This window comes from Gadus macrocephalus, chromosome 13, assembly GCF_031168955.1.
Source record: "Gadus macrocephalus chromosome 13, ASM3116895v1".
Lineage (NCBI taxonomy): Eukaryota > Metazoa > Chordata > Actinopteri > Gadiformes > Gadidae > Gadus > Gadus macrocephalus.
Genome location: NC_082394.1, coordinates 19308047 through 19449088, shown reverse-complemented (window position 1 = coordinate 19449088; position 141042 = coordinate 19308047). Strand labels below are relative to the sequence as shown.

The window sequence follows — 141042 nt, the reverse complement described above, 5'->3', positions numbered from 1 at the left end:
TGTCGCCCATCCAGAGAGCGCTCTACACGGAGTTCATGAACCGCTTCCGAGAGGCCGGCAACAGCGGCTGGCTGGGCCTCAACCCCCTGAAGGCCTTCTGCGTCTGCTGCAAGGTGGGACTATTTATATTTGCTTTAGCTCTCTTTCTAAATGAGAAGCATGGTTGGGTGCGTGCCGTGCATCACTCGTTAAAGGAGAAATCCGGTGTGAAATGGATCTGGGATATGTTTAGTATGATCACGAGTTGGAATGGTCGTTTGGGAGCAAAAAAGCGCATATAGACGCATTCTTAAGTTGCCTGTTTGTAGCCGATTCTATCAAAACGCTATAAACTGGGAACGATAGGGGCATGACTCATGGTAAAAACTAAATCGCTATTATAAACCGCTTACAAGGCTAGAAGTAATCCGACACTTCTTTGGTAGTAGTATAATAAGGGTCTTAACATATAAAACGAGGCATTGATAACTTTGTAAGTGTATAGATTGTTTATTAAAAAGGACATTTTATACACACAATACCATCAGTAGTTCACCTGTCGACGCCATCTTGTTTTTAAGACTCGATTGGCGAACACAGAGCTTGCGTGTTGTTGACGGATGTCACTAGCTCTGTGTTCGTCAATCTACCTATCGAGTCTTAAAAACAAGATGGCGTTTTGATAGAATCGGCTAAAAACAGCCATCTTAAGAATGCGTCTTTGCGCTTTTTTGCTCCCAAACGAACATTCCAACTCGTTATCATACCAAACTTATCCCAAATCCCTATGTCTCCCTAAGTTCCACTGTGCAACTCGTTTGAAAAATGTGACATCGGCCCAAACCTACTTTCTAACCCTTTCTGTCCATTTGGGTCTTAACAAATAAGTGTGGTTGTGTTTTGTGTGAAGATCTGGAACCACCCCGACGTGCTGTTTGAGACGCTGCAGAAGGAGAACCTGGCCAACGAGCAGGACCTGGACCTGGACGACCTTGCCTCTAACCCCAGGGGCCCCTCTGCCGGCCTCAAGGGCAAGGCCAACGCCGCTCTGCCTCCCATCAACCACAGTCAGGAACGAGCCAATCAAGTCATCACCTACGAATGGGTGCGGCACCACTACGACTCTCTGTTCGCAGCCTAGAAAACGGATCACATTCAATTTTCTGATGTTTCATTTTCATTAAGTTGTGCTATTCATTTATTTGGGCACTAATAGACAGCAGAATTCAGAAACGTTCCAGTCTGTTGGATCACTAGCCTGCCAGATTGTTATTTTTGTCTTCCTGGCCTGGAAGAGACATTTTGCCTTTCTTTAAATGGGGCTGTACCCCTCTCATACTTCTCGATTATTGGGCTATTTGTGTTTTTAAAAAATAACTAGAAATGCTTTTTCTAGTTTTACATGGCATTGCGGTAACGAAATCGTCTCCTCTGTCCACCCCGCTCACGACATTGTTTCATTGAACACACACCCTGAGCAGAATGTGCTGTTAGATCCCTGCTTAGGATACATTTATTACTGAATATCCAATCTCTTAAACTGAGGTGGACAAGAGCAATACGCGATGGATCAATCCATAGTTCTTGACTAGTAGTTTTGTTGTCGACTGAGTTATTGTAGTACCATATTTTCCGCACTATAAGGCGCACCGGATTATAAGGTGCACTGTCGTTTTTGAGAAAATTATAGACTTTTAAGTGCGCCTTATAGTGCGGAAAATACGGTACAGCTCTCCCCAACTTTTTGAGCATAATAGTCCAGATGTTCTTTTCACTGATGTCACCTTCACAATATCTTACATAAGATAAGAGTGTGAAGCCTGTGATGCATTAGTTATTTTCTCTTTTCCGTGATTAATATGTAAAATAATTTCTCTATCGTTAGCCTCTATATCATGTTGTGGTATTATAATGCAGGTACCTGCCATGGTTCTGAAGACGTTGAATGGACCACTTTAAACGTACAGAAGTCATCAAGTTGAGGTATTACCTTTGTTTCCTCAGGCTAAAGACATCATGTCCAGGTACAGGACCGGGGTACTGGAGAACTCTGCCAAGATGGTTCTGCTCTTCCATCTGATTGAAGAGAGCGTGCGGACCGGTGACAAGATCCTGGTGTTCAGGTCTGTCCTTCCTGTCCTTTGGACTATACTTCCTTTAAATGAGACTTGCTCATTTATTAGGACTTGTACCTTTAGTCTTTACTCCATTCTGATGGATTGATTTTTATCCTTTCCATTATGGAGCAGATTTGGCCTTGTATGCATTGTAATCATCAGTGGTCAATAACGGCAGAACCCCTCTCTTCATGTGTAAGACGGCTGTTGTAATGTGCATTGTTCTTCAACCGTTCAGCCAGAGCTTGTCTACCCTAACGGTGATAGAGGACTTCTTGGCGAAGAGGCCCGTACCGGTACATGGAGACATGCCCAGCCAGCCCTGGGTCCGCAACATCAACTACTACAGTGAGTCCTCCGTGCTTTGCCCGGTTCTCACAGAGACCACCTCCCACGTTGTAGATGATCAGTTATCATAGCTGTCATTTACCTCATAAGTACCTCGTTGGCCCGCGCTGCTGACAAATGGATTTGAACTAATGATTGATTAATCTTTCCGATCTATCTTTTGATTATTCGGAATAAATAAGTCTCCACATTATGCACGCCTTCATGAAATATGCCAATGTATAATGCAACTTTCAGTATGGCTGAGTCCTTTACTTAATGTGGCTCTCGGCTCGATTTAAGATCCAACCGTCTGCTATTGGTGACTGAAATTAGTATCTGTTTTTAGTCAACTTGTCTGTCTATCACAGATCAGTTTTATTAGTGATGCAGTAGAGATGAATTTGATGTAATAATGGTCCTCCCTCTTCTCCTTAGGGCTGGATGGAAGCACATCCTCCTCAGAGAGAGAGAGACTCATCAACCAGTTCAATGACCCGCAGAACACCAATGCATGGGTGTTCCTACTGTCTACAAGGTAACACACACACACACACACACACACACACACACACACACACACACACACACACACACACACACACACACACACACACACACACACACACACACACACACACACACACACACACACACACACACACTTTGTGTGTGCATGCTATTACTTTACAATTGGTCTACGACTAGAAGTTTTTATTATGGTATGGATTCTGGCAACTTGAAAGCTGAATACGACTCAAACAATGCACAAAAAAAAGAAGATATGCTGCTAGTCGGTCGTCGCTGTCCATTCTGGTCAAACGTCTCCACTTTTTGATCGATTACTAGCGGGTAAAGAGAAAAGGTTTCGGCCATGAAGGAAAGATTGACATGTTTGGCCTTGGATTTTTTACATACAAAGCTTAACGTCGGGAATGATGTAGTTAGCGGACCAATCACAGCCCTTTCGGCTGCGTCGCCTTGACGCCAGGTTAGGATTTTTGGGAGGCACACGTCAGGTCCTTGAGGTTGACGCAAAGAGAGTCCGCAAGGACGTAACGTGTCGGTAACCCCCTTGCGTTGCGTCAACGAGGAACCTTAAAGAGCCCTTTACACTTACACGCACACACGCGCACACTCAAACTCGCACACACACACACGCGCACACTCACACTCACGCGCACACTCACACTCACGCGCACACTCGCACTCACGCGCACCCACACGCACACTCACACACTCAAACTCAAACGCACACACTCAAACTCAAACACACACACTCAAACACACACACTCAAACAAAAACACACACACTCAAACACACACACACCCACACAATCAAACACACACACGCACAATCAAACACACACACACACACAATCAAACACACACACACTGAACTCCCTCACACACAGACACACACTCAGGTCTCCATGTGGCTGTGCTGCTGCAGGGCGGGCTGCCTGGGCGTGAACCTGATCGGGGCCAACCGCGTGGTGGTGTTTGACGCCTCCTGGAACCCGTGCCACGACGCCCAGGCCGTGTGCCGGGTGTACCGCTACGGCCAGAGGAAGCCCTGCCATATCTACCGGCTGGTGTGCGACTTCACCCTGGAGAAGAAGATCTACGACCGGCAGGTCTCCAAGCAGGGCATGTCGGGTAAGAGACGGCTCGGCCCAGGGGTTGGCTGGGGAAATGCAATGAAGACGTGTCATACATGAGCACTGAAACCCAGGCATGTGGTCTGCTGAGCAGGGCCAACCCCTACGGCCAGCCCATGGGGTCGTCCATCTGCTCTTGTCACACCAAATTCTCACTCTATATTGTGTAAGAAATTACATCGATTATGAATGAAAATAACATTATGATGTTTTAATATTAATATTTTATTATGATATAATGCATGTTGTTTATTAGGCTATAATACTTCTAAGACATGAAGTCAAAACATCCCTGTTTTCACAACTTTGAGCTTGCCCGACCTCATGGATACTGCTAGCCATCATTTACTGAATCTTCACTCTGAACCAGATCGTGTGGTGGACGACCTCAACCCCGTGCTGAACTTCACGCGGAAGGAGGTGGAGTCCCTGCTGCACTTTGTGGAGGAGGAGCCCGACCAAAAGTACTCCCTGAAGCCCCACGAGGACATGGAGTCGGTCATGAGCCAGGCCTGCCTGCTCTACCCTCACCTCATCACCAAGGTACTGGCTCCCAGCTCGCTGCTGCTGCTGCTGCTGCTGCATGGACCCACTCAGGAATAACACCGCTTATAAGCACTTCTGAATGTTACATGGAACTGCTCCTCATGCAAATAAGAATATCAGCTTGGTGGGATATCTATGTGGTCAACACCTATTTGTTAGTGCGTGCGTGTGTGTGTGTGGTGTAGAAGTATAATGCACGTGATATCTTCCGTTAAATTTCCACTGATTATTTAGGTAATCAATCAATGTGAATCGATTTGGACATTTACTTAGTTAATCACCCAAGCATGTTTTCCCCGTTTCCCTCTGGCTCCTTCCCTTGTTCTGAGCAGGTGCCATCTGTTATCTTCTGTCCGTAGATCCCCTTCCACCACGAGTCTCTTCTGATGGACCGGAAGGAGTCCAAGTTGACCAAGGCAGAGAAGAGAGCCGCCAAGAAGAGCTACGAGGACGAGAAGAGGGCCTGTGTCCCGTACTCACGTCCGTCCTACGCCCACTACTACCCCACCAGCGACCAAACCCTCGCCAACATACCAGCGTTCAGCCAGCGCAACTGGTCAGTTCCTTCTTAGAAAAGGGGATCACAACGGTTTTTGACCCCCCCCATGTCTGCAGCCGACTGCTGACCATCCTCGACTGAGATAAATAATCGTTAAACGCTCCTTGACCCTCTGGATTCTCAGCTTTTATTCGACATTCAGTTTGTGTAGACCCGATGATGGGAGAAGATCACCACTGCTGTGCATGTGCAGTTACGCAACTTTAGTTATAAGCCCCTTATTTTGTTTGAGGTTGGATTTGCCTTGTTTAGCTAACAATGTATATGATGCACTAGAGGTTGAGAATCTAATCTTTCTAGGGGTGTGACCGCTTTCTTATGGGTTTAATGCCTCAGAATTTCCACTTGCAATTGGGGGGGCAGGGGCTTTGCCCGGATAAAGGCCATTTTGGGATGAAGACGTTAATGAGCTGTATCGGTAGTTGCTTAGGTTGAATGCCTTTGCTGCAGCTCACAATACTAATTAACAAAAGACTTGAGATTTGTGTGTGTTTTTAATTTGTATGGCCTTTGTGTGTTTCAGGTGTCCCGGTGGCAGGCCAGAGGACAAGCCCGTGGCTAGTGTCCGGCCCATCCAGTCCACTCCCATCCCCATGATGCCTCGGCAGGCCAGCATGGCCGGGTCCAGCTCTGGAGGGGGCGGCTTTCCTGTCAACTTCCTGCAGAAGGCGGGAGTTTATGTCCAGAGGATCGTAACAACAACTGGTAATCATCTAGTGTCATCCTCTGTTACACTCTCCAATCACTAGTGTCATCCTCCAGTAAACACTACTGAATCCGTAGCTATCTAATGATGTTATTTACTTAATGGCCGTTTAATGACCAAAATTGCTCTGTAATTAATCCCAAATGTATGTATTTTTTCAGACATTGTTATTCCAGGAGCCAACAGTAATTCAGAGGCCCAGGCCAGAATAGGAGCAGGAGAAAGCATCCATGTCATCAAGGGTTCTAAAGGTAGGAACAGTCCCATTGGACAGCACTTTCACATGTTGTAAAAGCTCATGTGATGGAATACCTGAACTCTGTCTTTTTCTTTTTACCCCAGGTACCTACATTAGGACCAATGATGGTCGAATCTTTGCCATTCGATCAGGAAAGATCAACCGGCAAGTAACGGGAGGCTCCTCATCTTCAAGAGGTACAGTACTTAAAGCAGTGAAGTCCTCTTAGAGCAGCCAGGTCATCTTGTAGAAGTTATAGTATTTAAGTCCTCATTTAGTATTCACGTCCTCACTCATAGCAGTGAAGTCCTCTTGTAGCAGTGAAGTCCTGTTACAATAGTGTACTCATTCAGGTCCTCTTCTAGTGATCAAGTCCTTACAATAACTGTCCCATTTATTTATTTCTGAACTATGTTCGAGGCATTCCTTGATGGGGTCTTGATGGAAATGACTAATAAATTACCTAATTATTTATCTGTGGATTAAACTAAAGATTTCTAGACCTAACCCTTAATTTGTTTTGGTAAACCTTTGCTTAAATATCATAGCAACTGTGCTGTCTGGGAAGCGTCCCCCTCCCCTAGCTCATCCTTGGCTCACGGAGCCAGCCTCTGTATTCGCTAGACAGTAGCGCCATCTAGAGGGCAAAACAGCAATACACCTGGGGCCTCTACGAATAGTCAAATCTCCTCTGCCTCCATCTGCCTCCTTTCCTTAACCTTTGTGGAAAACGTCATCGGGTCAAGGAGAGATGAAAAGGTGATTCCTTTCGAACATAGGAAAAGACGGCACTGTTTAAAATGCATTTGACTCCACTCTTCCTAACCGACGTCATTGCACGACGGCGGGTATTGCCGACCTCTAGCGTCTCTAGTGTGAAACTAAAATTTTCCGAAGATTGACTAAACAAGCGCTCTTTGATCCATGCGTTCTTGTCGTACTGATTTCAATCAGGTTATCGCCAACAGTGAGAATCACTTAGGTCGGACTTGGCCAACGGGAATATTTTAGGTGTGAAAAAAAATAGGCTAAACTTATGTTGATGTTGAAATGAACCGCCCCCAGTAGTCTTTCTTAAATATGAAGTTGGCATTTTCTTTTCTTATGGTGTATTTTATGTGCTTACTAACCAGCAATAAATTAATTCATTTATATTCAAATAATTATGTTTCTGGAATTGATATCCATTATTATCAATTGTATTTTCTTCTCTTCTATTCTTCTGCTTTACCGCGTCCCTCATGCGTCTTCGCGTAGAGTCTGTAAACTTCGTCTGTGGCATGTTGCTTTAAATATTGCCACCGCAAAGGATTATGGGATACCACTATCTCCTTTCCTTTCGCAAAGGAAGCTCAGGAGTAACCTCTGCTAAAGGAGGGTTAATGGAAGCATCGAGGCTCCTTTCCTAAGCATTTTTAGAATTCGAACAACCTTTCCTCCAAGCACTTCCGGGTCATCCCCATCTCCTATGCAAAAAAGAGAATTCGTAGAGGCCCCTGGTGTTTGATAATACCCCGTACACTACGCAGGCTAGCAGAACTGAGTGGAGTGTGTATTGGACAGGGCTCATCACCATGACTGACATGAAAGGCCTTTTTAGAGGAAACTTCGTTTGAAATTAAGATCCCAATAGTATTCTGCTAGGTCAAGCCATAGGCTGGATTATTTCGGCTTAAGCTACATTTTATAAACATCCATGTTTTTGGTGATAAAATTACTCCTAGCTATACTAAATGTTTTCATTGTGCGTGTAGAAAATGTTTCATTAGGATCTTATTGCAGATGTTGTTTTTGCCTGTAGAAGCATATGTAAATCTGTAAAGCAATATTTCAGTTTGCATTTCAAATAAGTGAATTGCCATAGAGGACAGAAAAGCGATGTCTTTTCCTGCCACCAACTCACGGCCCTGATGTCCGTCCTCGTTCATCCAGACCTGCAGGGTTCCCAGGCTCGCGCCATCAGCAATGGCTGCTCCTCCCCCACCCAGAGCAGCCCGGACGGACCCCCGCGGCCCTCCTCCCCCGAGAGCCCTGAGATCCTGCGAGAACTCCGGCGCTACGCAGCCTCCGCCGACGAGGACATGGCGGGGGCGCCCGGCGGCCTGCCCTCACCGCTGGACATGTCGTCCGGCGCCGCCAGCGACTCCCAGCACTACCAGTCCGGTGACCTCAGAGACGACCTCCCCGCAGTCTCCGCCTCCGACCTCCGTGGAAACAAGCGCAAGCTGAGCGCCAACAGCAGCAACAAGCCGTTCAGCAGCAAGCGCGCTTCTGCGGCCGGCCGCTACCAGGGCATGTCCCTGGGCAGCGGCGGCTCCTACCCACAGGCCGGCCTCACCTCGTCCTCCTCCATGATGGGGAACATGGGTCACATGACCCACCCGTACCACATGGGCAGCGGCGGGGGTCCCTCCTCCTTCCTCCAGAACGCAGGGCAGGCGCTGGGCGACCTGCAGGCCATGTTCCCGTCGGCCGCGTCGGACCTGCTGGGCCAGGGGAACGGACACCTGCCCTCCACGGTCCCCTCTTGCTCCTCCCTCTCCTCCGTCTACTCGTCCGCCGGGCCAGCCGTGTCGGCCGCCTCCACCTCCTCCTCCTCCTCCCCCTCCTCCTCCTCGCTGGCGCAGGGCTCCCTGCCGCCCTACCTGATGAACCCCAGTATGGCCGGCCTGCTGTCCCCGGGCTACTCCCTCAACTACGGCGGGTCCGAGCCCAGAATGTACTCCAACCCGCCCGGGGGGTTCCCGTCGTCGGGCCCCGGCCCCTACAGCGGCTCCCGCTCCAGCCTGCTGGGCATGGCGCTGAGCCAGGCGGACGGCCCGCTCGCCGGGGACACCGACCACAGTAGCTCTGACGATGACGTCATCGAGGTGATGGGCCAATAGGCCATCAGAACACCTGGCATGTGATTGGCTCCTCAGCCCCAGCCCCTTCCTTCCTCACCCCCATGTCATTAATTGTGAATCACCATGTAAGGGACAAGACCTTTCACTACCAGTTTACATGAACAGTTGTGGGGGGGTTGTGAAAGACACTAGTAGTTTAGATGGTTCTGCCACATGGGTCTTTGGGCATACGTTCGTAGTATTGGAGTCAGACATGTTTTTTTATTTTTTATTATTGGAATAACATGTGCATCAGTCTTTTGATAAATCTTGTAAAACTACTCCCAATCATTGTTTTTTTCTAGGCTAGGAAATCAACAAATCCACCATAAATAAGGTTTCCCAGCTCACCTTTTCACCCCAGAAAGAGAGACTGCTCAGTGTAGTGTCGTGAAGAAATGCATCCATTCGATTTCACAGGATCTGAAAATGTTCCACATTCCATTTTGCTGTGTTGTTGCACCTCTTTGCCTTTTATTTCATGGAGGTTTATGGTCAACTTTAATACTAGAACGTACTAGTTCCGAATTCAAAGACATATTTACTGAAATAAAATGACAAATATCTCAGACATCTGCAGTGCAGGACGCCACTATATCGGATCATGTGTTTGTTTGTTCGGTCCACCAATTCTATTTTTCCCCAAACAAACCCTCTTCTTCATCTTCAAGCCAGGTTTTCCAGTGTGAATAATTTCATTTTTAAATGGGGCAATTTGATTTTAAAAAGGCCTGTAATTAATCTTTCTCAATGAGTAGCTGCGAAATTTGTTGTGAAATATAAGGCTATAAAATAAGTCTAATAAAATCCAATAAAAGTTGAGTGTAGGAGTCTTTTTAAGTGCGCTGGAAAGCTACTGTTGTGTAGAAGCGAGGGGCCTAAAAAAGAAGCGGAACACCTGATCTGAATCAATAGCTGAGCCTCTAGCCATGGTCAGATACTTTAGTTTCTAGTTATCTCATTATAGATCCCCCCCCTCCCCAACCCCCTTGTCTGAAAGGATATGAGGTCTGGATGTTTTTATTTAACCTATAAATGGAATTGTTGATATCTTGTAAATATGGGTTCTGTTCATTGATCCATGTTGATACTGTTGTATGCAGAATGGGTTTGGTGGGGAGGCTTTATGGAAACTTCACAACCAAGTGCGTCTACGCCCCAGGGGAACAGAATTTACTTTACTCGGTTAGAAATAAGATGAATGTACTTTAATGGAAGCCTTTGATACGCAGGGGGCTTCTTTCATCTTCAGCCTTAAATAACACAGAGGTCTTGGAAGTTAGGCTTCATGTCCGTAAACCCTTTTCTGCTCGGTCGGAACTACTGAGCAGCGACATTGTATGGTTAAACACCAAACACAAGTACAAGTGGCATTTATATTAAAAAGCAACAAGTGCGCAAACCAAATGGAGCCAACCGATCCTCAGCTGTAGGCCTACCATTATTTACAAACTACGTTTTGTCCTGATCAAATAGGCAGTAATTAGCATTTTCTTTTTTTACTATTCATTCTCCAGGAACCAATAGTGAATTGAGTTCAACCCGTTGAACACGCGTTACCTTTGGTTGTATAAACCTGCGGAGAACAAATGCAACTCTTCCTATCCGAGCATCTAAGTGGAGGGTGTTCACAGAGTACTCGGAGTAGTGTGTCCTGAGAAAGAGATGATCAGAGGACCTCCAACAGCTGGGTCAAACTTTCAACTTATATAATGGCCTTACCACATTGATGTTGCCGTTACGATGTAGCTTTTCCAAAAATGTCTTTATGAATTAGTGCAGTTCTTCAGTAGCTTCTTTCACTATTCCAAGTGTAGATGAGTGCTGCTTGGCGATTCTCCATGTTGTTGCTGTTGTCTGGCCTTTAGCATTGTGTTTCTCTTGTGCGATCTAATGCTAGCTAGTAAAGGGAATTATTCTTTCTTTAACTGACGTACACCAACTATGTTGGATGTTCTGAACACACGGAAGAAAACACTGGACATTAAACAGATGCAATCACTTTCTTTGAGTAGTCTGAAATCAAGGTACTGAGTAGTCCTACATATTGTCTGACATGTTCCTGCAGTCTGTTTGAGCATGTTCTGAGGAAGATCTGCAGTGTGTTGAACCATGTTCTGAGAAAGATCTGCAGTGTGTTGAAGCATCTCCTGTGGAACATCTGCCGTCTGCTGAAACATGTTCTGAGGAACATCTGCAGTGTGTTGGCACATGTCTTGGAACATATGCAGTGTGTTGTATCATGTTCTGAGGAACATATGCAGTGTGTTGAAGGATGTTCTGAGGGACATCTGCAGTGTGTGGAAGCATGTTCTGAGAAACATCCGCAGCGTGTTCTTAGGAACACATGCAGTGTTGAAGCATGTCTTTGAACATCTGCAGTGTGTTCTTAGGAACATCTGCAGTGTGTTCTTAGGAACATCTGCAGTGGGTTTAAGCAAGTTCTGAGGAACATCTTCAGTGTTGAAGCATGTCTTGGAAAATGTTTGCTGGTATTTGGCAGACCCACCTAGCACTTTGAAAAGGGTTCATACATGGGTTGGCCCCTCTTTCAGTCTGAGGCTATTGGAAAGTCCTTATCTGAATCGATAGTAAGCAACTGTCAAGTATGTTTATTCTTTTACTGTGCATTATTTTATTACAATTTTTTATGTTTTATGACATCTTGTAGTTTGTTCCTCATTTCGATGTTCTTCACAATTATTTATTTATGATGTAAAATATATATGTTTTGTAATTAGTTTGCAACATCGGTTTTATTTGACCCATCTGTGGCTGTTGCATAGAGAATTGTCATTTCATACACACAGAGGAACAGAATCTAACTGTTATCAATGTTATTTTAACAATAAAACAATTGTATTGCAATGCGGTTGGAGTAAAAAAAACTAGCACAAACAAGGCAGAATGTCAAGTAAGTGAACCATTGTGAAGGAAAGATTCCAAACGGCAGCTTAGTGTGTCTTGAGTCTTGAGCACAAATATAACATTTTAAAACCCAAAACCAACTGTTGCTTTCAACTTCAAGACTCAAGACGCCCTGTTTGCCGCCGTTTATTGATTTGATCCGTATTTGTAAGGTCGCATTGATACTGTCAGGACTGCAAGCGTTTCTTTGCCATGTAGGCGTTGGAGACTTGGCTCATGATGACCAGGCTGCTCAGCACCGGGCAGAGCGCTGTAAGGTACCAGGCCAGCTCCCCCACAGAGGCCGTGAACCACACGGAGCTGACGCCCAGGAACAGGCTGCCGCCGCCCAGCAGGTAAGTCAGGAGGCCCGCAGCTGCGTGGTATCGTTTGAGTTTGGCGAGGGACCAGCCCTTCACCAGGGAGGGGTAGATCAACGACACGGCGGCCAAGCACTGGATCCCCACCACGCACACCGTCACCAAGCCCGTCAGGCCGTGCCAGGAAGTGAAGTGGGCCTTCCCAGCCAAGTGTTTGTTGTACACGATGGCTACGAAGCCAAGGGCAGCACATGCCAGGCCCAGGCACTGCAGGACCCAGTGAAGCCGGCCCTTGCTCTTGTGTGGAAACATTCTGAAGGGGGAGCCATGGGGCGAGAAGACGAGGATGGCTTCAGTCATGAAGAAGGAGAACTGTCGGGGAAAGGGTCATGTTAATAATTCTGGATGTCGACATACTTGATGTTTAACGTACTTGATGTTTAACGTGAGGTGGGCGGCAGCATGTTACTACTTACAGCCAGTGTCATAAGAAAGGGATGCCAAGAAAACAAACCTTGAGAAATAGAAAATATGAATCAAACAAACAGTTAAACACGTGTAAGTCTACAACAGATTGCATGTACGGTATAAAGGCTTACTTGATCCTGGTCGGGACAGAACTGTGATTAATATGGTGAATATAGTGCACACCAGGTGTGTCAGTATGGTGCAGGCTGCCCGTGTATAGCCATAGGTCCCGGGCTGGGCGTCCATCCCTAGTCGGTACAGACGTCTTTATGATGCGGACCGAGAAATTGGCCAGCAATGAATGATGGATGGAAATTGAACTATAATTGCATATTTAGGATCGCAGATTACCGATAACAACAGGCGCTACCCGTTCTTTGTATTTAGTACGTTTGGATATTTTATTACTTGCCTTACACAGATACATACATTGGTGCAAATCATAGCTTTACGAAACGTCCGCCAACTTCTTCTTCTTCTTCTTTTGAGTTTATTTGGCGATTAGCAAACCAATATGGTGCATTACCGCCACCTACTGTTTGTTTTAGAGCTTCGATGGAGGTTATACGTTATAAACTATGCAAAAGAACAAAAGTAAATAAACAAAATCATATAGATAGAAAACAACAGATTAAATTATAATCTGTCAAATAAACCTGTTGCTTTTAGATAACTCAATACATGTTTCCATGCTGGTGGTCTCAGTGAGGAAAAGGAGAGTAAACCCTCTAAGGTCAAGCTTGTTTGACCCAAAGCTTTAACATTTTTCAACAGCTCCCTTCTCTCCAAATTGTACGCTTCACATTGTAGTAATACATGCTCCACTGTTTCTCTTCCATTACATTTTGGGCAGACCCCTGTTTCATGTTTGCCTATGATGTTCATACTGTGGTTAAGACATGTGTGCCCTATGCGTAGTCTTGTGATGATAACCTCACATCTTCGGTTCCAACAGCCCTGTCTCCTTGTTACCACCTGCCTCTGGATTCTATGCAGGAACCGACCCTTATTTTCCCTATCCCATTGTTCTTGCCACACCTTGTTGATTTCTGATTTAATTATTGTTTTAACTTCAGATTTACTTAATGGAACACCCAGCTGTCTATCCTGTTTCAGTGCCTTTTTTGCCAACATGTCGACAACCTCATTGCCTTCTACTTCAGCATGGGATGGGACCCATAAAAAGCCCACCGTTATTTGCATTCTTTCTATTTTAAACAAACTGAAGAACCTCATAAACTAGATCAGGCCTACAAGTAGATTTGCCATTTGAAATGCTGATTAGAGCTGCCATTGAGTCTGAGCAAATGATGCATCTACTTGACCTTCCCTCTTCTATCCACCAGAGAGCCAATAAAATGGCTAACAGCTCCACTGTGAATACTGCTAAATGATCTGACGTTCTTTTGATAATTGATACATTAAACTGTGGTATGTGTACTGCTGCCCCTGTCCTACCTGTGTCTGGATCTTTTGACCCGTCTGTAAAAATTTGAATTGACCCGTTATACTTATCACTTATATACTGTTGTATCAAACTATTCATCCCTCCAAATTCATTACATTGTTTTGATTTCTTAATAATTTCAAGATCTACTGTAGGCATGGGGAAAAGCCACGGGGGAGTTGCTGGTAGTGGTACTGTACAGCTAAGTGTTAAATTGGATATCCCTAACTCCCTGGCAGAGCTATCTCCTACCCATCCAAAACTATTTAGCTTTGTACGCCCATGCTCCCAGCATGGCTCTAGAACTGATTTGGTTGGATGATCTTGTTTGTGTCCTTGCAAATTAGTCCAGTATACCATGGGAAACTGCATACGCCTCAAATATAATGGTAACTCTCCAACCTCCACCTGTAGAGCTGCAACTGATGAAGTCTTGAATGCCCCACAACACAGCCGGATGGCCTGTGCCTGTATTACATCACATTTGGTGAGATGTGACTTTGCAGCTGAACCATATGCAATACACGCATAGTCTAATGCTGATCTGATTATGGCAATGTACATTTGCTTAAGAGATTTCATACTGGCGCCCCAGCTACTTCCAGCTAAGCACCTCATTACATTGATTGCCTTTTTGCATCTCATCACTCCTCTCTGGATATGCTCTCCAAAGATCAGCTTACTATCCATCCAGACTCCCAGAAACCGAATAACTTGTACTTGCTTTACCATTTGTCCATAGAGTACGATTCGTAAGATTGGATTTTCCCTCTTCCTGGAAAAGCATATCACTTGAGTCTTCTCAACTGAGAAACGGAAGCCCCACTTATTACCCCATTTCTCTACTGTGCTTACAGCTGCCTGTAGCTTCTTTTCAGCAAACGTACCATTACGGCCTTTAACCCACAACGCCCCATCATCTGCATACAGAGACCTTCCAAGACTAGCATCAAACTCTGAGAAAATGTCATTAATCATAACACTAAAGAGTAATGGACTGCACACACTCCCTTGTGGGACTCCATTCTCTGTAGGATAGACCCTAGAATGGGTTGCCCCCACCCTCACTTCCATAGTTCTATCCTTAAGGAAATCCAATACCCAATTAAACATCCTCCCACCTATTCCCATGCTTTCAAGCTTAATAAGGAGACCATCCTGCCACAACATGTCATACGCCTTTTCAACATCAAAAAGGATGGCGTCTACCATCTCCTTATTTGCCTGGGCCTTTCTAACTATATTCTCCAAACACAGCACAGGGTCCATGGTCGTCCTCCCTCTACGGAAACCACTCTGACTTGGACTAATCATGCTCCTGCTTTCTACTATGTAGGTTAATCTAACCGTAACCATACGCTCCATTACCTTACACATGTTAGAGGTCAGGGCTATTGGCCTATAGCTAGTCACTTCAAACGTCCGCCAACTCAACACTTCTACGTTTAAATGTGGGACGTGGAATTTACACTTCCTTATTTTCCCGAGATGCATTTTGGGAGTAATGTTTTCTTAAAGAGCAAGTAAACCTAGCCTGAGTGAACCGTTTATTTTTTTGTGTTTTGATGTGAAACTAATTCGATCCTTGGTATGGTGGTATGGTGGTCTCGTGCTCGGAGAGTGGTAAATGTTCAACAACGTGGTTTATTCTAACAGAGACACAAGGTAAACGGGCTTGCGTTCTGGAGGTGGTTCATGAAGCATCTTGCGTCCTGGAGGTGTTTCATGAAGCATCTCGCGTTCTGGAGGTGTTTCATGAGGCATCTCACGAACACAGGTAAAAGAACACTTATATTTTGAGTGGGCGGAACGGTAAATAGGCCACGCCCACATGTTCTAATTTACCCAGGTAAACCTTTGGTCTGTCTGGGCTTAAACGGAAATGGCAAAGTGGCCATGTTTGTAGTCTTTAACGTATCTATAAAATCATTAAAACCTTATAGGGTGTTACCCATTATGCGGTGAAGAAACCATTCATAACTGTGGTTAGCTTGAAACATGTTATCGGAAATAGCATAGAATAAAATAATTGACACCAGTTTTTACCTTTTTTCTTGTTTTTCGTTTCAGGTTAAAAAGGAGGAATGGAGAAGAAAACAAGGGGGAGACAAGGGCATTAACCATCAAATGGTCAGGAATACGACCTAAATAAATGACTTCAGGGCTATCGGGTGGGCGTATCCTCATTAAAAAAAATTATATTGGCAAATATCGTATTGTTGCCTTATTAATCACAATGGCATCAAATCGTGGTATTGGAACATGAGGATCGACATATACAGAGATAAAAACAAAACCAACCAGGCTTGGAAAGAGATCGGTGAGGAGTTTGGCCTGCCAGGTACTTACATGTTTTGTGAAAAACATAAAAACTTTCATACGGTATCTCCGTAAAACGACGGCGAAGGTTACATTTTTTGAACGTATATTACGGACATACCGGACAGAAATTTTACGGAGGGGAAGAGTCTCTGAGGAAAAACTGACATTACGGAGAATCACATGGGAATGAATGGACTTTCGGTCGGAGACGGTTGGATCGCATACGAGAATGTACGTATGTGGAAACGCCACATACATGTCCTTCATGATTGACGGCGACACAGACGTCTCTACCAAAGAGTGTGATCCTCTACAGCCGCATTTTGCACAAAGGGAGACCGGTCAACATTTTTAATTGTTTAATAGGCTACTTTAAGCACAAAAAAAAGTTTTATTTTGCTTAATGGTTTAGTTCAAAATGTTCAATTTCAGCTCAGTGAAGCACTTTAAACACCTTATTTTTCTTTTTATTTATAATTGTGCTTCAAATAAAGACATGCATTTCTCTACACCTTATTCTTGTTTAAAAATCATTCACATAACATGAAAGTTATGAACAGAGACATAAAGGTGACCTCATGGCGTCTGGAGCCCTGTGAAGTATTGATAAATGTAATGCATTCGTAAGCCCACCCACCCAAAATCACCACCAGCCGTCACTAGAGTCGGAACTCTGCTTTCGGGCAAACATGTCAACTCTAGCCTCATCTACTGCCGCGTTTCCACTGCAGGGTGCGGAACGGATCGGATCGCAAAAAAGGTGCGGTAGGGAGGGGGCGGTATAGCCTATGCCGCGTTTCCACTGCAGGGTGCGGAACGGATCGGATCGCAAAGGTGCGGTAGGGAGGGGGCGGTATAGCCCAGCTCAGTTCCGAGGTCGCGTTTCCACTGCCGACAGTACCCTTTGTGGTAGGCCGGATGTCGATCGCCGCGGCAGCTACGTAAACATCGTAAACAACGTCTTCCTCCCCAAGAATGCAGACGAACGTCTCCACCTCCTTGTTCGCCCAAGCAAGCGTTTTACGCGACATGTTAATTGTAAAGAATAATACCTCGAGGCTACTGTTTGTTTGTTTTTATCCCCGCGTCACCCGGAAGTGATGATTCTGTTGACCAATCAACGGAGGGGGTGTGTAGCTAGAATTTCCCGGGACCCTTTCAGGCGTCTCGTCTCGTTTTCGGTACCCCAACGGAGGAGTCCCGAGAACGAGGCCGGAACGGGTACGGCAAAGTCCGGGTCACGCCCACTTTTGGCGGTGGAAACGCGACCCGATCCGCACCTTTGCGATCCGATCCGTTCCGCACCCTGCAGTGGAAACGCGCCACAAGCTCAGTTCCAACAGTACCCTTTGTGGTAGGCCGGATGTCGATCGCCGCGGCAGCTACGTAAACATCGTAAACAACGTCTTCCTCCCCAAGAATGCAGACGAACGTCTCATCCTCCTTGTTCGCCCAAGCAAGCGTTTTACGCGACATGTTAATTGTAAAGAATAATACCTCGAGGCTACTGTTTGTTTGTTTTTATCGCCGCGTCACCCGGAAGTGATGATTCTGTCGACCAATCAACGGAGGGGGTGTGTAGCTAGAATTTCCCGGGACCCTTTCAGGCGTCTCGTCTCGTTTTCAGTACCCCAACGGAGGAGTCCTGAAAACGAGGCCAGAACGGGTACGGCTAAGTCCGGGTCACGCCCACTTTTGGCGGTGGAAACGCGACCCGATCCGCACCTTTGCGATCCGATCCGTTCCGCACCCTGCAGTGGAAACGCGCCGGTATGGCGCGTTTCCACTAACAGCTGTGCTTGATCGATCATACAGCAGGACCACAAACTGCTCAAGGATCAAATGAGGGCTTTCTGGGAGGTATATTTTGGTATACTTTTAGTATGTTATTCAGCACACCATGCAGCACACCACTAGAATCCATTGAAAAACCTTTTGTATAATTTTTTTGGGGGTTAAGCCCTTTTTTTATCATAGATTGACTCATCTATTCCTTAACACATTACATTGACCTCTGAGAGAAATGGTGGCCATCTTGAAAATGGTGGCCATCTTTAATTTTTGAGTGGCACTCACCTTTTTCAATGAGAATGTTCCTTGAATATTTGTACCAAATGTGATGATAGCATCACCATTTGAAGAATTTATGTAAGGATTCAAGAGAAATGGCAGCCATCTTGAAAAATGGTTGCCATCTAGAATTTTTGAGGGACAAGCACCGTTTTTAAAATAAAACATTCTTATGAGAGTATTTTCACTAAATGTTATGCCTACATCACTGTTTGAACGATTGACATAACGAGCATTTGACAGAAATAGCGGCAATCTTGAAAAAATGGCCACCATGTTGAATTTTTGGTGGCCAACGCCTTTTTCCCAAAAAGTGACCCTTAGAGAGTATCTGTGCCAAATTGCATGCTTGTATACCAATTTGAACGATTCTCTTGAAATATGCCATTAATTTGTTCCACTACTCGGTTTCCATCCCTGATAGACAGTGCAATGATGGTTACCACGAGCACAGTGTTACATAGCTCCTCGTTGATAAAGGTGGAGCCAGTCGGCCTCAAAGAACCTCTGTTGTTCTCTGAGAAACGTCGGGAAACGTTGATCCATTCTATCAAAGAATAATTCCAATTTAGTGCAAGGCAAAATTAACAAATTATTTTTGTGACTAAAATAGATTTCAACTTCGATACATATAGTCTACTGGTTAAAATGTATTGAACAACCTCTCCTACTTCTGAGTTCCAATCATATAGTTTGTGGCAACCCCGCCCCAAACCCTCCGGCCAGGCGGCCCAAGGGAGAGGTGATGGAGGGCGTATACCGCCGACATCCACCAGCCGGAGCCAAAGAGCATCCATTGTGTAACGCCAATCAGCAGAATGGAGAACACCTGCGACGGAGGGTGAGGCACCCTTTAAAAAGCTGTTTGTTTTCCCAGAGAGGGGGACCAGGAGACAGAGCGGACGAGAGTAACCCCAGGACCCGATACGGCCAAGCAGACTGCTGGATCTAACGGATTTCCCCGGCGGCGCACACCAGGATGACGTGCGCCGACAAGGCACGCCCCAGACAATTCCCTGGACGCCAGCGTGGCTCACGGAGTCTCTTGTATGATTTTTGTTTTTCTGCGTTGGGTACCGACCCCGCAGTTTACTTTTCTTATTAATGAATAAACGCCCCACCGGGCTTTGAACGCATCTTAGAGTGTGGTATTTCTGACGTGAGAGACATTCCTGGGGCCGGGTCGCCACATATGGTGGAGAATGCAGGCAACTTGATCACGCTACGGATTACTCACGCTTACCACCCCGCCCGCCCATGCAGAGTCCGGATGGGGCCGCCACCGCGGCCGCCGCCCAGCGGCAACAGCGGGACCAAGCCCTGGCCGCCGCCACGCACAGGGACACCGCCGAGAGCCTCGTCCTCCTCCGGGAGGCGGTACTACGCCTCACCCAGCAGGCGGTTCGTGAGGCCCCGACTTCCGCCCCGACCAGCCGCCTCACCAAGCTCGGTCCAGACGACGACGTGGAGGCCTACCTGGAGGTCTTTGAGAGGACCGGCGGTGTTTCAGCTGCGGGCGGACCGGGCACCTAGCCAGACAGTGTCCCGGGAGCCGGGATGTATCCATGCCGTCGGCTTACGCCGACCAGGGACGGGCAGAACCGTGTCTCCTGACCACATGTTGGGCGCACCAGAAGCCCGGGGTCCCAACCCTCCCAGTGCGGGTGGGGAATCAGGACACACAGGCCCTCCTGGACACCGGCAGTGTCGTGACCCTCCTACGCCCGGACCTAGCTGGGGGACAGCGTGGAGAACCCATAAAGGTCGCCTGTGTGCACGGGGACACACGCACGTACGAAACCTGCAACGTGGTAGTACGGACCCCCCGGGAATGTACACGGCACGGGCCGGGATCGTACCACATCTCCCCGTACCCCTATTAATTGGGAGAGACTGCCCCATATTCTCCAGATTTTGGTACCCCGAACTGTGTTACCGACCCCTGCGGGGCCCGCCATGACGACACGGTCGTACCGGCAGACCCGCCTGCGGGGCTAGGGTGGCCCATTCAGCCCCGGCAGAAACGTCTACAGAGGAAGACGGCCCCGAGGAGGATGGCCCCACCCCTCCGGGTACCCCAGGCCCCTCGACGGGAGGGACCCCCCGAGTGGGACCCACGGAGCACCAACCGGACACCCCAGACACCCTGACGGCCACCGAACAGACCGGCCCACCAGGAGAGGCCGAGAGCTCGCCTCTCACTGAATTCTCAGATTTTCTTCCGACCGGGGGGGGGAGGGACGACTCGACCCGGACAGTTCGCCAGTGCCCAGCTGCAGGATGAGGCCTTGAAGCACGCCTGGAGCCATGTCCTCGCCCACGACAGCCAAGCGAGGGAGTCGTGAGTTGCCAGCCACACCCTCACTTCAGCACAAGGGGAGGACTGCTGTATCGGGTAGGAGAGCGGGGGGGAGTGGTGACTGAACAACTGGTGGTACCCCGACCCTATGTTAGCAAAGTGCTGTTTATGGCCCACACCCATCTATTAGGAGCCCACCTAGGCATGGACAAGACCAGGGATCGGATTTTAGACCGGTTCTATTGGCCCGGGGTGAAAAAATACGTAGTCCAATACTGTCAGGCCTGCCCCGACTGCCAGCGAACGGCCCCGAGACCCTCGGTCCGGAGTCCGTTAATCCCCATGCCTATAATCGAGGTACCATTCGACCGGTTAGCCCTAGATATTGTCGGACCTCTCCCAAAGACCAGCCGGGGACATAGGTACATTCTAGTGCTAGTGGACTATGCTACCCGGTATCCGGAAGCCCTACCACTCCGCGCCGCCACTGCCAAGGCGGTCGCTAAGGAGCTGATGCTCCTGTTCAGTCGGGTAGGGATAGCCAGGGAGGTGCTCACAGACCAGGGGACTTGCTTTATGTCATGGGTAATGAAAGAACTGCTCAGCCTCCTCCAGGTCAAACAGCTCCGGACATCGGTGTACCACCCCCAGACCGACGGGCTCGTGGAGCGCTTTAATAAAACCCTGAAGCAGATGCTTAAGAAAGCCATGGACGCCGACGGGAAAAACTGGGACCAGCTCCTGCCCCATGTCCTGTTCGCAGTCCGTGAAGTGCCCCAAGCCTCCACGGGTTTCTCCCCCTTCGAGCTGTTGTACGGGAGAAGACCAAGGGGACTCCTCGACCTCGCCAAGGAGGCGTGGGAGAGTCGGCCATCCCCCCATCGCACCCTGGTGGACCACGTGGAGCAGGTGAGGGACCGCATGGCGCAGGTCTGGCCCATCGTCCGGAAACATCTAAAACAGGCCCAGTTAGCCCAAGCCCGGGTCTACAACCGGGGAACCCAGCTGCGCATATTTCAGCCCGGCGACCTGGTTGTGGTGCTCATACCGACGGCAGAGTGCAAGTTCTTAGCCAAGTGGCAGGGGCCCTACGAGGTGGTGAACCGTGTCGGGGAGGTGAATTACAGGGTACGGCAACCTGGGAGGCGTAAACCTACCCAGCTCTACCACGTCAACCTCCTGAAGCAGTGGCGAACGGGAGCTGATCCACCGGCACCGGCACCCCTGGCCCTGGCCGCCCGACGCGACACACCGGTAGTGCCCATGGGAGAGGACCTCAGCCCCGCCCAGAAGCAAGACCTCGAGGAAGTCGTCCTGCAACACCAGGACGTCTTCTCAGAGATTCCAGGGAGGACCACAGTGGCCCAGCATGACATGAAGACGGCGCCAGGCGTCACGGGCCCGTAGGAACGTGATCCGTGAGGAAGTCGCCAGGATGCTCCAGCTCCGGGTCATCAAGGAGTCACGCAGCGCCTTGTCCAGCCCCATCGTTCTAGTCCCCAAACCAGATGGAACCTTTAGGTTCTGTAATGATTTCCGGAGACTCAATGAGGTCTCGGACTTTGACGCCTATCCCATGCCCAGGGTCGATGAACTGATAGAGCGACTCGGACCCGCCCGTTACCTCACCACCCTCGACCTCACCAAGGGGTACTGGCAGGTGCCGCTCAGCCGAACCGCCCGGGAGAAAACGGTGTTTGCCACCCCGGGGGGATTATACCAGTACACGGTCCTCCCGTTCGGCATCAACGACGCGCCCGCCACATTCCAGAGGATGATGGACCAGCTCGTCACCGACCATGCGCCCCTCAAATGGATGGCCACCGCGAAGGACTCCAACGCCCGGGTAACAAGGTGGTTCCTGGCCCTCCAGGACTTCAGATTCCAGGTGGACCACAGACCGGGCAGAGAACACGCCAACGCTGATGCTCTATCCCGCCGAGATGCCTGTCTCTGGGCACTCAGAGACGACCCGAGGCTTCAACCAGCGGTGGAGGAGTGTGGCAACCCGGCCCCAAACCCTCCGGCCAGGCGGCCCAAGGGAGAGGTGGTGGAGGGCGTATACCGCCGACATCCACCAGCCGGAGCCAAAGAGCATCCATTGCGTAACGGCAATCAGCAGAATGGAGAACACCTGCGACGGAGGGTGAGGCACCCTTTATAAAGCTGTTTGTTTTCCCAGAGAGGGGGACCGGGAGACAGACCGGACGAGAGTAACCCCAGGACCCGATACGGCCAAGCAGACTGCTGGATCTAACGGATTTCCCCGGCGGCGCACACCAGGACGACGTGCGCCGACAAGGCACGCCCCAGACAATTCCCTGGACGCCAGCGTGGCTCACGGAGTCACTTGTATGATTTTTGTTTTTCTGCGTTGGGTACCGACCCCGCAGTTTACTTTTCTTATTAATGAATAAACGCCCCACCGGGCTTTAAACGCATCTTACCCTACATGCCCACTACCTCCGTCAGTCAACGGACGTGGGAAGGCGTGGCTGACTGATGGGGGAGTAGTCTTTGCAGATGCATCCGTCAGCCAATCAAATCGGTTCGCCGGGTTCTTCCCGCTTCTTCCTGCCGGCCCCAAACCCTCCGGCCAGGCGGCCCAAGGGAGAGGTGGTGGAGGGCGTATACCGCCGACGTCCACCAGCCGGAGCCAAAGAGCATCCATTGCGTAACGCCAATCAGCAGAATGGAGAACACCTGCGACGGAGGGTGAGGCACCCTTTAAAAAGCTGTTTGTTTTCCCAGAGAGGGGGACCGGGAGACAGACCGGACGAGAGTAACCCCAGGACCCGATACGGCCAAGCAGACTGCTGGATCTAACGGATTTCCCCGGCGGCGCACACCAGGACGACGTGCGCCGACAAGGCACGCCCCAGACAATTCCCTGGACGCCAGCGTGGCTCACGGAGTCACTTGTATGATTTTTGTTTTTCTGCGTTGGGTACCGACCCCACAGTTTACTTTTCTTATTAATGAATAAACGCCCCACCGGGCTTTGAACGCATCTTACCCTACATGCCCACTACCTCCGTCAGTCAACGGACGTGGGAAGGCGTGGCTGACTGATGGGGGAGTAGTCTTTGCAGATGCATCCGTCAGCCAATCAAATCGGTTCGCCGGGTTCTTCCCGCTTCTTCCTGCTTGTTGCGAGGCAAGATGACCCGCTTTCCCGCTTTCCAGTATCGTCAGAGCCCGAGTCGCGTCACAGTGCTTAAATTTGCATACGCGATCTGATTGGATGACGGATCCGTCGCTGCCGAAAAAGTTGAAAAATGTTCAACTTTTTGACTGAGCCGAAGGCTCCAACGGAATGGACGGATCCACAATGCATTGCGCGTCCGTCCCCATTCAAAGTCAATGGAGATCAGTCAACGGACGGAGGTAGTGGGCACGGGGCGTTACCCTACATGCCCACTACCTCCGTCAGTCAACGGACGTGGGAAGGCGTGGCCGACTGATGGGGGAGTAGTCTTTGCAGATGCATCCTTCAGCCAATCAAATCGCTTCGCCGGGTTCTTCCCGCTTCTTCCTGCTTGTTGCGATGCAAGATGACCCGCTTTCCTGCTTTCCAGTATCGTCAGAGCCCGAGTCGCGTCACAGGGCTTAAATTTGCATACGCGATCTGATTGGATGACGGATCCGTCGCTGCCGAAAAAGTTGAAAATTTTTCAACTTTCTGACGGAGCCGAAGGCTCCAACGGAACGGACGGATCCACAATGCATTGCGTGTCCGTCCCCATTCAAAGTCAATGGGGATCAGTCAACGGACGGAGGTAGTGGGCACGGGGCGTTACGCCTCGTGCCCACTGCACCGTCAGTCAACGGACGTGGGAAGGCGTGGCTGACGGATGGGGGAGTAGTCTTTGCAGAGGCATCCGTCAGCCAGTCAAATCGCTTCGCCGGGTTCTTCCCGCTTCTTCCTGCTTGTTGCGAGGCAAGATGACCCGCTTTCCCGCTTTCCAGTATCGTCAGAGCCCGAGTCGCGTCACAGTGCTTAAATTTGCATACGCGATCTGATTGGATGACGGAACCGTCGCTGCCGAAAAAGTTGAAAATTTTTCAACTTTCTGACGGTGGCGAACGCTCCAACTGAACGGACGGATCCACAATGCATTGCGCGTCCGTCCCCATTCAAAGTCAATGGGCAACGGTCAACTGACGGAGGTAGTGGGCACGGGGCGTTAGAGTGTGGTATTTCTGACGTGAGAGACATTCCTGGGGCCGGGTCGCCACAAGTTCCATTGGTTTGAATTCAACTTTATCTGGCCAGTTGGGAAGTAACAACCAGTGTTGCCAGATTCTGACAGATTTCCCGCCCAAACGGATTGGGGCACCGTGGGTACAGATTGGGTCACCGTGGCTATGGATTGGGACACCATGGGAGCGGATTGGGACACCGTCAGTACCGATTGGGAAACCGTGCGCACAGATTCACACATCACATCAATTAATTTTTCCTATCATGTGACCCTAGTAGAGGGTCTCAGAATATTTCTCATTCATAACATCAATATTGAAATCTCATGGTCGATGCCTTTTGTTATTCTGCCTCCTACTGGCCTGTTTGCAGTTTCATACGTCTTTGGCGGACTATTTCTCTGCTGATCAACGCTACTAATGCTGGTTCCAAATAAATTGTAAAAAGACACACCGTTTGAAGTTATTTTTTCGTTTTGGCAAGTAGCTGTGTAATAAGCGAGATAATGTATAGACGGTCATTATCGAAAATAGGCCCCTTCATAGAGAAGCAAGGCACCTCCGCTTCGCGTCGGTGTCCTGTTCACCCTGTCTGGGCTTATTTTCCTGATAATGACCGGTATATATCCGGGGAATAGCGGTAGGCGAGATTGCTTTTCCTACAAGCTATTTCAAGCAAACAGATTTGATAAAAAATTCCTTACAAATGTTTGAAAATAGTTGCCTTTATTTTTAATAATCATATTTACAGGTGGCATGGCCTGCTATAGTGAAATAGAATCAAGCAATGAATAAAGGAAAATTCCATTCAAAAGCAAAAACATTTAAACCAAGAAATACCGCAACGAGAATAATTTATCGTATTGACATTGGGGCCTAATCAATTGGCCAAGAAGTATACATTTTTGGATTAATCTACAAATGATGCCGCTTATAAATTTCACCAGCATTCAGTGAGTAAACAAACACTTCAAGCTACAAAAATGTGCCTTGAAAGTAATGCGGTGAAGAATCTCCAGAGTAAAGTAGCCTACTTAAATCTGCAAATGCATCCAGTTGTAGCGTAAAATAATGTCAAGTATTATAGAATCACAGAATCAGATCAATCTTACACAAAAGAAATAACATACAATCGCTCAAGCAATAATTGAACAAAGTTGCAGTGGATGAAGAAAAACAAGCTTCTGATTGGTTGTAGTTCATGGCAACTGTGGATATAACTTGTATGTCAACAGAAAATATGTGTATCCTCAAATGTCCATGCACACTTCATTTAATTTTGATATAAATAAAAGCAGCCTTGTTTGGTAAAAGAGCAGCCATAAGATTCACAGCCATTAAGCTCCAGTTAGGTGTATATGGTAGTTTCCTCTGTGGGATAAGTTTTGCTCTAAAAATGCACCAATAATTTGCAATCATCTGAAATAGTTTAAGAACATTAAAAGGTTTGAATAATCAGTGTGTTGACAAGCTAGCTATTCAAAATAAATCAAAAGCAACAGCTTTCACTGAAATTGTGAAAATTTCACATGTTGACATAATCAACTGTAAAAACGAAAATGTGTTGGAATGTAATTGGTCAAGCTCAATCATCCAACTATTCAAATGGCTTCCAAGCATTTTTTTGATACACAAGTTACAGCTGCAGTCACCATGGCTTAAGTTACTGATAAAGTACTGATATAGTTTTGGTTTCGGATATAGGTTGAAACTCTCCATAAATAGAAAATATTCTTGAAAATTGACACAAAATAACATATTCTCTTTTACATCAATATACAGAAGACAAATAACAAAATATCATAAATACAGAGCAGGTCGGTGCCCAACATTCAATAAACATAAATAGAAACGCATCCAAAAAAGGGGAATACATGATTGAATTCAAAGTAATAATGTCCAGGTTTTAAAAAGAAATAAAATATGTATAACCCAATCTGACTCCATCTCGCATTAATGAAAAACAGCTGCGAGACGGCTGACCAATGCTCCCTCGTCCCACAGCACTGGCCTGGGGCACGACAACAGGAAGTGCTTGAGCAAACAGTAGAAACATGAGGACATTGGTGAGAAGGCGGACTAAAAGATTGCTAATCGTCTGGTAACGGTCTCCAAGGCTATCCTGTGTAAATAAGACATGTTGTGGTTTAACACTAGGAACTGACCCTGAAGGCTTTGGGATACGACTGCCAATTGCTACTTTAGAAAGTTCTTTAGGTATCTATACATCTAGATCTTTATATAGTATACTTGGTATAGAGCCTTAGGATCTTTTTTTTTTTTTTTTACATATCCAGTTTTAGTTGATCTTAAGTGGATTGTGATTTCAACACGGATACGGTAACTTATGTCTGGTGGGAGTGCCCTAATGTTATATTTACAAGTACTGATAGTAATTACAATTTTACTGGATGGCTTTTAAAAAATGGACTATTTTCAATCTCATCAGTGTGTCTATGCTCAGTTTTTATTTTTATTTTGAGGGAAGACCGTAACCTCAGTAGAAATACATAGATTCAAGAAGGTAAAAAGGTCAAAGGGATGTAAAAACCGCTAACTCTATTTACTGTTAATATTATGCAAGTCAATAAATAGGCTCTCATATCCAACACTAATAAATACATTTAGCCTCAAGTCTCTTATGACTACGTCTTTAGATACTTTGCATCCTTTAGAACTTGTATGTATTCATGTTTAAATACATTTTCCCAGAGAGTAAGGAGTTGAAATCCTGGGTCCACGTTAAGGTTTGACTGAAAGTGGTTCTTGGCAATTAGGACATCTACTCTGATATGGCAGCTGTGATGACAGTGGCCATAAGTTAAGAGCCCATGTGATGACATTGTCACAAGAATTACATCTGTTAAAATAGTATTTAAACGTGTGGCTCAAATAAGTATTTTTGTGATATTCACAGGGTGTCTTCGACTCAACTAAAGCTAGTAAAATAACTAACACATACACACAGAAAAACTAAGGTGAATGTGCTTGGATTCAAAGTCTGCCTTGGACCGATGGGAGTGGAAGGGCAGGAGAAAAGTACGGGAAACAAACTGTGGCGGAAGGATATGGAAGGCATAAATGAAGTGAAAGGTTATTGGCCGTAACACCCCTGAAATCACCGTGTTCCATACCAATAACCTTATCGATGACAGGCACTTGAATGTGTGTGTGTGTGTGTGTGTGTAGGAAGGATATAGTCCTAGAGAGTGTTGTCATTGTGTTGCTCAGGATAGAAGCGCCAACCCCCTCAGGATTCCATCTCGTCTCCGTCGTCGGGCGGCGGCTCGAAGCTCACCACCTCCTCGTAGGTCAGTCCTGAGAGACCACACATCACAGTCAGGTTTTAACTTCATCAAAGACTAATGTCTCGTTTGTAAGCCTTAGCGCTTCAACACTATTGGAACGTTCATTCGATGAATCAAATCATTTGTATTATTATTGTAAAGTTGATCATTGATGAATGTTTGTATTTTGTCATTGTTTCAAGTATAAGGGTTAGGGTTAATAACTAAACTGCTGCTTATAGATACATTTTGTTTTACAATACATTTCTATTATGTATCCGATAACTGATGACTGCTAGTAATAGTTTCCCCTTGGCCGCTCTGTACGGCAAAGCAGGCCCATCTAAGAGAACACTGTGCTCCGGTATGTTCCCGAGATCTCAGACTCCATTACTAAATCAATAACACAGCTCCATTTAGCTGCGGTAGCATTACGACTTACTCTTCCATTCCTCGATCTCCAGCTCCCGGCTTTCGAAGCTCTGGTCGTAGGGCTCTGCCTCGGGCTCGTCGTCCGGGTCGTGGTACTGGGAGAAGTAGGCGTGGGCGAGGGCCTCCGAGGCTGTGATCCGCTTGTCCGTGTCCAGCACAAGCATCTTCTCCAGGAGGTCCACCGCTGGGGGGGGGGGGAACAGCACACAAAGAACCAGGTGAAAAACCTACGCGCCAGCCAGGCAAACATGGAGCAGAACAGAACAGACTCCACCTCAGAGCCTCCAATTAAAAACAAACCCCCTCATTGGAAGACCCAGTTAATCACTTCTGGAAACAGACTTTCAAAAATGTGCTTATTGAGGTGATTGAGGTGATTATTCATAAGCATTCAAAGTACTTTGCCTTCTCAGTAATACTTCATGTTTACGTATATTATTATTTCAGGGGTGCCTCGAAGACATCCATCGTTTAATTGTTTAACGAGACAATCCTGTGCTCCACCAGTAGAGTGAGCTAGAGTGTTGAGGCACCCATACAAGCACCGCTCAGTGTGAACTTGAACCTACCGAGCGGGTTTGCTCCGATGAACACATCAGTGAAGTTTCTCTTTGGCATCTGAGGAAGTGAGTTGATGTAGTTCCTTGCCTGTGAAAAGAAAAAAACACTGAACCTCTGTTGAATTGTTTTACTTAATAATGGTTATACTAGGAGAGAGCGTCAACGCTAAACATCAAGTATACACCAAGTAGTCTGCCTCAACATTGTTAACCTCAGCAAACAGACTGCACAGTTTTCCCCTCTATTATGAATGTTGATTCAAGAAGTCAGTATCTGGGACAGGCTTTCAGAGAAGTCTAGGGTCTCTGGTATCTAAATGCTCAATGTTACTGTGCACAAGGGATGCCAGTGATGCCCATTCTGATGAGAAACATAAAAGGCAACGCCATCAGGGACGGAGGCGCTAAAATGGCAACTCACATCAGACTCTCCTATGACAAGCCATAGAAGGAACTGCACAAGGCTGCAACAGGTTGAATTTGAATCCAGAAGGGCAGAAAGGCAATGCCTTGTATTACATTTCTCAATTGTCTAAGTGTCCTGAAGTTATTGAACCCTTCCGTCTCAAATGTACAGCTTATATTCTCTGAAACCAAAGGCAAGACGATACAGTAGAATCAGATGAGTCTCCTTTTCATGAATAGTGCACTCCATAGAAAGAATTGCGGCGAGGAGAACGTAATGCAACCTTCCCCTCTCCACTTTCAGCTAGGGGTTTCCCTGATAACCCACATCTCATATATTCACTCCATGTAGCTTTTTCTAAACTGTTTAATTCCAACAGTGATTTCTCTTTGCAGATCCTGAGAGCCAATAAAGAACTCTGAATCTATGGTTGAATGGCAGTTGTAGCTTGGTCATGTGCGAGCATGGAGGGTGGCTGTGCGGCGTGTGTGCGGTCTCACCTCGTGGCTTGGCATCCTGCTTATGAGAGAGACGGGGGGCGTCCCCGTCAGGCGCATTATCTGCTGCAGCTGGTTTATATCTTTGGTTTCCAATCAAGGAGCCCCACAGCAGCATGGACATCATTCAAATACACAGTGTGTCAAAAGGAGGAGATCAACAAAAGACAATGGGGCAATTACAAAGAACAGACCGCGCTGCACGATTGGACTGAAGGAAATGTTGCTCTGCACTTATCATTCGGAATTATCCCGCTGCCTATAATACAGCCAGGTCTAATTGTGTGCTTCAGTCTCCAAGTCTGTGGACATTGCACAGTAGAGAGTAAACAGATTCAAAACTTGTGGATTTCCTGGTTCGGGGGCACTATTGGAGAATGCTTCCTAGCCAGGGCAGTAAGTATGCATTTACCTGGGTTCAACAACACAAAGATACAGCTATTAGAGTTGCTAAACCCTCGTTTGGAATATAATTGATCGCCATCTCAAGTGGAAAATAAATCATGTGCCCAAACTGGCCAAATCCAAATTCGTCCACGATCAAACTTACACCAATAGTAAACGTTCTTGCTTAATGGATGGTGGATGTCCGTTCACAGTAATTGTAGATGTACCACTGAACCAAAAAGTGGTTATGGTTTGTTCAGACCTTACCCTGCGACTAAAATTAGATGACAATGAAACAATAAAAATCAATCACATTGTATTGAACTTTGAAATGCGTTGGCCCTGCAGCCATTTTGATAAGATTTGATGAACACTTGATGACTGCCATAATCCAGAAGAACCATAAATCCCTTCCGGGCTTCATTAATCAATGCATGGATAGCAGAAGTAATAAAGTGCTCATTAGTGGCTGTCACAAATCAAGAATACAGTGGTAACTCAGACAAAAGCTCAAAGCTTCAGAACCCCAGACTCTCCAGCAGGTGATCTCTCTCCCTCCCCTCTCTCGATGTGAAGCAGCGTACAAACACACAGTGCTGAAAGGATACGGTCAGTGCCCGGGAAGAGCGTTCTTCCGGTGAGGAGTTCCGCCATGATGCAGCCCACCGACCAGATATCCACTGGGTCCCCAGAACACACAAACAGGTCAACTCAGGCATCGGTTGCAATTCTACTTTCAATGTGATTTTTTTTTTTAAATGTAATCTTCTGAAACGGGGCTTGGTGGAAGAGAAGCCCTTATTTATTTTGGTTTAAAATGATATTGGTATGGTCCGCACCGGATGTGCATTGCGAAGGAGATCATTGCAGAGGTAATTGCATGCTTTACATTAAAGCCTCCAGTATAGTGGGTGCAACCGGGTGCAATTTTGGACACCCTGGAAGTGACTCTCCTAGGCTGGACATCTGACCATGACACCAACAGAGTCTTGAGTCTTGGTTAAAACCCAAACTTATTTGAATCCATCTTCAGGGCATCATATATGCACGGCAGCCTATGTATGCCAGCTTATGTATGCCGAGTAGGGTACTGGCTGTGTTAATGACACAGCCAGTACCCAACTCTGTTGTGCCCAGATTGCTGTACATGGCATGAACCTATGCAATCTGCCCCGAATGCGAGCCTGGTTCAACCCATCGGATAACAATATGAGCAGGATCCGATCTGCGACTTTCCCGACCTGACTTGTTAATGCATCCTGGCTTGATCGCGTGACACAATTTTCAGTTTAACCACGGCCGTAGAAATTAATGATGGCAAATCTGATAATATTCAGCCAGAAAACTAAAAAAAACAAACGGTCTGTTCCCTAGGTGATGGTTGGGGACTACACACGCCAGCTCACGTTATTTGCCTAGCTGATTGAAGCTGATCTCTCAGGCTGCTGCCAGTATGCAAGTGAATGACGAATGATCATGTGCGCGTGCATGTGTATAGTAGTCTTTAGTAGGGGTGTTCCTTACAAACAGGTGTGTGTGTGTGTGTGTGTGTGTGTGTGTGTGTGTGTGTGTGTGTGTGTGTGTGTGTGTGTGTGCATGCACACCCGTCATGTTGTAGTGCATCCAGTTCAGCATGATCTCTGGTGCGCGGTACCACCGCGTGGCCACGTAGCCAGTCATCTCGTCGTCGGTGTGCCGGGCCAGGCCAAAGTCCAGGATCTAAATCGGAGCCGGTAGAGAGACAGCGCGTGTGAGTGAAGAGGAAGAGAGTGGGTGAGTGATAGTGACAGTGGGTGAGTGATCGAGAGCGAGAGTGTGTTAGTGTGGTAACAGCGAAGAGAGGAGTAGGGGGTAGGGGGGGCAATAATGAGGGAAAACAAAAGTAGTGAAATCAATTTGATTTGTTTCTTGTAGAACCCAATAGAATGAATAAAAATCATTGATATTTAGTTAATCAGTCTTAGCGGCCTTTTACCTTCAGCTCACAGTCCTCATTCACTGCTAAGTTGCTGGGTTTTAGATCCTTTAAAAAAACATGAAAAGGAACACATGGACCCTGTTAGTGCACAGCCAAACCATTCACCTAACCATTCCACAAAGCATTCAAATTTTTTTCAAATGTAATCTGTTTGCTAAGTTATATCAACTCTTTGATCAGTCAATAGTGCGCTTAACAGTTACTCGCAACTCTTTCTAGGAGATTTGTTGTGTGTGTGTGAGTCATGATGACACAAGCAAGTTTCCCCTCGATGATGTCATCATGACACACCCTCAAATAAAGCCTGGGTGAACAAACAGCTTGCAAACGTGTTTTCTCATTTCCCACTTTCTCACAATCAAATCCCAATGGGTCAGATATAGATTGAATTGTGTAAACTGGGTTTGAGTCCTCCCCGTTTTACGGGAAAATACATCATCATTTTAAAGAAATAAGATGCAGTGTGTCATTTGGATGGCAAGTTGTTGAGAATGGCATTTTTTTCTTAATCGCAACTTTTGAGTCAATGAATGTGAATTTGTGTCCCTGAATGTGTTTGAGTCATCAGCATCATAACATTGTATTCTACTTTGGGCTTCCATAAACTTCCATAAAATCAATCTGAAATGGCCCAAATAGAAGATAAATACATTGTATTTCAATATCTTAACACGTAACACATTAAAGTGGCAGGCACTTACCCTGTGTATGATATCTGCTGAATGGATGTACTGTAGAGAAAGAATAAGGAATAGCATTTTTTTTATTATCCCTTTATGATAACTAATAACTGAGCAATGTTATTGTACAAAAAAAACACTGATTTGGGTTTGAAAACCATTCCTGCAGTTACAGTAAAAGCCCTGTATTCCCTTTTTAATCAAAGCATGGTGAATGCTCTGGGGTTATGAATACAAGCCTTCGTATGCGATTAATGAGTGCACAATAACAACGTTAGGCAGTGGCAAAAGTTAGCCTACAGTGCTTTCATTAATCTTAACACATTTTCCAGGGCTGGTGGTGTATTAAAAAAGGGAAAGCAATGGGGAAATGTTTTTACACCAAGCTATTTTCACGACCTTACTGACATGATTGGGGCAGGTACCATCTTATGCACGTTTTAGTTTGTAAACTGGTTGATGGGGACGACATCTGACCCAGGATGGGACAGATAGGGGTGGTAAAGAAGACTGACCTTTAACCCCCTGAGGATCTGGTAGATGAGAAACTGGACGTGGTCGTCTGTCAACTTCTGACATTTAACGATGTTGTTGAGGTCCGCCCCCATCAGGTGGGTCACGAGATACCTTAAATTATGAAGGGAGTCACAAAAATATTGCAGTATGTTTTTTGGCTGATATTTACTGAATTGTAAATGCCAGATTACATTAATCAATTTCAGATCACTTTTAAAATACACTGATATATATATATATATATATCTCCACATAAACATACATATACATGTATACACACACATCTATAAATCAATATATCAATATTTGACCAAACTGAACTAAACAAATACATTGCTTGATAAATAAAATGAAGAATAAAAATGATCCGGCCTCCCCAAGTGTACATAGGCTATGTCCCTGCGGTGTGCACACAGTGAACTGATCAACAGTGAGATTAGCGAGGATTGGCGGGCATTTGCAGAAAACACCTCCATCTGTGGGAAGCATTGTGTGCCCTCGCCTCTCCGTTTTCCATCCTCTGCTCATGGAGAGGCAGAGTCAAGTGGAACATGTTGGGCTGTTGTTTAGCGAGCAGTAAAAGGGCGTGTTCCCGTCACACACATCTCCACGATACATGCGCACCCAGCTTCAGACGATTCAAGGTCGCTGACTGTTTTCTTCACACACACACACACACACACACACACACACACACACACACACACACACACACACACACACACACACACACACACACACACACACACACACACACCACCTTTTATTTGCAGAACACGTGTCTTTAGAATATGACCTTTTGTGTGTTTTGGATGCTACAGATTCAATTCACTCATTAGGAGATTAGAATTCTTATCGAAAAACGATACACACTATATATTTTTTTTTCTACGGGCTGGTAGGAATTTAAAAAATCACCTACACATCAGTGAACTCCTCAAGGCTCGTGGCTGGTGAGAACACATCCAATAGGCCGATCACCTGGGAAACAGATTGGTCAAAGGTTAGACATCGAGTGGCGTGATTATTCTCTAACCTCTTTGACACCCAATTGGGTCGACTTGAACTTCAACCATGCAAATGTAAAGTGAGTCAAGATCCCTGTTGGAAGAACAGGAAAGTGCTTGTGAAGGAACCCATCGTAATTGTCACTCAGTGTATTTAAAGTAGGTCACCTTAACAAGGCTTTGTCGGTGGCCTGCTGCACCTGGACAATTATATTCTTAAAATAACGCATCATGAAAAATACAGTCAAACACAGCCCGACAATATGTCGGGCAATATGTCAACCCCTCAAATTGTACACTTCTAAATTATTTTGGGCAGGATTCAAATATGCGCACGTTATCCGTAGTGTACGAAAAACACGAAACAGTGCACTACCGCAGTGCCTGCTACATCGAGATATTACTCCAGGATGTTGATTATTTGTTCTTATGAACTGAGGGCGAGGACAGGCAGGGGCGAAGGGCGTCTGCATTTTACCTAATAAAACGTGTGCACACTATTTTTGGGACTTTCTGCTCTCCCGTCTTCTAAAAAGCTCTCCCGTGGGAAGCACAACTGTGATTGCACAACAACAGGAAATCCACGCAGAGCAGAGAATGCCAGTGCACATTTTGGAGAAAGAAAAGGGAAGAAAAATGCTACAATAAGAACTACTGCAAGCGGCTGGCAGCAGAGTTTGGGAGCCAAACAGAGACTGCAATAAGATCAGAGGAGACACTAATGTGCCGTTAGTGCACGTGTGCCGGCACGTACGCAGGCAGCTTGAAGTCAAAAGGATCCAACACCAAGCCCTCTCCCCCCTGTCCCTGGGGGGAGGCACTGGGGTGGGTATGATGTTTCAAAACACGGAGGCAGCCCGCCCACGCAGGGCGCCAACATGGAGCTTATTGGCAGACGAGCCAAAACAAACAGCCGATTGGTCCACTCTTATTATCAAAAAAACTGAGAACCCATGGAGTCTCCTGGCAACAGGAACAGCATAATCCCACCCCCACGCCCATTCCACTGCCCACACGGATTGCATAGGCTGCTTTTCACAACAGAGGGATTTAGGGTGCATTGAAAGCAGGGCTTTGTCCAAACCTATATTTCCCAATAACAGAGTGCAGATGACATTTGTCGTAAATCATTACAACCATAATACAAACCAACAGACTTGAAAATCTCCCTGTCTGCATTATATGGCTGGTGTGTGGGTGTAACAGACTTTCACATGCATTCATAAGACTTTGCTTCACCGAAGCCTATATATCCTAATAACAGAGTCTGGAGGAAAGCCATCAATCATAACAGCATAAAACACCAACTGAACATGCTTCAAAATCACCCTCTAGATTGAAGGGTTGGTGTGTGTGTGTGTGTGGGTGCCGGGGTGTAATCGATTTTTTCCCATGCATTTATGGGACTTGTTCATGCATTGTCATGTAAACATTACAGCAATGGGTTAACAAGTGTCTGCAGCCTCTCCCCCCCCCCCCCCCCCCCCCCACCCCACCCTTTCCTTTCCTCAAGCGAGCATGCAAGTACAATGCGATACCAATTTCCTCTGTTTAGTCAGCGGGGAGAAAAAATTATCTGGCTGCCGTCAGGACTGAGATTGTCTTTGAAATCACACTTTTGTGGCGAGGAGGAACCGAGGGCACAAGTTCTCACTTCGATCAGCCCCTTTGTCTTCTATTACATGCAGTACCCGTGTGTTCATAGGTCGACACTTTGATCAGCCCCTTTGTCTTCCACATGCAGTACCCTCGTGTTAATAGGTCGATACAGTGCCCTTTCAGTTACCTAGATTTAACATCCCTTAACATTTCACAATTTGAACTCTGATTAACAAACTGCCCAGCGTTCAGTGACACATCACGCCAGACAACCGAGTGGACATTAATAATTTTCTCTACTTCCCAGGTTACAGTGTAACAGGAATTAGGACCAAGTGTTTCTGTTGTTTTGGTGAATACACAGAAACAAAGGTATCACAAAACATTAAATAACTGCTTCTGGAAGTTAAGTGAGGACGATTGATATTATTGCTTTGGCAGCTTCGCGTTACGCATCGCACACTCCGGCATGGGGTGACATCTTGTTTTGTTTTACTTACACAGGTTGTAAGACTACCAATTGCTTTTTATCCCCTCAGCAGGAGTGGGTATTGCGGTCCTACTCCCATAATTACAAGTATAGGAGAAAACAAAACACTTAACGCTCATATTGGGCTTTAGTCTTTAAAAGGAAAGTTTCCAATTTTAGCTTGTCGGGTCAACCCCGTTAACCCATCATATTAGGACCTTGTTTTCCTCGGCAAACATGTGGTCATTAGCTCTGAGTCAACAATAAAAAAGCACGTTAAGCTAGGTTTAAGCTTGGAGAGGTTTTAAAAGTGTGGGGTCAGTGCCACAAGACCTAAATGCCTTGACTATGTTGTTGTTGATAATAATTCCTATTTAAGAAGACCTTAATGACATGAAATGTGAACGTTTGCATATTTGAATGCACTGAATATTTCGTAGATACTGGGTGAAAGGCTCTACAGCCCTTGCGGTCGCCGCCTGTGTAAGGCAGGAACCCCCCCGGTCCAGAGGTTTAACTTACGTTCTCGTGCTTCATGTGTTTGAGAAGCCGCAGCTCCCGATAGGTCCGCTTAGCGTGGATGATGGACTGGAACGGCCTGGACAGCTTCTTCACCGCAATCTTCAGATCACTCTTCACGTCATATGCCGAGCTGTGAGCGAGAGCAAGAGAAAGATGGAGAGACAGGCACACAATGGTTTCAGACCTAATGAATCTCATAAGAAATTTGGATATGAAAGTGTGCAGCAAAAACGCTGACAGAGATAATTATGCTTTATTTTCTGTTTTGTATAAATTCTAAAATCATGAACTCGTGGCCACTTGAAGAAGCGATTAGGTGGCGCCAAATTTGAGCTTTTCGATTCATGCATCATAAAACACAATATGCCCTGGGGTAACAAAGCCAATAACTTGTTGTCTAACATACTAGCTCCGGTGTGTTTCATATAAACAACTCATCATTTAAGTAATAAAAAAACATAATGACTACACTGTGTGTGATTACACATTGTGTAGAAATTAACACAATACCCAGGTAGAATCCATGGGCAATCATCGTTTCTCTACAATATTTATTCAGACATGTTTAGCCCTCAGGCATGCTAATCCTGTTGTTGCACATTCAAGACTATTCAAAACCTCTGTAATGTATGGAGAGAAGAAGAGTATTGTTGTGTTTAAATGCACAATGTTCATAACCCAAACTTGATGTACTGGTATACTTGAAAAATATTTATTGCAGACGTGGAATTTAACTTGTTGAGTAATTAGCTTGCTATTTGATACATAAGCATCTGAAAAAGGAAAATATCACAATGCAAGATATATGAATATATGAATACAACTATTAATCAGTCTTCTCTAAAAGGAAACGCACTCACTGCAGCAACATGAAAATGTGTTTTGAGCTCAATACAAGCAAGAAGACCAATTTGAGCATAATGATTTAATATTCAGTTGCACGACCATAAAGACCCAAACTCCATTAGGCAATGTGAGGCGAAAGTCATCCTAGGAGCAGCAGCTGGCTACACGTCGCATCCAAGTAGTGCAAGTGAGAGCCCTGTGCTTACTTTCACTCTGGTCATCATAAAAAGGCACAGCAAGAGAAAGCACACACTGACACAAGTGCATACATACAAGAAAGCACAAGGGCACACACAGATATGCACACACACACACACACACACACACACACACACACACACACACACACACACACACACACACACACACACACACACACACACACACACTGTGAAGTCAAATGATCTACAAACGTATTCAAATATCGGAAGACTATCATCTAGGGACAACAGAAACACTGGCACTCCCAACGTGCAGGCGATGGTAGCAGTCACATTCCTGACATCAATAACATGCCAACATAAAAAAAATAACTCGCTAAACGTGCATAACTTAATGCCCTAACTCTTGGGAATAGGATGAAAGGAAAGGAATTGAGTTATAGCATAGGCTGCACTGGGGCCTACATGCAGCGTTATGAACGTAAAAGCACATGCATGTGTCTGTGTGTGCGTGTTTGCATGCACGTGTGTCTGCTAAACGGCAGAGCAAACAGAACGCTTCTAAGTGGAGACAGCAGCAAAATTCGAATTAGGCCAAGTTGAATGCAAGTGCAATAACGTGGGTCCATAAAGTGGCCCGTAAAAGAAGCCGAGAGGCCAAAAGACATGGCCATTGTCAGGAAGGGCCAGCATGAGAGGAACGAGGAGCAGACGGGTCGTAATCACCATTACCTGCAGCTGCCGGTGAACCGAGTGACACAGGCCTGTCCTTGTGTCCCTCCTGGCCTTTTTATCTTGCTACAGACGACAGACATGTGCTACCTAACTGGAATGTTTGACACGCCGGGCACACAGCATGTACTGCAACATGCCATTGGCGGCTCCCGGCCATAGCTATAGCCAAACACTTCGACAATTGACTTTAGATTCTGTATCCAAATCGAAGGATAGTCGGAAAACTGAGGTCAATACCCAATCTAGTATTCATATGTTTTGGGTGAAGCAGTATATGAACTGGCTTTGTTTGTCAAGCATTGTGTTTTGGCAAACAGTTACAGCACGCAACTGTAGGTTATTTTGTACTGTGTGGCCAACCATGGGCAGACCCCTAGTGACCATGCATGGGGACTTATGGGCTGCAAAGATAATACAACTCACACAATCAATTTATAGGAAATGGGAGTTAAAAAATGAGGAACAGAGGCTCAGTAGGCTTTTGCAAAATATGAAACTTCTGATTAGAATGGCCATGGATTATACAATTTGAATCACAAGGTGACAACTTCAAACCTTGACTTCGCTCTCATCACATTTTTACTCTGAGCTTTCAGCAATTATTGAAATGTGTGCTTGTAAAAGTAACGTCAGGAGAACTGTGAGTGATGCTCTCATCAGACTTCCTAATATGAATGTATTATTTCCAGCCCATACATTTTCTTAACACCCATTCAATATTCCCATTGGACCCTCACTCTATTGCAAAACTTTTATGAACGAAGCCTCCACCAAATGTAATGATTATACTTTGCATTATAAACTTACATTTTCCATCGTGTTACAAACAATTTGCAATAAGTTACGTGTGTATGGGCACATTGGGCACGGTAGATCTACCAAGGTAAAAAGGTGTATGGGTCCCCAACCATTTTGCACTAAAGTGGGCCCATTCCCGCCTTGAGGAAGAAAAATAGACAGTGCGAAGGTGTGATCTGCTTGATCCCTAAGCAGGTCTACGTGATGACTAATTGACTCTGAATCAGTCATTCGTGCTGTTGAGGCGACCACCTAATCTCGGGACTATGAGTCATATGGGTACAACAACGGGAGAAGGGGTGACATCATTCTAGACTCATCACAGTCGATTGGAGTTATGTTGCAAGAGCCCAGTATGGGAGAGGGGCCCTTTCCCGAAACCATGTGACACGGTTCACAACTGTAAAGTAGACTAAATAAATGCATGCATGCCCCCCCCCCCCCCCCCCATACAGAGTATCCTGCAAAAGAAAGCAAAAACGTAATCCAGCAGCATTTGCAAAGTCCCAACTGTCCGTTGCGATTTTGAATTGTAAACGGACACAAGAATATAGACACAAATATAAACATCGTAAAACTAGATTCACATTTCCGCTGGATGGTGGATGCAACAAAATAAATGGATTTAAACATGGTTCTAAAAGCATGAACGTCCATCTTTATACAGCGTTACCATCCAACAATGTACAACTGTTATACTTCTGTTATTGTGCACGAAGCAGTACCCCTCAACTCTGGAAAACCAAAGGATATGAACCACAATAGCTAAAGAACATGCACGAAAACAATAATAGCCCCCACCCGCCGAAGATACGCGAATGGCACCGAAGCATGCACCACCATGTGCATCGGGCAGCGCATACAGTGTGTGAATATATGTAGAATAACATAACATAACAATATATTAAAACATGTTTTTAGGCGTAACGCCAACCCCGATTGCATAAGGCAATGCGTTTGCTCTCCACGGTTTCCTTACCACACAGATCCATAAGCACCAGAGCCCACCGGGGATAAGTTCTGATAGCGCTCCGGGACCTCCCATATGGTTTTGTTGAGCTCCTGTCGATAAAACGTGGGTCTCTCGTTCTGCGACATTCCTGCAGAATAGCCTGCCCCGCAGAGACAAAACAAGCGAGTCGAAACTTCTGCTCCCCTCGCACGGTGTGGTGGTAAGTGCCCCGTAGAAAAAAACAATCAATCGGGACGTTTCAGCATTCACTGTTAATCTGATCGCTTCTGCGTGCAAACACGCTGCAGTTATTCTAATCTCCCTCCGTGCACGATGGGGTGAAAAGGTGATTTCAAACGACTTCTTCTCGGAGACCTTCGAGACACCAACAGCAGCAGCCACTAGGTTTTCCCCGACGACGTAAATTCCGATCTTGCTTCGTCTTGCGGAAACGTAACCTCCGTCACTCCACTCGCCTACGTCACTCCGTCGGTGACAGCGCGCGCTCACGAATATCACAACAATCTCGCGCGAGGTAGAAAAACTACATTTGCAGCCAAGATTGTATTGTATGTATATTCCCAGTATTATTTTAAACATTTGATATAAAAACGTAACTTTGGAATTACTAGCTGGGACATATAACCTGTTTCTCAAATGTCCTGCATGTGTATGTCAGTTTTAGCGACGCCTTGTGTTCTTTTTGTAACAGTGCCACAGTGAATTATTCTAAAGTTGTTTATTTTATCAATAAGATAATTAGAGTTTTAAGTTTTGTGCATATTTGACAATGGATTCCTCAAGTGTCATTACCATGAAGCCAACGTTAATGTATACCTACACTCTTCTATAAGAACACCTACAGATAGGGCTGAGAAGTTCCCCACTCAATGGCTTCACCTTCTGGTGAATGTGGATGCCAAAGGCCTGGGGTAAGGCTTGGTGGCAGGACTTGTTTCCCTTGAGGTGTAGTGCCAGTTATTAACAACTCTGGAATGGAGGAAATGTTTAATTCCAAAATTATTCAACATGGTTGGCATGCTTCTTGTGCGGTCGGATCTCTGACTGCAACCATCAACACCTCAAACATTTTATTTTTTCATCCGTGTACCTCACTTTACTGGCTGGGTCTTCTGCGGTCGTTTAACAATGCAGGAAGAAGTTGCTGACTTTTACTTCCTTCTCAGAATGAGGCCAGTTGCACATGGTGAACGTGTAGCCGCAAGGGGTGACTACACCTTGTTGTGCTTTGGAGGCTATTAGATTTGTGAGAATCATTGAACATTTTTACTTCTGCTTTGGGAACATCTGATTGAGGTGCAGTTTGACAATATCATTTTTGATCCAATTATTAGCATACTGTTTCAATGAATAACCCATATCAAAACAATGTTCAATAACAGTCTAAACTGAGTAAAATAAATGTGACTGGATATGTGGGAAGAAGATGAACAGGTATATAACAGGTAAATAATATAATTTATTATTACTGACTGTTTGCCCCTCTGCCATTAGGCAGGAGATTTTGCAGCATCATAACCAGCTCTGCAAAGGCTGTCAGACCTCTAAAACCCCTGCTCTATCCACATTAACACATCAGCACCCAGCCCATTATCACATCTTTATAAATTGTACTGTCATCATGCTGCACTGCTCACTATGTTAACAAACGGGTGTGCACACCGAACTTGAAACACAAGTAGCACACCATGCCACAGACCCGCCTTCTTGGTTATGTTTATTTTGTCATTTTAAATGTTCCTGTAATGTTTGTTATGATTCCTTCATGGTGCTTCATGACTATTTTATGTTAATCTTGCTCTTTTTGAGGGGTAACATTTCGTTGAGCTGTATAATATGTATATGGTTGAATGACAATAAACTTGACTTACTGATTTACTTACAAACGTAATGGTTTCTTAACACTATCACACACTCGTTAATTTTGGTAAAAAATAAAATAAAAGGATGACATTTCACATAATATAAGAAATGGGTTTATTTCTTTAACTTCATTATGACCAAGGAATAATTGACAGGATAATCAGCATGATCCCCATTCGACATATAGATTAATCGTCAGGTAGACCACCACCCATTTACATCTAATCATTCATACCTTCCTAATAATATCGTATCCTTTGATTAATATGATGTAGCTTCATGTTGGAGATGCAAACAACATGCACATCACTCCCGAGTAGTGAAACCATAGTGGTAGAAGGGTCCTAAGGGATTCCAATGGAGAAAGAAATGTGTACACAACTCGTTATATATTAGCTTTGTCTTTCAATTACACCCCCTTGGATCAATGTGGATGTAGCATTAGACTTTGTATGCTCCTGTAACTGTCGGTCAAATGCATTTAAATATTTACAGCTTAATGATTCATATTCTACTAAGGAACTGGACATCACAAAGATACACCGTTTAGCACCTTTTCATTCAGTACAAAACCTAAGATCCTCCATTTAACATGTTTTCTTTGGGGGGCAAAACCAAGGCATTATTCAGGATTCAGGAATGACTCAGTGTTGACACCCTGTGACATGAAAAGTGCTCTCCAATTGGTTGCAACTACATGGATGAAAGATACTTTCCAATTGGCCATAACTATCGTATGAACTGCATGTTCAATGGGCAACCACATAAAAGGAGGATGTGAAGGAGAGGAGGTCCGGAAGTCCAGGCCTCACACGTGGCTTTGTAGGAGGAGGCTTCCATTTACTAGTCCTTAGAATGTATCCAAAAGGGTATTAGGGCTTTATGGGCCAGATAATCCCATACGTATACACTATACAAGGATTAGCCGACAACCAATGACACAAGTCCATTCGACACCCGTCCGGTCCGTACCAGTGAAGTTCTCATTTTACAAAAGCCAAGTAGAAAGCCATTAATAGGCAGGATGCTGCCACACAAATGTGAAGCCGTGTCCCAATCACTGCAGCTGAGGAAGATGAAATAGCCAAATGTTAATAAAGCCAGAACGGACAGTTCATTTCAGTTCAAGAATTACTTTTTTTTTATTTCAATGCATCGTAGTTTAATTGCAAATTGCTGGTTGCAGGATCATCTATATTTGATCATAAATTGGTTAAGAAGTGTCAAGATTTGTTTTCGAAAATAAATAGTTTACCACTTTAATATTGCAGCTTTTATGTTAATGTCTCAAACCTACCTTTGTAAAATACCCCCCACACCCCTTTCTTCTCAGAGAGCAACCAGCTGTTGATGCGTGGCACCTTTTTGAGGTACGCACAGGTGCAGATGAAGACGAGACCAAAAACCAGAATGCCATCGAAAGAGTAAACTGTAGGCAGAAGAGAGAGATGATGAGTGGGGTATGGTTTTGGCTTAATAAAGTGCAATTTGTGAGCACAACTAGACTTTCATTCAAAATACAAAAGAGAAACAGCATAAGCAGCCCACTACATCCCAAACAACGATGACCATATCTGATACCCGTCAAACTTGTTTGTACACTTTCTTTACTTCCCATGTCCATTTTCAGGATCATATTTGTATCGTAGGCCTACGTGGCTAGAAGTAGAGTCGAGCACCAATTTGAGTAAATAAATAGGAATCAATACAAAGTTAGAGCAAGTAATATGATTGACAAGTTATCCTAACATAGAACATGGGCCACGTCTACAGCTAATTTATATGCGAAGAGAAACAAGCGATTATTTGGTCTTCTAAACCTCCTTAATCGTCCAAAAGCTTAACGAACCTACCGTTCGTCATGATGGCAGGTTTGGGTTGTCTATGTAGTGTGAACCCCTCAGAAAGATTCGCAATACATTTAAATGATGTAATGCAAAGCTAACGAATTCTTCGCAGCAGCAGCAGCCAGAGGCTTCCTCTTCTGGTTCTTCTTCTTTTTGTTTACCATCCAGAGAATGCAGAGCATGTGCTTCCCTCTTGTGGTCAATATGAGATACTCTATTCCTTGACAAAGGTATACTCAAAACACTAGCAAAACGTTATCAGCAATTTTGGCATTGTGACCAAACCTTTATTTCTCTATCGTTGCTGTACATGGATCTTAACGTTATATTTATAAAAAAAATACTACTTAACTTAATCACACAAAGAACGGACTAACAATTTGTTCAACACATTTTCTTTGTATTTAATTTCGATTCCAATAACCTTAAATATGAATCCAGTAATCATGGTAACATATATCAGATGGGCCAGATACACATACTGCTTTCATTATTAGTTATAATATATTTAATTTGCAGCATTATCATGTACACTGTAATACACTGTATTTTTATTATCAGAGGCCGTGTATGAAGAACCTAGATAAAACAATGAAAATCCAGAGGTCTGTGTACAAAGTGACCATGCCAAATGTGAACATTAAGACAAAAAAATCACTGTGTACACACACACACACACCTGTAGACAGAGGGTCACTTTCTCTGTAATCGTTAAGTCTTAAGTATAGTGAGATTTATGCCTAAAACAACCATGCATAAAATAAAGGACTGTTTATCTGGCAGTATCCGGCTTGTTGCCTGAACAAACAATGTGCTATTATACATTTTTCTGGTGTTTGCATTAGAAAAAAAAATCTCTTGAACAATGACATGTAAACAATAAACGAATTAACTACATTAATGACAACAGAAAAGCATTACAAACTTAAAGGACACATTGAAGCAGACTGACCCGTGGACAGCAACACATTCAAGTAGTTTAGCACTGTAATTGTAAATGAAAAGCGTAGCCATGGAAATTCCTCGAAAAAATAGGAACTACCAATTGTGGGTAAGTTGCAAAAATGTACATCAACAAAACTTCTGTAGCAACGGGAAATATTTAACAAATAGGAACATCTTGTCAAAGTTGCTGGAAACATGCATTGAGGGTGTTGGGGGTGGGATGTGGGCAACTGGATGTAGCATGTTCTAAATGCAACAAACAGTATGCCCTATTAAATAGTATCTTAATTAGTGTCCAAAGTCTGTACCGTAACCGTACATTCACTGCACCGCATGTCTTTTCAGCTGTTTGATCGATTGACCAGGAGTTTGACCAAGTGCTTTGATCGATTAAAAAACACCCTGCATGGGCTCCAGTCTTTGAGAAGTCCAGAGATATCTGGAGAACCCTATACAACTCTGTTTACATTCAGTGTGCACCTCTATGTACACACATCCCCAATACATTAATATCATAAGGTAAAAAATACAATACTTTTCCAACATTTAATACAATAAGCCCCACCCCTCCCTTTTTCATCCAAGTTTAATTTAAGAAATCGTGAGGTTTCCTCTCACAGGTCCATAATAAATTAACAATAAATACAAAAATAGACAAAACAAGTAAAGCATTGGCTAAGAATCCAAGGATATCTACCCTAAAGGGGATCAAGAACAAAATGGTTAAAACACACCAGGACACAGGCATGGGATCAGGGGATGCCGTCCTTCCTCTGACAGCACTGAGAGGGCGGTACTCCCCAGTCGTAGACATAGGACAGCCTCACCCGGACCTCCTCCTTGCAGAGCTTCCCGTCACGCTGCAGCGTCTGGTGTTTCTCCAGCATGTCCTCCAGGCTCTGCTTGTGCGTCACCAGGTACTTGTTGCTGCAGCCGCGTGACTTGAACTCTGTGTCGAAGCGCGGGTCGTGCGTGCGCCTCACGTCCACTGGTGCGAGCCAGGCGCCCAAGGACACGTCCTCGCTCTGCCACGTCTTGAGGTAGCCAGCGTTGATCCGCACATAGTGCACCAGGTCTGCGGACAGGATGTACCCACCGCCAAGCGCGTAGGGTAGGTAGTAGTCGCACAGCTCCCAAGCGCTCTCACGCCACTTCCCAGCGCTTTTCACCCGCCCTCGCCCCGAAAAGAAACCCCAATACAGTCGCTTGGGCTCTTTGGCTTTCAGCTCCTCTTTGAGAAGGTCTAGGCGGGCAAAGGTATCGTCGTCGGCCTTCATGACGAATTTGAAGTCCACTTTTTGGTCCAGCCAGGAGTACATGTGCAGCAGCTTGAGTGTGAGGTTCTCGTACGAGTCCCGTAACTCAGGCAACAAAAGCAAGTCCTTGTGGCGGCCCTGCTCTGTATTAATGTTCTGAAGGTCTTCGATAGGAAGCCCAGCGGTTCCAACCACAAACATGGGAAGAATGTCAGAGTCCCGCTTGGTCAGCCATGTGCTGCGGATGATACTCCTGCGCTCCGTGTATTTCGGTCCAGTCGTGATAAGAACCACCAGGAAAGCAGAGAGGTCCTTTACACGAGAGGCCTGGTCAGGACGCTCTTGGTGGGCATAGACACGGGGGGCTATGCCTGGAGGATCTAATTGAGTCTGTTTCAGGGTCTCTGATGTGCATTTGGCCAGAAAGAGCAGGACTATCGCAAACAAACACACGCTGCCGATCACCAGCACCGTCTTGTGGCGACAAAGTAGGCGTATCAAGTTCATGGTTCTGAGCCTAGAGTCAAAATCACAACAATTTGATAGTTAATCACGTACTCTTTGAAGAACTAAATGATACAAGCAAAAATCGATCAACATACAAAGTGATAATGGTAGACATGAAAGTCAGTTTCTTCGTCGTGGCTTATTACCCAGTATCTTTACAGGCAATGCAGATTGCTGACCACTCTTATGTTGTCAGCAATAAGTGTGTATTGCTGACCAACTCGTATGTTGTCAGCAATAAGTGTGTATTGGTAAAGACGGGTAAATTACCTGCTCATTGAAACACGGTTGTCTCACCAGGGTACAACGAGGCAACAATAATAGCGTAGGCTACCAGTGTAAGATCTCTGCTCACTTTGAAAGCCCACTAGACTCCAAACCAGCATAACACTGTGTCTCCATCCTTTGTTTGGACTGAAAACATGTTTTCAATGGAGCCACATGCCCTATGTATGGTAGGTTAAATCAAAGCAAACCATATAGATCGGCCATATCCAGTCGACTTTAATCCGGGCACAACCAAAGGATGCTGCTGTCTGGACTCCGCTAGCTACAGCTGTGGTTCCGGCGTCACGCAGAACCCAAGCTAACGGAGACGGAAGTACACTATTTTCATAAAAGTAAGAGCCCCCATTTTTTTCCGTATACATTAATATATGATTTTTATTTATATAATTTACATATTTTCTAGCTCTCAATTTACGGTTTCATCTAATTTAATACATAAGAGAAACGGAAACACACAATCTGATTTAATTTGAATACAATAAAAAACTCAGTTTCCAGGAAAACCTTTTGAAATCATAAGAAATTAAGCCTATGGATTATTCTCCCATTACTTATCTTTCAAAATGTATAATCTCTCCAAAAGCAATATCAAATAGCAGACCTAGCAATAATAGTAAACTGCATATTATCTTAAAAATATACAGTGTACATAAAGGGATATAATTTAATGTAGATCTAAATAGTTCATGCATAATTCAAGAATTGGGTTGCAGGAAAGAAACACAGTTAGAGATGAGAGAAATGAACAACCGTAGGCTGGGCAGCTGTGAGGTGCAGTCATTCGGAGCATGCGCATTTGTGTCAGCTGTCATTCGGCGCAGGCGCAGCGTCCGAAACACAAGCTAACGAGACGAGTGCTGCGTTAGCGTATGCACCTACAGTCTAGCTTACACTATTGTGAAGGATGCTGTGATCTTTTGAATTGTCAACATCGCAGCCAATAGGCAAACGGACCCAGTCATGTAATATAATCGCGTTGCATTGTTTCAGGTTGAATTCGCTGTCATACCTCACAGGGCATGTTGAATTAGTGTACGCTAGCTTGGTTCTCTGATACGAGCATTTAAAGATAGCCAATGGTAATCAAGATGTTCCGCCGACAATCTCGAATATCTTCAGTGCTTGTGGTTATATTGTTTATATTCGGAGAACATCTCGTAAAGAGTTCACCTGAGAACGACCCTTATAAAACCCTTGGTGTAAGTAAGAGTGCCAGTCAAACGGAAATCAAAAAGGCGTATAAGCATCTGGCTAGAGAATGGTGAGTCGTCCTGGTTCACCCTCTTGATGAGAATTATCAGTATCATATCCTAACGTCACATACATGCCAGTTGTGGTTGTTCATTGGCTTCACCCGCAAGCAAATTTAGGTTACTACATTTGTTGGTTATTACTGCATTGATAGTGTATTTGGGTTATTTCTAGATTGTATCATGAAGTAGATTCGTATTATTGTATAGGCATCCAGACAAGAACAAGGATCCTGGAGCAGAAGACATGTTCATAAAAATTACAAAATCCTATGAGGTTGGTGTTTTTAATTAATTTGAATTGGGTCGATTATTTTTGCGCACTCTAATCAAAAGTTAACATAGCTTAGCATATCCTATTCATTTCTAACTGTTCTGATTGTATTTTACCTATTCAGCCTATTTCTCGAGCCTATTTAAAGTGTCTTGGTTTCTCTATAATTGAATCTCTTTGTGCTTTTCTGCTATGACACAGATTCTGTCAAATGAAGAGAGAAGGGCCAATTTCGACCGCTATGGCCAGATGGAGGACAACCAGGCTTTCGGCCACTCACAGCAACAGGGATACCGTAGCAGTTTCCACAACAGCTTTTACTTTGACGAGTCCTTCTTCCACTTCCCCAAGCAAGTTAACTCAACTCAAAGCTTTATGAAGGATATTTTTTGTGGTGTGAAAGATATTCTGGGCTTCAGTTGTGGTCTCTATGAAGTTATTTTTTATTTTACAAATTAACATCAGCTATTGTGCAAAAAAAATCTATAATTGTGAAATGCATTCAGGTCGAGGGACTTTGCTGACAGCAAGTACCTGCTGCACCACGCGCAGTTCAACAGCGACGTGCTGCCCGACAGCTACCGGCGGCCCTACCTCATCAAGGTGACCTCGGACTGGTGCTTCGCCTGCATCCACATTGAGCCGGTGTGGAGGGAGAGTGTACAGGAGCTGGAGCCACTGGGTGAGGCGGCGTGCTCTCCTGAAGATTCATATGGTTAATCAATGCCAGCCACCTTGCTGTTTTCTACCCAGAGCATTAACCATTTACCAAACTTCACCATTGCTTGCAGTACTTTAAGACATCATCAACTGGCTGATTTTAGGGTGAAAATATCTTAAAGAAAGTCATGGAAACACACTCTGGTATCACCCCTCTATACTATTAGCTTTAGAATCAGACATCCCACGTCTCGCTCTAAAGCAACATACTCCTCTGTCCTGGTGTCTGCAGGTGTGGGCATCGGCATCGTGGATATGGGATATGAGCGGCGCCTGGCCAGCCAGCTGGGGGCCCACCGCACGCCCTCCATCCTGGGGGTGGTGAACGGCAGGTTCACCTTCTTCCACCAGGCCGTTGTCCGCGAGAACCTGCGGCAGTTCATCGAAGACCTGCTGCCCCAGAGGATGGTGGAGAAGGTATGCCAGAACACAGCCCGACACAGGGCTCTCAGTGCGGCTTTTACCATGCAGTGTGATGTGTGTTTGAATGGAATAGATTGGTTTGCGTTATTAATCCTACACTGGGCTGTATTAAATTAACATCTATTAAAATATTTTATTGTATATTAGAAAGAAAGAAAGTATTCTGTTTAAAATAGACATTAGCTAATTTATGATCTTACCTTTCGTTACTCCATTTCCAAACTGACACTAAATGAATACATCCTACTCATCAGGTCACGGATAAGAACTACCAGTCATTCCTGAATGGCTGGCAGTCAGAGAACAAACCCAGCGTACTCCTGTTTGACCAAGTACCAATATTCCCCCTGATGTACAAGGTATTGTTGACACACGCACACGCACAAAACCAACACATTTATTTATAATGCCTCCTCAGCGATATTGGAAGTTTTGATAGCTGATTTCCTGCTCCGGTTCTCTTCTCCCTCACCCCTACCAACCACCCTAATCAACCTCCATCGGCAGTTGACGGCGTTTGCCTTCCGGGACTACGTGCGCTTCGGGTACGTGGACCAGGGCGAGAAGTACAACACCCCCCTCCTGCGGCGGTTCAACATCAACACCCACGCCCCCACTATGCTGCTATTCAAGGAGGACACGGAGAAGCCTGCCGACATCATCCAGGTAGCTGCCCAAGCTAAGGCTAGTGTGGGAACATAGACTATTCTGTCCAGAGCTGGCAGGATAGTCCTGCGGCCATGGGGTCTGACTCCCAGCTGAAAGGTTCTGTAGTTAAACCCCGATGTATTTGGTCTACGAGTAGGCGTCTTTGGGCCTTACCTGTTCAAGAATGGTAAACCTATTCCCACCCAGTTGGTCTGGATTAAACGGGCCGCTAAAAAAAATGGTAAACGATATCAACCCTCCCTAACCACCACCACCACACCACGTCTTCTTCTCCTCCTTCTCTTCCCCAGGCCCGAGGGATGAAGCGACAGATCATGGACGAGTTTGTCTCCAATAACAAGTTTCTTCGGGTGCCCCGGCTGGTGAACCAGCAGCTCTTTGACGAGCTGTGTCCGGTCAAGCAGTTCCACCGGCGCAGGAAGTAAGTAAATGTCCCTCGTGGGCAGGAGTCTGATGGCTCCCTGCGTACACCAACCTGTGGGGACATATGATCGTCCTCAAGAGGTGTGTGTCGACCCCGGGGATACAGCATGAGCGTGCAGACACACACACACAGAGTGGTGGTGCATGAGATCCGATGTGTTGGTCCGATGTGTTTTGTGTGATGTACCGTCTTTAGGCGCCATCCCTTCAGTTCCATTCATGTTCCTACTTAGTTTGTGATTGTTCACTCGAGGCTAAAAGGTGTCTGCGTCCTCAGGTACTGCGTGCTGCTGATCACCGGGGAGGACCAGGCCTTCGTCCCCGGTAACGAGGCCTTCCTGCAGTTTGCCACCGCCAACTCCAAGGAGGTGTTGCGCTTCGCCTACGTCTACCAGCGGCAGCAGCAGCCCCTCTGCCAGGCACTGCTGCAGAACCACGCTGTGCTCTCGCCCCAGGTACACACATAGCACAATACACCATCACCACACGTGGGTGTCCAGTTCCACAGCTAGCTTCGCACTAATGTACTGAGCAGCTCAGGAGGTATCTGGCAACAGGAAGGTTGCTGGTTTGTTCCCGAGCTCATCCAGGCCAAGTGTTGAGGTGTCCTTAACAAGCCACCTAACCCTAACGGTTGTTCCGTATGTTGACCATGCCAGCCCGTCGGTTTATGAATTGGTGAATGTGAGGCTGTGATTGTAAATCACAGGCCACATAATGCAGTCCATTTACCATTTAATGAATGCACAGGTTGTGATTCTGGAGAGGCGGAGCCCAGCAGGCAAGGTCATGTACCGCTCTGTGATTGGTGGATGGAACGGAAGTGAGGAGGATAAGCACCGCCTCTATGAACAGCTGGAGCTCCTGCAGAGAGATCCGGCATACCTGACATCAGACGCCACGCTACCAGAGCTCAACAACGAGATGGCCCCCGTAAGAGAAGACACGCACACACGCACTTACTTATCATTTCAAGTAGCATAGACCGCATGCACAGACATACTTATCAGTTCAAGTAGTAGAGACAGCATGCACACACACACTCACGCATACACTTACTTATCAGTTCAAGTAGCATAGACCCGACACACACACACACACACACACACACACACACACACACACACACACACACACACACCACTTGAACGACCACCTGTGTCATCTCGACCGTCAGTTCAAGTAGCATAGACCGCATCACTCACTCACTTTCAGTTTAAGCAGCATAGACCGCATAGTGCGTAGTGCGTACACTGCAGACACATTAACTCTAGTCTCATTATCTAATGTGATTTACAAAGGCAAAGAGAGAAACCATAAGCTTTATCGTCAAAACTCACTCATTGTAATAATGTGCACAATAGCAGTTGATACAATCACAGACATGTATTTAAATTTTCAACAAAGACAGAAATCGTGCTCATATTCTCACCACGTTTGTCTACTCCACCAGATGTTTCTCATCCAGTGGATGAACACTGCCTACGATTACTTCCTGCAAATATATGATGACATCCTCTACTCCAACTGGTAAGACCGTACTTGTTGTTGACAGAAGGGGATCAAAAGGGCTCGGAGCCTCCTGGGTTCAGCCACGTTCATCATGTCGTAGACGTAGGCGTGTTTTTTCCCTGTGTCTCTGAGATGTGGATGTTGGTTTTCCAGGAGAGAGATGATGCCCATCCTGTCCCTGATTTTCTCAGCCCTCTTCATCCTCTTCGGCACCGTCATCATCCAAGCCTTCAGGTGACATGCCTAGTGGGCGTTTTCCCATAGATGCCTTTACATTGCAGTAGCTATGAACCAAATCAACAGTCTCTTGCCAGTAATGGAAAAAAAGTAATGGAATCATATATTGACTGTGATTAAAAATGTTTGTGAGGTTTTGTGATAAGCCATCACAATATCTATTCAATCCCAGTCACTCTATGATCAATCGTAGATTGTGACTGAATGTCTTTTGTGATGGTCTATTGGCTCCTTTCCCAGTGAGTCCGGAGAAGACAAGCCGCAGAAAGCCAAACCTCGAGAGCGTCCCAAAGCTGAGGAGGATGACTCCAGCCGGCCCACCACCACCAGGTAACCCCCGCCGGGTCCCATCTCGCCTCACCACCTCTAGGTAACCCCCGCCGGGTCCCATCTCACCCCCCACCTCCAGGTAACCCCCGCCCAGGGTCCCATCTCGCCCCCCACCTCCAGGTAACCCCCGCCCAGGGTCCCATCTCGCCCCCCACCTCCAGGTAACCCCCGCCCAGGGTCCCATCTCGCCCCCCACCTCCAGGTAACCCCCGCCCAGGGTCCCATCTCGCCCCCCACCTCCAGGTAACCCCCGCCCAGGGTCCCATCTCGCCCCCCACCTCCAGGTAACCCCCGCCCAGGGTCCCATCTCGCCCCCCACCTCCAGGTAACCCCCGCCCAGGGTCCCATCTCGCCCCCCACCTCCAGGTAACCCCCGCCCAGGGTCCCATCTCGCCCCCCACCTCCAGGTAACCCCCGCCCAGGGTCCCATCTCGCCCCCCACCTCCAGGTAACCCCCGCCCAGGGTCCCATCTCGCCTGCAGTGAGAGGAGGAGTAGATCACATGGAATTTAATGAACTCAGAATTTGTCACCATATTGGCTTATTTGTCCTCATGATTAATAATGGGTCTCATCTTTATTCACGTAGAGCAGTAGTGGTAGTCTGCACATCTCCACCGGTGAGGTGTAGTGCAAAAGGGCTGGATAAAACATAAAAGAATGAGGTGCCCGCACACTGCTGTATCTCCCATTTGTTTAATGGTGCTGTAACATTTCGTTGTCATCTTTATTCAGCCATTACATCCACTCATCCACTTTCCAATACTGTCCTCGTAACATAATTCCAATATATTTTCTGTAGTTTCTCTTTCATGTTAACCTACCCCCTCCCATTCGTGTTTGTGATCTTTAATATCTTCCTTTTGTCTTTCCTGTGAAGCCGCCCCCCTAAGAAGGACTTTGTGGAGGTGACGGAGCTGACGGACATCACCTACACCAGCAACCTGGTGAAGCTGCGGCCCGGCCACATCAACATCGTGCTGGTGCTCTCCGAGGCCTCCAAGAACGCCTTGCTCAGGAAGTTTGCAAAGGAAGTGTTTTCCTTCTCTGGGTAAGGCCAGGTTTTATAATGGTGTTTGGCATACTCAGGGGTTGGCAATAGTGTTTGAATTTTTAAATGGGCGGTCACAGCAGGCCCTGACCAATTTAGTGCTCTGGGCAAGATTTCAGAGGCTTCCCCTTGCATCGGAGCACAACGGCATACTGTATAAGTGAGTCTGGGGGATCAAACTCTTAATTTCCTGCAGTCATCAATAATTGTGTCATGCACTCACACATATGTCTGAGAGATTTTCTTTTTTGAAAACAAAAACCCCCTCAAATTAAAAACGGAATTAGAGAATGTCATAAAACAAATTCTAAATACATCATGAATAAGGTATTCCATGAAATACGACTTTGATGAAACTAGTACAGTCAGCAACCCAGAAAATGGGGCCTATTTAACCACTTAAGTCTTCGGGACATTTTTGGCAATTTTTTTGTTCTCGCACTGCGCCTACTCTAGAGAGCACTGCTCCTTCATAGTATGACCTCTAATCACATGCTTGGTCTCTTTGGAAAGCTGAGAACCTGTAGAACTATATGACATTATCAGAATAACTGTATCATGTACTGTCACAGTGCTGGGAAGGCTACAATATTGTTTTTCCTTCCAGCCGGTTACACACACCTGTAAAACCAAGCTGATTGTCGTACCCTGGGTAACTCCATATCCCTTGGAAACACTACTGAGCCCTAGCCCTAGGTCTTGTGATGCTGTGTGTAAAAGCAGATCAACAAAGCGTAAAAGATTGAAGTCTCCAGCTCCTTTTATGTAATGATTTGTCCATTCGTTCTGGTCAGGGTCCTTTTGTAGACTCCAAAAAAGACCTTTGGCTACCCAAAATGCATACTGTAATCAAAAGTGAACCCAAACATGTAGAAGCAGAATCTTGGTCTCGAATGAAAGGTTACCCTCTGGGCTTTCTTGTGAACCATTTAGATAGCATGCCAGATGCTCCGATATGTATTGAGACAGGTATAATCACACAAAAATTTAATTTCTAGCTATTCCGCCTATGCAATTTGGACAAAAGAAAGCTCAAACAGTGTTTTGGCTATTAATTTTACTTAAGTGAAAACTGAGATGGTATAAACACCAAAACTGAAATAGTAAAAATATTATAAATAATTATGTACAAATAAACAAAAATAGGTAAAATTTCAATAGAAATGTACATACAATCAAAAACAACTATTTACATTTCTACAAAATATTTTTCGGCTACTTTGTATAAGATGGCTTGTGCATATACACAATGTAATTAGACTAAAATAATATTGATTTTCGATTTCTGTTGACTCTTATGAACATTTCAAGACCCAACATGAAGTATCAACTCATTGCTAAGGCTAACCACAACGACGATAAAGTTAGAATGCACCAAGGGAGGAGGAGGGTGAGGGGGGCTATTTTGACCTAAGACACTAGGATATTTTTTATCTATATTCGCTAAACATATTTATTCCACCAAATGGTTGACATTGGATGACATTAATGAGATTCTAAGCTGTCAAACGGTGTACGACATGACTATATCACTCAACCTTATGATGCCGAAAATTGACCCAGCATGTTGGGGGGGGGGGGAAGGGGTGGTGTAACTAAAACTTGGCCGCCAGCGGGATTTGACGATTAAGTGGTTAATAGTCTATGTATGTAGTGATGTGTGTTGTGTTAAAATAGTGTTAGTCAAAAATAGTGCAATAATACAAATCTGTCCATATGGATGGACTGTGCCCCTAGCATTTGCCTACAGGTCGATGCCACGGGCCCGTGAGCAGGTAAACACGGTCATGGTGTACAGTGACATTCTTATGACAAGGCAAGGGTCAACTACATGGTAGGAATTAGACAAAAAGACAATTCAGAAGACAAAGCAAAACATTCCAAAGGTTTTAAAAGCTCTTCTAAAAGTGTTTACCAAAGGGAATGTACAGTGACTGCAGTATGTCATCCCCCGGTGACAAGAAGGATGAACTAATCTCCCTTCCGGTCTCCCTGCAGGACCCAGACGCTCCACTTCTCCTTCCTCAACGCAGATAAACACCGCCAGTGGATGCCTGCGCTGCTGGCCCTGACCCTGGACTCGGCCCAGGGCCACTCGGACGACGAAGAGTCCTCGGACCACACCGGCTACGTGCTGGCCCTCAACGGCTACAAGAAGTACTTCTGTCTGTTCAGGCCCGTGTTCACCGGGGACGACGCCAGCGAGGCCTCCGCCGCCTTTGACTCCTCCTCGTCCTCATCGTCCTCCTCGTCCAGGAGAAAGTCCCGCTCTAGGTCCCGGTCCCAGACCCGCTCCCGGTCCCACTCCAGGGAGGACGGATCAGGTTCCAGGCGGGCCTCCAGCCGGGCCACCAGTCTGGAGGTGCACCACAAGCTGGACCGCCTGGGACTCTGGATGGAGAGGCTGATGGAGGGCACCCTCACCCGCCTGCGTGTGCACGCCTGGCCCTCACTAGACCCGGCTCATGGCTCCGCAGAGAGCTGAGCCCGCGTTGAGGAAGAGCTAGTCTCACCAAGGGTTGGAATAAAACAAAGGAGGAAGTGAAAGAGAGATGGATGTTGATGCTGTATCATGTTTTCAAGATGTCTTTTTGTTTTGTTTTTTAAAAACGTTTTGTTACAGTTTTTGTTCCAGTTTTTTTCAAACAACGTGTAGCTTATCCTGATATTTGGAATACTCCTGTAACTTATTTTCTCACGTGTTAAAGTAAAACCTTGGCTGTCTGGTCAGATTAGCCTTTGTTCAGGCAGCACTGGAGAAGGCCAGTATCATACACGGATGGAGTTTGTTGCAATACCTCAGAAACGACCATGTAGACACATGGCACTTAGGGAACAGCAGTGGCGGTTTCAGCATAAGGGGGTTGCATTCTATGAAGCTGTGTCATAGCGTTCTGCCTGGTCAAGGCTTGGGCACGTGTCATAAAACTGTTGAGACTAATGCATGTCTGCCTATGAATCCAGTCCATGACTTAATAGGAGTCAAAACACTAAACACTTTCTGAGCTTCTTTCCCACTGCAACGATATCAAGTAAGGTACATTCTTTTTTTAATGATTCTGTTTTGTCAATGGAGTTAGTTGAATAACCTGTAGTTGTTTAACCCTGATTAGTTTTCCTGACTTATCTTTTTGCATTGAAATAATTGGAAGCGTTCTCCTATCGCAACCCGCTTCATACCGAAGACAGATATTTCCGTAGACAAATTGCAACACCTTCTTTTAAGGATATTAAGTTGATTGTGCAGGATCGACCGGTACTTCAGAAACACGCCTTCATACCTTCACTGTTGCCACTCCGTCGTTTTGTTCAATGTGTTCCTATTGTCTTTCCCCTTCAAACTGCCTGTTCAACATATACAAGAAGAGATTATTTGGCCAGAGACTACTGTACGCCAGTGTGATGTTATAATTATAAATTAGTAATAAATCGTGAATCAGTTTTAGGACAATGCTACACTGGTTACATGCACTGGCACTAGATTTGCATGTATTTGTTAGATTCTTATCCTGTTTTGTTTATTTATTGAACCCTTTGCTCACCAAAGGTCCGATCGTCTCTCTACCTGTGTCAACTGAATGTGATTAAGATCATTGCTAAGGTCAAGCCACTGACAATAGCTGATTTACAGTTTATTTATGAAATTATAAGATAATGGCTTAGATTTGCTTTATTTATATAATTTGCCCACATAAAACTAATAAACTTTTTTAAAACAAGGGTTGTTACTTTCTTGTATCATTAGTCAACCCACTTTAATACATAAACAAAGCAGTGACATAAGGCAATTTACTGTTATTAAGTTGACACAAGCCCAACTTAAATAAAGTCATTTACTATCCTTCACACTGAAACATCTTAACATTTTTGAGTTAGTATAGATAGATATTGAACATCTATGCAGGAAAAATATACAGTTCTTTAAAAATCCCAGCATCCACAACTAGTGGCCACGGGCTCAGTTCTCATTGTGTTGCATGTTGATGGAGATCCTCTGGCCCAAAGGACATGGGTAGCAGCTGGCTCACGTCCATCTTCACATGAGTGCCATCGGATTTGGTCGGGTACACTTCCCAACTTTGGCCAAACTGAAGGGGAACATGAAGGAGAAAAGATTGATGTTGGGAATTTGTCAAGTTTTGGCTCAACTTTGGTGTAGTAACATCCACGTGGTGGGCTACCTCCCGCATGAACTGCCTGCAGCCCCCACACGGATAGATGAATTGGTCGTTCAAGTCACTGCAAGACAAGAAATGGGAATGAGAGGCTGTTCAAATCAAATGGTCTATATCAGTGGTTCTCAAACTTTTTACCATGAGTACCACCTTAGAAATGATTTGGCTCTCCAGGTACCACCGGAATTAAAATAAAGTGCGTAGGCCTATAACTACATAGAGTTTACACAGAAGGCATTAATATTAATTGTAGGGGCCAAAATGCATATTTGGTCTGTTTGTTTATGGTTTATTTTGAAAGGTTAGTCACACTGTTTTGGATCATGTCACTTCCGTTTGATTGACACATGGGTGTGGCTTAATCTATATACCTGGGCAGTCAGATCAGCGGAGCGGGGGGAGAAAGGGGGTTAGTGGCGCACCTGATTATATTTTCTGTTTAGCGTCGTCGTCGTCGTCGTCATCGTCAAACAACCATGTTTTCATTCATCAATTGTCATTCGGTCTGCAGCAATAAAATTATCAAACTATATTCATCACCGGACTTGGATTCATTGTACGACGCGTAACTGCCTGGAGCCCACTTAAGCCTCTTAGCGGCCTTTTATAGGAAAACGGACGCTATATTAATAATACGATTTATTATTCACATAACTTTACTTGACTGAAGCAACCAACTGTCTATAACTCATGTATTGTATTTAAACACTTGCAACGGGATAATACTAACAATTTAACAACTGATTCAATAGGGCTACCCATCAAATGGGGATATCATCTGGCATATAACATACCAGTCAATCTAGTGAGGTTATTAACAAGTATACTGCATTAAAGCATTCACAGCACTGAATATTAATTTTAACAACTGCAGTCAACCAATCATGTGAGGTAAATTGTACCGCATCAAAACATTCAAAGAATTGAACATGAATATTTAAATACTGGAGTCAAACAATCCTGTTATAAGCAATCATGCAAAGCATAGAGAGAAATCATGTGTACTGCGAAAACACTGTAATCAAACTATCATGAGTAAGAACAAGTGTATCATAAAAAAACAACGTAGGCTATTCAGTATTAAAAAATACTGCAGTAGGCCTAAGTGCCATAAGGTCAGAATATAAACTATGTTTAGGTTTGAAGGAGAATTTACTCAGGCACACATTGAAAATTAGGCCTATCATGCTTAGTGAGAGGGGTGTGATGTCTGGGTCGATTGAGGTTAGCTCAATCGACCCAGACATCAAACCAGCACCGCAAACGTTCTCTCCCGCTTGAGATTACGTCTTTCTTTATAGAGTGGCGAAGTCACGCCCCTTCCGGTAGGGCTCATGGGACCTATGAGATCGAAAAATATGAATGGGTGTCAATGGAGAGAAAATAATTATTTTCTGGTCCCAGTCTTTATATGCCCTGGATTACACATATGTTGTTTGTGGATTTAAAGGATAATTTTTCATGCAAAGAAAACTAAAAATGTTCGTGAAGAAGTTTGATAATTTTAGGTTTTATGTGAGGCCGCTTTGTGAACTACAGCTCTTCGCTGCTCTCGACGCATATGATATACGTCACCACACCCGCCCTTGGAACTCGGCACAGAGATGGCGATCTCTCTGCCCCACTTCACCGCTTTTTCCAAGGGGAGGATAAAAGCATCGAAAGAGGTGAAAACCATTATAAATCGGGGCACGTGCAGAGTTTCAGTTATGCCGATGGGAAGATTGTCGGTCTTCTCCACGCCAGTCGCAGGGAGCGTGACGTCACATACGAGCCGTGTAGTCTTTCTCGTTGTGTTTTCTCTACAGCCTTTATCTGAACAATTGCACAATAAACGGTCGAACTCTTTGCATGAAAAATTATCCTTTAAATCCACAAACAACATATGTGTAATCCAGGGCATATAAAGACCGGGACCAGAAAATAATTATTTTCTCTCCATTGACACCCATTCATATTTTTCGATCTCATAGGTCCCATGAGCCCTACCGGAAGGGGCGTGACTTCGCCACTCTATAGGTTCATGGTTCTGATGCGCCGATTTCCCATGCTGATATTTCCGGAGATTCTCGGGCATCTTCGACAATTTGGCTATAGATTGTCTCATTACACGCTAAATAATATAATCATAGCCTAATTATATATATAGCCTATATATATATATATATATATATATATAGGCAACAGTGTTTCCCATATGCACCTAGCAGCGGCGGATCATCAGTGAAACATCGTTGCGACAAAATTGAGTGTAAGAGAACCAGCTACAATATTGTTTTCATCCAAACGAGCCGTCTTTAGCGAACAGTGAGTTGCATTGGCTTCTACGAGCAGTCGGGTTTCAGCCGCGAGCTTAGGGACCGTCTGCAAAGTGCAAAACTGAATTGCATTGTCTTCTACGAGCAGTCGGCTTTCATCCGCGAGCTTTGGGACCGTTTGCAAAGTGCAAAACTGAAAACGACCACAATGGTAAAATTTCAATAGCGTCGCCATTATTGACTCTAGAGCCCCAAAACTTGTTCCATAGAGGCCTGGCCTCTTAATGGTCCTACTACAACCTTTAATTTTGAAAAATATAACTTATTTTTTAAGATTTTTTATTTAGGAACAATTTCAATAGTGTTGCCATTAGTGGCGAAGCAACTCCTTTTTGAAAAAAAACTTGCCTTAGCCCACCCTATCGTTTCGTCCTCAAATCTAATATTCTACCGGGTTTTTTTACACAAGCAATGAGAGGATGGATGCTGTACACTAATGAACAGGCTCAAATGGGCTAGTGAAATCGAGCGCAAACTTCCTTCAGGAATCTCTAACCTCGGATTGGTGGGTGGGCGTCTCCTGTTTGACAAAAATGCAGCACGAGCGCACCTAACATAGTTTCTGCGGTTTTGTCTGTCAAAGAGGCTAGCTAGTCTTTATCAGAAAATCCACGATTTCCAGCTGTGCTATAACATGACCTGGTAATAATAATACGATAATTTTAAAACCTTGACATAATCTGTCAGATGTCTATTAAATGACAGTTGACCACAAGACGATTCTATATATGCCTCTTCTTGAATTGCTTCATGTTTTAGTCGGCAGAGGCTTGTAATGCTGCGTAGCATGATAAGCATGATTAGGTGCAAGGAGCAGAAAAATATCAAATATATATTGATATGGGTGCTAATTTTCTGTTGAAAAAAAATGCTGGCATTAGTTTATCAGCTGAGGGCGTATTCATTGCCATAACAACGTGAGCTAATCAACAAGTACCACATGTTCTAATACTATGAGACTCAGGCAAACGCCCTCAGCTTAAAGGTGTCAGGGGGGGCGTGAGCGGCAGAGGGGACTTAGTGTCTTATGTATTTATTTTAATAAGTTACTTATTTTAAATAAACATAATACAGAAGTTTTACAAGAATTTTGAGCTTACAAAGTCATGAGAGGGACTTGGTGTCTTTATTCATGCTTGAAAGATGAACATATATTTATTTTTTTTGAAAGGGAATAAGCTGATGAAGCTGACAAGTGACCAACGTTTACTTTTTTTAAAATATTATAATTAAATGCAAACCCTAGTGAATCATTTGCTCTTGTTTCTCTGTTTTGAGATTCACACAGACTTAGCAGTCTTGTTTAAATGTTACAAATTGAGTTAATAAACTGAAGTTGGTGCAGATGTTGTCTCCGTTAATTTTATTAATCTAAATAAATAAATATTAGCAGGTTCTCAATAGTAGGCTATTTCAATTCAGGGAGGGCGAGATAAAATGTCTGTCTCCTAGGGGGGGAATGAAAGAAAAATGATTGAGAACCACTGGTCTAGAACATGTTGTACTTGTTGATTAGCTCACGTTGTTATGGCAATGAAAACGCCCTCAGCTGATAAAATAATGCCAGCAGTTATTTTTAAACTGAAAAGTAGCACCCTTTTTTTTGCCTCAGAACAACAAGATTTTTTGGCATCAGAAGTTTTATAAAAATGTATGGGTCCCTGAAGGTGAGACAACATAGTTTAGTGCTCCCGAAATAGTGGTCTGTTTCTCATAGTATTCGACTAGTACATGTTGTACTTGTTGATTTTTTTGCCTCAGAAGTTTTATAAAAATGTATGTTGATACAATTTATAAATTGTATGGGTCCATGAAAGTGAGGCGACATCATGCTGTACCAATGTGTTTCAGTAACATATTCAGGAAAATATGGTAATTTTTGAGTGAAACTTACACAAAAGAAATTTAATATACCTAAATTTTGTTATTCGAGTTCACAACCATTGATTATTCCTTCATCCATTATTCCTTCGTCTTTTTTCATTTCATCACTTTAGTGGTTCAGAACTGCATTATTTAGCTGACACTGCCAGCTATCGGCTTAGACATACAACAGCATAGTAACTAAGAAAATAAAGGTTGTGGTAAAAAAGAAAATCTTGCACAGGACTTTATATACTTCATATACCCCTGTGGCTGCCTGGGGTTGAGCCCACCCAAAAGTCAAAACCTAGACTCGCCCCTGGTTGCCATTATTGACTCTAGATCCCTAAAACGTTTTCCATATGCATGGGCTCTTTATGGTCTTACTGCAACCTTATGTTTTGAAAAATATATCTCTACTTATTTCTAAGAAATTTCTTTTTAGCAAAAATGTCAATATACATTTTTTTTAGCAACATTTTCAGTAGCGTCGCCATTATTGACTCTAGAGCCCCAAAATTTGTTCAATAGAGGCATGGCCTATTTATGCTCCTACTACAACCTTTGTGATGGGGAGAGGGGAGGGAGTGGGAAGATGCATTGGTTTGAGGCACAGACCTTTTCGATTGTTGTAGTATTTGGGTTATGGGATTTTAATGTATAGGGTGGTTGTTGATATAAATATTTTTTTTTAAATAAATGTAAATAATGTTTTTAAAGATTATACTTGTAATATGTTCAATCTCTCCTTATTTCCCTTGCTCATTAAAGGCCCACTATGCAACTTCGGGCATTTCTTCGCTGTTTTCTTGGTTTTGGCACGCACATTTCTCTACACAGCGCCCCCTACAGCTTCGTAGTAGATATTTCACAACACTGTCGTAACAACTCGTTGACGACCCTTCCCCATGCACTTCTACGCAAGCCATGTGCATTTGTTTTCAAAGAAGCCGGCGAATGCGTGGAGCCATGTCCGAAGTAGATGTTCATAAAGTGTAGGCAAGGTAATACATTTTTAAAAGGGTGTATTTGTATTGCAATAAACATAAATCCATCCTTTTTTATAGTTGACGGGGAGAATTTATATCCTAGATTATAATTGTTTTATCTTAGGTTGAACATAACAATCAGTGTAAGAGGTTTGGCCAACATAATAATCTAAATAAACAAGAACCTGGATTCGGGGATTCAGTCTGTATCTGGGGGACGAGACAGACGAACAGCAAAACACCCATGGAAACAAAGGTGTTTATATGGTTGCAACCAAGCAAGCTAGAAACATACAGGGCTCACAACAAAACGGTCGAGAAAACAATTTTTACAGGGCTCACAACAAAATGGTTGAGCAAACACATTTGTACAGAGACTATCAACATCAAGAATACCACGAAGACAAAGGCCACCCAAGGGTACTTTCAATTTCAAAAGCAACACGGCCGAGTCGGCGTCTGATTTGCAGTCTTCTTTTCTTTCAGTTCACGCTATTCCTGAAAAGCTTGCCCAACGTTTACTCGTGTCTGGCCTCTGTGCCGGTCAGTCTCCCTTTTCTCTTCTTCTGTTCCTCCGACATTGGGTTTCTCTGTCTCTTTTTAGTCGGCTGATCTATGATGAATATAACAATCCCTTAGTGACTTGTGTTTATATCGAGCCGGTTCCGTGTTTGGGGGTCTGTGCCGTAAAGCAATTCGTTACTTCGCGAGACCCGAGACTCCCGCGAGAGTGGGCGGCGGGTCGCCGGCAGAAACATATTCCTTTTCTCCGCCAAGATGCGCAAGGGTGAGTCGAAACAACGAACAATCGAACAAAAATGTATAATAGAACCATCGCAATGACTCTTAGCCTGTTATATTAAGGTAAATCAAGCCAAAAAAGTTGCATAGTTCCCCTTTCACTCGTGTCTGATCTCTTTTCTGGTCCATTCTTCCTTTGTTCCACCGACGGTCGCCTCTTGGGTCCCTTATCAGTCGATTGATCCATGATGAATGCAACAATTGCCTCGCAACTGGCTGTTTATATCTAGCCGGTGCCATGTTTGGGTGTGTGTCTGTGCCGTAAAGCATTTTCGAAACTACAATCTGACTACATTTTCGAGGATACTTCCGCTGCGTCACATCCGGATTGTGTCGGTCCGAACAGAGCAAGTTGCATATGCGCTTTTTCACTGGAGAGGCGACATGGGTAAATGACACACCCACCAATCGACCCAGAAATGGATGCAGAACCATCAGCATAACTCTCAACCTGCATACTTAATGTAATTTTGGCTAAAAAAGTTGCATAGTGGGCCTTTAATGTGCACAAATGTACTGTATGTATGTTGCCAGTAGACACATAGAAACCTCCCGGCAGGGTGCGCTTTGCGAGCACACAAAATAAATTGCGCGTGAAAAACATAGCATTTCACCTCCGCTGCTGCAACTCCATCCTAGGGGAAACACTGGGCAATATATAGAATTAGGCAATATATATACATATACAGTATATATAGCATTTGTGGTTTTGGCATAAACATAACTAGGGTGCACTGTACTGTCTGCGCACACCCTTTCTGAAGCCTCTCTCTCGCTCTCTCTGTCCCTCCCTCTCTCTCTTTCTCTCTCTCTCTCGTAGCGTTTTGTGGAGCACGTTAATTATCTGAGAACACTCCCATTCAGAATGCATTGGTTTACATTTCGTTCTGTGTAGCACGAAAAAAGTCGGACTATCGTGATCTGGAACACGATTCAATAGATTAACGTTTGTGCGCATGAGCACGAAATCGCGTCATACCGGGTTGGCTATTGCGCAAGCACGCAGGCGTACTTGCGCAATAGTGCCTTCACGAGCTCTCAACACCGTACGAAACAGACACTGGTAGCGTGAAGCAGTCTCTGCATCTCAGACATCGCTTCCGCAGGCAACTCTGTCCCCCTTTCTCCCTTTTATTTCCAACCCGTGAGCAACGCTAGTCTCCCTTCTCTGCCGAATGCATCTTTGAAAAAAAAGAATAAGAATCCGTTTTTAAAATCCTTAAATGTGATGCATGCCTCCGAATCGTGTGATGCGTCCGATCAGCTGCGTTTTGGGGGATAAAATAAGAGCGATGACATGACAGTAGCGATCGCTCTTATTTTATACCCAAAAATATATAACAATAATTTAATAATAATAATAATTATCACACTGTTGGTCTCCCACCATATGCGCTGTCATCAGCACAAATGATCTGTCCCTAAAAGTTAAAATCCACCATCCCCCCTGGCTTTTTTTGACAACTCGACCACTGCCTGCTTCTATATTTAGTCTTAATGACGGCGAGGGAAGCGAAGCCAGAAATGTCTGGCCTCTGAAGGGACTCTCTAAATCGACGCCACTTCGACCTGGGCGGGACTTTACGTCCTACGTCACTCTCTATGGGTGTGCAATGCATGTGTGCGCATAGCCGTCACTCGCGATGGGTGTGCATGTGAGAAAGATTTTGGCTTTAGTGTCTATGGGTTGGTAATAGGGCCCGACCGATTTATCGGCCTGCCGATTTAATCGGCCGATTATAGCCTTTTTGAAAATAATCGGCATCGGCCAAAAAGACGCAGATTACAACCGATTATTATTATTTATTTATTTATTTTTTTTTTTTATAAATGTTATTGCGATTAGTATCCTGCAGATTGCACTCCTACTCGCCTTGCTAACTAACAACTTTAGCTGGAGTAAAAAAGAGGAGATTGAATTTTACCGTACAACATGAAAGCACGCTCGCTCAGGCAGCTGCGCGCTCACCTCACCAATGTACACAAGACGCGTTGTTTGAGCATGTTGTGCCTGTTTTTCTTTAGGTCCCAGGCCATGTTAATTTGTTATACTGTAGACTCTAACGGTGTTAGTCACTGCTCACGAGCGCAGCACATTGGGAGTTAGTTATTTATTTTACATTTTACATTACACTCATTTTTGACTGTAAATGTATTCTAAAACACTCAAAGGTTCTGCATTCAATTCACATATTCGTCAAAAGTGTTTAAAGTATATTTAAGGTATCAAAAACTACGTTTTATATGTTGTTGTTTTTTTTTTTTAATCGGCCGATTAAATCGTAATCGTAATTTTTCTCTGAAAATAATCGGCATCGGCACTCAAAAATCCATATCGGTCGGGCCCTAGTTGGTAATAACGGTTCTGATGATTTTTCTGATGGAAAAGTGGTCTTTTATTTCCATAATCTTTGTTCAGTGAACTCATAAACCCGTTTGTTAGTTAGCAGTTAAACAAAATGCGATCTCTTTGTTTACAGTTAACAACGACCAACTGATGATTGGGGGTTCGATTCCCTAGTGATGCAAGGTCTTTTCTTTCATTTTGGACTGCACACACATCGCAAGTGACGGATACTCGCACAATGTACACACATCACTGTCTTTACAATTTCTAGGCAACCGAAGTTTAAAGATTGTCAAGTGGTTAACTCTTGAATCGCATGTACTAAGACCTGATGGGTTAGTGGTCAGAGAACAACTCATTAATGCGGTGATAAGGGGTTCGATTCCTTAATGAAGCTAGCTTTTTTCTTTCATATTGGACTGGATGTTTGTATGCCATTTTGCGTAACTTGTAGTTTATGATATAGAAATGTTACTGGGGTTAAGGTTAGGGTAACGCTAAGGGTAAGACACAAAGTGTTTTTGCAACACAATATTTCTTACAATAACAAAGCCCAAAGTTTTGATGACTCCAGTAGGAAACTTAAGATACCTAGAGAAATGCGTGAGTGCTCACAAAACATCAACAAGTCAGCAGTGTGGTACATGGTGATCATTTCTGATATACAGTACAAAAGCTGAAACTATTAGCCAGGAGTGGGAAAGATGCAGATGCAGACGCAGACGCAGACGCAGACGCAGACGCAGACGCAGACGTGGGAAGCAATAAGACGCACCAACACACAGTTGCCTGTTGCAAAATGGTTCAGAGTTTAATATAAATAGTTAGGGTTAGCTGGTATGGCGTTATCTGGTGTGGCTATAGTCTAATGTTAGCTTAGTTCGTGTTGTTTCGTCATGTTAATCGCTAGTAATAGTAAGTCATTTGTAGAAATATAGCCTATCATCAGACTGTAGGAATGTCACCCACCCTCCATCGTGTGTACGACACTGACGCTCGTAATCTGTAGTGCAAGGGAGTTTGTGCACAGATCCCTGAGAAAAACGGCTACGCACACACATGCAAACCCATAGCGAGTGACGTAGGACGTAAAGTCCCGCCCAGGTCGAAGTGGCGTCGATTTAGAGAGTCCCGGTTTACTTTGGCGGTAGTACGCATTCGGAAACGTCTTCCGTACTACAGAATGCGTACTGAGTATTCGGACGCGCTATATTTTTCGCATACTACAAAATGCATACTATATAGTATGCAAGTATGAGTATTCGGATTCAGCCTCTGTAACTAGGGTATTAAGCAAAAAAAAGCCTTACCTCCAACAGCTGGTGTTATCGTTGCGGGAAAATGGAAGTGCTTTAGAAACTGCCGTAAAGCAGTACCTCTGACAGTATGACAATGTGTGACGTCATCGCATGTTTTTAACGCCTTTTTAGAACAGATACGTGACCTTAAAAAATGCAATATTCAGCTGAGTTTATTATCTTAGCCCCACCTTTTGATAGCAACTTTCAAATTACTTGACAAAAAATTACATCGTGAGAAAAGTGGATTCTGAGGATAAAACCCCGTTGGCTCCCATTCATTCTGGACTCGCCTACGAGCGCCCCGCGTGGTCAGAGATTATTACTGCAACCAGTCCAGAAAACCGGAACTAACCCGCGAGTGCCCATTCTCCTCATATTAGACATTCTCTGCCTATACCTTAACCTACAGGTTAAATATAGGTAAGACACTGGTTCCCCACCTTGGGGTCCCCCTTATGCGTCTGGGGGAGCAGGAGATGACTGACATTGATGATCCATTGTGGCAAACCCATTTATTGCTAACGTTCTCAAATATGTCTTGATTAGTTAAAATCATCTACGTGGAAACAGGCACAAAAGTTAAAGTTATGGTCGCAAATATTATAGCAAGCCAAAAACCTATAGGCAACCACTTGGAAGAAGTACACACATTGGGGGGAGAGGCGTGTTTTGTGAAACCTGGGACAGACAAGTGTCTGCTATATTTATATATATACAATATATATTATATATTGGAGCACTATTGGGAAAGGGCTTAAATCATTAGTTTAATGATTAGATCATTTAGGCTGGAAGCCTGATGAAATCATGCTATGCAATAATTATACATTTTGGAAAATAGGGATAGAATATAGGCTACTCATGTTTGGCAATAATCAACAATTTATTTTGCGTCAATCGGTATAATCGATGGATCAATAATCGTTTCAGGTGGGGCATTACCTTGCGATTGCAATGGCCCTGAAGCTCTTGTATCCCTCAGAAACAGCCTTGGCCATGGCGTTCCTCTCGGCGCACACACCCAGGTTGTAGCAGGCGTTCTCCACGTTGCATCCTGGGGATGGACCATCAGCGATGAGTCACGACACAGTATTCTCATCTTTACCAAATAAAACTCATGTACCATTATTTAATGTCATCCTCCATTTGAATTGTATTTGTCTTATCGGCCAAAACAACAGGTATAAAGGCCCGTTGATGTTGTACTTTCTCAGTACTTTCATTAAACATCACATCTGCAAAAATAATTGCAAAAGTAAGATACGGCAAAGTCTTCACTTCAGACAGATTCTTCCATGTGCCAAACTGACTGATATGTTTGCAGGACATTCAGCACAGTTGGTCAGGGCTGCTAAAGAGTCATACGATATGAGGAGTTGACAGTGGTGTCAGTCGGTCAAAAGGTCCAAGACCTGCTGGTCATGGACTGAGTCACTGTTGATACCCATTGCTCTGCTGAACTGGATTACTTAATTGGGAAATGGAGCCAGGAGCCCGAGTGGGACCAAAAGGGGCGTGACTCTTTGAAATATCGCAACACAGAAGATTTCCCAATTTCCGATAAGGGTCCATCTGCAGGCTTGGGCGTTTCCGTCATGACACAAGAACGCCCTTTAGGCGTTCCTGGTAGCGTTTCATCGACTAATCACGAGGTGTTTCGAAAGGCATACTGCGTTTCGCAAGGCACACTGCGAAGTACAGTCGCAAGGCATACTAAATGCTTTCCTTCCTTAATGGCAATTTGACCTCTCTCATTAGATTTAGCAATCATGGAGCCCCCACTTGGCTAACGTTAGTTCTATGCTACCCGTACCAACTACTAGATCTTATTTTGAAACTTCTGTTTGAGAAAATCTAACTAGCGAATGTTCCGGATGTTGACAGCCGTGCGAAGAAGAAGGGGTTCGGTGTTGACGGTGAAAGTTAGGCCGGTTGATAGCAGAGTTTCCGTTGTCCGGTTATTACCTTTCATTGACCGGAAAAAAAATGAGGAGAACCGAAAATTCTAAATGTCCCTGCTCAGAATGACAAATAAATAATAATGACAAAAGGAAATAATTCTCTGCACAATTTGAATTGTGTTTAAATATGCTACAGTGGTAATTTTTTTAGCCAATTCATGTTAAACAATGAGGGTTTTGATTGACCCGACCCGGCCCGCCAATATTTCCCACCACTATCCTTGAGCCGGGTCGGGCCGGGCCTTTGATCGAGCGTTTGTGTTTTTTTTGGTATTGGCCTAATCTGAGGAGAAATCTATGCAATAAACAGAAATATTATAGGCCTTTATTACACAGGTCTTCTCAATGCCGTGGAACGCTCCGTTCACTTGCATGGGTAGTAGTCCGGTAACTTGTCAACCCCAGCGTCTTCGGTTGCTAAGCGACGTCAACGTCTTTGGCGGACCATTTCACTGCTGATCAACGCTACGAATGCTGGTAACGAATAAATTGTAAAAAGACACACCATGTGAAGTTATTTTCCAAATAAGATTTGAAAAGCATTGGAAGTTTATTTACAACACTATTTACATGGTTTTGGAGTAGTACACTTTGACATTTTAATACAGTTCAGCGAGAAAGGCGACGAAGAATAAGAAGGGGGCGTGCCAGTCTGCGTAAACGGGAACCCCCACCACACGAGAACGCCCATTTGTGTCTGCAGTGGGATGATATAGCAATTTCCAACTCGGGCGGGTGCTGTACAATGCATCTCGAATGCGGCATAAGTACACCCCTGTCATCGAACATGTGAAACCAACAACAAGAGCCGTTAAGATCTGGATGGAAGACGCAGACACCACTCTACAACACCAGTTGCAGATCCACCAGTTTAAATCCACAAACAACATATGTGTAATCCGGGGCATATAAAGACTGGGACCAGAAGATAATTACTTTCTCTCCATTGAAACCCATTCATATTTTTCGATCTCATAGGTCCCATGGGCTCTACCGGAAGGGGCGTGACTTCGCCACTTTAGCTTTTCAATTTGAAAAAGGTACTCAAAGAATTTGACTAATTGTTACTCTATTTTTATTGTTATACATTTTCAGATTTAATTGAGGATTTCATTGTCACTTTGCATATTAAAATACACTTTGAATAACTTATTTACAAATGACATTATTAAACTGCATAATGAGTTGTCAGTTGCATAATGTAATGACTTATTGAATTGCAAATTGCAAATCGCATTTCCATTTTAATTTTGCTACATATTTGCTTCCATATGCATTGTTGATCTGAAAATAAAGTTCAAGTTGACTGTTCACCTGTTAACATTTTACTTCTGCGCTGTTTACCTGTTTACATTATACTCCTGCACTGCTTACATTTACTCCGGCACTGGTTCATTAATGCCCTTGCACTGTTATCTCCCAAACCTGCACAATATATTACCTTTTTATTCCATAACCTGCCCATAAACCTGTGCAAATAGATCCATCACAAATTGTTAGTGATGTGTGAGCCTTGGACTGCATTACTATGTGAGGTGATTTTACACTTCTTTGACTTGATGTACTATTGTTCACTGCGCATCATCAGCACCTGAGAATCAAAAGTCTGACTTCGTTATTTTTAGTATAACTATATATACTACGTATTTTTCTTAGTGCTGTCAAGCGCTTAAAATATTTAATCGTGATTAATCGCATTAATGTCCTAGTTAACTCAAAAAAAAATCGATGCTAAATATCCCTTGATTTCTTTGTCCCATTAATTTTTCTCATTCTAATGCTCTTATCAACATGGAGAAGAGTGCATCGGCTTGCCTTGTGCAAATGTTTTTTTATTGATAACAACATTGGCATATACTGATCAAAACAGAACGATACAAAAAAAAAGCCTATTGTGCAATTAAACGATGAACATACAAACATACTGCCTTGAACATAGCAGTCAGGCTTCTGCTTCTTTGTTTTGAGCCAAAGAAAAAAATAAATAAATAAATTGCGCGATAAAAAAATGAACGCCGTTAAAATTGGCTTGCGTTAACGCCGTTAATAACACGTTTAACTGACAGCACTATTATATATAGTCCCTGTATCATGTCATCTGGAAAACCTGTAATTATATAACTATACACTGTTGTACATAATCTCTCTATTGTCAACATTACTGCCCAGAATACTGTACTCAACCTGTACTTTGGTAATGCTTCTTTTGGACTTCCGGTGGGATGTCAACTGCTTTTAATTGGCTCTGTACCTGTACTCTGCTAAATGAATATGTCGAATCTCATCTCATATGTTAAGGGTGTCAAAATTCATTGCATTGGTTAGCATTGGGTTTATTGATTTATTTGAAGATTTTGCCTACTTAAAACTGCTATGCTGCTCTCTAGCTTTATTCATTATAACCCAGTAGCTTCGACATTGACTATTTCAATTGCACCTCCATCTCACAGGTGTTATCTTTATTTTTTGTACCATGATTACATATTATAGCCCTTGCAGTTGTGGAGATGTACTGTATTTATTCTGGGTATGTTATTTTCTGAAGAAAACGAAGAATTAGGCCTATATGGATAGACACTTTTATAGCTCTTCCAAACATGCGCTGTAAACCGGACATTTTTTTTATCATGCATGCAACTTAAGTTGCTTCGTACTTTTCTGTTATGTATTTTGCGTTCCAACCTCTTTCTGCTTACCCCTCTTCTGTTGATATTGTGGATATGTTTGAATAAATGCAGCATTGATATCACTGCAAAAAGGAGTTGGATCTCCGTCAGCGCTACCCTGGCGTGACCCCTTGCCTAAAGTATCCAGAGTATCTCTGATGTGTGTGAAAGTGTTTGATGCGGCCTAACTCCGTCTGTGTGTTGCATGTGTGAAAGTGCATCACCGGATCATCTCCGGACCTGGTTCTCTGGTCTGTGGAGCTCAGAGGAGTCTGTTAACTCATTCACTGGGTTCTTAATCAGTCGGGCGGAAGGACAGCCCTTTGCACCCAACTCGCCGTGTTTATTCATCAACTTGTTCAAACCCCCGCCCAATGTCAATGTTGACTTTGAGCATTAACATGCGGGACCATATTCCCTTTCTACCCTGTTTACAAACTAGAACTAGTCATTGTGACGGACGTCACTGCAGGACAAGGCCATAGAGGGCAAGACTGAACTTGTATTCCTTTTGCTGCATTTTCTTGCTTCTTAAATGCAGCAACAATTTGTAGACAGGAAATACCGGGAAAAAACAACAATTAAAAAACAATTAAACCAGCCTATCCTAAACATGTCGACACTCGATCTCTGTTGCCATAGATTCTCTGCACTGTCAGGTTGTTGTTGCTTTAGTTTTGGTTCATTTAGAAGTTGGAATTGCAAGTGTTAATTTTTGCAGTTGTTCCTATATGGATTGCACTCGAGTTGAGGGGGGATGCCATCCCCCTTTGGATTTAAAATGTCCCTTCTGAAACAGCCATCTCCCCTCCCCATCCCCTGTTATTTTATCAATTAATGTGGAAATATTACCGCTATTTCATTATAGCGGTTTCCTTTTTCAATTCGGCGCGCCGCAACGTTACTTTTCCCGGGGACAGATTTGATAGCGATACTGCATTCTCGGGCAGTATGCTATAGTGCCCTTCACGAGTTCTCATTCCACATCGTACGAGACAGACACTGGTAGCGTGAAGCTGTTTCTGCGTCTCAGACATCGCTTTCGCAGGCACCTCTGTCACCTTTTCTCCCTTTCATTCCAACCCGTGAGCAACGCTAGTCTCCCTTCTCTGCCGAATGCATATTTGAAAAAAAAAAATAAGAATCAGTTTTTAAAATCCTTAAATGTGATGCATGCCTCCGAATCGTGTGATGCGTCCGATCAGCTGCGTTTTTGGGGATAAAATAAGAGCGATGACATGTCGGTAGTCAACGCTCTTATTTTATCCCCAAAAATATATAATAATAATATAATAATAATAATAATAATAATAATAATAATAATAATAATAATAATTATTATTATTATTATTATTATTATTATTATTATTATTATTATTATTATTATTATTATCACACCGTTGGTCTCTCACCATATGCGCTGTCATCAGCACAAATGATCTGTCCCTAAAAGTTAAAATACAAAAAAAAAATGTAACTCGACCATAGATGCACGTCCCTTACTTTGGAACAAAGCTTCCTCCGAATCACAACAAAACCTGAAAAACTAAAGATTGACGCCGAAGAGGACAGGGGTATACGGCCTACCTTTGAACACCTTGTTGTCATGGGTCAGGAGAGCCGCCCCAACCCTGAACTTGCTGTAGGGACAGTAGGCGTGCGTCTTGGCCTCCATAGAACTGCGGATCAACTGATCCACCACCTCTTGGGGTGTCTCACTGGAACCAGGTGGCCCCTGATCGGGGTGAACGCCATCCCCCACAGCCTTCTTCTCTAGCTCGGCTGACATGCTGCTGGCTGCTGGCTGACTGTGTTAGTGTTGGTGGTGCGCTCTGCTTTATCCTGGCCTCGATACAACCAGTGTGGGAGGGGTTGGGTTCTAGTTCTAGTTTAGCCAATCTCTATTGGTGGAAGGCCTGTATGGAGTTAGAATCATGCCAAACCCCCCCCCCCCCCCCCCCCCCCCCCACAAAGAAAACGTGTTTTACTCACGCAAAACGATTCACACGCACACAAAACGTGTTTTACTCACACACAACGATTCACACACACACACACACACACACACACACACACACACACACACACACACACACACACACACACACACACACACACACACACACACACACACACACACACACAATATTTATGCATAACATTCTCTGAAAATTGCCCTTTGAAATTAAAATGCAGGATTTTATCAGTTTAAAAAAGTATATCGGCAAAAAAAATCAGTTTTAAAGTGACTATTTTGCGCAAGGCTTCAAAAAACGTTGTTTTTTTATGTGATACGTCAAACGCGTCATATTACGTAGGAATTGGTAGACGCGGTCGCTGTTGCTGCCTCAGTTGTGAGTAGATGCGGTGAGCGGTCTTGTATTCCCCCCCCCTGTGGTTTTGGGGTTTTTCTAATCGACGAGATGAGGTTTTGTATCTGTGGGGGTTGTTCCAACTCCAACCTCCTGTCCGACCATCTCCGATTTCACAGTTTCCCCGATCGGAGAAATGATGGAGCAGGCTTTCGAGCCTGGGTGCATTTTGTACAGGTGAAGAGAAAGGACTTTTTTTTCTCGCCTCTGTCACCAAATACACGTTCATTTGCGCGGCTCCTCTGCTGCCTCTGCGTGTGTTTGTTTTGCATGATTGTCATGAGTGGACCCAGTCTGAGCTGATAACCTGTAATAACCCCGCTGCCTCACACCGCCAGCACGGATCTCGAAGACATCATTTATTAGATAGGCCTACCTAATAAACCGTTGGAACACACAAGACCGGAACCCATAGCAACGCCGGTGTTGTGTCGAGATCGGTTTCCCCGTCGAGATGTGTTTCCCCTAGTCCCCGCCCCCGTCCGAAATTACCCGAAGAGCGAAGGAAGCGCGCGTACACAAAAAGCTCGCCCACGAGCTGCTGTGCTCGTACCACAGAGGCACTTTGGAGAGAGCTAAGGTTCAAAACGGACTTTCTTTAGCGAGTTTTATCTGAAGATGTTGTATTGTAGATTTCTATCAATAAAAAATATTATTTTTGTGAGAGACCATTTAGAGGTGGGGAACGGGGGGAACGGTATCAGTAATATTCCAAGCTGTCAGGATGCGTTCCCCCTGTTCTAAATGGTCAAATTGAGTGATATCAGCCTGAAAATCACAGCACTTATCTGTTGTGGGGAAATAAGTCAGCAGTATGAATTTCAAAGATGTGTGAGCCTCCTTTCCTATGGAACAGAGGGGGAACAGTATCTGACAGTATTATGAATGAGCACACTTCCTTCCAAAAGTCCATAACATTCAAAAATGAAAAGTCTCTCACAAAAATAATATTTTTTATTGATAGAAATCTACAATACAACATCTTCAGATAAAACTCGCTAAAGAAAGTCCGTTTTGAACCTTAGCTCTCTCCAAAGTGCCTCTGTGGTACGAGCACAGCAGCTCGTGGGCGAGCTTTTTGTGTACGCGCGCTTCCTTCGCTCTTCGGGTAATTTCGGACGGGGGCGGGGACTAGGGGAAACACATCTCGACGGGGAAACCGATCTCGACCCAACACCTGTTAACAAACCCCGACTCCCGAGAAGCCCAATCCCTATGAGCTCCCCGTGCTACGGCCATCCGGAGGCACACAGAGCTTTTGGCCGTGATATTATATATACAATTATATTATATTATATACTATTATATATAGAGCTCCGAGAGTCGCAAACGGCAACAATCACTTTCTCCTCCATGCTGCAGTACACCCCGGACAGCACTGCGCTGAGTTTGACGGTTGAACGCTGATTGGCTGTTACGCTACACATGTCACTCAGTGGCCACGCTGTTGAACGCTGATTGGCTGTCATCACGCGAAATTCGTGTCAAAGTTTAAATTTGTCGCGCCACAAATCCTCGTGAACGCGCTCGCCTGTGCACAGCGCAAGTGTGGCGCGACAAATCAAAAAAATTCGCCCGATACGCGTCTATACGTTCACTTTGTATGGGATCTTGTCGTCCCGTTGCGTTTGGTGTGAAGTTGAACGCACTGGAGAAGTTTCAAGACAGACAGCCAAAATTGACATTTTTATTCAGAAAATAGCCGGTCCTTTTGCTTCCTATAAAAAGCATGTTTGTGACACTGGATATTGATTATGGATACGTCATCTAGCCTGCATGTGGAGGGCCACATAACGCCCCGTGCCCACTGCCTCCGTCAGTTGTCCGTTGCCCATTGACTTTGCATGGGGACGGACGCGCAATGCATTGTGGATCCGTCCGTTCAGTTGGAGCGTTCGCCACCGTCAGAAAGTTGAAAAATGTTCAACTTTTTCGGCAGCGACGGATCCGTCATCCAATCAGATCGCGTATGCAAATTTAAGCACTGTGACGCGACTCGGGCTCTGACGATACTGGAAAGCGGGAAAGCGGGTCATCTTGCCTCGCAACAAGCAGGAAGAAGCGGGAAGAACCCGGCGAACCGATTTGATTGGCTGACGGATGCATCTGCAAAGACTACTCCCCCATCCGTCAGCCACGCCTTCCCACGTCCGTTGACTGACGGTGCAGTGGGCACGAGGCGTTAGGTAAGAAATTGGTTTACGTAAACTTTGCTGCTGGTTCTGTTTGCTCGTGAATCGTGATGACCTGGCCAAAGGTTACCCACGGTCCTAAGCGATTTTGATCTGATTCTGGTTGGTGCTCCAGTTAGTATGCATTGTTATAGATTGCAGCTAGTAGCAGCTACACACGGTGCGATTGCTATGCCAATGTGGTTATAGTGGGTTTTGTCTGATTGAGATATGTGACGACTTGGAGCCCGGTAGGCCTATCCTGACATAAATATGTTCTCGCATAACCTGTGTGATTATCCTAAACTGAAGGGGATTTTATTTGCGGACAATTTTCTTATGATGTTGTAACGAGTGTCTATTGGTCCTTCGCAAGTGTTTACTGGTGGTCAGGATTTGGCAGATGCAATTCTCCTCTGGGTGCTTGTATTTTTCTTCTTTTTTTAATGCAGCATAACATATGTTACCAGCAGCCCTTGCTCGTCTTCAAAAGGCTGATGCTCAGTACCTCGTTTCATTTCGTACCCCCTTTACAGTCTGGCATTGTTTGTCTGGTAAACTTTGTTGAAGTCAAGATAAGTGTTAAATTGCCAACACTGTTCTTTGTCCTGTGTGTATTAGTATTAGGCCTACATATCCCGAGCCAATACCCTGGTGTTTCCAACGCCGTTTTGCAAAACAAGCCAAAACACAAACTGTGGGCTGGCCCGAATGCCATTTTTCAGGCTTCTCGTTGGTTTTTACGAGCGAATATTCGAATACTCGTTCCAGAAAAAAACACCATCAAAAACAACATTAATAATCCTTATATACTCCCTGGAACCGATTTTGACAGTATCTGCATATTTTGTTGAAGATTTAATAGCTTTTGAACATTAATTAGTAGGCCTAAGTAGGTTGAAGTTCCTTCGTTTTTCCCCGTGAAAGCGAACAGCTGTTGCTCCGTTCCAAATCAGCTGTTCTCTGCCATCTCAGCCCTTACGGGAGCTTTTCAATTCATCCTGGAATGTGCATCTTTTCAGGGAATTTGTACAATAAATCCATAACAAATACCGAATATTGATTGTCTTATGTGTCCATATTATATCCATTATATTAGTCTGGCTGAACGGAAGTGGACAGCGTCTATTGCTTAGCGGCCGATTTGGCCGCGACTCCTCCCCTTCCGGTTTCTGACGTTACAGTATTGTGCTCCCCCTCAAACTCGAAAACTAGGCAGTATGGCGAGTTTTGAAGAGGACTTTGACGGCGCTGTAAAGTTGGCATGTTTGGCTCTTTCCGTGGACACATCTCTGGACAGTATAACATTGTTTTCCAAAGAGACACATGAATAGCAGTTGGTGGTAAATGGCTATAGGCCTACAGACAAGTTTTCGAAATTGTTTGTGGAACTAGACATCCAATCTTGTTTAATTTTAATATAATGTAATTACTGATTACTGACTCTGATTTCATTACAATGGTAGGACCACAACATAGCCTATTTTGACATTACCTTGGAGACTCCGTCTGGCAGGATTCTCCCCGGGGACGATGCGTTTGCGGTCACGATTATCGCCGGTTGATGTGGATTTGGCGCATCGTTTCACTCTGACAGCGGCATGAGCGTTTGACATGGATTTAACCAATGAACCGATCCGTTCCACTTCACAATAGCTCCTACGGTATTTCTTTAGTAGTGTTCTACAAGAATCACATATAAATGTTAAAACGTTGTTCGTTTTTATAGGTCCCGTGAGCTCCTCAAGGGCCAAAGTGTATGGTGGCTTGAAATCATCGTGACAAAGAATCAAACGATGTTTGTTCTTTTTATCTATAAAATGATCTCCACATAGGCGACATACATCGTTAATGTTTTTTTGTGGCGTTTGGGATTGAGCCATTTCTGACAGCCTCTGAACTTCAAGAAGTTCCGTCAAAATAATTTCCCCCCCGGCACTATTTTGCATGGACACAACTGCTGCTTCCCGGGCTTAGCCCCGCCCTAGACGATTGTGATTGGTTTAAAGAAATAAAAACAGGCCCGCCCAGTTTCCCCACGGATAGACGGCTCGAGGTAGCGTGGCTCCAGACCATTCTACTTGCTGTAGTTTGGTCTGGCTTTGCGAGACTACCATTATATTGACCGGGTATTCCCAAGACGCTCACGCTCTGCAGCAAGCCAGTCACAGTTGATTGGCGCGGCGCTGTACAGCGAACGTAAACAAACAACTAAGCTAAGGTTTTAAGTATTACTTTTCCTCCAGAGATCCCGCTAATGTTGTGTTATAAAGTAAAGGGAAACAAGATATTCTTCCTCCACCTCTCTCGCTTCTCTGCTTGGTGTCGCTGACGCTTATAGTTTGCCTCCCTCCCTCGCTCTGGTAAAGTCAAGTACGTGGAAAAAATACTGAATACCGAATACTGATTTAAGCTTCAAATACTAATTTTCCGAACCAGTATTTGAATAATTTCAACACCTGACAATACACTGTACAGCATATTGTAATGCAGCGTTGAATGGATGAATAGCTTACATAAGGGTACCAAGCACTTTTCAGACCACACTCAAGCTTATGGTTTGTGTCCCCACCACTTCTAAAAACAAACTGACGCCCTTGCTCCTATTGCCATATGGTGTCTCCCCCTATTAGGTGGTTGCTGTTCTCCCTCTCGGCTAGCTGGCTCAAAATTGTACGGAAGTGGTCCGAAACTGTTATCCATTGTTGTTATGTTGCCTATGTAGTCTATGATGATTAGAACGTCCGTCTACCAATTCCTACGTCACGCTCGAAAACGAGCGTTTGAGATGCGGAAGTAAAATTGTATCACAAAAACGGCTCAAGATGCCACTTGGAGTGTAGATTTATTAATAAAAACTAAAAAATCGTTTATTCAATTTTTTTTCCTATATGATTCTTCACTGCAGTATCTAACTTCCAATACGCACTTTAATGGCGTTCGAAAAAAAAATCTGAATATTTCGCCACGAGGAAAATTCACTTTGGAAAATTACGCCACAAGGCGGCGCCATAAACGAGGAAATTGTATATCTCCTAATTGGCCAAAGGAATGTTCTGAAAACACGTTTAGGGATATATCTCCCACACCGAACCTCCCACAGTCAAAACCTTTATATCCACAGGTTCATGGTAGCGTTTTGAACACATGCTTTGCGTTGTGCCGGCGAAATGCACATCTCTTGGACCCCTGTATAACTGCTTGCAGTTCTAGTGCATTTTGTTTTGCAAATAAGAAATGTACCTATCAAAGAAATATATCATGCTTGTGAGTAAAACACGTTTTGTGTGCGTGTGAATCGTTGTGCGTGAGTAATACACGTTTTGTGTGTGTGGGGTTTTGGCATGATTCTAACTCCATAGGCCTGCCCCTCGCCCGTTGAGCCAACAATGTTAAAGGCACACACTATGCAACATTTTTGGAAAAAATTACATTAATTATGCCGGTTGAGAGTTATTCTGATGGTTCTACAACCATTTCTGGGTCGTTTGGTGGGTGTTTCATTGCCCCTTGTCGCTTCCCCCACACAATGTCAATGTTGACTTTGAGCATTAACATGCGGGACCATATTCCCTTTCTACCCTGTTTACAAACTAGAACTAGTCATTTTGACAGACGTCACTGCAGGACAAGGCCATAGAGGGCAAGACTGAACTTGTATTCCTTTTGCTGCATTTTCTTGCTTCTTAAATGCAGCAACAATTTGTAGACAGGAAATACCGGAAAAAAACAACAATTAAAAAACAATTAAACCAGCCTATCCTAAACATGTCGACACTCAATCTCTGTTGCCATAGATTCTCTGCACTGTCAGGTTGTTGTTGCTTTAGTTTTGGTTAATTTAGAAGTTGGAATTGCAACTGTTAATTTTTGCAGTTGTTCCTACATGGATTGCACTCGAGTTGAGGGGGGATGCCATCCCCCTTTGGATTTAAAATGTCCCTTCTGAAACAGCCATCCCCCCTCCCCATCCCCTGTTATTTTATCAATTAATGTGGAAATATTACCATTATCGTGTGATTCTCCAAGGAAAAAGCGAATATGAAACTTGCTCTGTTCGGACCGACACAATCCGGATGTGACGCAGCGGAAGTATCCAATCGCGCCTCGAAAATGTAGTCAGATTGTAGTTTTGAAAATGCTTTACGGCACAGACACACCCCCAAACATGGCACCGGCTAGATATAAACAGCCAGTTGCGAGGCAATTGTTGCATTCATCATGGATCAATCGACTGATAAGGGACCAAAGAGGCGACTGTCGGTGCTATCGTTATATATTATGTTGGCCAACACTCGTACACTGATTGTTCTGTTCAACCAAAGATAAAACAATTATTATCTAGGATATAAATTCTCCCCATCAACAATAAAAAAGGATGGATTTATGTTTATTGCAATACAAAAACATCATTTTAAAAACGTATAACCTTGTCTACACTTTATGAACATCTACTTCGGACATGGCTCCACGCATTCGCCAGCTTCTTTGGAAAAAAATGCACATGGCTAGCGTAGAAGTGTATGGGGAAGGGTCGTCAACAAGTTGTTACGACAGTGTTGTAAAATATCTACTACGAATTTGTAGGGGGCGCTGTGTAGAGAATAGTGCGTGCGCAAACCAAGTAAACAGCGAAGAAATGGCCGATCCTGCAAGCTTTTAATCACGTTGTTGGCAATAACAACTAAGCAACATACTATAATTGTAATAGTATGCATAGTCAAATTTGTTAAAACAACACAGTGCCTGAGGCATCTCTCGAATACAGATAAATATTCAGTTTATGTTGGTAATGTGCGCAAAGGCAAACAAGTGTAACGGTGGTCATTCAGTGAAGAACTGATGGAAAACAACATGCTTTTTATCTTCTTTATTTTTAAGAAGGCCTGGAAACAAGACAACAGACAAAATGTCTTCATAAAGCGTGGTGTTGATCTTTACAGGCTCTCTGTCTCACGGCAACACGCCGCTCTCTCTTATATCAAAATAATTATTTTTTATCTAAAGAACACAATTATTTCTTAAACATTACAAAACAAATACATACAGTAATTTAATAAAATGATAAACAACTGCATTAATATAAACTGAAACACAAGATTGCTATTTATATATTACACTTTGGTGCATACCTGGAAACAGACAACAGACAAGATGTCTTCATAAAGCCTGGTGGTGTTGATCTTAACAGGCTCTGCATGTAGCCTATGAAAACAAAACAAAATGCATTTACCTTCCAATGTAGTATCAATACTGTGATAGCATAACAAATTTTAACTGATGAAAATAATAAACGTTTCACACTCTGTAAATTGGGTTTGACACCACGTCTACATCAGGCTTCACTGGTAATCTTGATAAGGCATCGGTAATCTATGCTGCTCTGACTTCTTGTATTGGATTTTGTATCTATACGCTGCCAAAATTAGAGCCCATCTTTGTAAACTAGCAGCGGCCAGGGTTGGCACACCTGTCTAAGGCCCCAACATTTTCAACAGCGGCTTGTGGTCGGTCAATAACAGGAATTTCCGTCCATAAAGATAATCATGGATTCATAAAAGGCCAAGCTTACTACGACTCTGTCTTCATTGGCTACGGTTTAGCTCAGTGTTTAGAGCTAAACCGTCAGAGTTTCGACACTCTGCACGAGAACATTACAGTGAAAAGGCAGCATTTGGATGTTTTGAAGTGGTCGCGATGGCAACAAGCAAAAGGTCGGCTGTCGGCAGTGCTAGGAGCAACAAAACAACAGCATCATCAGTAAGCGCAGCCCATGCCCGGGCTGAAGCAGAAGCAGCAAAGGTGAGAGCTTCATATGCTAGCCAGGAGGCTAAGCTAAAATTGGAAAAGGCTGTTAGGGAAGCAGAAAGAGCCACTAGAGACGCTCAAGATAAATTGGAAACTATAAGGTTAGACACAGAGTTGGAAGTGCTAACCCTTCATAGAGAAGCTGACGCAGCCATAGTGACAGCTCGAGTGTTGGAAGACGCAGAGGCGATGCAGTCTGTTATCGAAGACGGGAAATCTGAATCCGAAAAGGGAATTGGTCTATTGGTCTATGTTTGTCATTGTCGATCAATCATGGGCTGACAATTGTGCTGAGAGTGCTGTCAATCACAACACAAACCAGGGTGGGCGGTGTGATGGAAAATCTACATGTTACGTTCAGGCTTCAGGGTCGTCTAAAATGTAAATCTTAGTGTTTTGTGTGATGTAATCTGGTTTCACATTCCGTTCTTGGAATCTTGCTATTTTGCAGGGTCTTCTAAAATGTAGTGTGATGTAATCTGGTTTCACATTCCGTTTCCGTGTTGTATGTAGTTTGGTTCTGGCCTGTTTTACTTGACCCCCTGGGGAGCGTAGAGAAGCAAAGGGTGATAAGGAACAGCCTCAGCCACCTTCTTAACCTCTGAAGAAACTTCAATCAATAGATTAACATCTGGTTAACAAAGGCTTTGGGTTTATTGGGGGCCAACTGCCCTCAAGGATCCGATCTAAGTGTATAAAAGCTCCTAACTTTAGCTACTCAGCGGACTTTTCAGAACGTACCTTTAGAGCAGGTGTTCTCAAACTTTTGACAGCTGAGGGCCAATTTAGGAACCCAAAATTTGACTGAGGGCCGCCAAAGGAGGCGGGAAGCGCCGTCAGCATCCCAGTGGTGAAAAGAAACATTGCACCGTGGACCTCTGGGAGTGAGGTCTAAATCACAAAACTGCAGGTTCATCCTTTCAAAGTAATGTACAGTCGGATTAAAACTAACAAATAACAGGATTTAATAGAAAGCTAGAGACCCAGTGACATGAAGGACATAGCAGAATGTCTCCCGGACCCATCTGCAGTGGGAGGGGAATCCCTCGCTACAGCCATTCTGGAAATGGCCCATCACCCATCGGCGAAGTGCGCCAAGTCAAACTGGGCCTACGGTGGGGTCGCATTCAAGGCGACATTCCCGGCAGAGACCAAGCTGATATAATGTTCGTGGAGGCGCTGGACGGCAAGGACGACCACAGGAAAGTGGGGAAAAACAGAGGCAGGTCTGCTTTCGTTGTGGCGCAATGGATCATTGGTCCAACGATTCTCCAAAAATAATCGACATAGACAATGGAAGGGCCGACTGGCAGTTCGCAGCTTCCCGTGAAGTGACTGTGAATCATCCAAGAGGCAGAGGTGGAAGGGGGCATTCGCATTGACGGGACGCAGGAGCAGGCCAGGTCCAAGGAGGAGGTATGAGCACCATAACACAAACACAACAAACACGCGAAATGGTAGGCTCAGCGTCAAAACGCACACAAGCACCACATCCAAATGATTGTTGTATGGTTCTCACCAGCCTTACAACCTGATCAGCTAGATTTAATGTGTAATTTGCACTGACATAGGCCTCACGGTTGCCTCCGATACAAGCCATATGATCCAAGCATACTTGTGTGTTTCACGCGCACCAGGATGCTTTTATTCACGGGACTTGCTGCAAGAGGGACCGGGGTCAATAGCTGACATACTGATAACAAACGCACAACATCGCATGCAGAACCAGCCAGAAATACAATACATGCGCACAGATTATTTGCATTTTACTGCCAGAATGTTTTATGATGGACAATTAGCGGAGGTCGAGGAACTGTGGTTCAAAAAAATTATTGTAATACAGCTATGTTGATGGGGCAATTGTTGCTTTGAAATTAGAAGTTTTGCATGTTAACCGTAGCTTCTGACAAAGAAGTGAAGGGATTCTATAATCCCGACTCAGCCCAACATCTGTCCCTTGCAAAAAAAACTGACATGTGTCGCGGCAACTTCTATTTCAGAGTTTGCGTCTAAGACAGATGAGATGTTTAAATGCAAAAAGCACACAATACTGTTGACAATTAGTGGTTATATATATTTGTATTAAAAAGTAACATCAAAGATACATCACAACATGTATCAATAAACAATAAAAACAGGCATACATTACAATAATCGGAGGCCTCAGATGGGAGTTCTCAGTGCGTGGTACTTCATATACTAAAGGCACGCTTGGAAAAGGTCCACTGAGTAGCTAAAGTCAGGAGCTTTTATACACTTAGATCGGATCCTTGAGGGCAGTTGGCCCCGATAAACCAGAAACCTTTGTTAACCAGATGTTAATCTATTGATTGAAGTTTCTTCAGAGGTTAAAAAGGTGGTTGAGGCTGTTCCTTATCACCCAGGTCTAAACAGGTCTAAACCAAACTACATACAATACGGAACGGAATGTGAAACCAGATTGCATCACATCAAACACTAAGAATTACATATTTAGAAGACCTTGCAGAATAGCAAGATTCCAAGAACGGGATGTGAAACTAGATTACATCACATGAAACACTAAGAATTACATATTTAGAAGACCTTGCAGAATAGCAAGATTCCAAGAACGGGATGTGAAACTAGATTACATCACATGAAACACTAAGAATTACATATTTAGAAGACTTTGCAGAATAGCAAGATTCCAAGAACGGGATGTGAAACCAGATTACATCACATGAAACACTAAGAATTATATTTTATAAGACCCTGTACATAACATGTAGATTTTCCATCACACATGACATGGGCTGGATTGGGCCCATGGGCTGTCAAGGGGTGTGGGGGGGGGGGGCGACGCATGTGATAGTATACCAGACCCGCATGGTCCTTAGGGACAATATTTCAATATATAATATGACTAATTTTGTCCTCCAAGGGAGAAGAACATTGCTTAAAATAAATAAATAAAAAAAGAATTATATATGGTTATTTTAAACAACGGGCTATTGTAGACAGTGGATACTCGATTATTACAATCTATCACAACCAGTTTAATGGTCAACCATATCACACAGCCATGACATGACCCTGACTGACCCCGACTGACCCCCGACTGACAACGTGACAGGGACAACTGAAGTGTGTTGCCTAATATTGAAAATGCTGATTTTTTATATTATGATATTTTGTTAATGTTTTATGGCCAAATGGCAAGAAGGTGAATTAACGAACAGAAAGATAAGTAAGGCAAGACAAGATAAGGAAATGGGTTGGGAGAAAGATAACCCATCTGCATCTAGTTTTGTTCAAATAGATCCGGACCTGGACAACGCTCCTCCTCCTCCTGCTTTCAGCCCGACCAGTGGCCCAATCCAATGCAAATACCCCACGTCACGACTTATTAAGCAATAGATAGTAATTTAACTGATTCTAATTTATTTATTTAAATGGAGGGCGCTCTGGGTTAGATGTCGGGCTGACAACCTGCCTGGAGTTTTGGTTTGGATTGTGGAGATTCACCGTGCTCTCAATCGTGAGGTTCAACATGGACCATCCTTCCTAGACGGATATACCCCGAGTACAAACACAGCCTACGAATTTGCAGGGTGCTTTTATCATGGTAGGGAACATTGCTACAACACGGGCCATCAATGGCGATTCTACACGGGGGCCTACAGGGGCCAGTGCCCCTTTAGACATGTCCCTGGCCCCCCTGTGGCCCCCCCCGTGATGACCAAATAAAATAATTATGATTTTACTGATTTTACGGAACTAATTTGAAGCAACGTTCTACATGGGTAACTTAGAGCGGCTAACCCAAACACTGTGCTGCTGCTTCTCGGTAAATGAGAGCTCAGCGACTACTCTTGGAGAAAGAGCCACGATTTCTCCTGTGGCAAGAGTCGAAGCTAAGTAAAACGATTACATTTCTTAAGTGACTTGTTGTTCTTATAGCAGCTGTCGTGAAATGAGGACAAAACAGTAGAACAGGGAAGTTTCCTTTGCGCTCTTTAGACTGCAAGATTGCTGTAACCTTTCCTGTAAGCTCAGCCTTTTCGGAACACAGTTTCCCCATACCGAAACTGATCAAATAAATAGGAAATAGCACATCGTTTTGCACTTTGTTGTCACTCTGGAGTACAAAACATATGTTTATAAGATTTTGATGATTTAGTATCCCCAAGAGGGGTTCTCAATGTTTTGACAGCTGAGGGCCAATTTAGGAACCCAAAATTTGACTGAGGGTCGGCAAACGTCAGCATCCCAGTGGTGAAAAAAAACATTGCACCGTGGACCTCTGGGAGGGAGGTCAAGTGAGGTCTAAATCACAAAACTGAGGTTCATCCTTTCAAAGTAATGTACAGTCGGATTAAAACTAGCAAATGTAACAGGATTTAATTGAATGCTAGAGAGAGTCGACTTTTCTCTTTATATTTATTAAATTTGTGTTTAAATTAATTTTGTTATTAAAAAAAGAAAAAAATATATTATTATTATTTTTTACTTACATCTATAGTCATTGCGGGCCGCCAGGGATGTTTCTGCGGGCCACCATTGGCCCGCGGGCCGCACTTTGAGAACCAATGCTTTAGTGTATGAAGTAAGACGCAACGATAAGCTCCCATCTGAGGCCTCAGATTATTGCAATGTTTGCCTGTTTTATTGTTTGTTGATGCATGTTGTGATGCATCTTTGTTTGTACTTTTATTACAAATATATATGACCACCAATTGTCTACAGTATTGTGTGCTTTTTGCATCTAAATATCTCATCTGTCTTAGACGCAAACTCTGATAGAGAAGTTGCCACGACAATTTGGGGGCTCGTCCGGGTTACCTAACCTGAAGATCCCGAAAAAAATCCCTAGGTGTCTGCCAAGTCAGGTCTGAGGATTCGGTCTCAGTCCCAAAGCTCTACCTCTCCTCCAGGTGACTGTAACCAGACTAATGGGGTCGAGGAAAGGGTGTCTGTGGGGGAAGAAAGTAGGGGTTCTTCAGTACGGTATCCAAAGGAAAAAGAATTCCAGCAGGTGAGATCACAATACTGTTTAAAGCTTCATAATAAAAAACGTTACAGGAACGGTATATAAATGTTTCAGTAAACGTAAACTTATATCTGAACGATAGGCCTCGTTCAAGGAAACTCTGTTAAAGGAACATACGGTAAAGCTCCGGTTCCGTCCATATATATATGGTTATATATGTAACAGAAAGGGCAGCTAGGGTCTGTCGGGGACGGTAAAGGGAAACCCGTTGAAGCGCGGTTGGTGTCATATATATATATAAATAATAATAATAGGCATTCATTAATAAATATATGTATATATATGTGGTGATATTAGATAATAGTAACTAATAGTGTGTATGGATCTAAAAATTGATAATAGTTCGGGAGAAACATGGTGAAGCGGCTCTGGAGAGTTTAAAATATTGGTATAAACTGGGCTTTCCTGATCGGGAGTTTTAGCTTAAAACGGTTGTTGGAGTCAGAGAAGGAAGAGAAAAGTTTTAATTTATGTTGCTGTGCATTTTATTTTTGGGAAAGAGAGGGCCAGGATAGAGAAAAATAAATAAGCCAGGGACAGAGAGCGTAGAGAGTGTAGGGATTTTTTATCTCAATTTCACCCGAGATGTAGACTGCACCGGACCTGGACTGCACCGGCGGACCGCGTGCAAATCCCCCTTCACCTCCACCGTATGACGACAACGCCCAGACCGGCGCTCCATCATTCAACCTCTATCCAAACCTCACAACAAGGAGGAAACACCCGCTATCAGCGCAACGGGTTTTATGGCAGTCCGGTATACGTTTTCCGTGCATGGAGACCCAGTGACATGAAGGACATAGCAGAATGTCTCCCGGACCCATCTGCAGTGGGAGGGGAATCCCTCGCTACAGCCATTCTGGAAATGGCCCATCACCCATCGGCGAAGTGCGCCAAGTCAAACTGGGCCTATGGTGGGGTCGCATTCAAGGCGACATTCCCGGGAGAGACCAAGCTGATATAATGTTCGTGGAGGCACCGGACGGCAAGGACGACCACAGGAAAGTGGGGAAAAACAGAGGCAGGTCTGCTTTCGTTGTGGCGCAATGGATCATTGGTCCAACGATTCTCCAAAAAGAATCGACATAGACAATGGAAGGGCCGACTGGCAGTTCGCAGCTTCCCGTGAAGTGACTGTGAATCATCCAAGAGGCAGAGGTGGAAGGGGGCATTCGCATTGACGGGACGCAGGAGCAGGCCAGGTCCAAGGAGGAGGTATGTGCACCATAACACAAACACAACAAACACGCGAAATGGTAGGCTCAGCGTCAAAACGCACACAAGCACCACATCCAAATGATTGTTGTATGGTTCTCACCAGCCTTACGCGACCTGATCAGCTAGATTGAATGTGTCATTTGCACTGACATAGGCCTCACGGTTGCCTCCGATGCAAGCCCCATGATCCAAGCATACTTGTGTATTTCACGCGCACCAGGATGCTTTTATTCACGGGACTTGCTGCAAGAGGGACCGGGGTCAATAGCTGACATACTGATAACAAACGCACACCATTGCATGCAGAACCAGCCAGAAATACAATATATGCGCACAGATGATTTGCATTTTACTGCCAGAATGTTTTATGATGGACAACTAGCGGAGGTCGAGGAACTGTGGTTCAAAAAAAATATTGTAATACAGCTATGTTGATGGGGCAGTTGTTGCTTTGAAATGAGAAGTTTTGCATGTTAACCGTAGCTTCTGACAAAGAAGTGAAGGGATTCTATAATCCCGACTCAGCCCAACATCCGTCCCTTGCAAAAAACCCCGACATGACATGGGCTGGATTGGGCCCATGGGCCCAATCCAGCCCATGTCGTCCCCCCCCCCCCCCATGATGTATGCTACAATGTTTTTTAGAGTTAAAGTAGAGGGTTTTTGGTGCGCTCGCAACAGCAAGCCATGCTTACAGGCCTGGGGTCTCATTTATAACCGTTGCGTACGCACAAAACGGGGCTGAAATTGGCGTACGTGACTTTCCATGGCAAGGTTGTGATCTATAAAAAACCAACTTGACGGGAAAATGTGCGCAGCCCTAAGCAGACTCTGACCCATGCGTATGCATGGTTTGGAGGAAAAGGAGAATTGGCGACACAGACGGTGTGGTGGTGAACTGAAGTCAGACCGAAGAATTGCAGAGTGAGAAGAACGATTATGTTTTATCATCGCCCTTCAGAAATTTAATTTCAACCCGTATCATGCGTTAAATCCTAATCAGAATAATTTAAATCCACTGCGTTATTTCTCAGTTATAACTCCAGAAACATCTCCTTAGAATAGAAATAAAAATAAATTCTCTATATTTAATCCCGTCACTCCATACTGTCCACTGACGGCGCGACTGCATGGAATAAAGCATCTGTCCAACATGTGTCAATAACATAATATCTTTATGTGACACTGTAAACACATAATCAAATGTCAATTAAATCCCAAGTGTGAAAAACCAAGCCACACTCCTCATCACAATCGTTGTCCGTTACTCTTGATGCTTTTCATGACAAATCAGGCATTAAAAAGGGGTTATGTTCAAGAACATTTTACGTGGGTGATTACAAACTGATTATCCAAGGTGTTCTCAGTCAGTCTTATTACCGTAACCCTATAAATACAGAGGTGAGCGCCATGGTAATGCTGCACCATATGGCACTTCTGGCGAACCATGCAAATGGCAGGATTCGGAGGGAGAGGGTATTTAGGGACCATAACGATTTATTGGTAGGCTACATAAAAATATGTAACTCTATGTCAGACCACTTCTTTTTTAATTCTGGGACTGTGCGCTCCGTGCTACTGACAGAGTTCACTGCTGCAGCAACATGTTGCCACTCACTCTGCTTTTTGTTGTTGGCGATCCCAATCCCGTGACCACCGAACAAAACTACCTTTCGGGCCTCTATCTCACCCACAATTGTCTCCACTTCAACCTCCGTGAAATTTCGCTTTTTTGCTTTTCTCAGTACTTCTGCCATTGTTTCCGACAAGACATAATACTTGCATCTGAGTCTGTTTTATATGCAGATCGAATTCATGAGGTAATTTGCATCGACCATTTATGGTTAAAAAGGGGCGTGTACAGGGCGGAACGTGAAGCTGATTCAGCTGCGCACACTTGTAGGCACTCTGTGATTTATAAAGCAAAGATTGCGTACGGTGTGCGTACGCAGGGTTTTATAAATCAGAATATTTTTTGGCGCACGCAAAACTTGGCTTCTGGGCGTACGCACATTTTTAGTAACGATCCCACGCACAGTTTTATAAATGAGACCCCAGGACTCGAACCTTGTCCACCAATCATCTCCAAGTCCTGGCACACTCATCTCTGCATGTCAAAATCAAAAAGAAAAAGGCACAGGGCACACAAGCACACAGCAGACCGTACAAAAGAATGACCACAGTCATTACAAGAGAGAGAAAAAAACAAAACACAGCGGACCGGACCGGCCCGTATTGGGTCAACGGCCCACCGGGACGATGCCCGGTATGCCGGATGGCCAGTCCACCCCTGTACATGCCCCAGTACAGGGAAATTTACAAACATGTTGGATTATTTCCATGCGTCGGATCGTCAAGCTACGTTCATTCATGTAAAAACATAACATAATGCCGGTTCATTTATGTAAACAAGACGTATCGCCCTACGTATTTTTTTTTTTTGATTTTCCGATTTCCGGTGTTCTGGTGGATGTTTCTGTGTGTGGATTTCTGCAGCCAGCAAGACTCTCTTGAGAGATGTCTGCAGCGGAAGTTCGTGTGGGTGGATGTCTGCAGCCAGACTCTCTTGGCTGCTCTAAATACCTAACAGGAGTCTTTCCAAGAAATGTACAGGATATGTTGTGGCATCCCGCCCCTTAAACCTCGGCCCGGGCGGGGCCGAGGTACAGTGGTAGACGGCGTCTACCGCCGTCAACCACCAGACGGCGACCGAGAGCAGCCCTTTCACGTCCCCAATCAGTGTGTTTGGGGGACACCTGGCCGGTGGCAGAGGAGCCATGTTAAAAGGAGGTCGAGGACAGACAGGAGGGCAGCACGGCAGCGACGAGGAGATAGAGGCTCACGGAGACCCTTTAGAACTTAAATGATTGTACTCCATTTGAACAGTGTCTGTCTGGTGCAATAAACGCCGCAAACGGCTTTAAACCCTGACCCAGTGTGATCCATACCTGGAACCCGACCTTCCAAGGACCGGGTTACCACATATGGTGGAGGATGCGGGCAAGCTGAGAAGACCCCACTACAAAACCCCGGTAAAGAAACTCCCCAATCCGACATGCAGAACTGGAGGGGGCCGCCCCCGCCGCCGCCCAGCGTCAGCAGCAGGCGCAAGCCTCCGACCAGCAGCGGGAGACGGCGGAGGGCCTAGCCCTGCTCCGCGAAGCAGTGCTCCGGCTCACCCAGCATGCCGTCCGCGACGCCCCGATCACCGTCCCGACCAGCTCACCAAGCTGATGGCCCGCTCACCGGGCCTGATGATGATGTCGAGGCGTATTTAAAGGTCTTCGAGCGGGCCGCCCAGAGGGAGAGCTGGCCAGAGGAGCAGTGGGCCCATATCCTGACGCTGTTCCTCACCGGACCAGCCCAGCAGGCGAGCCAGGACCTGTCGGCGGAGACCGCCCGGCAGTACCCAGCCCTGAAGCAGACGATATTGGCCTATTACAGGCACAACCTCACGGCCCGCGCACAACGCCTCCACGATTGGCGATTCGACGTCCGGGGCCCGGTGCGGACGCAGATTGCCCAGCAGAGCCGCCTAGTAAAGCGGTGGCTGTCAACCGGAGAGGGACCCAGCCCTAGGGACCGGGTCCTGATAGACAATACGCTCCGACAGCTCGCGGTGGACGACCTCGTCAGACAGCTCGAGAACTGGCAGGTGGCCCAGCGGCTGAGCGACGGCACCGAATACATGCTACGAGTGCGGACAGCCCGGCCACCTCGCCCGCTACTGCCCTGGAGACCGGGATGTGCCGATGCCGTCGGCCTACGCGGACAGAGGGAGGGGCCCGCCCTGTATGCTGGCGACCTGTTGGACGCAAGGACCGTCCGGGAGCCCGATCATTCCGGCACGGGTCATGAACCGGGACACGCAGGCCGTACTGGACACCGGAAGCATGGTCATCCTCCTCCGCCCCGACCTGGCCGGAAGGCGGGAGGGGAGACCCATGGAGGTGGCCTGCGTGCACGGGGACACACGGACTTACGAGACCTGCCATGTGGTCATCCGGACACCACGCGGGGTGTTCACGGCTCGGGTAGGGATTGTACCCCACCTCCCGGTGCCACTCCTAATCGGGACGGACTGCCCGATATTTCACCGGCTCTGGGACCCGGGCCGAGAATCCCGAGGCAGGAGAGAGCCTACCCGCAGAAGGGCGAGGGGAGCGCGGCCGGCCTGCTGAGCTACACGAGTCCCGACGTCCCACGGGGAGTCGACGGTAGAGGACCAGGGGTCCGAGGGGAACGGTCCGTCCCCACCGGGGTCCCCGATCCGCACGGGGGGAGGAGGGACCGTCCGATCCGGGTCGCCGGGCCCCCACGCCGACACCCCGGACACCCTCACGGCATCTGAGCAACCCGACCCCCCGGAGGAGCCGGAGAGTTCCCCCCTGACCGAGTTCTCAGACTTTTTACCGGGGAGGGCGGAAGGTTCGGCCCGACCAGGCCAGTTCGCCGGCGCCCAGCTACAAGACGAGGCCCTGAAGCACGCCTGGAGCCACGTGGTGTCCCACGACGGACAGCCCCGAGACTCGGTGAGTCACCTGCCATACCCACACTTCACCACTAGGGGGGAACTGTTGTACCGGGTAGCAGAAGTTGAGGGGGGAGTGAGGGAACAGTTGGTAGTGCCCCGAGTGTATGTAAGCAAGGTGCTTTATATGGCCCACACCCACCTCCTGGGAGCCCACCTGGGGATGGACAAAACCCGGGAACTGTCAGGGTTGCCCCGAGTGCCAGAGGGTCGCGCCTAGGGCCACAGTCAGGTACCCTCTCGTCCCCATGCCGATCATCGAGACCCCCTTTGACCGTATAGCTCTAGACATTGGGGGGCCCCTGCCCAAGACCAGTCGGGGTCACCGGTACATCCTGGTACTAGTGGACTACGCCACCCGGTACCCCGAGGCTCTACCCTTGCGTGCAGCCACCGCAAAAGCGGTCGCCCGGGAACTCATGCTATTGTTTAGTCGGGTGGGGATAGCCAAGGAAGTTCTAACGGATCAGGGTTCATGCTTCATGTCACGCGTAATGAAGGAATTACTCAGGCTCCTGCAGGTGAAGCAGCTCCGGACTTCAGTCTACCACCCCCAGACGGATGGCCTGGTGGAACGTTTTAACAAAACCCTGAAGCAGATGCTAAAAAAGGCCATGGACCTGGACGGCAAGAACTGGGACCAGCTGCTACCACACGTCCTGTTCGCCGTACGGGAGGTGCCCCAGGCGTCTACCGGGTTCTCGCCGTTCGAGCTCCTGTATGGACGACGACCCAGCGGTATCCTGGACATAGCCAAGGAGGCCTGGGAAAGCCAGCCGTCCCCCCACCGCACCACCCTGGACCACGTGGAGCAGGTGAGGGACCGCATGGCCCAGGTGTGGCCCATCGTCCGGGAACACCTCCGGCAAGCCCAGCAGGCCCAGGTGAGGGTCTACAACCGGGGAGCCCAGTTGCGAACCGTATGAGGTGGCAGGGACCGTATGAGGTAGTGGAACGGGTGGGTGACGTAAACTACCAGGTTAGACAACCAGGGAGGCGGAAGCCTACCCAAGTGTACCACGTCAACATCTTGAAGCAGTGGAGAGGGGGAGGGGGAGGGGGACCCCCTAGTGCTGGCGGCCCAACGCGAGATCCCAAAGGTTTCGGTGGGGGAGGACCTCAGCCCGGCCCAGAAGCAAGACCTCAGGGAGGTCATCATGCAGCACCGGGACGTATTCTCCGAGCTGCCGGGTAGGACCGCGATCGCCCGGCATGACATCAGGACGGCGCCGGGAGTGAAGGTGAGAGTTCCCCCCCATAGGATCCCGGAGGCCTGAAGGGAGGCCATCCAGGCCGAGGTATGCCGGATGCTACAGCTCGGTGTCATCGAGGAGTCTCGCAGTGCCTGGTCCAGCCCGGTAGTCCTCGTACTGAAGCCAGATGGGAGCTACCGGTTTTGCAACGACTTCCGGAGGCTGAACGACGCATCCGAGTTCGATGCCTACCCCATGCCCCGGGTGGACGAGCTGATTGAACGCCTTGGACCAGCCCGGTACCTCATGACCCTGGACCTGACCAAGGGGTATTGGCAGGTACCGTTGACCCGGGCTGCCCGGGAGAAGACGGCGTTCTCGACGCCAGGGGGGCTGTATCAGTACACCCTCTTACCCTTCGGAGTACATGGCGCTCCGGCCACCTTCCAGTGCATGATGGACCAGCTGCTGAGGCCCCACCAGGACTACGTCGCCGCCTACATCGACGACATAATCATCTACAGCAGTGGTTTTCAAACTGTGGGGCGCGCCCCCCCTGGGGGGCGCCAGAATTCTTCAGGGGGGGCGCGACGTGAGAAAAAAATAAACCCGAAAAAAACCCTGAAAGACGATGATTCAAATCATCAGTCGTACTTCAACTGTCTGTAGAAGTAACATAACTAAATCAATTTTCAACCGTTTATCTTCGTGCAAACCATTTAACAAATCTACACACTTGTATCTTCAATAATATCAAAACAGAATTTCGATATCATTTAAAATGTCTTCAGAATCACAGTTTTAGTTTCATACCGCTTAGTTTTCAGCTGTTTTCATTGAAGACGTCAGCCCATTCTGATACACCTACTTCTAGACATCGTAACTCATTTCCGTTTTCAACCGTTTACCATCGTTCAAACCATTAAACAAATCTACACACTTGTATCTTCAATACTATCGAAACGGAATTTTGATAGCATTTATACTTTTTTCAGCATCACAGTTTTAGTTTCAAAACGGCGTCGTTTTCAGTTGCTTATAATAATTTAGGTCACCATAGCAACGCCGGTAAACAAACGCTGCCGAATAGTCGAATCTCTGGACTGAAAAGGCAGATCTGATTCGACTCAGAAAATTCAGAGTCGGGGACCCTGAATGAATCTGTAAACTGGCAGTTTACACAGATTAAGATGTTCAAATGTATTTAAAAAAGGTTAAGCTAAAACATGCTTAGATAAAGTTGTTAAATTGTGTTGTTTAAAAACGCAAAAAGATGTTGTAATGTTTCAGAAATATGTTTAAAAGATATGTTAAAAAATTTGTTTCAAATGTTTCAAAAATATGTTCCAAATGTTTTAAAATTATGATCGGAGATGTTTGAAATGTGTAAAATAATTAAAATAGCTTTCAAAACACAGGTATTTCGAAAAAAAAATTGGGAGGGGGGGCTCAGCTGAATTTTTTTCTCTGAGGGGGGGCTCACTCTCTCACACTTTGAAAACCCCTGATCTACAGCCCCAGCTGGGATGTCCACATCCGCCAGCTGAGGGCGGTGCTGGGGGAGCTGCGGAAGGCGGGCCTCACGGCCAACCCAGCAAAGTGTCGTCTCGGGCTGGAGGAGACGGCGTACCTGGGGTACCAGGTAGGGCGGGGGAACGTCCGACCACAGGAGAGCAAAGTGGCCGCCATTCGGGACTGGCCCCAACCCGCACCAAAAAACTGGTGAAATCGTTCTTAGGACTCGTTGGGTACTACCAGCGGTTCATTCCCGGGTTTGCCACGCTGGCCAGCCCCCTGAACGACCTGACCCGGAAGACCCTGCCAGATCGGATCACCTGGTCTGAGGCAGCCAACCAGCCCTTCAGGACGCTCCGAGAGGCCCTGTGCTCGTGGCACAACGGCTGGGGTGCCGGGGAGGCGGTCGTCCGCCTCGCCCTAGCGTTGGAGGAAACGGCGGTGCAGGCTCTTCTGGACCTTGCGGACCAACGGGACCTCGGGGCTCTGACGCGGGCCTTGGAGAGGCGTTTCGGGCAGCGCGCCGTTGGCAGCCACAGCCGGCAGCTGCTAAATAGACGCCGCGGCCAGGAGGGGGAACAGTTGGGGGCCTACACAGCGGACTTGCAGCTGTACACCCAGCGAGGTTATCCAGGCATCCCTGCTGCGGTTAGGGATGAGGTAGCCCTGCATGCCTTCCTTCAGGGACTGGCCCAACCGCGGCTGGGGCAGCACATCCGCCTCACCATGCCCCTGACCCTCGATGTGGCTCTCCACGTGGCAGAACAGGCGGAGCGGGAGCTCTCCGACCAACCCAGCCTGCAGGGAGATGATTGCCAGGACCAGTCTGGTCCGGCCAAGCACTGCTGCCGTCGTTGTGGTGCCTGGGTGGACGCGGCTGGGGCCGGGCAGGACGAGGAACGGGTCCGGAAACCAAGGCCACCGGACCTCGAGCCGGAGCAGTGTCGGCGGGTCAAGGATTGCGGGGGGACTGGACGGCACCCAGCCCATCCCAACCGCCGGCATGGCCGGCGACGGGCCAGATGGCGGAGAATGGGGTCCCCGAACGGCCCTCCAGCGCCCCCCTACGGCAGAAACTGGTGGGGGCCCCGATAGAGGTGGTCCCCGACCACACCCCCAGGTCCTCTGCAGACAGTTGGAGACGGGCGTCCCAACCAGGGAGGAAGGCTGCACCGCAACGGGGCCACCACTGGCCGGGGCCAAGGCGGCGGTGTCGGCCCCCTGAACACTCGGGACTGTGCATTGGGTGTTGCAGGGCTCCAGACTTATTTTTTTCACTAGGAGCACTGTGGCCACTAACTGAAAATTTTAGGGGCGCAACTAGAAATTTTAGGGGCACACACTGTTCATCAACATGCCAATCAAATATTCACATTTCTACTAATTTTCCCTGTATAACTAATAACTATTTTGATAATAGATGCAGAAATTACAATGTGCTGTTTCAAATTCAGTGTCACATTTTATTGTGATTCACATCTATCCCAACAGTTTCCAGGTTTGCGCATGCATGCGTTCGACAAGTACAGAAGCGACAGATTCACGGGAGTGTGCCCGCTTGTCGTGCCGCTTGACAGGACGCTGAGCCTCCTCTCTGCCCGCTCGCCTCTCCATTGAGAATGCATTATCAGACCCGACAAACCCACTCCCGTGTGAAAAGCCCTTTATGGCACCTGAAGCAGAGTCCTGCACTGGTTCGGGTGACCTGCACAATTTGGATGAAACGAGTCGGGTCGGACGACTGAACAGCGCGGGTCGGGCGCGGGTTTTGAGATCGTCAAAATCGTCAACAATGGATGATGTGCTTTTTTTGCAGAACAATCTAAAGCACCAAGCCAAACACCAGATAGTGTAATTCCCATCTAATGTTTCTAATTTTCCATCGGGTGCGGGTTGGGTGTCGATATCAATTTATAGCGGTTCTGGTCGGGCGACTGTCGGAACACGGGTCGGATGTATTGCGGGTATTGCGGGTAGTATTGCGGGGGCGGGTGGGTGCGGGGTTTGTAAAATAAGACCCGTGCAGGACTGACTTGCACTGGCACACTAGCCGTAGGTCAGAAGAACGAGTCAATCTTGCTCATTGTAAATGCACGTAGCAGGTTGTGAAATCGTTCTCCTTCGCACAGACGTTTACGCGCGCTCGATAATCTCTAGGACCCTCCACCTCGACACTTTAGCCATTTACAGTGGTAATTCCCTATCCTTCTTACACTCATTGGCCTGCTAAAGATTCTGGATTCATTGACAAATTTACTGGTCGCACATGCGCGACCAGATGGAACATTCTGTCGCACACTCTCAAATTTTGCGACCGTTTGGTTGCAGTTTGGAGCCCTGTGTTGGGGTCGTCGGGACGTCTGACCCCTAAGGTGGGGGCTGTGTGGCGACTCCTACGGGGATCGCGCCGGGGATTCTGGGAATCCGAGATGCCGGTTGGGGAAAAGGGTTTTTATTGCCTTTTTGTGTTGGGGTTAACGGGTTTGGGGTGTGTGCTCAGTAGAATGTAGTTGTGTGTTGTGGAGTGTTGCTTGTTGTGTGTAGTGTTGCCGGCAACCGTTACGGAGAGTTGCATGTCTGTTGGTTGGGTGTGCGGGGCGCTGTGTGTTGTGTGTCGTGTTAAATAAAGGCAGCTCTCGTAGTCGTGGGGTGTATGGGGCACAAGAGTGCCCCATACATCACTTAACCTGGGCTCCTGTCTCGTCCTTCCCGCGCTGCTCACCACAATACAAATGGGACATGCTACAGGTGGTTTCACTGATCAGCACACATGGAGCGCCACATATCGAATTTCGTGAGCTCAGCCGATGTGACATGTCTTCTGCTGCGCAGTGGATTGTGGGACAGAAAGACCAAAAGGCATCTTGGCCCATGATCTTGGCTTGATAAATGCGACCGGATGTAGCACAGCATCCTTGCGTTATTGGTGTAATGCTTTTTCCATAAAACCTACTTATTGGGACATACTAAATCTTTTTCTGGCATACTAATTAGTATATGACAGTATTGGAACGCAGGACATGTGGGGTCTGACTTACCTCAGACCCTTTCTGAACTTGTTCAGTATATCACAACACCACACTTCTGTGTGGTGTTGTGTTGACCACTCTTTGTGTAAAATAAGAAGCTGTTCAGGACTGGTATTAGCACTACAAATATGAAGTCCAATTAGGTATGAAAGCTTCAATGCCATGTGGTCTCAATAAAGCATAGAATACATTTATTTACATCAGTGTGTGCAATGTTTGATGGCAAAAAACGTTAAGTTGCCACGTACAGTATATATACGGCTATCGATTGAGCTGAAAATGGATGTGTAGGATATTTTCTTCTTGCTGTCCATAGCCTTATATGATGTTTGTTCTGTGTTTTTAAATCCTACAGCTTTCCAAAAATATACGTTTCAAAGTGGGGGAGAGCCGGGTCGATTGAAACACTTTTCAGTTAAACGTCTTTTTCAAAGATGACGTTACGTATACAAATAATTTTAACATGTGATCAACAACTCACATGTGTGTCCTCTTAGTTACAAGTGTAATTGAATACATGTGTTGGATGATCGAGCTGTTTTTTTACTTTGAAAGTAAGTTGACATTTGTTTCAACTTCCCCGCTTAGTCGGGACGTTTGAAACACACATGCGGGACGAATGAAACAGCATATTTTAAAAATAAACTATTGACCTTACACTTCTAACATACCGGACAACATACTAGTGTACTCGTCATTGCTAAAATTTCACATAATTGTCAAGATGCACATTTTGATTAAAACACACCTTTCTTCTTTTATACCAGTTGGACGACTACATTTTGGTTTAATTTATGCAGAGCCGGACAGTAACGGAGTACATTTACTTGAGTACAGTACTTAAGTACAATTTTGAGGGATCTGTACTCTACTCAAGTATCATTTTTGGGGAGTACTCATGACTTTACTCAAGTAAATTTGAGAGGCAAATATTGTACTCTTTACTCCGCTACATTTTTATCCATAACCGTGAGTACCCGTTACTTCTTCTAAAAAATAAAAGGAGAAAAGAAAAATCACGGAAACCCTCAATTAGTTGTTTCCCTCTCAAACGTGATTGGATTGTGCAGGCACCACCGATTAGGACAGCCTTCAGCCTATCAGCAATCAGCTTCGCTTTCCGCCAAAATCAGCTCCATGGTCAGATTTAGATGAGACGATTGTTGATTTGATTGATGAAAAAACAGAGAAACTCACACATACATACAATTGTTAGCTGAATTTTATTTTCTGATATTACATATTTATGTATGCTGAGCAATTGTTTATATGTTCTTGAGTATACTGGATACTATTGTGCTATTGCCATGGTAAAAAGATGAAAATGACTTGATTTTACTTTCAATTTCTTTTACATTCTCCAAGGTATTAACGTTTTTCATGACTCCATGTAGGACGTTTCTATACATAAATGTAAGCACTGTGGCAGTAGTAATGCAATATTTAGAAAATGTACTCTTGTACTCTTGATACTCAAGTACTTTTAAAAACAAGTACTTCAGTACTTTTACTTAAGTAGACATCTGACTGTAGTACTTTTACTTGTACTTGAGTAAAATTTAGCGAGGGGTATCTGTACTTTTACTCAAGTAAGGAAGCTGTGTACTCTGTCTGCCTCTGAATTTAGGCCTACTTATTTCCCTGTCCTAAGTCATGTTTAGGGTAGTTGAACATCCTGTTCTTTATTTTAAACAAACTGATGACGTGCGGGACGTTTGAAACAAGTGTTTCAATCGTCCCGACTGGCACAGGCACTTAAACCTTTTTTGCCTCTTAAATTCAAAATTCTGACATTGAACACTTTAGGACAGGTTTAAGTACTACTTCATCTGTTGTATTGTTATATTATTATGCCATGAAACAAATAACACAACTGTTTATTACAAAAGAACTACAGCACAGAAGATTGTACTTGCCTCATCGAAAACTGTTTTGCGGGGATAACATTTGAACAGTATGATGTCATTGCACAAAATTTCCTGGGGTTGGTCAGTCTTGCTTGCTGAACTTAGTGACAAAATTTGACGTGAAAGACTTGCCTGGTTTTCGAGGAAATCGCTGTGTTTCAATCGTCCCGTGTTTCAATCGACCCGGCACTCCCCTGTAGATCGTTTCAACAATGTATAAAGTTGCTTAAACCCTATGAAGGTTTGTATTTGTGTTGGAGAGTGTTGCACTGATGGTACAACTCTCTGAACGGAACGTATGATCAAATCAAAAGAACGTAGGCATACTATTTTCCAACCTTCTTTTAATGTCTCGATGATTCTGCTTGGGGACCGAAAACCTATGCATGCCTATTTCGTGTAGAAATTATGTCCCATTCATTATGACCCATTCATTTGTGTAAAGAAAATACTAACATTCAATGCTGTACTTTTTATATTGGCATATCTGGCAGGGGTCATGTGTAGAGACATTGAAACTCCGTAACAGAGGAAAGTCCCTCCTCAAGTCGTTAATATTAGGCCTGCGTAATGGCGTCGTACTGAACGACCCAGTTGATCCAGTCGAGGTAGTTTCGCACCTTGGTGTAGACACCAGGATAATAAGCGTGTGCACAGCTGATGCCCCAGGACACAATGCCCTCAAATTTATTGTTACAGATAAGCGGACCTCCAGAATCGCCCTAAAAGAGAGGAGAGAAAAAAGAGGTAACATGCATGTTTAGATCAGTCGTAGCATTTTAGATTCGATTACAATTTGGATTTTACGGTGGCGCTGAGCATTCACCAAATAAAAAAAAGTTTCACAGCTAATGTAGCCGTTAGCACACTCAGGATCTCGTAATTACGAGATAATATCTTGTAATTACGAGATAAGGATCTCGTAATTATGAGGTAAGGATCTCGTAATTACGAGATAAGATATCATATTTACGACGTAAGGAACTCGTTTACGAGAAAAGGATCACGCCTCATTCATAAATAACGTTGCTGGCTAGCGGCAGGCCGGCAAAGATGACGCTATCCGACGGGAAATGGGAAATATTGATGTTCCTTAAAAGTGAGGAGGGCATTAATATAAGTATGTCAACATTGCGCAGACATCTGAAGTCATTGGCCGGCAAAGATGACGCTATCCGACGCTATCGTACTTTATTTCCTGCTCGGGTTGAGGCATTGGGAAATATGGATGTTCCTTAAAAGTGAGGAGGGGGTTAATATAAGTATGTCAACATTTTATTGTTCAGAAAACGTCTTACCTCAAGCTCTTTTCCAATTAATGAGCTAAATTGTTTTTATACAAATCAATAAAATATTGTTTTTGTGGGGAAATATAATTTTTGTCCCACTGCCCACATTAGATTTTGTTTTAATATTGGCTGTGACAGTATGTCACATAATGAATGTATTCAAATTTAAAATACTATGTAAAATACATAGTTAAGGCAAACCCTGTCAGTTGTTAAATTATTTTAAAAAAACCTTCACAGTGGTATAATTATTAATGAGCACATACCACTGACTGAAGTGATCTATTGCTTTTATACAACGGTTACTATTATGGCAAAACGAAAGTCATAGACACACTACATTAAAAAACAACAAGAAAGTCAAAGTAGCTGTTTTATTAAAGAATACAAAAAAGTAATCCCTCCTGGCTGCCTTCAAAATGCACGACGGTCGCTATGCAACACACTTTAGCGTCCCTCCGAGAGAAGGCTCGGCTAGAGCGGTTCGCCGGCAATTTATCAGGTCCGACTGGGCTTTTCTCCTGAACAGTCCCAATGACTTCAGATGTCTGCGCAATGTTGACATACTTATATTAATGCCCTCCTCACTTTTAAGGAACATCCATATTTCCCAATGCCTCAAACCCGAGCAGGAAATAAAGTACGATAGCGTCGGATAGCGTCATCTTTGCCGGCCAATGACTTCAGATGTCTGCGCAATGTTGACATACTTATATTAATGCCCTCCTCACTTTTAAGGAACATCAATATTTCCCATTGCCTCAACCCGAGCAGGAGATTAAATACGATAGCGTCGGATAGCGTCATCTTTGCCGGCCTGCAGCTAGCCAGCAACGTTATTTATGAATGAGAGGCGTGATCCTTTTCTCGTAAACGAGTTCCTTATGTCGTAAATATGATATCTTATCTCGTAATTACGAGATCCTTATCTCATAATTACGAGATCCGTATCTCGTAATTACGAGATCCTTATCTCGCGAGATCCTGAGTGTGCTAACGGCTACATTAGCTGTGAAACTTTTTTTTATTTGGTGAATGCTCAGCGCCACCGTAGGATTTCAAACCAAATCCTTGCGTGGGCCTTCAACGCTACCAAACTCACCTGACACGAGTCTTTGCCGCCAAAGCGCGAGCCCGCGCAGATCATGTTGTCGGTGATCCTGAACCAGTAGTAGTACTTGCAATTGGGAATGAACTCCACGTCCACGACCCTCAGCACGGGAGACAGGAACTGGTTGTACACCCTCGTCAGCCCCCAGCCGCTGACCGAGCACCCGCTGCTACGGTCCAGCTCCGGCGTGCTCTCGGTCGGCATGGTGACAGGCTGGACCCTGGAGTTCAGTTCAGCGGGTCGGTCGAGCTACGTGCGCCGAACAAACACTACAGTTAGTTAATTAAGCTTTTTATAAAAAGTCACTTGTGCCTGAAATATGGTTATACGTTCTGGCTACTCTTTTACGAAAGCCGTAGATGTTAATCGTTTTAATATTTCATGCTAGTGATTATCTATAGGTTTGGTTATGTGGGGGGAGGATTTTGTTTTGCAGTAATTTTGAGCCATACCTTGACCAGCATAAGGTCATTGTCGAAGGTCCTGTAGTTGTACAGGTAGTAGACGATGACTTTGGAGACATTGAACCTTTGCTCAAAACCTTCCTCCTGATGTAGGTTGTGTTCACTCAGGACCACTGTAAATAAGTGAGCCCTTGAAGAGCAACACAACTGTTAAGGGCAGTGACACAGGCACTCAGTCATGGTTTATTCTCTTTTTAATAATCTCAAGGTGCTCTCAAAGTGATGAACAGAAACTAGTACAGTAAACAAACCAATATAAATGATTAGGAGGATATGACAGAGGCCTGGGTAAATTGGTCTTCAACCTCTTTTTGAAAGAATGTTTTGCTAAATCGTTTATGCGAAGGCCTAACTATAAAGGTTATGCAACAAGAAATATATTATGTCATGTCATCAAACTAACAAGTGCAAAGCAGAAATGAATTGAATCCCCCACTAAACAACTTTTAATTTGCTCTTTGCATGACACTTATTCTGACTTAAAAATACAGTTGGATACATATGCCTTTTATTTATACCAATAGACATCTCTATTGTCCATATTATACTCTTGAATGGCTTTCGTATGGAGGTGCAGTAACTCACGGTCTCCAGCAGTGGGCGGCACACACCAGCCACAATCTATTGATGAGGGTGGCCCCGCAGAAGTGGCTGTTTCTGTACTGGAGCGTGGCTTGATACGGTATGGTGTAATTTTGCACTTCCACGCCTCCAATTATTCTATCTCCATTCTGCCCTTCCACGGCTCCGATAATTTTATCTGCTTAGAACAGAGGGTCGCTAAACCAATCAATATATGTAAGAAATCTCTGCACCTCAATTCGATTTGATTTGATACATATAGACTCACAGACATTGGAACAAGGATCACTTCAAAGACAAAGAACGGAACAATGCAGCAACAATTTACCTGTTCTGATGAGTAGGATCACAAAGAGGAGTAAGAAATGGCAGGAATGAGCTGCAGTCATCTTGCCTAACAGCAGCGAGAGAAAGAAAAATTGGCCAGTATTATAGGCATAAATACCAAAGAATGATGTCAATAACATATATATAACAACAATTATAAAACTAGCTGAATATCTATATTTGTTGGCCACCAAGGAAGTAGGTTCTGTGTTTTGGCATGACAAATCAAACCTAAACCCAACTAAACTGAACTTCATGACTCCACCCCACCACCAAACAACACAATCCAAGATGGTATCTTATCAGAGTACGACAAAGACAATAGATTAAGAGTAAATAAAGTAAAGGTAAATGAGCATGATGTCAGCCACTGTCAGTGGGCTCACCTTCGCCGTTAAAGCGCAGTTAATATCCCCAGATGTCAGGCCGTTCCAGTCCCTCATCCAGTCGCAGTACAGCCTTATACCCTCTCCTTCCCCAACACAATGTAGACGGAGTACTTGAGAACCTTGGGCCTGTTTTATACTGTAACAATATGCTGGCTGTCATTGTCCCCCCCCCCCCCAGCCTTGCTTTTGTCTACCCCACACAGCTCAGTGTCAGAGTTAACGCTGATGCTTGGTCCCTTATACTTTGGTTTCACTCAGACAAATAGACACACACACGCACAAACACACACACACACACAGGTGACACGTCTATATGGATGCGCACGCAACAAACGCCACACATGCCGGCGTGCACACAGATATACATGTAAACAAAAACATGTGTGCATCACACACACTCACACACACACACACACACACACACACACAAACTCTCACACAAACACGCACACACATGCACAAACTCACACATACACAAACTCTCACACAAACACGCACACAAACACACACACACAGACACACACCGGCACACACACAAACACAAACATCAGTGAGACACTGACCTAGTACACGACAAAAGCGACAGTCTCTTCCTTTATTAGGACTCCTTCTCAGGTTATTGTGCTGGTGTATTAAGTCTATTGTCCGTTAGTGGTAAGAAAGTCAATCTTCAGGGAGGTGAAATCCCAGAGTGATTATAGAATAGGCTTGCCAGACATGGTGTATTGTGCTCTGTGATGCCATGGGACGACAGACAATAGCTTGTCAGACTTGTCTGCTTTGGATCAACAGTTTCTCCATTTATTTTGCGCCATAGCACCATTCTGTTAGATGTTCCAATATGAAGATTGACATAATTCATAATTTTAACGAATTAAATTGAATGAATCCATTGATTGCACTATAAGTAGTGCATTTGGCTATGGTTATTTACTTGTTTTTATTGTTTACTTGTGTATCCCAAGATACAGACTAAACGTGAAGAATCAAATGACTTTCTAAAAAGTACTTTGGTTGTTAATATCAACCAAGCATGGGCGCATATAGATGTAAAGACAGGGAGGCAGAGATGGAGACTGTCAACCAGCTCTTTCATTTACTGTCCTGGATGGGAAAATGGGTTTTTGTATTACTTCGGACATCCTCTGAATCAGATTGTGGTGATCCACTGTCTACCTCATGTCAATTGAAACACAGATTACAATTTTAATCCGATCAATATCTCTCTAATAGCCACATTCTCTTTCTGTTGGGTGTTCCCATGATTGTTGGTGTACACAGGGGTGGAGGCCACTGAATCCAGAGTACCACCCATAAGGTCCGACCACAGGTCCCCAAGGTGCTAACCCAGCCCTGAGGGGATAATGGATACTGTGGCTCTTCTGCCCTCAGGTGCCAGAGTGATCTGACAAAAGGATCTGTATTTCACCGTACTTGTCTGTTTTGTGCGTTTGTGTGCGTGTGTGTGTGTGTGTGTTTGTGTGTGTGTGTGTGTGTGTGTGTGTGTGTGCACATGCGTGTGCGTGTGTGTGTGTTTGTGTGTGTGCACATGCGTGTGTGCGTGTTTGTGTATTTGCAGGAAGCACATTCAAAACCAAAACAAAACATAGCAGTAACATGCAACAAAGTGTTCTGCATGTGAATGTATAGGGATATTTATTTGAATCTTTGCTCCAGAATTTATAGGAGTCAACACTCAACACGTCATCTTTATCATTAATTTCTTTTCACAAGGAACTGAAAAATAAAACTACTTCCTGGTCATACAACAATATCGTCGGGGCATTAATGCATGAACTGACCAGAAACGAGCCGTTTGTGAGCAGTTTCCTGATTAGGATAACAGTGGAGATGGGGTGGGGTTTCTCCAAGAGCAGTGGGTTAGTCGCCCACCAGGGAATACCTGACATGGGCCCACGCGGCTATCTCATGCATCCTACCAGGAAAACATTAAGGATTCAGCGCTGTGTAAATGTGGGCCAAGAGGGAGGTCACTTGTGACCCTATTCCCATTTGGAGCGGGACTTGCTGACTCATCAGAAGGTTGATAATGGTAATGATGATGATGTATAGGATGGTGAAGAAGTTGCATGGTGAAGATTATGGTGATGAAGATGTCGATAATGATGGTAGTGATGATGAGGAGGAGGGCAGTGATGATGCGGAAGGTTGTGAGGATGGATGAAGATGAGGGCGATGATGAAGATGGTGAGGATGACACTGATGACGAAGCAAATGCAGGTGATGAAGAGGATGATGGTGGTTGTGAAGATTACGGTGTTGAAGAGGGTGGTGGTGAAAATGAGGCTGTTGATGATCAATGCGAAGAAGACGCTGACTGGAGTGATGGTGACATTCAACTCAAACACATGCAATTCTCACAGAGAAAAGAATGCGCGCCAAAGACACACTGATACACACCCGACACAACACTGCCAGAAACACACACACAAACACACACACGCACACACACACACACACACACACACACACCCACACACAAACAAACACACACACACATACACGCACACACACACGCACACAAACACACAGTGGGCAGCCCTGTTGAAACATTTCACCAGGGGTAAGCTGCACTGATGACACTTAGGATGCTGATACAGTATAGATGAACGGGCGCCCGCTCAGCACCCAGCGTTGCCATGGCAACAACGCAAGGCCTTTCGACAAGTCGGCAGTCGCTCGCAAGGGGAAGCAGGACGGTCCATGAAAGTGAACTTTGTTCCTGTCTCTTTCTGTTTTTTTCTCTCTCGCCCCGAACCCCCCCCCCCCTCAATCTGTCTCTCTGCCTTCCCCTCACTTTTATATCCACAGAGCCCGCTGTTCTACTATCCAAAGACGATGAAATGGAAAATCTTCCCCTTTCCCCCCCCGGTGGAAACGTGAGGATGGATGGATGGAGGAGATGAGATTCCCGATTAGTCCTTTTCCACAGGGGAGTGTGTTTGGTGGAGGGTGGTGGTACCAGGACCTGGCCAGGACCAGTTGAGCCGCGGGTCTAGTGCAGGACAGAACCCCTCTACCTCTCTCTCTCTGCTGGAACCTTCCTCCATGGCTGCTATCAAACCACTGCTGCTGCGTGTGTGTTGGGGGCTGCTGGGTCTCCTCACCGCTGACTGTGAGTATATACTTTACAGATGTGGCACAGTGTTTGTCTTTTCTTGGGAGGACCAGACGTCAAAGATATCCCATCTTCTTTGCAGTGTAACAAAAACGAAATACAGGGAATGTGTGTGAATATTCCCAGCAAACAAACACCCCTGTTTCCTTTATGCCTTTTAGCCTCGGGCCAATGTACTGTATGGTTTGCCTGGTTGCATAACGCAAGCAGGCTAAGCCCTCTCTAATGTTTCAGAGCGCAGTGTGAGATGGCCACACTAGAAGGTCAGGTCATATTGGATTTCCTTTCTCTCATAGGGACTACCCTGGTCACTTCCATATACAAATAAATGGGTCCGGGTTAATTGCCCTAATGGCGTCTTTATCATTCCTGCATGTTTCTGGACAAAAAGCGGATATTTTGTTGTTTTTTTGTCCTGAACCTTATTTTGTCTAATAAACTCTGAGTGAAACTAAACCGGTGGCTATTGGAAAGATAATGCAGATGGCATTAGAAAGATTCAATTAAAGTACACAAAGAGGCTGACTTTAAAGAAAATCCCTTTTGGGATAGTTTTATGATGCCTCTCATAGCTTTGGCTCTTCTTCTTTATTTCTCTTCTCTTCTTTCTCTTTCTGCTGCTCCTTCTTTTCCTCCTTCTCTTTCTTCTCCTCCTGCTCCTTAGCCTCATCCTCCAGCTCCCCCTTCTTCTTCTCCGTAGCCTCCTCCCCCACCTTTTCCTCCTCCTTCTCCTCCTTATTTTCCTCCTCCTTCTTCTTTTCCTCCTCGACCCACTGCTCAATCTCCTCCTCCTTCTCACCCTTCTCCTCCGCTATCTCCACCTCCCTCCTCTCAGTTTGCTCCATCTTCTTCAACCTCTTAACAAAATGCACACTCCGATATTTGTGTCTCCCGCTCTCAGGCAAGGTGCGGGCGCAGGGCCGGATCGTGGGTGGGTATACCCCAGCACCCAACTCCATTCAATACATAGTGTCGCTGCAGAGCACCCAGGGACAACACTTCTGTGGCGGGGCTCTGGTTCACAGGTACTGGGTGCTGACAGCAGCACATTGCAATATCGGGTAAGCAAAGGTCTTGCCATGTCAAGGGCGGATGTTTGACAGGCTGGGGAGTAGTTGTTCTATTGTCTCCCCCCCCCCCACCCTTTGAATATTGTACAGCATGTCCTCTGCACTGCTCATTTAGTTTTTGTATGAATTAATGAATGAATTGTATCTTAGGGTACTTGACTCGTGTTTCACGTTGAAACAGCTCTTGTTTTGAGAATGTTTGTCATTTATATTGGGCTATCCACATAGTTTTTCATTTTATCCTTCTTACTTTTTACAGTTATTTCTATCTTTTTACTGTTGGGAATTAGGCTTGTCTGGCATTTCGGCTAACAGTGAACCGTTTGGATTGTACCAGGGCGGCTGTATTGAGCAACCAGCCATCCTGGCACTTTCACACGGCAGGGTGGAGCGTGATCTCTCTCTTAATCAGAAAATAGAGAACATTTCGGACACAAGATCCTAGAACACTGACTTTTATGGAGAAAGAACAAAACAAAACAACAAAACACTTTGATCATCAATGGTTATGTCTCAATGGGTTAAAAAAATGTTTATGTGTATTTTGAAACTCACATCTGTGAATAATATAAAGCTTTGTTTATCAGGTTAATATCAGGGATACCATTTTTGGGTTATTTTATAATGACATATTTTGATAAATGAAAGCCTTAGGGTAGTCCTCCATAGTTCATCATTATCAAGCTCACGCACACAACACACAGGCACAACAACACACAGGCACAACAACACACAGGCACAACAACACACAGGCACAACAACACACAACAATAGAATCGTTGTATGCATCTATTCAAACTTCAAACTATTTGCTCCCATGGTTCCCCAGGGCAGAGCATATGATGGTCGTAGCAGGAGACTACTCCATGAGGACCTTTGAAGGCACCGAACAGTATTCCAAACCTCGTCTGCTCCTCACACACCCCCTCTACAACAAGAGCACCAACAACGCCGACATCATGCTCATCAAGGTGTTTAGCACAAAGCCTGCATTCACTCTTCATTCCTCTTCTTCTGTAACGGGAGGTCAATCAGTGACTTTTATTTACTTATTACTCGTACAAATATTTGTAATAATTGTGTAAATGAAAAACGATTGACTTCAACCAAACCAAGAAGTTTTGAGAAAAGTTTTTTTTGTTGACCTTTAATTCAACTAACAAATGTTTAGTCATTTTCCCCCCAATGACAGCTCACCCTGATGAAACCTGCTTATTATTCATCTTAATTGAAGAAAATCAAATTGCATTCCATTTTTGATTCATTCAAGTAAAAGCTCATCTTTGGTCCCATTCTGGATGTCCCCGGTAGCTGCGGGCCCCCGTGGTGCTGAACCGCTACGTGTCCCTTGCTGCCCTCCCCAGACAGGGCACCGGCGTCATGGAGGGCCAACTGTGTCAGGTGTCTGGGTGGGGCTACACCAGCCTGGTCGGGGGCCAGGCGCCCTCCACTCTGAGGACGGTCAATGTGCCCATTGTGTCCACGGCGAGGTGCAATGGCAGCCTGTCTTTCAGCGGGAACATCACGGCCAACATGATCTGCGCCGGCTTCCGGAGCGGGGGCAAGGACGCGTGCAAGGTACGGCACCACCATACCTTCTAGACTTCATGATTCTGTAGAACTGCCGATTTTAGAGAAAGGATTTCAAAGAAATGTTCATGTGTTGGAAGTTTGATATGACGTGTGTGTGTGTGTGTGTGTGTGTGTGTGTGTGTGTGTGTGTGTGTGTGTGTGTGTGTGTGTGTGTGTGTGTGTGTGTGTGTGTGTGTGTGTGTGTGTGTGTGTGTGTGTCCCACATCGAGTGGTCGGAAAGTGTACAATGTTGTTTTCCCACATTTCTTCCTTTGCTCTGATTTGCTTCTTCTTCTTTTTTAGCAACTCAGGTCCAATTCCCCCGAAAACACACAATTAATCAGTTCATTGTATTTCCATGAATTGTCTTTGACTTGGTGTGATGATGCAGAGCATTGAGAGTCAACAAGCATACTGTAGGCTGCCATCAGGGTAGGAGAGCCAGGCAGAACAAATCATTTCATCAATGAGCTTTGTTTTACAGTTTTCTATAAAATGGAACAGATTTTGCGATCTGAATCTGTGCCGTGATCCCAGCCTCTAGTCGACCGACACTGGTCGACTGTCTTGAGGGTCTCCAACCTGGGCGTGGCGGTGTTATAACAAGAGGGTGTGGCTTCTGTCTGGTCTCCTTAGGGAGACTCCGGTGGGCCGCTGGTGTGCGGGGGTCGAGTCTACGGCTTGGTGTCCTGGGGCAACGGCTGTGGCAACGCCAAGTTCCCCGGAGTATATACGGCGGTGTCCAAGTTCCGTCGCTGGATAGACCGCATCATCTACGGCTCCTACCTGCGCTGCACTAGAGAAGTACTGGACAAGTACTAGACTGGGTGCCAGGGAACAAGTACTAGACTAAGTACCGGGAGAAGTACTACTGTTTCACCGAGAGTGGGAGAGTTCGGTCCAGACAGGTTTTTAATGCACTGTTATAGAACAGCATCACAGCCCCCCCCCCCCCCCCCCCCCCCCCACCACCCTTTTCAGAGGCTGTGCCTTTCAACCTTTTGAATAGAGGTAACCTCATCTCATGTCTTACCGTAAATGCCAACAACAATTCTAAGACATTTAATATCTATAAAGTTATCACTTTTGTATTCAACAAATATTTAACAACTGTCCTTTACAAATGAGTCACTGTTGGTATTGCTATATTCACAGCGGTATTCCATTTTTATCAATATCCTCTATAAATAAAATTGGATTTTGAACAATAGACCATTCAGTATATTCATTTAGCCTGGCTCACTTTGTCTTTGTTGGTTTAAGCTCAACAAAGTTGCGACCGAAATCGACATACAGTCAGTAAGAGACCACACATCGGATGGATAAGACAGGTGCTCTCAACCGATAGAACTGCATAAATAACTGCCATGGACATTTGTTCACAAAAGGGGGAGGTTCGAGATCTTATCTGCGAGTTGTATTGGTGTCTCTGTTTTAGTGTGTTGCTGTGATCATGACAGGATGCCTGGCCACCCTCTGCTTTACTTCTCAAGGTTTCTTCCTTGATTATTAAGGGAGTTTGTCCTTGTCCTTTAGGGTGCTAGGCTTAGGGGGTGTCATAAAATATGGCCTGTAAAGCCCTTTGAGAGTGTAACCGTGATTAAGGGGCCACATAAATACTACTTTCTCAACTTGTTTTTAGAGTGAGTGGTGGAGGCTAGCTGTTCTCTTTCTCTGTAAATAGTTAGTCTGCTATTGAAAAATAATCACTTTCACCCTCTGGACGTCATTATGTTTATGTTTGATCAAGCACATATCTCGTATAGAAACACGAGGAGAGGGAGAGGTTCAGAACACTGTGTTGTTTGTCTTAACTGCAGAAGGTATTTTACTGGTCAATGCATCAACTAGTCTCAGTATGGTCGCTAAACAGCAAGCTGGCCGGAGGAGCATAGATCTTCTCTAGATAGGACACTGGTATGAGGGAGGGCTTCAGCCACACCATTCATTCATATAATATACGGGAGTAGTATTAGTATTTACTAATGTCAATTATTTCAGTTCTATATTCTTTTCCAGAGAGGCAATGGGCGGCCTGGCTAGTATTCAGGCGATGCGTATCTGCTTTCCTCACCTCTCATCCCACCGCCGGTGATACTTGGCAGCGCCAGAGTATCTGCGTGGTGCTGGCTAGATGTGATGGCAGAGCAGTGGAAATGATATCTGACGAAGCCGCCCTGGCACTGGGAGGAAATGACGCCATGCCTCATCCCTTTGCTGCAGCATATATTTTCTGGAATTAAGATTTCAGTGTCAACTCATTTGTACAAACATCAGACACACACACTGGAGCGTCTTGGTGGTTCCTGACTGAAGGTTCCTGATGTTACACAACACAGCTCACACTGGAGTGTATTTGTAGACCCTTTTGTAGCTTACTCTTTGGTCTCTTTTATTTGGTATTTGGTACGCTATGAAATCTTGACGTGTCAAAGCATCTTCTTTGTCAAATATATGTTTTGCTTAGTGTAGCATCCAGACTTAAATGTGTTGGGAATAGCCGATGAGATTGTCATGTTACTGATTCCGCAGGTGTGTGTGTGTGTGTGTGTGTATGTGTGTGTTTCTGTGTGTGTGTGTTTGTGTTTGTGTGTGTGTGTGTGTGTGCCTGTGAGTGCATATATGTCTGTCTGTCTGTCTGTGTCTCTGTGTGTGTATGTGTGTGAGTGCACGCTTGTGTGTGTGTGTGTGTGTGTGTGTGTGTGTGTGTGTGTGTGTGTGTGTGTGTGTGTGTCTGTGTGTGTATGTGTGTGTGTGTGTGTGTGTGTGTGTGTGTGTGTGTGTGTGTGTGTGTGTGTGTGTGTGTGTGTGTGTGTGCGGGTGTGTGTGTGTGTGTGTGTGTGTGTGTTGGTGTTTGTGTGTATGAGTGTGCGTGTGTTTGTTAGAGTGCCTGTGTGTTATACACAGAATATGTTAATCATGAGGTAAATCATATGCTAATCATCAGGGATAGGGTTCATGCCCTAGGTCACTGAAGCCACACCACAGCAGCCTATGAACAAACTGCCATCCTTTGGCCAGGTCTCACGCTCTGGGTTTGCACCGCTCTTCTGATCACACACCATAGACGAGTTGTCATGGAGCGTCATCTGCACGCGGCGTCACCACAACGTCTAAAGAAGGACGAATCCGTCATGATCTCACTGGGGAATAAAAAAAGGGGGGGGGGGGAGAATCCTTTCGCTTGATGACACACAGATCTGGCGAATGGATCGTTAGTACATTGCGGCTCCGTACTGGAAGCCACGCCAGGCCGCCTCAGAAACCCCCACCACCCCACCCTCCTCCCAGTTGGTCCGTGACGTGCTCCCTGGCCAGGTCTCCCAGGGATCCGTGTTTTGCATCGCTGCTCAATTTGCATTTCTTCCTCCGATATTTCGTGCGACGGGTCCAGCCGCTCCAGATCAGAAGGCGCTCCACTGCACATTTTTTTTCTTCTCATCGTCTTCCGCCGTGCGTCCACATTTCAATTGCGATACGCACAAAAACCAACGGGACATTATTGAATGATGTTGCCGAGGCTTTCCAATCGGTGAGACTGAGGACATTTTTTATTCGATCGTTGATTGTGTTAGGTGGCGCACCGACCGACGGGGACACGTGCCGCCTTCGAGGTAAACACACAGGGCTCCGTCGCCTCGGCTCGTGTCGTGTCGTGTTTTCTTTGTTTTTTGTCATCGCCAAACGCCACACATTTTGATCATCGAGCTATTCGTTTTCCTTTTGCGCTTCGGTGATACCCAGACGCCTATTGGAAATGTCGGAAGTGCTGCCTTTCAACGAGGAGAAAATGAGTCATTATGGAAACGAAGGCGAAGAGGGACACCTTTCCTTCACCTGTCGTCTCCAAGACACCAACAACTTCTTCAACGGGCCACAGAATAAACGCCCTCCGAAACTCGGACAGATAGGCAGGAGCAAACGGGGTAACTATTGGATGGAGATGTTCTTATTTTTAATGGTGATGTTTTCATTGCGCACATAACCGACCGAGGGGCCATAGTAGAGGACCTATCGATCCGAGGCCAGGCATGCCTTTACCCCGCTGGGGTAGACAGCGCGTTATGTGGAGAGACGGACACACGTGTATTGCTATGCCGTCCAGCCCTATGTGTAGAATGGATTTTGTTGTAATCGCATTGCAACATAAGTTCAATGCGCATTGCGCGCGTGCGGGCTGTCCAATGCCCACTGCATGCTGCCCAACAGGAGTCCTGACCAATGGCATGTCCCGAATGAATGGATGCCATGATTGAGCTTGACGTGTTCCAAGATTCGTTATTTTTTCAAATAATTCTGTCAAGCCAACAGACGTGCTTTTCCCCCAATATTCTTTGCACTGCACCCGTATCCTCCCCCCCACCCCCCTCAATTTCCACAGATGCATTTACACACGCGTGCACAGACCTGCAATTCCATAAACAAGCACGCGGCTCCTCACAGAAACGTGCCTAAATTACAAAGGAGAAAGAGAACATGAGCCACGAGGGCACTGTGGTGGTGGAAGTGGTCGACTCGTATAGGTAGATGTTAGATACGTCATGTACATTCACATGATGCGCAACAACCCAATTGCACATACACACACTAACACACACTTAAGCGGAGACTGACTACATCTGTGTGCATCAGCATGTTTATTCTTCTTCTGCTCATATGATGCAGTGTTGTGTGTGTGGATGTGTTTTCTGATGTGCGTGCGTATGGTGTGTGTGTGGGGGTGTGTGGGGAGGGGGGGAGGGAGGAGAGTGGCTGATGAACTCTTCCTCCTGCTGTCATCCACAGTTGACGAAAACGATGACGGAGAGGCCCAGAAAAACGGAACAGAGAAGACCCCCACGGAGGCTTAAGAAACGGCACCCTGCCCCTCCCCCCCCCCTCAACCTCCTCCAACCCAACTCCACCCTGCCCCTCCCCCCCCCCCCCCCCCCCCCCTTCCTCCTCATCGATCCATCCAAACGGACACTCTTGAAACGTTTTTTAAAAAAGAGAAATGGCGATGTTAGCCAGTTTTAATCCAAAGACACTGTATATAAGCACTTTCTCTCATGTGGCAGCAAGCGGCACTCCCACACTCCTCTTCCCCCACCCTCCCCCTTCCCCCCTCTCTCCAACCCACCCACCCCCCCGCCACCCAGACGTGTCCAGCCATGGGACGTGTGCTGGACACTGGGCCCGCGAGTAGGCAAGAACCCCCCCCCCCCCTCTCGCCTTCCTTCCTTCCTTCCTCTCCCCTTTTCCCTGCCCTCTGCCTGGGTAGACCTCTTCCTCTTCCTCCTACTCTTCCTCCCCATACACACACACACACACACACACACACACACACAGTAACAAATACACATGTCACTTTTGATCTGAGGGGTTTACGCCGTTCATCCATTCATTGGCAGCAGACAATAGAGTGAGGGGTTCTTTGGGCCAAAGCGACGCTGTCGAAAAACGCAGAAATCAGGGACAGGATGAATCTGTAAATGTCATGTAAAAACCAACACACACAAACAAACAGAAAGCACACGCTCACTTCCTCTATTATCAATCATCCATGACGCTCTTCAGTCGGACTGAGAGCAAAGTGAGTTAGCTTGAGAGTCTGTAAATATGGAAAGGGTAGCCCATATTTTCTTGCACAAAAAACGTGAAGAAGCGCTATAACATTTTGTTGTTCTCTGTCTGTATAGAAGACTCTATTTATTGAACCTTTTGAAGATATCTCTTTTTTCCAGGGACCGAGGCCCGAGGGACTGTTTTTTGTATGTTGAGACAACGGAATGAAAGTGCAGGTTTACGTTTTTTTATGACTTTCTTTTGTTATTCTCGATGTTGCCTGGGTGTATTTTGTTTCCGTTCCGTTTTTGTTACCATGCTTTGCAGCTAAGAGTCATTTATATACCGTGTACCTCCCTAGCGTTTGTAAGCTCCCAGGACTTCCCCTGGATTGGTTGATACTGTACCTTGACTGTACACACACCGTATTTATTGATAAACTATTTATATTGCATTGTGCATTAACGTGTGCCAAATCTCATGAAGGGATATACTTTACCGGACAAAATGGATTTTCTTATTTTTTTCTGTGCTTCTAACATCACTATTTAGTTGTTTGTTTGGTTGCCATTTTGTAGGACTCTTTTTCTTAAAACACTGAAATACCAACTCATGCATGGCAAATATGAAATCATGCATGCATGGCAGAACTTCTGAAGAAAAAATCTCTTACTTGTGTGTTCTTGGAACACCTCCTATACAGCTTTGAATGACAAACCTCAAGAAACAGTCTTAATTCAGCGTTGTACTGTACAATTCACACTGTTTTGTACAGTGGCCTAATATCTTGTAATAAAGATTCTGAAGGTGTAATAATCACTCTTTACTGTTGTATTGTGTACAGAGGTTGTTTAAAGCCTGGCATTTTGTCTTATGACGTGAAAGAAAACCGTAGGAAACACAAACATAGAGAACGTATCCAGTTTTCATTCATGTCAAATTTGAACCCTCAAGTATATATTTAGACGTCCTATTGCTTTTCTATGATTGCCTATTAGGACACAAAAGATGGCTCCCCGGTCCCCATTCTCCCTGCAAAGGAGACGTGAGTTTCTTATTCCTGCCATCCATCAAAGCTCAGAGGAACACAGGACCAGCAGTAAAACCCGGACACAGATTCCTGCTCAGACTGTAGAAACTCTCAAATCACCACAATTGACCCTCCAAGGCGCCTGATGCACCGGGCTCCCAGCGGCTCAGAGACGGCCCCCCACCTCCCAGCCCCGAGCACGTCGCTGCGCGCAAAAAAAGTCTTGGCCCAGTCAAAGGAACACATCACTGCAGCCCTCGTTTGATAAACGCGGTGAACACAGCTCAGAGCAGGAACAATCTCGGCTCCTCTCCAAGTCTTACTGCTTTTGTTTAACACTTTTTTGTTTGTTTGTCGACCCAACGTCGAGGGAGGCAGTAATGCTGATGAGATGTGACATTTGCAGCTCTGCTGTGGTGACTAAATGATTCATGTTCTGTGATGAGTCTCTGTCAGTGTATGGCATGCTAAGCCACGGCCGCGGCAGGCTCCCCGGCGCACGCTCGCAGAGCAGGACACGCGTGCGCACACACACACGCTCATTAATGCGCACGTGCCACGTCTGAGCTCTTAACTGCAGACGTGAACAACAGACGCATTGGTAAGCTCTCCAGTGTTTCCACTATCTCGTCTCCTCCTCCTCTCTCTCTATGTCTTCCTCTGTCTCTGTCTCTCTCTCTCTCTCTCGCTCTTCACCTCTCTCTACCCCCCGCCCCCCTCCCCCCAAGATCTTGACAGACATGAAAGGGGCTGCCTGGGCTGGCTGCCATGGTAACATATGCACCTAGTAGCTGGATCGGTGCTGTGGTGGGGGCGGGTTCTGTGCAGAATTCCCCCCTGCTTCCCGACACACCTCTCACTGTGCCGCAGCAACACCTTTCCTCTCTTTAACGGGGTTTTCTCTACTTATGCCCTCTTCTGTTCAAGACACCCTATTCGCTCTGCGCATGGACCGGATCCCTAACTCGACCTCTCACACACGAGCTGATCTCGAGTCTCCATTTGTTGCTGTTGTTACACACAATTTATTATTTTGCTTCCCGTTTGAATTGCTCAGACTCTGGAATAATAATGCATTGCCGTGGATGTGCTCTATGTGCGCCTCTGCATTCTAATTGCAGCTTTCAAAAAATCTGCTAACTTACGTTTTGGGAAAGAAAACTTTTTGTTTAATAATCGTTCCTAAACTTATACTGGCGAGGTAGACAGTAAGAGGAACGTGAGAAGAACTGGGGTCACTTGGGTGCTTCTGTGATTCTGTTTAGGTCATATACAGATCAGGAATGTTTAAAAAATGCAGTAAGCCTACTGGTTGAGGTGTTGTAGAATTAGTGAAAGGTTTCTGGTTTAAACCCTAAAGTCTGCAGCCTGTAGGCATCCTTCCAAGATACCCAAACCCCACCCCCTCATAAATGGCATTATGAAATGGGGTCATTATTTGCAATTCTTGTTGTTAATAATTTCCTTTGAGGGGTACAAATTGAATAGGCTTATAGTCTTTTATGTGTAAAATACCTTATTATTCTCACTTCAGCCTTTTCAGAAACACTCGGTTTGAGCTCCTGGCTCTTAAAGTCCCCCCTCCCAAAGCTGGCCCACTCTGTTGCGTTTGTTCAAACGTTTAGCCCGTGTTTCAACCATCTCACGCACCTGAGTCCCGAGCAGCTGTAAACATGGCTTGAATCAAGCGCCTGGTTCAGCCATACTATTTTCGAGCCCGAGTCTGATACCGAATCATAAAGATGGGAGCAGGACATTTCACAGTGGTAAGTCTCTAGGAGGTTATTTTTTATTGTTGATGTAACGTTTTATCTGTTATTCCTCCACATCACGATAACAACCATGTGTTCATTGACTGACCGAAGTGTATATTTAAATATATCTTATTTAGCTGCAATTGTGCTGCAAAGGAATACAAGGATACATAACAGTCCGTAGGATTAATTACTACATTAGTACAGCCTCACCTTCACGTTGGGTTCTGTGGCACCCTTTTCACTGTATATTATACTTTGTGTAAGCAGTGTTTAATGTTATCTTTCTATTGTAACATCATTTAATTTGAAAACCTGAAAGTGAAACACATCCTGTCCTTCCTGGATCAATATCATTCCTATGTACTGATGTTGCCTCCTGAACTATTACTTGATTTATTATTACACTTACATTTAGGGCATTTAGCAGACGCTTTTATCCAAAGCGACTTACATCAGTTAATACACACATTGACACACCGACGGCAGAGTCAACCATGCAAGGCGACAGCCAGCTCGTCAGGATCAGTTAGGGTTAAGTGTCTAGCTCAGGGACACATCAACACTCAGCTAGGAGGAGCTGGGGATCAAACTAGCAACCTTTGGTGAGGTTACAAGGCAACTGCTCTACCTCCTGAGCTAAACCAGTAGTTGTAGTAAATCATTCTTATATTCACTTTTATGTTGTAAGAAGAATTAACAAGATTCCAGTCCCCCCTACATCATGCATGGTACACCATCCACATCCAGGACCAGAGCCTACACCTTGCAGAACGTCAACGACCCCTTGTGGTTTCCTAACACCCCTTTACTGAAGCTGGAGACATGGTATGCAGCTACAACCTCCTTTGAGGGTCTCTCATACTGGAATGACAGGTCCTTGAGTATGGCGATCATCTTAAACTCCTTAGAAATGGCACTGGTTCCTCAAACACCTCATCAAAAGTGAGCCTCATCACGTTGACCACATAATCTATAAAATATTGAAGTCAGATAGTAACCTTGGTTTTTTAAGAAACTACTGTTCTGAATGGACCTTCCTTGTATGTTTCTGAAGTGTGCCCATCATTGTTTAAAATATGTTTTCTTTTATGTTTAATAAAGGAAAATACAGAGTAAAAGTGGGCTGTTGTTATTGGCTTTGCAGTGCATTCACCTCTCTTTGACTTGGGGAAAACACCCAGACGGCTTGATCCCATATACGCATGTAAACACCTGTTCACACACCTACACAATATCCCTGTATTACATACAGCCCTGACTGGAACTCGGGAACAACAGCCTCCAATCTACAGAGCTAAGTAAAAGGCAAGAAATTAAAGGAGAACAGTGTCTCAGAGCATAGTCAATAATGGTGGATATCTGTATGGCAGGCGTAACATTACAGCTTACAATCATAAATCCAACTCTACACCTGAACGATGTTCAACATATTGTGATCGAACAAGCATCATATTTCCACACTCTTTTAGCTGATTAGCAAAACCATTTAAACGCTATAACGGTAGGTAGGAAGTTAGCCGATTACTATAGCTGATAAACAAAAACATTTGAACACAATAACGTGAGCTAGCATACACAGGTTGTGATCCTGAATCTACAGGTTGCGAATTTCCAAAAGTGAACTGTACCGTTCAGGTAACAGCCCTCCTTAGCATGAAAGGAACACTCAAAATGTATTTTAGCCCTTGATTCTTCATTTCATCCTCCTTTGGAAGTCCATACAAAAAGGATTGCCTTTGCACTGGCGACAAAAAAGTATTTTCTTCCAGAACTGAACTCTACAGGCCACCGCTCTAACTAGCTTTGTTTGGGGACCAAACTAGCGGCAAGATGATTCTTCTGTGATTGCATGATTTCTTGACATACTGAAATCATAGTAGTAAATGTTGTCCGCAAACAAGCTGTTTGAGGCAGTTCAGGAGAGGGGTTTTCTGTGGGAGAGAGTAACTCCATTTGATGTGGACTTTGAACTTTGTAGTTTAGAAGGCCTATACATGGATACAAAAGCTATATCGCACACACAAAAAAGGGAAAAACCGAAAAAGCATAATATTACCCCTTTAAGGAAATGTATTCTCAGTTCGGATAAAAGTATTAGGCTTAATTAGTACATTGTATCGATTTAGTCGGATTAAAATGTTCCAAGAAGTGTGTGATCACCGTGTTATGTAGTTAATGAGAGAAATAGATGATTCCTGCACCCATTAAACAAAGGTCCTAAAGCAGCAACCAGAAGCCCAGTCTGGTCACATAATGTGGTGTTTACGTAGCTCACCCAGAGCCCGCTCCGTGGCCACTGCCTGAGCCCAGAGCCCACTCCGTGGCCACTGCCTGAGCCCAGAGGCCATTACAATGTATTGCACGTCTGTGAATTCTCTGCAAATACAATGACATGGGCTTCGACAACGCTGGGCTCAAAACATTTGTGCTAGTCAGCTCTTCATGTGCCCATCTGCCTGTCCCCCTCTGCTGTCATGGCTGCAATCTGCCTCACCGCTCGTTCGTGTATCAGAGAGAGAGAGAGAGAATATGTTTTTCTTCTAAATATTGACATATTAATATTCCCACTGTATGTATAGCTTACCATTTTCAAGATGAGCCCACCTCTAAGTCTATATTTAGTAGTAGTTGGTTTTTGATGTGTTGGACTCATTGCAGTGACACAGCACATTATGCTGAAATCACACTGCCTGCGTAGAGACCTAAACCAAACCAAAAACGAAAACACAGCACCGTTCCTACTTCAAGGTGTTCAAAGTCATTCTTGAATTAACACAAATGTTATAGCCATGAAGTCTTGCATTGCATGGATAAATAATGTGCATGATTTCTGTGCTATTGACTGCAGAAGGTGGAGGACATGTGTGGCGCTTTGACGGCGGCGCCAGCAGAGAGTGGATTGGATAGCTGTTCCGTTACATAATCCCTGACAGGTGCACGGGCAGGGGAAGAGAGAGACACGTTGGGAAAGACTTAAAAGATGGCGCAAGGGAGGGGAGAAGAGACACATGGGTCGAGTGAGAGAGGCAGAGAGACAGAGAGAGAGAGAGAGAGAGAGAGAGAGAGAGAGAGAGAGAGAGAGAGAGAGAGAGGGGCAGAGAGACAGAGAGAGAGAGAGAGAGAGAGAGAGAGAGAGAGAGAGAGAGAGAGAGAGAGAGAGAGAGAGAGAGAGGGGCAGAGAGACAGAGAGAGAGAGAGAGAGAAAGAGAGAGAGAGAGAGAGAGAGAGAGAGAGAGACGAGAAACAGAGAGACAGAGAGGGACAGAGAGAGAGAGAAAGAAAGTGAGCGAAAGAAAGTGAGCGAAAGAGAAGAAAGGGGAAAAAGCAGCAAAGGAATTAGCAATAGCATTCGTAGTGCGAAAGCATACGAGCAAGAAAACTGCACTCTACGTGCTCTCCAGGTAAGCCGTAGACTCACATCAACACACACAGACACAAACACACAGACGCACACACACACACTGACACCACACACACATTTTGATAGAAAGAGAGAAAGAGATACTAAGAATGAACGAGAGAGCGAGGGAGAGAGGGGGAGGGGGAGGAGAGAAGGAGATATAAGTTGAGCACTGATAATCAAATAATATATATGTTTGTTTCATATTTATATTTCCAAATGTCCACATTCCTGTCCCCTAGGCAAGCCTGTGCGCTGGGCATCTCAGTTTGACCTTGGTCTTCCCTCTGGGCTAGTGCAGAGGAAATGCCCCCTGTAACCGTGGTCACTCTGCTTGAATCAATGAGGATTGTATGAAGCAGGACCTAGCATGGACACGGCATGCAAGCATTGACAAACAATTCACATTTTTCTGCACGTTTATGGTAAATATATGACGTCATTGGTTCATGCCTTGTACCTGTTTGAGACTTGGATGTTATTTTGTGTGTGAGTGTGTATGCGTAAGCGTGTGTGTGTGTGTGTGTGTGTGTGTGTGTGTGTGTGTGTGTGTGTGTGTGTGTGTGTGTGTGTGTGTGTGTGTGTGTGTGTGTGTGTGTGTGTGTGTGTGTGTGTGTGTGTGTGTGTGTGTATATGAGGCAGGCAGTGGGATCAGGTATTCTCTTGCTATAGAAGTCTCTTCTGGAAAATGACAGGAAAGATGTCCGGGAGCCAGGATATTAGGACAGGAAGGACTTCTGGGAGCAAGGACATGATGACAGGAAGGACTTAAGGGAGCAGGAAGATGATGACAGCAAGGACCTCTGGGAGGAGGGACATTGAAACGATGTTCTGGCATAAATAATATCGTCCTGGCTCCCTGGATCATCTTCTCTACGCTTCTCTCAAAAAGTGCCTCTGACCAAAACTAAAATTAATAAATCAACAAACACATTGTTGAGCCTGAGTCTGTTGGCACGTGACAGGTGTCCGACGCTTGCTCAATACGTCATTCTTTCAAGCAAGATCCCAGTTGGAAAATGCTCTCTCGCTCATCTCAAATGTATCTCCCGCTATTCCTACATAGTCCAACACCGATGAGGCTTAATGTGTTTGGGTCCAGAGCGCCGGGCCTCATGTTTAGTTTAACACCAGCAGAATCGGAGTGGAGCTCCGTCTGTTTTCATGGTGGGAACAGAGGGTTAGTCGCTTGAAGTTTGAGACGGACAGCCGAGATGGAGATCTCTAAATGAACCAACATCAAACACTCCCTTTGTTTTCCAAGGAACGGGAAGGCACGCGCAGGGAGAATGTGAGGAGACGCAAGAGAGACAGGGAGAGAAAGGGAGACAGCGAAAAGGAGCATACAGAGAGAGAGAGAGAGAGAGAGAGGGGGAGAAATAAAGGAAGGGAGAGCACAAGAGAGTATGGGAGAAAGATGAGATAAGCTATGTAAAATACCAAGAGAAAAGAAAGAAAAGTCAGAGCAGATGAAAAGAATGAAAGTAAAAAAGAGAGAGAGAGCAAGAGAGAGGTAGAGATAGCGAGAGGGGTAGAGAGAGGCAGACTCAATATGCTGAAATGTACGCCAGAGAGTCAGACCCACCGGATGGTTACTATAGCAACCTTATTCATGGACTCCTCTCTCTCCTTCTACCAACACCCTCCGCTCCCTACCCCTTTCCCTCTCTATGTCTCCCTCACTGCCTGCCTGCTTTGCTGCTGCTGCTGAATGACTATGAAGGGAACATCTGAGAATCAACCTTTTTTTTTTATCTTTCTCTCCCAGCCATTGCAAGAATCTTTGGTGCAGTGGCATCCTTATCCGGTCTGATTGCTCGTTTGCATACAAAGCGTGGCATTTCTTTGCACTTGCACGCGCAAGTGTTCTTTTTCTTCCTCCCCACACCGGGTCGGTTGTGTTTTTCCTCGGCGCCATCCATCCTGCCACACCTTTCTTGTTGTAATTCCCAGGATGAACCAACCGCAACAGACGCGTCAAGCTGACAGCAAACGGTCAAAGACGCGTCGCTGCACAGCCAAGAGGCACAAGGTCATGGACAGTTCAAGTGAATGACCCTAAGAGTGAGCTAGCCTTCCCTGTTCACTATATATCACACCAGGTCATACCTCCCTCCCTGATGTTCTCACTCGGACGCACACACACACGCACACACACACACACACACACACACACACACACACACACACACACACACACACATACACTGTATGTACAGTGAGCAGTGATGGGAGTGGTATGAGGAGGATCAATGATATGATGGGGGCCCAGACTGAGACACTGGCTGGAGGTTGTGTGGTGGGTAGCAGCAGGGATCTTCACTGGCATGTAAGGCCTACCGAGTGGGCATGTGTGTCTGGCTCCAGTCCGGGTTCCTCTGCACCATGCAAAGCCCCCACGCACCACCGCACAATTCAGAGACATGCACACACCCATAGACACAAACACTAACATAAAAATACAATGTTGGACACGACACAAACGTATACATATACGGGTACGGGTAGACACCACATATATAGACAGCTATGCACAACAGAAACATTGATATGGACAGAGTACAAACATGTACACACAGACACAGACACACACACTGACACATGCATGCAGTATAAAGACACACACACATAAACCAACACACACACACACACACACACACACACACACACACACACACACACACACACACACACACACACACACACACACACACACACACACACACACACACACACACACACACACACACACACATAGTGTAAAGATTCGAACACACATTCCCAAGCCAAGGAAATACACACTGGGATGGAGAACAGAGAGAGGAGCGCGTGGCCCCAAGCTCACTTAAAGCATGAAGTTCATTTCAAAATGGAACAAAATGGCGAACTGTGTGTGTGCGTGGCAGAGTGGCTCTCAGCAGGGGCCCGGGGCCCGGGGCGAGATGGCATGTAACTGTGCACGCGTGCCTCCTGAATAAAAGATACTGACCCAGATGGAAATCAACCATTGGTCACTTAATTTGTCCTACATGCATGATTGGCTCGTCGCCAACACACTGTCTAATTGTCCAATCAATTAGCATGTCTGGAGGGCTCTCGTGTGTGTGTGTGTGTGGGGGTGTTTGTATGTGTGTGTGTGTGTGTTACCCTGCAGATACTCAAACGGTACCGGTGAAACTCATAGCGTTATCATAACAAATATCAGCAAGGATGTAAAACATTTGGAAACTTTCCTTATATCATGTCGTCATATGTTTTTGCGTGTGTGTGTGTGTGTGTGTGTGTGTTTGTGTTGTTAAGTCCCTTTTCACAACTCTGTGCATCCTGCATATATTTATGAAGAGAGATTCATGGGGGGAAATGATTTAGAAAGAGCTCGAGTCAACTGGCATTAGGAAGCTCAGTGATCCAGACAGGAGTCAAGCAGCAATGTGCCAAAGCCGGGCTGCATGGGACCCAACGCAGCAACACCATATGTCCACAGGTCTGCATGAATGGTCCCTGCTGAAAGGGTGTTTTGTATCAACATTGTACTGAGCCCTCCTACATTATTGATATGCAATTTGATTGCCTGCCTTTAATAAATGATTAGGGAATTCAAAATTGTCAGAGATGGCCTTTGGCCATTGGCTCTCTCTCCTTCGTGGAGAGAGAAGAGGAGTGGGGTCCCGAGCTTGTGTTTGCTCGGTCTAATGTGGCTTAAAAGGACAAAACCAGCCCGAGCGATCAACCATCGGAATCATTACCGATCACATTTGACTTTACTGATAAAATGGCTTTATTGTACCGATTCTGCGAAGAGCGTTTAGCGTGAGCCAGCCTGCAAAGAATGAGAACGGGAATGTGAACGCTGGCCCTGGTATGGCCCTATAACAATGTGTGTCAGTCCCGAGATTATGGACCACGCAACAATGAACCGCCATACGTGTACTATACAAAATGTATTATCACATAGACCTAAGGGCTATATTGCTATTCGTTTTGTTTGTGCTCTCGTTTACATAGAATGTTCTTGGGCCAAATCAGGATAAAAGAAAGCTTCAGTCTGTCTACCCATCCATCTATCCATCTATCTATCCATCTATCCATCTATCTATCCATCTATCCATCTATCCATCTATCCATCTATCCATCTATCTATCTATCTATCTATCTATCTATCTATCTATCTATCTATCTATCCATCTATCCATCTATCCATCTATCCATCTATCCATCTATCCATCTATCTATCTATCCATCTATCCATCTATCCATCTATCTATCTATCTATCTATCTATCTATCTATCTATCTATCTATCTATCTATCTATCTATCTATCTATCTATCTATCTATCTATCTATCTATCTATCTATATATCTATCTATCTATCTATCTATCTATCTATCTATCTATCTATCTATCTATCTATCTATCTATCTATCTATCTATCTATCTATCTATCTATCTATCTATCTATCTATCTATCTATCTATCTATCTATCTATCTATCTATCTATCTATCTCCTTATCTATCTGATTGAGTGACTGTCTAATTATTATAGGTGGAGGTCGTGGTTCAGAATCATATAGGAACTATAGCGTTATTGACCTGTTAAATGTTTCCCTGCTCCTCTGCTTGACTTGGTGGAGGCATTGCAGACATTACGTAAAACACTATGGGTATGTGACATAATATGTTATATTTACAGTAACTAAATCATCCATTCTGGGTGAAGGAAGAATTTTTCTAAATACCTCCCATGATATTCATATTTTCAATGAAATGCAGAAAATTACAGTAAACATGCAATACTTCTACTATAACAATGATGCGCGTGTGATTCTAGCCGAGAACAGACAGTGGTCCGGACTGAATGAATGGTGCTGTTCACTCTGCACCAGTAGCCTTTCCTGAGAGAGCCTCCCGAATGCCAAGGAACTGCCGTGCCTCCACCACCACCCTACCCTTCTGCAATCCACCCTCCCATCAACTTTCAGACATCCTCCTGCAGATATAACAATCGCTGCATCAACATGTTGATTCTGGGGGTGTGTGTGTGTTTCTTTTTCTGGGCTGTGTGTGGTTCTGATGCGGAGTGAAGGACTATTGGGGTGAAACCAAATTACTTCTCTGGAGGGGAAGAGAGGAAGAGCAGTGGGTTCTCAAAGAGAGTTCACCTGCAAATGTCCCTCACCCTTTCTCCCTCTTTTTTCTATTTTCTTCACTCTTTCTCTCATTCTCTCATTCTCTCATTCTCTCTCTCTCTCTCTCTCTCTCTCTCTCTCTCTCTCTCTCTCTCTCTCTCTATGTTCGGTCTCTCTCTTCTATGTGGCCGGTGTCTGTTTACAGGATTTTCTTTGCTTTGATTTCTATGATCTGTCAATAGCCGATTAGGAACCTGAGAGCCGCTGTGTAAGAGATAGACACAGAAAAAATACTTATCGAAAAAAGAGGTCCGAAAACAGATTTCTCGTTGACTAATAACATTTATTTTAGTAAGAATTAAGAGGTATAGGTCAATAACTCAGAATCTGCATTTCTTTTTTTTAAACAGTTATACAACATTTCCTTATTTTCTTCCTTGAGTGCTGTTTTAAAATAAATGTCAGGCTTGACAACCTCCCAGCAGGACTCTCCCCAGGCCATGTCAACAGAACAAGCCCTGGACCCAGCCCTGCTGGGGGAGGTGGTCAGGCTGCTGAAGCAGCAGGACCAGGGCCTGGCGGAACCAGAAGGCTTGAGACACGAAAGAAATCACCAACAGCATGCATTTAAGACTCTTCTCTGAACACAATTAAATTTCTGTTGGTCCATATTTCTCTTTTGAATAATCCTTAATATATAAATATATGTATATACATACATACATACATACATACATACATGCATACATACATACATACATACATACATACATACATACATACATACATACATATATGTATTAATATATATATATATTCATTAGTCATAGGCACATCGACACATTTGACATTCACAAATCATTGGAGACGTGCATTGTGCAATGCTTTTTCTCTCTGTTCGATTTGAGGCTATTGACAGGCGATCACGGGACTTTACATAGACTTCCTGTCATATGGCCATGTTTACACCTTTCCTTATGTGACGACTCAGTCAAGTAACGATGAGTCTCGGTCTCCTCAAAAGATCCCTGGGGATCTCAAACCTTACTTTAACTTTTTTAGTTGCCATGGATACCTCTGGTGAGGCAGCCGATTGGAGGAAACAATAAACTCAGGCTCTCTTTCAAGCCCTCGACAATTTTGTCTCCAAAGCTGACGGTCTGTTGAGTGTCCTTTTATATTCTCACACACGACTTACATGCCTGTGTGCGCATGTGTGTGTAAATATGTGTTTAGAAATACCCTCTCTAGCTTTCTATATGTGTCTCTCCAGCTCTCTCTCACACACACACGCACACACACACACACACACACACACACACACACACACACACACACACACACACACACACACACACACACACACACACACACACACACACACACACACACACACACACACACACACACACACACACACACAAACACGTTCATGTATATTGAGCAATTGAGCAGCAGTGAATGTCGCATGAGATCAATGTAATCTTCCTCAGCACAATTCAAAGCCCCACTTTCATCAACCATCTATCCATCTATCTATCCATCTATATCTGGCCTAATGGGATATAGGGACAAGGGGGAAGGTGTCAGATCAATTCTGCATTCAATTAAGCTGCGCTCGGCCCCAGCAGTGTGGTCTGCGGAGGTGACCCCTCTAGAGCTACTTTAATCTTCAATAGCAGTCAACTTTAGTGAATAATCAGACGACAGGGGATTCTTGGATGACAGCGGCAAACGGCGCCTTCAACAGGATGTAGCCCTGGATCCTGTGCCAATGGAGGAAATGTTTGAACAACTTTACTCTTTGGGAGTATAGATCTCCATTGAACCAGAGGTTGGACAAAATGGACAAATCAGCTTTGCTCCGGCCCCAATGGGCTCCCTTTGCCTTGCTGTCAGGGCGTGGTGGGGATCTTCTGGATCTAATGTGTCGATTCAACTCCTCACAAATCTCCTCGGGGCAACTTGATTTTCACAAAATATCCCCTCCTGAAAAAAATCCCCTCCTATTCCCATACACAATTTCCTTTACCGTACCGTTGAGTTCATTGTGTTCCAAAAAAAGTCATAAATTAATTTTTAATAATTACAATTGTTCTAAAGTGAGTAAACAAAGTGAGATATAAGGTAGAAGAAAGAACCAACATATACATATAAAAGTTATTCGTCATATATATATTTTAGCGCCACCTACTGTTCGAAGAGAGCTACACATCTTCACACTGGCCAAACACAAGTTACCGTTACTTGAGAGAATACTGTGGAATTAGAAATGACATATATGATTGTATGCATAATTTAATTAAAACTCGCTAGCGCTGCCTCCTTTTAAATAACGGAACATTTGGTTGCAACTACAAAATGGGATTAGGTAGGAACCGCCGTTATGGAACCATTGTTTTACCGCAGCTTTCCCCCCGGTCGTTTGAGAGGCCGTGCACGTAGCCGAAGTCGTCACGCCATTGTGCGAGATAGTTTCCCGAGTGTTTAAGTCTTACTTTATTAATAACTCTGTTCACTGGCTGTCTTAACTATTTACTCAACCTCTCTAAAAGTACCACAGAACACATACCAGTATGGCTACGGACTCGTGGGCTCTCGCTGTGGATGAACAAGAGGCGGCGGCCGACTCGGTACGTAGCACGCCGCTAACCCGAATGCTAGCTGGTTCAATTAATGCGTTTTGCGTAGTCGGCTGATTTGCAAACGCTATTCATTCAACCTTCAATCGATTAGCGTTTTGTACCGGTCAAAGGGGTCAATTAGACTCCCGACAACCATGCAGACGTGCTCTTAAACAGAGTGATGAAACTAATGTATTTGGCCATTCACTAATGCTATCTGTAGCGCTTGAACTTGGCACCCAGTATGCTGGGGTTTAGTGGTTTTAAGTAGTTAAACATTTGTTTATTTTAACTTTTGCAGATAAGCACCCTACAAATTAAAGACACACTAGAGGAAAATGGTAAGTGGAGTGACATTTTTTGTTTCAACGCCCCTCGGCCAAGAGGTGCGTCAAGCAGTGCATCTTCAGACGTGTACTAATCCTACACACATTACAGGAACTGCTGGCAGCGCTGTCAACAAAACAGAAGAGAGCAGTACAGCAGCCAAGTCGGAACCAGACGCCCCAACCAAGACAACAGACGAGGATGAGAAAGGTGAGCATGATCATGTGGTGCGATTATTGTGGACTGTTCCTGCTGAAACTGAAATGGTCGATTCATCGATCTACCATTCAACTCCAATAAGTATTTGGTTTGAGAAGTGAACTTAAGAATGCTAGAATAGTTTCCTACGTCGGCATTTAGCTTTAGTTGATCTTTAACATCAGAAAGTTGCCGTTACCTTCTCTTCTCCGTTACCTAGAACACGACCTAAACTAGACGTTTCTGTCTGCCTTTATTTCAGATGACAAAGCGGCTCAGTCACTGTTGAACAAGTTGATACGGAGTAATCTGGTCAACACCACCCACCAGGTGGAGGTTCTTCAAAGAGACCCCAACTCTCCCCTTTACTCTGTGAAGTCCTTTGAGGAGCTACGACTGTAAGTAACTTCAAATTCTAAATCTACAGGCATGTTTGTTTGAGTCCTCCATACCTTTTGCACCTTGCACAACAAATCAAAGTATTTGCCTACTGTCTGACTAATTTCTACATATACACACACACAGATGGAACTTGTCATCCAAGAATTGTTAAATTGTATTTGTGCAAATTATTTTGTTCGACCAATAATGTAAAGGCCTCTAAATCTTGCCTTTACTTTCTCTGCCCTGTGCTTTCATTGTGGGCATGAATAGTCTTGTGTAGGGCTGCAACTAACGATTATTTGAATAATCGATTAATCAGTCGATTATTTTTTCGATTAATCGATGAATCGGATAAAAAAAAAAAGTGTAAAACCACCAGGTTATTGCTCCAACGTCCCAGAACTATTAAAAGTAATATTAAATAATAAAACAATTAAAAAAACATAACTGGGATAACACAATAAAAACATACAATGTATGATATACTTTTATATGTATATAAGGGACGTCCATGGTTAACCGGTCAAACCTATTGATACCATTTTCGAGACTCCTTGAAATAGAACTTGTAATATTGCTTTAATTGCTGATAAGATGATGATAGTTCAAGATAGGATATTAAACAGGTCATAATTCTATCTTTACTATCTATTTTATATTACTGGGAAAACAAGTTTTCACAAAAATCTCAATTATTATTATTTTTTTTCTGTTGCATTTGAACGCATCAATCATATTACTGAGCCGACCTGAACACATCACATTTGACATTGTTTGTGACCATTGGTCAGTTTATTTTTTTAAGCTAACTAGCTCTATATCCTGCCGATTTTAACATGGATTTAAAAACTGCATTACTATTTTTAACTGACGGGACTTTCTACACCGTCCGGTTGTGTGATTACTACCGCTGCTTTGAATGACTGTTGATGCATGCGGTGCCGACTCCGAGCCCGTCTGCACCACGTCTGCACCAGCAGCAGCTGACAGTTTTCGGTTGGACTTGACGGATACTGAGTTTAAGGAGTTTTTTTAACCCAAAGACAGTGAAGGTACAACACTTCTATGTAGGCCTAAAGTCCAGTGTGAAGATACGACCAAAATACAAGCTGTGGTCGCTCACACTAAAGCTCGTTGTGGGCGTGCATGAACAATGAACCAACCTGTCGGCGGCTGGCTGTAAACAGTGCTGCGCCTACGAGTAACTTATTAATCGCACGACACAACGAATCGACGACCAAATTCGTTGCCAACGCATTTAGTAATCGATTTTTATCGATTTTATCGATTCGTTGTTGCAGCCCTAGTCTTGTGTATTGTCAATCTAGGCCTGTGACTCTAGTATCATTCTTTTTACCATGTAGTAAACCTCAGCTCCTTCAAGGAGTTTACGCCCTGGGCTTCAACCGACCCTCAAAGATCCAGGAGACAGCCTTGCCCATGATGCTGGCAGAGCCGTAAGGATACTCTTAACTGTTCCTAATTATCTTCACCGCTCCCCTGAGTTGTTGAGGGTTTGTATAGTTGCTAGATTTGTTAGTATCTATCCTCTCTGGGACTTCTTAATGAGCTATCATGGTCTCTGCAGTCCACAGAATCTCATTGCCCAGTCACAGTCTGGCACAGGGAAAACGGCTGCATTTGTCCTGGCCATGCTCAGCCACGTCGACCCCAACAAGAAATATCCTCAGGTAGGTTTTACCCTTTGAGATATTATGCATGTTAAAAATATATAAAGGCCTATATACCTTTTTTTTTTTTTTTTTTTTTTTTTTGTCATGAATAAAGACTAAAGCTTAAAAACTCTGACCTTGTATCAAGTATATCAATCCATTATTTATGTTATGGTTGAGTTTTTTCTGTATATTGAAAACATATAAAATCACTGATCATAGTTTGGGTCCATTTCTCATCTTGCCTGGATATTGGCTTAGGTTACGGGCTTAAGCATTTTGAAGCTTGTGAAAACATACATCTTATCCTATCCCCGCTGCTTTCTTTCCATCACAGTGTCTGTGTGTGTCGCCCACCTATGAACTGGCCCTTCAGACCGGCAAAGTGATAGAACAGATGGGGAAACACTACCCCGAGGTCCAGCTGGTCTATGCTATCAGAGGAAACAAGTGTAAGAACTCAACATCTCTATCTACTGCAAGGGACCAAATGGCATGGCTTACATCCTGGGGACCGCATGATGTGCGTCAAACTGACGCAACCACAGAACACATTTTATCTCCATTGTCTGACATGTATCTGAATTCGGGCACTTTGGATAAATCAATAATCACATCACTTTAAATGTTTTAGGGGTGTGTCCCCGTAGGGTCACCAGGGTTTGAGGAGCGCTGCTTTATTTGACTGGTGGCTGTCTGTCTTTCCCTTCGCTCCAGTGCAGCGGGGCATGAAGCTCCAGGAGCAGATCGTCATCGGCACCCCGGGGACCATGCTGGACTGGTGCATCAAGTTTAAGTTCATCGACCCCAAGATGATCAAGGTGTTTGTGCTGGACGAGGCGGACGTCATGATCGCCACGCAGGGCCACCAGGACCAGAGCATCCGCATCCAAAGGTCTCGGACACCATTCAGCGTGCTTCAGACGGCGTTGCCTTTTATAACATGGATGTTAAGACCAAAGCTTACCAACGTAGATATTTATCTGAAGTTGCAAATATGATGGAGCGCAGGCCGATGTTGGACCTCATAGTCAAGGTTACTCACAACAAACCTGTTGAGTATAATGGGTATGGAACCTGGGAATCATAGCCGCAGAATCAAATGCACCAGCTAGAGCAGACATGGGCGATGTATCGCCCCAGGGCCAGAAACGGCTCATGGACCATCTCACTTCTGCTAAAAAAAAGACTTTAATGTGATGTACAATACGTATGTGCTTTTCTTTTGTGTCGAAGAAGTAGGGGTGTACGGTATAAACAGTGCTGAAGGTATACCGGTGTGAATTTGCGTTACAGTATGGATTTTGACGTTACCTCGGGACCGGTGTGACCGGTAGACAATGTTGTGTGTAACGCGTAACAAAGGAGGTAATGCGTTAATACAGTTCCCTAACTACTTTTTCATGTAAAAAGTAAAGTTACGAGCAACTACTGAAAATATGGTAACAAAACATAGTTCCTTTTTCAATTCGGCACCACGTTACTTTTCCCAGGGACAGATTGACAGCGATACTGCCTTCTCAGGCAGTATGCTATTGCGCAAGTACGTAGGTGCGCAGCAAGCGCTCCTGCGTGCTTGCGCAATAGTCCCTTCACGAGCTCTCATTCCACAACGTACGAGACAGACGCTGGTGGCGTGAAGCCGTCTCTGCAATCAGACATTGCTTCCGCAGGCATTTTGAAAGCCAGTCCTTACAACAAAATGCCAGTGGTGGAACGAGATGACAAACGTTGTCACTGTTTACCTGTCTAAGGACATGGTTCCCTTTCAAAATGTCGATAGAAAGGGCTTTAAAGAGATGGTCAAAACACTCGATCCCAGGTACGCGTTACATGCCCGCACACACTTCAGCCAAATTGAGATGCCAAAACTATACGGCAAGGTCCGCAAGCAAGTGGAGAAACAAATCCATACTATTAAACATTTGTGTTTTTCAGAGATGGTAGTAACTTGAGAAAAGATTTTAATTTTTTTTATGCGGTTTTGCTGCCTTTCCAGTATTTTACCCCTTCAGAGGCATTTATATCGAAATTAGAAGATAAAATTAACATACCGTGATATAATACCGTTACCGTCTATTCCTCAAATCATACCGTGATATACATTTTAGTCCATACCGTACAGCCCTACGAAGAAGTCTGCTATAGTTTTCAATGTACACGTAATGGCAATCAGTTTAATCTGAATTATATACACGTAGTCCGTTACAACCACACCAGAGTTACACTGGCCATGCAGTTTTCTTAACTGCTTTTTACTGTTTAATAGCAGAATCCACTTCAGAGATTCTAATGTGTCAATCGGGGACAAATGGAAACATGAGGTATTTCTATTGTTTAGGGAAGGATCCTTTTTAATTAGCCCATTGTGTAGAAATAACGAGGTGTGCAGCTGTGTGACCCTCCAACCATGTCCCACAGGTGGGCCTTGTGTTATGCTTTCCCGCCTTCATAAAAGCACATGGAATTAAGTCGTGCTGAGTTTGACACTGGAATTCATAAACAACCAAATTCATTTCCTGTGGTTGACTTGCACCATCTGACTCCAGACTTGACCTTCTCCCACTCCCAGAACGCTGCCAAAGGACTGCCAGATGCTGCTCTTCTCCGCCACCTTCGAGGAGTCAGTGTGGAACTTCGCCAAGCGCATCGTCCCCGACCCAAACATCATCAAGCTTAAGCGCGAGGAGGAGACGCTGGACACCATCAAGCAGTACTACGTGCAGTGCACCAGCAAGGAGGAGAAGTTCCAGGCCCTCTGCAACATCTACGGAGCCATCACCATCGCCCAGGCCATGGTCTTCTGCCACGTGAGTCCCTGCAGACGTGCTGTCGCTGGCTCTGCTGATTGGCAGGGGAACCCCTCGCTATGGCTTGGTTAGGGCTCTGTTTTCTACACCGCGTTTTGGTGCATTGTCACTGCTCAGTATTGCTTTTCCAACACACTAATAAATAATAAAGGGTTGAAGTTATTCATTCTTACTTATTCATGGACGGTGGAGGGCCTCTTCAGTTTATGCTAACTTAACGGAGTGTTTGGCATTACTCTTTCATGTAGACGAGGAAGACGGCAGGTTGGCTGGCTGGGGAGCTGTCCAGGGAGGGCCACCAGGTGGCGCTGCTCAGTGGGGAGATGCAGGTCGAGCAGAGGGCTGCCGTCATCGACCGCTTCAGGGACGGCAAGGAGAAAGTGCTGGTCACCACCAATGTGTGCGCACGAGGTGAGGAGGAGAACCCAGTTTCCACCTGCTTTTATCCACCAAAAGCCCTTTTTATGATTTATTTCGACCTATTTGAGTGAATATTTAAATTAAAAACGATAGGTGTCTTCTCAGTTTAATTAGAAATGTATTGCATAATGAATTAGTTTCATTGAAAACTTTAGAGAAAATAACATAGGCCTACCCTTTTAATCTGACCATTTCAAGTCGAAAGGGGATGCATTTGGTGACCTTGGGTGTCTTGAAAGGCGCCTCTAAATGAAATGTATTATTATTATTATTATAAATATTTTCATGCAGAGCAGCCATTAGGGAAATAATATCGAGCATGATTCCAATACAACAAAGTAATTCATGCTCTGTTTTATTTAAAAGATAAACTAAGAAGACTTCTACAGTTTGAGAGTAATCGAGTTGGGAAGAGGCCAGGTTACTGTACATGTGTCTTCTGTTTTCTCTAGAGCTGTCAGTTAAACGCGTTATTAACGGCGTTAACGCAAACCAATTTTAACGGCGTTAAAAAAATAAAATAAATAATAATAATAATTTCTTTGGCTCAAAACAAAGAAGCAGTAGCCTGACTGCTATGTTCAAATGACATTTGTTCAAAGCAGTCGTTTAATTGCACTATAGGCTCTTTTTTTGTATCGTCCTGTTTTGATCAGTATATGCCAATGTTGTTATCAATAAAAAATCATTTGCACAAGGCAAGCCGATGCACTTCACCATGTTGATAAGAGAATTAAAATGAGAAGAATTATGGGACAAAAAAATCAAGGGATATTTAGCATAGAAAAATAATTTGTGATTAATCGCGATTAATCGTGAGTTAACTATGACATTGATGCGATTAATCACGATTAAATATTTTACTTGCTTGACAGCTCTACATTTCTCCCATGCAGGTATTGATGTGGAGCAGGTTTCCGTGGTGATAAACTTTGACCTGCCGGTGGACAGGGAAGGGAACCCTGACAACGAGACATACCTGCACAGGATTGGCCGCACCGGCCGGTTTGGCAAACGGGGATTGGCCATCAACATGGTGGACAGCAAGTTTGCTATGAACGTCCTCACCAGGATTCAGGAGCATTTTAGTAAGACCAAAACGTGTATCATATAATTGTATAATAATAATCAGAATTTTAGGCCTTAAAATGTCTAATACAATTGTGACAGCAATTCTCATGGGAGGTCAGAAAAACATCAGGGTTTTGGGATCAATGGCTCTTTAAAGGCATCTAAGACACGTGATTCTATTAATTATTTGTCCATCTTAAAAAATATAAGTCACGTGCTGGACACTGTCGGATACAAAAGTATGATGTGGTCCTACACCTACAAGTCGACCTTTCTTCACTTTGTCATGTCATGACTATAAGCCACATTACTATAGTGGGAACCTTTTTGTCTGGGGCTGGTTTAAAACATCTGGTTAGCTGTTTTCACAACGTTTTAGACTTTCTCCGTCAGTACAGACATACAGCGGCCGACTAACAATCAAAACTAAACGAGTTACAGTTGTTAATTACTAAAAGATCAGACTGAAGTGAGCTCCATGTAACTAAAACAATGTCAGACAGTTCCTACCCAAGAGACTTAAATGGCTGTGACTGAATAATCTAGGTTGGCAATTAAGAGGATGAGACATGTAGATGTGATATGCAAAGGAGGTGAAGTCTTGCTAATCGTTTTGGTTTTGAATGGCTCACGGGTTTTATTATCCAACCAATGCCAATTATATTTGCCATTCATTCCCAATGTCTTCTTTCCTTTACAGATAAGAAAATAGAAAAGCTGGACACTGACGATCTGGATGAAATTGAAAAGATCTCCAGCTAAAGACTGCAGGGACAACATGACTCTGAAGGCCTCCTTCCGCTCAGAGGACTGTACCTACCGCTCCTGCAGTGTTTTATGCTTTTATTTTGTATTTTATTTTAGTCAAGAGAAATAGCTACAAACACAGCATTAGGTTTACACGTGGAACTGTTTTTATCTCGGGCGGGTGTTATTTTATGTCTGTGGAACAGCACGCCCCCATTTCGCTCAATAAAGTATGTAAGCTTTTGCACCAGTCGCAGTGTGATGCTGCAAAAGGCCGCCCTAGTGGGCTCTGGGTCACTGTGCACAGGACAGGACACATTGCGATCCCCTTTCATGTGCTTGCTACAGTGAGACATGTCCTTTGTTGTACTGAGATTGTTTTGTTTTATAATGGCTTGATTCTGAAGCAGCCAAAACTGGAGTACAGCTGATCTAGTGGTGCCAATGTTATTAGTCTGTTGAAATCAGGAACATATTACTTCTGAATGTAATCCATATCATGTTAAGACTTTGAATTGGTAAGATGTAAAGTACGAAGGGTGAATATGGGTATGCTGTAGCCAGGGAGAATTTGATTACCTGCCATCGACTAGGTCAACTTAAGCGGTGGTCTGGTTTAGGGTCTATGCAAATTTTAATCATGTCACTCCATATTCAGAGCATTACATTGAAAACAAGGACCTCAGTTTTAGCTTACGTTTGGCATCAAAATGTCAGGCACTGTTGGTACCTCGGTTACCAGCGCTGCATTCGTCTCTCCCTGTCATGTTGTGAATATCTTAACCACTTTCGGTTGGGCTAAGGGGGTCTATGGGATTTATCAATCTCCTTTTAATCAGGGTTAATAGTGGAACTGGTGATCAACTGTATCTCTCACTCTCACTGTGCTCCACGCATCCACTCATTCTTAAGGATTGTACGGTGGACAAAATGGACCTAATGCCTTCAAGTGCATTTTAAATATACAATTTTGTAATTGCCATTCGAAGACATTGGGCTTGAATTCTTATATATATTGAAATGCAGGCAGTTTAGGATGTGTGAATTGTGTGTCGATACCAAATGTGTATTTGGCTAGAGTACCACAGGCCCTACAGGCTGATCAAACTGTCGCTCCAAACATGTTTGCAAGGAGAAAAAAATGTGTACTTATGTACAAATTTTAAAAAAAAGTTAAGGTCAAAGGTGTGGCGGAGTTTGACGCTTCCAAGAAGTGAGAACATTCCTTTCGACGTAGAATTTAAAAAAGAAACTCGGCACTTCCTGGTCAAAGTGAGAGGAACACAATTTATTAGTGATACAAAAGGCGTCCTACGATGTGCTTTGATAATGGTCAATTTAACTTAAATACCCTACAAAACCTCATCTTTAACAGCGGCACCAAGAAGCACACCGATAATAGTCTGATCTGTGACCGGTCTGCTTGACAACTTGTTTAAAATGTGTAAATATATTCCTTGAGATGAATTTAAATTGTAGGCAAGTGGTTATAGAAAATAAACTTGTCTAAAGCCTTTATTCTCAACCAAGTGTTTCATTTTTGATACTTGGGTGTACACTTTACTTCAATGGAAGTGTCTTCAATGCAGATATAGATCTGTAATCTTATACAATTGTGATAAGTGGTACTATGACAAATGTTTAAAAAAAGCAAAAAGTATATGTCCTGAGCAACTTACTCATACATCACTCATGTCCACTTCAGACAGGTGTTCGGCGTTCTGTAGCAACAACTGCAACTACTTGGATCAGGATGCTCTCACAAGCATCCACAGCCATGTAGTACTGAACAATGTTACAATTAAAATACAAATGTTCTGTACCAAGACTGTCCTACAATTATTTTGCTCAACCATAGTATAATAATATTGATCTGATGTATCAAGATACTTCACATTGTACTGCGTGTTCTTAATGCCAATGCCAGGGATACACAGACCTACTTCTGATACATGTAAAGATATAGTAAACATAACAACTTTACTGTCATTTGAGATAACAATTATCTCAAATGACAGTAAAACAAAGCAATTACACTCAATGTAAATGTATACAATGGAACAACGCCAGTGGAATTATTACTTTTAGTCTTCTGGGTTTACACTAGGAGAAAGACCCCTTTCCTCTCCCTCTTCTGGAAACTGCAGGTCTGTGGAGGCCAAAATATTACAATTTCATATATAAAGAGATATAACGAGACATAACTGGTGTCCCTCGGCATAGGCAACTAAACAATACACAGGCATTCACAATGAAGCATTAATCGTTGAATAAACATGACCAATAGACCCTCTTCCTACATCGACAA

The 141042-nt window shown here is 44.8% G+C and overlaps 12 protein-coding genes and 2 long non-coding RNA genes across 21 annotated transcripts in view; 6 read left to right on the top strand and 8 right to left on the bottom strand.

Annotated features, from left to right (window-relative positions):
- rad54l2 (RAD54 like 2) overlaps window positions 1–9840 on the top strand; it is a 15331-nt gene extending 5491 nt beyond the window's left edge. For all 3 annotated transcript variants that reach the window (XM_060068626.1, XM_060068628.1, XM_060068627.1), the window contains exons 11-22: window positions 1–113; window positions 890–1084; window positions 1984–2102; window positions 2335–2444; window positions 2862–2961; window positions 3877–4082; window positions 4455–4627; window positions 4990–5186; window positions 5713–5894; window positions 6057–6146; window positions 6238–6330; window positions 8066–9840. The exon at window positions 1–113 is cut by the window's left edge and continues 65 nt beyond it. In XM_060068626.1, the coding sequence (XP_059924609.1) occupies window positions 1–113; window positions 890–1084; window positions 1984–2102; window positions 2335–2444; window positions 2862–2961; window positions 3877–4082; window positions 4455–4627; window positions 4990–5186; window positions 5713–5894; window positions 6057–6146; window positions 6238–6330; window positions 8066–9018 (2531 nt within the window). In that variant the 3' untranslated portion in view covers window positions 9019–9840. The remainder of the gene's footprint in view (window positions 114–889; window positions 1085–1983; window positions 2103–2334; window positions 2445–2861; window positions 2962–3876; window positions 4083–4454; window positions 4628–4989; window positions 5187–5712; window positions 5895–6056; window positions 6147–6237; window positions 6331–8065) is intronic.
- Window positions 9841–11615: 1775 nt separating this feature from the next.
- Window positions 11616–15738, bottom strand: LOC132470255 (transmembrane reductase CYB561D2). Of its 5 annotated transcripts, none has more exons than XM_060068630.1 (5): window positions 15596–15738; window positions 13126–13185; window positions 12845–12978; window positions 12722–12759; window positions 11616–12617 (listed from the first exon to the last, which is right to left on the bottom strand). In XM_060068630.1, exons 1-5 carry the CDS (start codon window positions 15652–15654, stop codon window positions 12114–12116), a joined length of 795 nt encoding a protein of 264 aa, XP_059924613.1. In that variant the 5' UTR covers window positions 15655–15738; the 3' UTR covers window positions 11616–12113. The 5 variants fall into 5 exon arrangements, with proteins under 5 accessions (XP_059924613.1, XP_059924614.1, XP_059924615.1 ...); XM_060068631.1 differs by having other exon boundaries at window positions 12845–12961; window positions 15596–15719; XM_060068632.1 differs by having other exon boundaries at window positions 13143–13185; window positions 15596–15714.
- Window positions 15739–25763: 10025 nt separating this feature from the next.
- On the bottom strand, window positions 25764–41345 carry mapk14b (mitogen-activated protein kinase 14b). The gene is made up of 12 exons (XM_060068595.1): window positions 40914–41345; window positions 37395–37524; window positions 34720–34778; window positions 33797–33908; window positions 33303–33332; window positions 32599–32646; window positions 32228–32342; window positions 31232–31303; window positions 30240–30319; window positions 29343–29421; window positions 28784–28957; window positions 25764–28372 (listed from the first exon to the last, which is right to left on the bottom strand). The coding sequence occupies exons 1-12, from the start codon at window positions 41030–41032 to the stop codon at window positions 28305–28307; spliced, it is 1086 nt and encodes a 361-aa protein (XP_059924578.1). The 5' UTR covers window positions 41033–41345; the 3' UTR covers window positions 25764–28304.
- Window positions 41346–42867: 1522 nt separating this feature from the next.
- On the bottom strand, window positions 42868–44787 carry tmem167b (transmembrane protein 167B). The gene is made up of 3 exons (XM_060070449.1): window positions 44624–44787; window positions 44068–44199; window positions 42868–43836 (listed from the first exon to the last, which is right to left on the bottom strand). The coding sequence occupies exons 1-3, from the start codon at window positions 44631–44633 to the stop codon at window positions 43754–43756; spliced, it is 225 nt and encodes a 74-aa protein (XP_059926432.1). The 5' UTR covers window positions 44634–44787; the 3' UTR covers window positions 42868–43753.
- A 209-nt stretch (window positions 44788–44996) lies between these two features.
- b3galt6 (UDP-Gal:betaGal beta 1,3-galactosyltransferase polypeptide 6) lies at window positions 44997–47919 on the bottom strand. The gene is made up of 2 exons (XM_060070445.1): window positions 47596–47919; window positions 44997–47335 (listed from the first exon to the last, which is right to left on the bottom strand). Exons 1-2 carry the CDS (start codon window positions 47601–47603, stop codon window positions 46315–46317), a joined length of 1029 nt encoding a protein of 342 aa, XP_059926428.1. The 5' UTR covers window positions 47604–47919; the 3' UTR covers window positions 44997–46314.
- Window positions 47920–48418: 499 nt separating this feature from the next.
- dnajc16l (DnaJ (Hsp40) homolog, subfamily C, member 16 like) lies at window positions 48419–58220 on the top strand. The gene is made up of 15 exons (XM_060070434.1): window positions 48419–48874; window positions 49074–49140; window positions 49339–49487; window positions 49644–49819; window positions 50090–50274; window positions 50535–50639; window positions 50788–50946; window positions 51240–51370; window positions 51650–51827; window positions 52123–52305; window positions 52826–52902; window positions 53038–53118; window positions 53362–53451; window positions 54331–54501; window positions 56500–58220. The coding sequence occupies exons 1-15, from the start codon at window positions 48690–48692 to the stop codon at window positions 56984–56986; spliced, it is 2424 nt and encodes an 807-aa protein (XP_059926417.1). The 5' UTR covers window positions 48419–48689; the 3' UTR covers window positions 56987–58220.
- cdab (cytidine deaminase b) lies at window positions 58156–74764 on the bottom strand. Its single transcript, XM_060070448.1, has 4 exons — window positions 74510–74764; window positions 69238–69349; window positions 58683–58740; window positions 58156–58589 (listed from the first exon to the last, which is right to left on the bottom strand). The coding sequence occupies exons 1-4, from the start codon at window positions 74709–74711 to the stop codon at window positions 58467–58469; spliced, it is 495 nt and encodes a 164-aa protein (XP_059926431.1). The 5' UTR covers window positions 74712–74764; the 3' UTR covers window positions 58156–58466.
- On the top strand, window positions 63006–65966 carry LOC132471275 (uncharacterized). The gene is made up of 2 exons (XR_009528809.1): window positions 63006–63586; window positions 65185–65966. It is a non-coding gene; the product is annotated as an uncharacterized LOC132471275 (long non-coding RNA).
- A 3516-nt stretch (window positions 74765–78280) lies between the features above and the next one.
- Window positions 78281–79750, bottom strand: LOC132471277 (uncharacterized). The gene is made up of 2 exons (XR_009528811.1): window positions 79592–79750; window positions 78281–78565 (listed from the first exon to the last, which is right to left on the bottom strand). It is a non-coding gene; the product is annotated as an uncharacterized LOC132471277 (long non-coding RNA).
- Window positions 79751–88613: 8863 nt separating this feature from the next.
- LOC132470768 (trypsin-like) lies at window positions 88614–112581 on the top strand. Its single transcript, XM_060069634.1, has 6 exons — window positions 88614–89499; window positions 108793–108975; window positions 109880–110039; window positions 110878–111019; window positions 111360–111626; window positions 112257–112581. The coding sequence occupies exons 2-6, from the start codon at window positions 108909–108911 to the stop codon at window positions 112440–112442; spliced, it is 822 nt and encodes a 273-aa protein (XP_059925617.1). The 5' UTR covers window positions 88614–89499; window positions 108793–108908; the 3' UTR covers window positions 112443–112581.
- Window positions 102005–105980, bottom strand: LOC132470769 (trypsin-like). The gene is made up of 6 exons (XM_060069636.1): window positions 105837–105980; window positions 105452–105517; window positions 105127–105304; window positions 104530–104671; window positions 104069–104326; window positions 102005–102399 (listed from the first exon to the last, which is right to left on the bottom strand). Exons 2-6 carry the CDS (start codon window positions 105510–105512, stop codon window positions 102235–102237), a joined length of 804 nt encoding a protein of 267 aa, XP_059925619.1. The 5' UTR covers window positions 105513–105517; window positions 105837–105980; the 3' UTR covers window positions 102005–102234.
- A 2199-nt stretch (window positions 112582–114780) lies between the features above and the next one.
- camk2n1 (calcium/calmodulin dependent protein kinase II inhibitor 1) lies at window positions 114781–117980 on the top strand. 2 transcript variants are annotated; one of them, XM_060069677.1, is made up of 3 exons: window positions 114781–115234; window positions 115365–115546; window positions 116406–117980. In XM_060069677.1, exons 2-3 carry the CDS (start codon window positions 115378–115380, stop codon window positions 116468–116470), a joined length of 234 nt encoding a protein of 77 aa, XP_059925660.1. In that variant the 5' UTR covers window positions 114781–115234; window positions 115365–115377; the 3' UTR covers window positions 116471–117980. The 2 variants fall into 2 exon arrangements, with proteins under 2 accessions (XP_059925660.1, XP_059925659.1); XM_060069676.1 differs by having other exon boundaries at window positions 114784–115546.
- Window positions 117981–130871: 12891 nt separating this feature from the next.
- ddx19b (DEAD-box helicase 19b) lies at window positions 130872–140259 on the top strand. Its single transcript, XM_060070435.1, has 12 exons — window positions 130872–131113; window positions 131406–131445; window positions 131543–131641; window positions 131892–132027; window positions 133378–133470; window positions 133602–133704; window positions 134024–134138; window positions 134404–134581; window positions 136259–136496; window positions 136745–136907; window positions 137813–138004; window positions 138688–140259. The coding sequence occupies exons 1-12, from the start codon at window positions 131057–131059 to the stop codon at window positions 138747–138749; spliced, it is 1476 nt and encodes a 491-aa protein (XP_059926418.1). The 5' UTR covers window positions 130872–131056; the 3' UTR covers window positions 138750–140259.
- Window positions 140002–141042, bottom strand: part of pusl1 (pseudouridine synthase like 1) — a 9853-nt gene continuing 8812 nt past the window's right edge. Inside the window, exon 8 of the mRNA XM_060070446.1 lies at window positions 140002–140883. Coding sequence (XP_059926429.1) covers window positions 140819–140883 — 65 coding nt within the window. The 3' untranslated portion in view covers window positions 140002–140818. The remainder of the gene's footprint in view (window positions 140884–141042) is intronic.

Excerpts from the sequence above, each read along its gene's own strand:
- LOC132470255 (XM_060068630.1), bottom strand. The coding sequence starts at position 15,654 with ATGCATCTCGGGAAAATAAGGAAGTGTAAATTCCACGTCCCACATTTA. Across the intron at positions 12,760-12,844 it reads TCTGTCCCGACCAGGATCAA|GTTTGTTTTCTTGGCATCCC; the intron begins GTAAGCCTTTAT and ends CTATTTCTCAAG. Across the intron at positions 12,618-12,721 it reads CCTTTCTTATGACACTGGCT|TTCTCCTTCTTCATGACTGA; the intron begins GTAAGTAGTAAC and ends TTTCCCCGACAG.
- mapk14b (XM_060068595.1), bottom strand. The coding sequence starts at position 41,032 with ATGTCGCAGAACGAGAGACCCACGTTTTATCGACAGGAGCTCAACAAA. Across the intron at positions 37,525-40,913 it reads GGTGCTTATGGATCTGTGTG|CTCGGCATATGACGTGAAGA; the intron begins GTAAGGAAACCG and ends TCTCGCTCACAG. Across the intron at positions 32,343-32,598 it reads ATGAGGACTGTGAGCTGAAG|ATCCTGGACTTTGGCCTGGC; the intron begins GTAAAAGGCCGC and ends GCTCCGATTTAG.
- tmem167b (XM_060070449.1), bottom strand. Across the intron at positions 43,837-44,067 it reads GTGGGGGGTATTTTACAAAG|CTGCAGTGATTGGGACACGG; the intron begins GTAGGTTTGAGA and ends CATCTTCCTCAG.
- dnajc16l (XM_060070434.1), top strand. The coding sequence starts at position 48,690 with ATGGTAATCAAGATGTTCCGCCGACAATCTCGAATATCTTCAGTGCTT. Across the intron at positions 50,275-50,534 it reads CCCAGAGGATGGTGGAGAAG|GTCACGGATAAGAACTACCA; the intron begins GTATGCCAGAAC and ends CCTACTCATCAG. Across the intron at positions 51,371-51,649 it reads CAGTTCCACCGGCGCAGGAA|GTACTGCGTGCTGCTGATCA; the intron begins GTAAGTAAATGT and ends CTGCGTCCTCAG.
- cdab (XM_060070448.1), bottom strand. The coding sequence starts at position 74,711 with ATGTCAGCCGAGCTAGAGAAGAAGGCTGTGGGGGATGGCGTTCACCCC. Across the intron at positions 69,350-74,509 it reads TGACAACAAGGTGTTCAAAG|GATGCAACGTGGAGAACGCC; the intron begins GTAGGCCGTATA and ends GTCCATCCCCAG. Across the intron at positions 58,590-58,682 it reads GCAGGCAGTTCATGCGGGAG|TTTGGCCAAAGTTGGGAAGT; the intron begins GTAGCCCACCAC and ends GTTCCCCTTCAG.
- LOC132470769 (XM_060069636.1), bottom strand. The coding sequence starts at position 105,512 with ATGACTGCAGCTCATTCCTGCCATTTCTTACTCCTCTTTGTGATCCTA. Across the intron at positions 104,672-105,126 it reads GCCGCCCACTGCTGGAGACC|GGCTCACTTATTTACAGTGG; the intron begins GTGAGTTACTGC and ends TTGCTCTTCAAG. Across the intron at positions 102,400-104,068 it reads GCGGCAAAGACTCGTGTCAG|GGCGATTCTGGAGGTCCGCT; the intron begins GTGAGTTTGGTA and ends CCTCTCTTTTAG.
- LOC132470768 (XM_060069634.1), top strand. The coding sequence starts at position 108,909 with ATGGCTGCTATCAAACCACTGCTGCTGCGTGTGTGTTGGGGGCTGCTG. Across the intron at positions 108,976-109,879 it reads GGGTCTCCTCACCGCTGACT|GCAAGGTGCGGGCGCAGGGC; the intron begins GTGAGTATATAC and ends TCCCGCTCTCAG. Across the intron at positions 111,020-111,359 it reads CCGACATCATGCTCATCAAG|CTGCGGGCCCCCGTGGTGCT; the intron begins GTGTTTAGCACA and ends TGTCCCCGGTAG.
- camk2n1 (XM_060069677.1), top strand. The coding sequence starts at position 115,378 with ATGTCGGAAGTGCTGCCTTTCAACGAGGAGAAAATGAGTCATTATGGA. Across the intron at positions 115,547-116,405 it reads GATAGGCAGGAGCAAACGGG|TTGACGAAAACGATGACGGA; the intron begins GTAACTATTGGA and ends TGTCATCCACAG.
- ddx19b (XM_060070435.1), top strand. The coding sequence starts at position 131,057 with ATGGCTACGGACTCGTGGGCTCTCGCTGTGGATGAACAAGAGGCGGCG. Across the intron at positions 133,705-134,023 it reads CCAACAAGAAATATCCTCAG|TGTCTGTGTGTGTCGCCCAC; the intron begins GTAGGTTTTACC and ends TTTCCATCACAG. Across the intron at positions 138,005-138,687 it reads CAGGATTCAGGAGCATTTTA|ATAAGAAAATAGAAAAGCTG; the intron begins GTAAGACCAAAA and ends TTTCCTTTACAG.